General features: G+C 44.7%; 1 protein-coding gene, 1 long non-coding RNA gene and 8 other non-coding genes across 10 annotated transcripts; 5 read left to right on the forward strand and 5 right to left on the reverse strand.

Annotated features, from left to right (window-relative positions):
* Nucleotides 1–16,598: 16,598 nt before the first annotated feature.
* LOC144670411 (uncharacterized) lies at nt 16,599–96,599 on the reverse strand. Its single transcript, XR_013573867.1, has 2 exons — nt 96,520–96,599; nt 16,599–17,422 (listed from the first exon to the last, which is right to left on the reverse strand). It is a non-coding gene; the product is annotated as an uncharacterized LOC144670411 (long non-coding RNA).
* On the forward strand, nt 46,955–47,025 carry trnag-ucc (transfer RNA glycine (anticodon UCC)). Its single transcript has one exon. It is a non-coding gene; the product is annotated as a tRNA-Gly (tRNA).
* On the forward strand, nt 49,970–50,042 carry trnag-ucc (transfer RNA glycine (anticodon UCC)). The gene has a single exon. It is a non-coding gene; the product is annotated as a tRNA-Gly (tRNA).
* trnaf-gaa (transfer RNA phenylalanine (anticodon GAA)) lies at nt 70,768–70,840 on the reverse strand. The gene has a single exon. It is a non-coding gene; the product is annotated as a tRNA-Phe (tRNA).
* Nucleotides 72,870–72,951, forward strand: trnas-gcu (transfer RNA serine (anticodon GCU)). The gene has a single exon. It is a non-coding gene; the product is annotated as a tRNA-Ser (tRNA).
* trnaf-gaa (transfer RNA phenylalanine (anticodon GAA)) lies at nt 75,779–75,851 on the reverse strand. The gene has a single exon. It is a non-coding gene; the product is annotated as a tRNA-Phe (tRNA).
* Nucleotides 78,045–78,126, forward strand: trnas-gcu (transfer RNA serine (anticodon GCU)). The gene has a single exon. It is a non-coding gene; the product is annotated as a tRNA-Ser (tRNA).
* Nucleotides 83,342–83,413, reverse strand: trnam-cau (transfer RNA methionine (anticodon CAU)). The gene has a single exon. It is a non-coding gene; the product is annotated as a tRNA-Met (tRNA).
* A 2,786-nt stretch (nt 96,600–99,385) lies between the features above and the next one.
* Nucleotides 99,386–99,457, reverse strand: trnam-cau (transfer RNA methionine (anticodon CAU)). Its single transcript has one exon. It is a non-coding gene; the product is annotated as a tRNA-Met (tRNA).
* A 10,323-nt stretch (nt 99,458–109,780) lies between these two features.
* On the forward strand, nt 109,781–110,449 carry LOC144670376 (histone H1-like). The gene has a single exon (XM_078532856.1). It carries the CDS (start codon nt 109,781–109,783, stop codon nt 110,447–110,449), a length of 669 nt encoding a protein of 222 aa, XP_078388982.1.
* Nucleotides 110,450–144,179: the final 33,730 nt, after the last annotated feature.

Below are 144,179 nucleotides of genomic sequence, written 5' to 3' on the forward strand. Positions count from 1 at the left end.
AATACAGATCAACCGTAGAATAGAGAAAGGGAGAGCGAGATTAAGTAAATCTAACATTTGTATATTAAATACTGAATTACCTATTTCCAATTAACACTATGTTCTGTCCGGTTTTTACAAATTTGGCGGGCTTTGAAAATTTGAAAAAAAAATCGGTTGAAATTTGGCGCCGGAATTTTCCGCGCTCACTCCGTGGAGTCTCCGGATTGGTGAGTTCAGTAGATATCTGATTGGTGATATGAACAAAGACGCCGCACAAAGTGACCAACCAGCAATGCCCGCAGCACCATTCCTCCCGAAGCTATAAGAGAAGCGAATGCGAGAGGATTTCCTCATTCACTGTGAAAGTGTTTGTGAGTTTGTGAAATGTCTGGAAGAGGAAAGACCGGCGGTAAAGTTCGCTCCAAGGCCAGATCTCGCTCCTCCCAGGCTGGACTGCAGTTCCCGGTGGGCCGTGTTCACAGGTTCCTGAGAAAGGGCAACTATGCTGAGCGTGTGGGTGCCGGAGCCCCGGTCTATCTGGCTGCTGTGCTCGAGTATCTGACGGCTGAAATCCTCGAGTTGGCCGGTAACGCGGCCCGGGACAACAAGAAGACCCGCATCATCCCCAGACACCTGCAGCTGGCCGTCCGCAACGACGAGGAGCTCAACAAGCTGCTGGGAGGAGTGACCATCGCTCAGGGCGGGGTGCTGCCTAATATCCAGGCCGTGCTGCTGCCCAAGAAAACCAGCGCCGCTGCGGGCTCGAAAACCAAGTGAAGCGGCCATTCTTTAATCTAATAACCCAAAGGCTCTTTGCAGAGCCACTCACAGAGTCTGTGAAAGGGCTGCTCACTGTCTGAACTCGTTTCATTCTGGTTCTGAAGAAGCGTCATGCCCATTCGAAACGGTAACTCTGTCCCCACACAGATGCTGCCAGACCTGCTGAGTTTTTCAGCATTTTCGTTAAAAATTCTAGCTTCGCTGCAAAAGACAGCCGCACATACCTTACAACCCGCTTTCAATTCCGATTCCTTACCTGATCTGTTTATAACAGGCGGATAGAAAGCTATTGATGGGCGAAATCACCGTGAATACCGACAGTTCCGGGTCTCTCACATAAACATCATGAACTGTATGGGTTTTATTCAGGTCACGGATCAATAGATATTGTAGGGAAAATGGGGTGAGTCATTTTTCCACTAAATTGGGAGTGACAGAGTGGGGTCTGGGTAGTTGTCAAGTGCCTGCTCTCTCACCCAGACAGGCAAAGGGGTCTGTAGGCCTGCCTGGAAATACACCGCTCCACTCCCCATTTCAAACATCAACAACCTTAACATATGAACTAATAACCGAAAGATGACGAAATGATGCTAAAGCTGTGTTAGATTCATCTGTAGATTTCTCTGTCCCGTCCCCAGGTCAGTGCTCTTAATGTGACGTTTTGGGTGGCTCTTAAAAGAGCCTTTGTTGTGTGTTTGGTAGAAAGGGTCGAGTTGTTCAGCCGCCGAATCCATAGAGAGTGCGGCCCTGGCGTTTCAGAGCGTACACCACATCCATGGCAGTGACCGTCTTGCGCTTGGCGTGTTCAGTGTAGGTGACCGCATCCCTGATCACATTCTCCAGGAAAACCTTCAGCACCCCGCGAGTCTCCTCATAGATCAAACCCGAGATCCGCTTGACACCGCCACGGCGAGCCAGGCGGCGGATTGCTGGTTTGGTGATGCCCTGGATATTATCACGAAGCACTTTGCGGTGCCGCTTTGCTCCGCCTTTCCCCAGTCCTTTACCTCCTTTCCCTCTGCCAGACTTTTTTTTTTGTAAAAATATACTTTATTCATAAAATATCTTCAATCACATTCCAAACCATTTCAAAAACAACATTACAAGGGTACAATCCAGGTTAAACTTTTACAAAATGTATCACCAGGTGCATCAGTACAAACAATATTACAATCATTTACAGCCTTTCATTTTGATCTGTACAGCCCGAGGGGCTCTAAACAGTTCCCAGTCTCTCGGTGCGCTGTGGTAGAAAGGTCTTAGACAGCGACCCTTCCCCATTGCGCCTTTGCGGCAGCTGCCCCAAGCTTTAGTGCGTCCCTCAGCACGTAGTCCTGGACTTTGGATTGTGCCAGTCCGCAACAATCGGTCGGGGACAACTCTTTGTGCTGGAAGACCAACAAGTTTCGGGCAGGCCAAAGCGCGTCTTTCACCGAGTTGATGATCCTCCAGCTGCAGTTGATGTTTGTCTCGGTGTGTGTCCCTGGGAACAGCCCGTAGAGCACAGAGTCCTGTGTCACAGAACTGCTCGGGATGAACCTCGACAGCAACCACTGCATCTCTCTCCAGACTTTCTTTGCAAAGGCACAATCCACAAGGAGGTGAACAACGGTCTCTTCCCCACCACAGCCACCTCGAGGGCAACGTGCAGAGGGGGTGAGCCTCCTGGCGTGTAGGAAGGATCTGACGGGGAGGGCCTTTCTCACCACCAGCCAAGCTACGTCTTGGTGCTTGTTGGAAAGTTCTGGCGATGAGGCATTCTGCCAAATGACTTTGACAGTCTGCTCGGGGAACCATCCCACAGGGTCCACCCTCTCCTTATCCCTCAGGGCCTCTAGGACGTTACGTGCTGACCACTGCCTGATGGACTTGTGGTCAAAGGTGTTTTTCTGCATAAATTTTTCCACCAGGGACAGGTGGTACGGCACGGTCCAACTACTTGGAGCGTTCCGCGGCAGCGTGGCCAGACCCATCCTTCGCAACACCGGGGACAGGTAGAACCTCAGCACGTAGTGACACTTGGTGTTTGCGTACTGAGGGTCTATGCACCGCTTGATGCAGCCACACACAAAGGTGGCCATCAGTATGAGGGCGATGTTGGGCACGTTTTTTCCCCCTTTATCTAGAAGCTTGTACATCGCGTCCCTGCGGACACGATCCATTTTCGACCTCCAGATAAAGCGGAAGATGGCTCGAGTGATCGCCGTCGCGCAGGAGTCTGGAATGGGCCAGACCTGCGCCACGTACAGCAACAGCGAGAGTACCTCACACCTGATGACCAGGTTCTTACCCGCAATGGAGAGGGAGCGTCGCTCCCACATGCCCAGTTTCCTTTTCACCATAGCCACTCGCTCCTTCCAGTTTCTAACGCATGCCCCGGTCCCTCCGAACCATATCCCCAGCACCTTCAGGCCGTCAGCCCTGACAGTGAAGGGGACAAAGGATCGGTCAGCCCAGTTCCCAAAGAACATGGCCTCGCTCTTCCCACGATTTACCTTGGCTCCCGAGGCCAGTTCGAACTGGTCGCAGATGTGCATCAGTCTGCGCACCGACAGCGGATCCGAGCAGAAGACGGCGACGTCGTCCATGTACAGGGAGGCTTTTACCTGAGTGCCTCCACTGCCTGGGATCGTCACTCCTCTTATGCCCGGATCCTTCCTGATGGACTCGGCAAAGGGTTCTATGCAACACACGAAAAGGACAGGCGAGAGAGGACAGCCCTGCCTGACTCCAGATTTCATCGGAAAGCTATCTGTTTCCCACCCATTGATTGAGACTGCGCTACTGATGTTAGTGTAGAGCAGTTGGATCCAATTTCGAATTCCCTCCCCAAACCCCATTTTGGAGAGCACATCCCCCATGTAGGTGTGCGATATTCTGTCAAAGGCCTTTCCCTCTGCCAGACATGATGATAGTTCACTCAGATCACTGCAGACTATGAGAGACGAGCTGCTTCACGTTCCTCTTTTAAATAGCCCGCCCCGACCTGACTGAGAACGGGACAGAGTGAGAGGCGGGGCGGGGAGCTGTCAGCAATATCCCCGCCTCATTCCAGTCGCTTCTACAAACAGACAAACAGTCTGCTTCCATTTCTAGGACAGGTTCTATTCCATTAACACACAACTCCCCTCCCAGAAGCATTGAGACTTTTACTAATCCCTCTTCCAGCTGAATTGGAGAATATAATGTGTTTGGGTTTGAGTTGTGACGCGGGGTTTGGCCAAGGTTGAGTTGGAGAGATTTGCAATCTACAAGGCAGTCAAGAGGTATGAGGATCAGGCAGAGAAGGAGAACTAAGGTCACAAACAGACCAGCCTCTAAACCAGTTAGTTTGCAGGTATAACAAATGAATGGGACTAAGAACAAGATAAAATCGCATCACGGGCCTGTAATTTAGTTTATTGAGAGGGAATTCGAAAAGTTTTGCAAAGATTGAACCGGTCAGTGAAAGTGTCTGTCTAAGAACTGGAAATGAATACCGGCTGAAATGTAAACGGTTGGTATTGAATTAGTGACAGCAAATCAATTATTTTAAGGGAAGTGTTGGTGTAGTTATTTCAGACAAAACTTCATCATCCCTTCCAGGATAAGTTGCATTTTTTTATTGTTCGGAACTTTGTGGATATCTACATGGAGCCGTTGTAGTTGGTCACTATCTTTGTCTGTTTCACGGCCCGTTCCCCGGGCAGCAACAGACCTTTTCCTGTCTCGATGTGTCCACAGAAACAGCAGGAGCCAATATATTGTGGACTGGTGCCATCTGCTGGCTGCACGTGAGACGTACAAAGAGGTAACTTCTTTGGGGACCGATTGAAGGATACATTATCTTTCACAATTGTGTTCACAGTGACAGAGATTTAATACTCAGCCAAAGATGACACACATTGTTTGCTTTAAACCTACCATATCAGTGGCCTGATGTTCTGCTGGAAATGTATGTGGAATGAATTCAAACTTATAATTAGTCCCAGAGACTGAAAGTTATATAATGAATCCCACACTCACACAGAATCAGAGAATAATTCTCAGGCACATTTTCAGTGCCAGATGCTGAAAGATACAGGCTGTTCACTGCACTCACTCACAATAGTTGAATCTGAGTGATACTAAAGAAATATAACAAACCAATTGTACCACTGAGAGATTTAGAAAGAGTCCAAGCATCACATAGAGTAACAGATGCTGACGGATACAAATGGAATACCACACACTAACACACACACACAATAAGCTCCACTTTCACATACAATACCAATGATTGGAAAACTCCAATTGAATCTCACAATGTTTTATAATACCAAAGATTGACAGATGTAAAATTAATCCCACTGTCAGATACAGAATGATTCTCATGCTCACAAACAGAAAGAAGTGATGAAAGAAACATATGATTCCCACACTTACTTTACAATATCACAGATACAGAGTGCCATTGACCGATCTGTATTGAATCTTATGCTCACACACGTTACGAGAGTCTGACATGTATGTACCGGATACAGAGTGGATACTACACTCAAAATCCTGACTTGGAAATATATCACTGTAACTTCACTGTCACTGGGTCAAAATCCTGGAACTCCCTTCCGAATAGTACTGGGGATGTGCCTACACCACATGCACTGCAGAGGTTGAAGAAGGTATCTCACCACCACCTTCTCAAGGGCAAAAAAGGATGGACAATAACTGCTGGCCCAGCCAGCGAAGCTAACACCACATGAATGAATTAAAAAAGGGCACCAAAGACTTCAAATTCAGAATGATTTCCATGTTCACATACAGTAGTACTGACTGATAGGATTAAACACACACACACCATTAAGAAATTCAGAATGAGTCCCAAACTCATTTGCATTACCAGAAAGTTATTGAGAACAAACACTTCCACACCTACAGTTCTACTTTAAAAAGTGTCCCGACGCTCATACAGTACCAGAAAATGCAATGTGCCTTCTGAATATGACACAGGTATAGTGTACCAGAGAATGACAGATACAGAATGACTGCAGCACTCACTTTCAGTAGCAGAAGCTGACTGATAGAGCAAAATTCTTCCACACATACAGTTCCACTGACAGTTTCAGAATGTAACCCACCTCTCTCAGTATCAGAAAATGAAAGATAGGAATGGAATATAACACAAATATAATGTACAAGAGAGTGACTGTTACAGAATAAATCCAAACATACTGGCAGTTCCGCTGACAACGTCTCCACACTCACATACAGTAACCAAAACTGACAGGTTCAGAATGTCTCTCAGTTTCACACAGTACCAGTGAGTGACATAGATAATAAATCCCACGTTCACAAAATGGGCCAGAAAAGGCCAGTGAAGAATGTATCTCACTCTCAAATACAAAACAACGGTCTGACGGTTTCAGCACAACATTATAACTTCTGCTTGGTACAATAAAATATTATGAAATGTCATCTCCACCGTTAGTAATTCCAAATACCTCCCTTCGCTGTCCAATAAAATGTGAACGGTTCTTGTCTGTTCTGTCGCTCTCTGAGTGTGCTGACATCTACTGGCCAGAGCTGAGAAGTGCAACAGAGCGGAACTTTTTTTTATTAATTCAATGGATATGAGATTCGCTGGCTCGGCCAGCATTTATTGTCCATTACTAAGTGAAGGTGGTGGTGAGCTGCCTTCCTGGTCCGCTGCAGTCCCTGTGGTGTGAGAGAGGGAGTTCCAGGATTTTGATACAATGACATTAACTGTGTGTGTTGCAGAAACAGCTCAATATGAGGAATTAGTGATGGGATGTGATAGGGTGGACATAGAGGTGTCAACAATCAATTCAAAGAGAATTCGATATTATCTCGTTATCCCACTGAGTTGGTAGAATTTGGAACTGGCTGTCATATTGAGCAGTCAAGACGATTAGCACAGCTGTATTTCAGGGAAAGTAAGATAAGCATAGGAAAGGGAATAGATTTCATGGAAAAACAGGTAATATTACATAAAGTAAACTGGGTTGAAGATCGTTAGCAATAATGTACCAATGTGTCCAAATGGCCCAATGAAGCATATTCTTGGTAGAATGAATACCGATTTTCAAAGTACCTCAGAGACTCACAGATATATAATGAATCCTGCACTCACACAGTGTACCAGAGACAGAGCAATGCAGAGTGAATCCTACACTCACACACATCCCCAGAGACTGACCAATGCATAATGAATCCCGCACTCACATAGTTTTCCAGAGAGAGCAATGCAGAATGAATCACACATCCCCAGAGGCTGACAAATACATCATGAATCAGACACTCAAATCCTTTACCAGGGATTGAGCGATACAGAATGTATCCAGCACTTATACACATCGAATCTTAGAATAATTACACCACAGAGAAAGCCCATTCTGCCCTTTGTGTCTCTGGTGGTTCTCTGCCAGGGAAACTCAACTGGTCCTGATCCCCAGCCCTATCACCACAACGTGGCAACTCTTTTCTCTTCAGGTTTGTATCCAATTCCCCTTTGACAACTCCGAGTTTACCATGTCTCTTCCACACTCTCAAGCAGTGAATTGCAGATCCTAATGACTCACTGTGTAAAAATAGTTTTCCTCATGTCACCATTGGTTGTTTTGCCAAACACTTTAAATCTGTGCCTTCTCCCAACAGGAACAGTTTCTCGCTATCTACTCTGCCTTGGACACCTTGTAACCACAACTCCCCCAATCTACCCATGTAACTAAAGCCCTTCATCCTCACAACCATTATCATAAAGCTTTTCTGCACAGTCTCTAAAACCTTCCCAAATTTCCAAAAGATTGGTGCCAGGAACTGAATTGATAAAAGTGTCTGTGTCGGATCCACTGCCTACACAGACAATTCGTTTCGAGAGAGATTCTAAATTTAATAATATTTAAATGTTTGTTAGATATTGCCATGTGCAGCGAAAATCCTGCACACATAAGTACAAGGGCCAGGCAGACATATAATTCACTCCACAGTAACATAATGGAAATACAAAAGCTACATTCTGTGAATGCTGGAAATCTGAAATAAGCACAGAAAATGCTGGGAATTCTCAGCAGATCTGGCATCATCTGTGGAGAGAAACAAAGTTAATGTTTCAGGTCGTGGCATTTCACCAGAACTGGGAAAAGTTTGAATTGTAATTACATTGATATAGGTGTAATGGGGGAGGGTGGGAAACAAATAAAAGGGGAAGATAGGGTAGAAGATGGGAGGCATTCAATGGCAAAAATGTTGGTGGGGCGGAACCAAAGAGAGCAGCAATGGGACAAGTAAAGAAATAAAAGATGTGCCTAAAGGAGGTATGAATGGCAGAATAATGAACAGCTGACACCCGAGACTAAAACAAGAAAAACAAGACACATGCAAACAAAACAAAGTCATTGGGGATAAGGGGGTGGACATCATGATCTAAAAGTTCTGAACTCAATGTTGAGTTCAGAGGCTCTAAAGTTCTAACTGAAAAGATGAGGTGTTGTTCCTGGAGCTTGTGTTGAGCTTCTTTGGAACATTTCAGCAGACCGAGGATAGAGATATCAGCAGGAGAGAAAGATGGAGACTTAAGATTGCAGGTCGTTGAAAGTTTGGGATCATGCTTCCGAAATGAAGAGAGGGGAAGTTTCTGTCTTTCTTTTAGTAACATAATGCATCTCACACTCAAGCACCATATCACAGTTTAACATATACAAAGACCACCTCATGCACTCATACAGTACGAAGGCCCAATTCAGGTTGAGTCTCAAACTCACAAAGTATCTCAGAGGTTGATAGATACAAAGTGAATACAACAGGAGCACAGACTGACAGATATCGAATGTATCCCACACTCAAACACAGTAGCAGAGACTTCCAGAACCTGCACTATTTTGTTTTTGTACTGACAGATATAAAATATGTCACACAGTCAAACCAGAGACTGACATTTAAAGAATGAACCCAAAATTCACACACAGCATCAGACTGAGATTTACAGAAAGATACAACACAGTCACACACATACATGAGATGGAACCCACACTCACATGCAATAATATTGATAAAATGCACAGTGAATCTTGTATCCATGTATCGCACCAAGAGACAAAGATCCAGAATTACCACCAAACTCACAAATACTAACAGAAAACAACAGACACAAAATTATTCCCACTCTCAAATAGGTTATCATGAACTGATGAAGAATTAATCCCACACTCTCACACAATATCAGAGACTGACAGTTCTCGAATAAGTCCAACATTCATGTGTGACACCAGAGACTGATAGTTAAAGAATGATTCCACCCATCCCCCACGCACATACACTACCTCTGAGAGATACATTGAATCTCAGATGCACAAGTAGTACAGAGACCATCCGATGAAATAAGAGCTCCCCAATCAATTCCAATTCTGGGGATAGATAAGTGCAGAGTGAATTCTGCCCTCACATAGACCGCCAGAGACTGAAAGATGCTGAATGAATTTGACACTCTCAAAAGGTTCCAGAGACTGAAGGGAAGGAATTTAACCACACACTCACATACGACACCAGAGACAGAGCAGCACAGGATGTTTTCAACGCTGATATAGTGTACCAGAGACTTAGAAATATCAAATGAATACTACTTTGTCGTACAGTGCCAGAGACTGTCCAATATTAAATTATACTATACTCACATAGATTGTGGGAGACAGAGCGACACAGTCTGAATCCTACTATCCTCACAATACCACTGAGTGAAACAGAGTGAATTCTAAATTCACACAAAGTATCAGAGTCTGAGAACTGAATTATTTTGCCAACACTCACAGGGAATACCAGAGACATTCAGATACAGAATTAATCCCATTTTCATTGACAGTAACGGGGACTGAGAGATACAGAATGATTCCCACATTAACATTCAGTAGCAATGATTGATGCAGAATTAATCCCTTCACCTGATTGTCACACTAGAACAGGGAACTTCTTAACACAACATAAGACATCTTAACACGATAGACAACATCGTGAGACCAGGAATAAAGCATTTGCTCAACAAAAAACGTCATCACAGAACAGCAGAGAATATCTTCACACAATAGATGATACTTTTGCAGATCAGGGAACATTTTAATAGAACAGAGGATGCTTTTTCACAAGATGAATCATATTTACACAAACGGAAACACATTTGCACGACAGGGAAGCATTTTACACAACAACAAAGAACATTTCTCAACAGCACAGCAGGAAAAATATGTTTAAAAAGGGAAGCACTTCAAACCATCATACAACAGTAGATGTATATGGGCATGGAGCAGAGTGGTGCAGTGGAAGCATGCTGGGCCCATAACCCAGAGGTCAATGGATTGAAACCATCCTCTGCAATTTGCGTTGTCATCAATAGCAAAGAAGCATTTTCTGCTACCCACAATCATGCCTATTATTTACATCAGTGTCTTGCTTCCAGCACTAAAATTCAATCTTCAACAAATCTCTAGTATGGTGTTTATTCATAGACGGACACAAGCTGTAAATCCTGCAAACAAATCCCAGCCAATTGTTGCCGGAGTTCACCGGTAACGGTTATTGGCTTAGTACAAAGAGGAGAAGAGTCAATTCTCTCTTCACTCTAAATTCGCTTTATTCACGTTGTTAGATCTTATTCATATAGCTTATACGTCTGGTTAGATATACACATGCAGTTTGCACCAGGTGCTGCTGTCTTATACTCAAACTAGGATCTAAACGCACACCCACTAGGTTTCTCTGACACTCCCTGAGTGGTTACAGAATATAAAAGCTAATACCCGAAAAGGAGAGCTGTCGCTGGCCAGGCGTTCCGTTCTCTCTCTCTTTCGACACCATCTCTACGTTGCTGACGTAGGTTCTTCCATTTCCACGATGGTTGTTCTCCGGAGTCTTCGCTGGCACCACGCCCGAGATTCTCCACTCTTATACTGAATCTTATCTCTTCAAGCTGTGCTGTCTCTCTCCCGTTGGTTCAGGCTTGCTTGCCTAGTCTGTGGCATCTTCTCATTGGCTCTGTCCCAAGGACTTAGGTAGCATTACCTCATTACTCCTTTTCTAAACAAGGACTTGTGTCTTATCACGTTCTCTTTGTTTTTCAAGAAACTCAGCTAATTCAAACCCGCTCCAGCCAGCTCAGGCCAGTGACTGGACTCAGGTTACTTCAGGTCAAAAGTTGATTTGCCTGTGTCAGCAGTTCGGCTGCAGCCCCTGGACAATACATTGCTTTCCCCGTTCCCTCAGCCCATTGACCCCAAGTAACTAGCACAGGCGCAATGGCCTCAGTGGCCACCTCTTATTCACTATCACCATATGATTATCTGAATAGAAAAAGCTGGAAACAATACATTGAAGGTCATATTTTTTATGTTAAGTCACGGGATGTGGGCTTCGCTGGCTGGGCTGGCATTTATTACCCATCTCGAGTTGCCCTTGAGAAGGTGATGGTGGGCTGACATCTTGAACCGCTGAGGTCCATGTGGTGTAGGTACACCCACACTGCTGTTAGGAAGGAAGTTCCAGGATTTTGACCCAGTGATAGTGAAGGAACGGCCGATATATTTCAGAGGGGAGCTTAGTTGCAGATTTTCCGATCAAATGGACACCCTGCAGTAATCCACCATGTATATTTGAACAGCAGCGTTCTCCCTGTGACATGAACCACTGAGAAGAACAAAACTCTCAGCATAGCGGAGACAGCAAATAGACAGTTCATCATTATCTGGACAGGAATCGTCATCCACTCTTACTAACTGGCTTAAACAATGGAATTCCATCCTCATTATTAATAATATTAACAATAATAGTGAAGTTTCATTCCTTCGGGCTTGCATTAGGTACAGATTACACCAAATTATTATTTGAGTGTCTCTGATTGTTTCCTGTCTTGTTTTACCAGTTAATAGCTGATGAGAATTTAACATGCTCAGTTTACCACTCATTACATCCTTATTGGCCTTACTTGAGGTGATAACCAGCATGTATGTGACCTTTCTGCTCGAACTGAATGTCTGTCTTGAACATATTGCGGTCGCTCATTGCCAGATGCTCATTCACTATCATATTGTTAAGTCATTCTAAATTCCAGTGAGTCTAGATCCAACCTGATCAACCCTTCCTCATTAGAAAACCCCCTCAGTTGAGGGAATATCCCAGTCACCTTGCTGGGGAACTATCTTCAATACAAGTATATCCATCCTCCAGTAAGCAGATCAAATCAGCACCTATTATTCTAGGTGTGGTCTCGCCAATGCCCTGTACAGTTGCAGCACAACCTCTCTACTTTTCAATTCCACTCCCCTTGTGAAATAGACCAATATTCCACATGCTTTCCTAGTTATTTCCTGCATCTGCATGCTAATTTTGCAGTCAGCATAAATGGTTTTGAATTCTATTTTCATCTTCATTGCATTTGAAACTCGCTTTGATTTTCCTTTTGTCAGCACCTGTCAGGTTCCTGTATCTGAGTCCCATCCTTCCCCAAGCCGCCGGGGGGTGAGGAGCTTCTCATTGCTGCATTGCTCTGTTTGCTCAAATCAACAAAGACCCAATTCCCACCCGACCTGTTCCTCACATGAAGGTGATGAGAGTGTAAGATCTGAGCGACATGAAGTATCCAATTGGAGAGTTACATCCTGGCGACAGGAATCTCTCTCCACAGCTGCTTTTGGACCTGCTGAATATTCCCCGCATTTCCTGTTTCTGATTTGTGCTTCGTTACAGGAGTTATTTATTTATACTGACAAGTCGGCTTTTCTGTGATCTTCTCACAGGCGAGTTCGCAATTCACATGCTTTAAATCCGTCCATTTTCACACACATCATCCTCCGAAATGTCTTTCAAACCCTCCCTCCCCCGCATCACCAACCCACACACCACGACCCCCACCCCTGTCCCCCGCCGCCCACTAACACCTCAGGTAGTCTCAGCGTTTCTTAGGAGTTCGCCAGGACAAGGGGATCACAGAGTCTGACAGAGAATATAAGCGTTTAATCCACACCCACACACAGTAGCACTCAGTGATAATGAGTAGATTACACAGTCACAGACTCACACATACACAGATATGTACAGAAACACAAACACAGAGCCATTGGGAGATTCAGAATGAGGAGATTCAGGAACTCGCTTACAATACCAAACGCAGAATAAATGCCGCACTCATTTACAGTACCGGGAGCTGACTGTCGGAACAGAATCAATTGTGCACGGACAGTTCCACTGATAGACTCAACAAGTGACCCAAACCTCATAGAGTATCAGAAAATGCGAGATACAAACGGAATATGATGATGATATATTGTATCAGAGAATGACCGATACAGAAATCTGGTCCTGTTACTGGACTAGTTATCCAGAGGCCCCGTTAATGCTCTAAGTCCATGGGTTCAAATCCCACCACAGCGACTGGGGGAATTTGAATGTAGTTAATAAATCTGGAATATAAAGAGTGTCTTATTGATAGTGGCCATGAAACTATCACTGATGGTCACAAAAAGCCACCTGGTTCACTAATGCCCTTTAGGGAAGGAAAGCTGCCAACCTTACCCGGTCTGGCTACGCAGGAATCTAGGCCAACAGCAAAGTGGTTGACTCTTATCTGCCCTCTGACAGCACAGTGGGTGTACGTACATCACAAGGGCTGCAGCGGTTCAAGAATTCAGCTCAGCACTACGTTCTGAATGGCATTGAGCGATGGGCAATAACTGCTGGCCTAGCCTGCGGTGACCACATCCCGTGAATGAATAAAAAAAACCCTACGAATCAGACATAGACCGTTTATGCAAACTCTCTGTTTTCTGACAGCCAGCCAATCTTCTATCCATGCTTATATGTTACCCCCAACACCGTGACCGCTTTTTTCCATCCGCAATAGCATTTGATGAGGCACCCTGTCAAATACCTTCTGGAAATACAGGTTCAGTACGCCGACAAGCTCCCATTCATCTACAGCACATGTTGTTCACTCAAAGGACTTTTCATTAATTGGTTAAACATGATTCCCTTTTTAAAAAACCATGCTGAAACTTCATGATTAACTAGACAATGCGTATTTGATGCCTGGGTCCATGACACTATGGGTAGGACTGAGCAACCCGCAGTACTTGTGGAGACAAGGTCACATCTTCACATCGTGTTATGTGGCACTAACACTGTGCTAAATGGGATCAATATTGAACGGATCTAGGAAATCAAAACTGGTCATCCATGAGGTGCTGAGGCCCATCATTGTATTCGACCATAACTGGTAAACTCATGGTCTGGCATATCATCACTCCAACATTCCCATCAAGCAGGGGAATCAACCTCTATACCGAGGGTATGCCTAAGAATAAGAATTTACCACAGATATTCAGATACCGAATTAATCCCACTTTTCCCAATAGTAATGGGGCCTGATAGGCACAGAGTGATTCCCACATTGACGTTCAGTACCACTGACTGACACAGAATTAATCCCACCCTCACATACAGTACCAGACACTGACCCATAAAGAAGGAATCCTGCTCTCACAAACTGTTCCAGAGTCTGAAATGCAGAATGAATCCTACACTCACAAACACTACCTGTGACTGACAGATACAGAACAAATCTCATTCAGGTACAGTAGCAGAGTTTGATAGATACGTCATGTATCCCACAATCACATTTACTGCCAGAGATTAAGTGGTGATGATGACAGTAATCCCATTGTGGTTTAACCAGAGTTTTACACAAGAACCTGAACATCTGGGTTTTTTTTTTCTTTCACGAGACGTGGGCGTCTCTGGCGAGGCAGCAGGTGTGTCCTGTTCACAAAAACAAGAGGGCAAATCTAACCCGGCCAATTACCGCCACATTAGTCTACTCCCGATAAAAACAGTGATGAAAGGAGTCTTCGGCAGGGTCATCAAACAACTCTAACTCAACAATAACCTGTTCTTTGATGCTTAGTTTGGGATCCACCAGGGCCATTCAGCCCCTGACTGCACTGCGGCCTTGGCCCAAACATGGACAAAAGAGCTGAACTCAACGGGCGAGATGACAGCGACTGCCCTTGACATCAAAGCAGCATCTGACAGGGAACATCATGACTCCAGGAAGGAAATATTTTCCCACAGAAAACATCCTCACAGCACAACAGAGAACAGAAAACATCTTTACACAACAAGACAGACCTTTACAGAACAGAGAAAACTTTTGCACAAGACGGATCATATTTACACAGGTGGGGTCACATTTGCACAACAGGGATACATTTTACACAAACACAGTGAAGATCTGTCAGCGGCAGAGTCACAGTTCCACGACAGAAAGAACAGTTGTACAGCAGAGAGCACAGTTACACAACAGGAAATACAATGAAAAACAGGGCCTATCTTTATGCAGCACACAATACCTGCAAAGAAATTCTGACTTGCAGCTCCATGCTGGTTGTGAATTCCCCCTGAACAAAATTGTTGAACCACATAAAGGCCCATTTTCTCCTCAGTGAAACTCCTAGAATACAGTTTAAATGCAGTCAAATAAAAACCAAGCTGTGGGGTTACCAGCTCTGTCAGTTCTTTCAGACAATATTACAACAGAATTCACCAGCCAGCAACCTGAACCCACCAGCATGGGGTTACCTGAATTGCTGCTTTGGGATAATTTCAGAGTCAGATTACATAGGCAAACATATGGAAGGTCTGTATTTATTTTCCCCATTTGTGCAGCGTGAATCAATTCTGAATAGTAACGACCCGGATTCTCAAACCTGCTCCCGATTTCAGTAAATCGCACCTTCCAGAGCACAGCTCTTCATTGTTTTCCTTATGCAGCCCACATATTGGACCAAAAGCCACAAACGATGATGTTTGGCTGGGGATTGAACCCCCCACTTGTCGCAAACCAATTCAACAAAAATCCCTAATTAAGGATCACACTCCTAGACCAAAGAGCGAGCGGAGATGACCCACTTAAATGAATATAGATGTTGATTGCCATCAAAGTGTTTCTGTCACCCTTTTACATTGCTATAGTGAAAAGAGAACAATGAACAATTCCAACTCAGCTCCGGCCGTAATACGGGGAGTGAAACAGATTTCATGTTTCAGGTCAATGGCCTTTCATCAACACTGGGGAAAGTGAGAATTGTAATACGTTTTAGGCCAGTGAAAGGAAGGAGAACAGCAAAACGGATAGCGGGTGATCTTTTGAAAGGCAGGAGAGTTAAAATGAGAATAGGGTTTGTGCTGCATGTCCAGAGAGAGATAAATATAAGCTTCTCGTGCAGTAACAGCGCAGGATGAGGTCATTCCGTCCGTCGCGCCCTTGAAAACTCTCTGGTCAATCTGGACCTCTGGAAAGTGCCCAATTGAAAGATGCGGTGCTGTTCCTCGAGAGTGTCCTGAGCTTCATTGGCACATTGCTGGAGGCCGAGGACTGAGTGATCTGCGTAAGAGCCAGGTCGCCAGTCATTTTATTTCATCACCTTGACTCTATGAATGTGTTGGTTAGAGTTCCTGCTAATTTTTGGACGACTTTGGTATCAATTCTGTCACCAGAAAATGCCGCTATGGAACATCTGTTCAAAGTTACTGCAACTCCTACACTTACTGCTCTAAGAAACTGCCACTGAGACAGTTTGCTGCCTGGTTTGGTGATGGAGGCAGAAACACTCAGCTCATTTCAAAGTTACCTGGATCTGCACCTAAAGTGTTGCAACCTGCAAAGCTCCGTGTTGTAAGGTGGGATTGGAATGGGCAGCTAGATTTTATGTGTTTTTTTCCAGCCGGGGCAGACACAATGGGCGGAATGGCCCCCGGTCTATGCCCTAAATTTCTTATTGTTCTATGAGACCAGGAAGAAAATATTTTCCACAGAACTCATCTTCACAGGCCAGCAGAGATCATCTTCACACAAGAGTAAACACTTTTACAAAACATGTGGCGCTTTTACACAGCCGGGAACATATTTGCAAAACAGGGAAGCATTTTACACAGCCACAGTGAAGGTCTGTCACAGTTCCACGACAGAGAGAACAGTTGTACAGCAGAAAGCACAGTTACACAACAGGAAATCTATTTTAAAAAGGGCCGATCTTCATGCAACTGCAAAGACCTTTTCTCATAAATGATCAGTTTCTCCATTTCAGTTTCTTCCTGGTTTGACAGGCACTTTTTTGTGCCTGTCTTTGTGTGCCCTGGTCGTGTCTTACTGTTTCTCTGTGTGTCTTCCGCTCTGTGCTCTGTTCCCGGTGGTGTGAAGTGGGGTTGTGCAGCCAGGCTGAGCTCACCAACAGATGTCCTTTAAAAATAAATGAACAAGTGAATGGTTGCTTGGCTCCCAGGCAGCATTAATATTAATTTGAAGCTCCTGCTTCAAAGCAGAGTGGCGCAGCGGAAGCGTGCTAGGCTCATAACCCACAAGTCGATGGATCGAAACCCTCCTCTGCTGTTCAGGTTGCCATACGGACGGAAAAGAAGGATTTGAACTTCGATACAAAAACTCGGAGCCTTCATTACAGGAAATTTATATCAGCTTTATACTTCCAGTAAGCATTTCAATCTGCAACCAAACACTCAAGTTGCTTCCATTCGCACATGGACACAAGCAATAATTGTTGCAAAAATACACCAGCCCTGGGGGATCTCTCCTTTCTCTCAGCCCATTGTCCGAATGGACTTCCCCCGTTCTCTGTCGCTACATGATTATCTGAAAGAGGAAAAAAAGCCCGTGAATTAAAGAACTGATGGTTGGTGCAAGGATCGCAGTAAATACAGCAACTCGCGGGCAGCCTCGGAATGTGTGGGTTCTTCAGTGCAGTCAGGACCATTTACAGCCCAAGCACCCAAGGACATACCCCACTGAGAGCTAAGAATGGAGTGGCGCTTATCAAGGACAGAGATGCAATCCCGCTCATTGGAAAGGGGACCTTCTCCGATTTCCTCAACCGAGACTCAGTCCTCGACATGAGTGCCCTCGACCACATTCCACAGCATGTTACCCTCCACCAGCTCAGCACAATCCCAGCCCGACATGAGGTTGGAAAGGCCATCCGACAGCTAAGAACCACCAAGGCCGCCGGCAAAGGTGGAATCCCTGCCGAAACACTAAAATAGGGTGGAGAACTATTCTTAAAGAAAATACAGGACCTCATCTCCATCATCTGGAAGGAGAGCATACCAGGGTATCTCTGAGATGCCTAATTATGACTATCTTCAGAAAAGGAGACCAGACTGACTGCGGTAACTATAGAGGGGAATCTCTGCTGTCCACCACAGGGAAAGTCGTTACAAGAGTCCTCCTCAATTACCTTCTCTCCATGGCTGAAGAACTCCTGCCAGAGTCACAATGCGGATTCTGTCCATCAAACAGAACATTGAAAATGATCTTCACAGGAAGACAAGCCTAAGAAAATGCAGCGAGCAGCAGCAACCTCTTTTCATGGTCTTCTTTGACCCCACAAAGGCCTTCAACTCTATCAACTGGGAGGGACTGTGGAGCATCCTCCTGGAATTTTTCTGCCCCCAGAAAAAAGTCACCCCCCCTCCGCCTGCTGCAGGATGACATGCAAACCGTGATCCTTACCAAGGGATCTGCTGCAGACCCACACTAGTGCAAACTGGGGTCAAGCAAGTCTGTGTCATCACACCAAATCTCTTTTCCACCTCCATCACTGCAACACCCCACCCCATCTCCATGAAGCTCCTCGTCGGGGTGGAGCTACTCTACAGGACGAGCAGGAAACAGCTCAACCTACGTCACCTCCATTCCAGAACCGAGATCACCCCAGCCTGTCATCGAACTGCAGCGCGCTGACGACACTTGTGTCTGCGCAAACTCAGAGACAGAGCTCCAAACTATCATTGACACATTCACGGAGCCGTGTGATAGGAAGGGCTTTAGGCTACAAATGTGTTATTTGGAGAGGTGTTACAGAGAATGAGATATAAACACACACAGTTGAAAGTGATGGACTTTTTAGCAGGGCAGGAAGAGAGTGTTGCAGGAATTTCGATACGAGCTTCGAAATCAGAAAACATTCCCTTTGTTTTAAAGAGCCGAGAGACTGAGGGTTCCAAATGCAGAAATCTCCAAATTGAGTGAACAGGCTACTTTTTTTCAAGGTGAAATCAATCTGAATAAGTCATTTATACTTTACATCGACAGCAATCTGCCTGTTAAATCATGTGTAATTGAAGTTGATTTTGGTTTGTTTGTTAAAACAAAGTAAGAAGTAAAAACATAAGATGCGAAATCTTGTCTTTTGGTTTTCTCATTGAGATCATTGGGTAAATTTGATTCTATAGGTTCCCACGGAGACCTGAACAAAAGGCACGCTGGTTCCTGGGCTTTATAAATAGAAGTATCGAGCAGAAAAACAAAACAGCAATGGAGAATCGTTATAAACACTGAAATCAAAAGAGGAAATGTTAGAAAAACTCAGCAGGTCAGGCAGCATCTGTGGAGAGAGAAACAGAGTTATCATTTCGAGTCTAATATGACTCTTTTCCGGATACTCTCTTTCCCTCTCCACAGATGCTGCCAGACTGGCTGAGTGTTTCCATTCCCTGTTTTCATTTCAGGTTTCTAGCATCCGAGCTACGTCCTTTTAATCCATTCATGGATGTGGGCGTCGCTGGCTAGGCCTGCATTTATCGCCCATCCCTAATTGCCCTTGAGATGGAGATTGTGAGTTGTCTTCTTGAACCGCTGCAGCTTTATAAAATAATGGTTGGGCCAGGAGCAGGGCATTGTGTCCAACAATGATCATCACACTTTAGAAAGATGTGGCGACATTAGAGAGTGCGCAGGAAACATTGGGAAGAAATTATTTCTCTGAGAAACTTCAGTTACCCATGATCACTGCCGTATGCTTGAAACATTTATCTCTAAATCCCTGTTTAATGCCATCCCCTACTTTATCAATACTGCTTGGAGTCATATATACATCTCCCACTAATGTTTTCCGCCCTTCGTTGCTTCTTAGCTCTACACAGATTGATTCTACATCTAGATTTTATGAACCAATATCCTCTCTCAATATTGCACTGATTTCATCGTTAAAGAAAAATGCCATGCCACCTCCTTTTCCATTTTGCCTGTCTTCCCTAAATATTGAAAACCATTGGATATTCAGTACCCAGAATTGGTCACCCTACATCCACGTCTCTATTCTCGTAATCATGTTGTGCCCGTTTACATCTATTTGCAGTGTCAATTCATCCACCTTATTCCCAATGCTCCGTGCATTCAGATACAGTGCATTTAGACTTCTCTTTTTACAAATATTTCTTTGTATTATGGCCTTATTTTGATGGACAGCACCTCCAATACAGCAGCGCTCCCTCAGTAATGTACTGGAGTGTCAGTCTTACTTGTTACACACAAATTCTGGTGTGGGATTTGAAGACATAGCCTTGTGTTTCAAAGCCGAGTGTGACCAAGTCAGCCCCAGTCAAAGTGTTTAAGAAATCGTCCAATCCACAGCTACATGACTAGGACAACTATGATGTCATCCTCTGGCAGGTCACATGACAGCTGGAGCCACAAGGCATCAGATTTGTGACTGGATTCAAACCCAAAATCCTGTCTCAATGATTTTTCAAATAAAGCTGTCAGCTGCTTGAAAATGCAGCAGTGAAACTTCCTTCTTGACCATGAGGAGAGCTAGGGAGACAGGAGAAAAACTAAATCCTTTAATACAACAGTTCAAAAACCATCAAGATTGAAATCCTGAGAGGAAAAGTCAAGTTATTATTGAGAACTCTGCTGAGAGAACTCCTCTGGACAGCAGAGGAATCAGGTGAAGAACAGAGTAAATCGACACCAGTGAACAAGTCAACATCAAAATGGATCAACTCTTGTCAAGATCAATGAGTAAAAGCTGAGAGCTCCGTGCATCATCAGTTCATCAAGTGGAGATATTGTCTGGATAAAGCATTCTCTTTAGAACAAGATTTATTGAACTTAGTGGAATAGATGCATCATTGCAGAACATGCAAGTTACACTGTGATAAAGAAAGTGGGACAATTAAATTGCAAACGAGAAATTGAGTGACCTCTGAGCTCAAACACAGAGAGAGTGAATTGTAGAGTGAAGACTTTAAAACATGGATTTGTTGACAGCGGGGATTAGGTGCATCGTATGCTCTGTTGGACCTCCAAAGCAGGCTGATGGTAAATGTCAGATTCATAAAACATTAGAGAAACAAGCGCGATAAATAAAGTACAGCAGAGAACCGATAAAAAAGGAAATTAGAGCAGCAGACAGTGAGTGCATGAGGAAGGATTAGAAGGTAACACAAGAGAAAACAACGCAGACCTTTAACAAAAAACGGAGAGTCACTGAAAGGGTCGGCTGGTTAGGAGATCATGTGGAGGCAGAGGGCTGAGGTGTTCAATGAGAACATTACATCTGTCAGCACGAAACAGAGGATGCTGCTAATGCCACAGTAAAGGAGGAGCTGGTGGAGAAACTGGATAGGATGAAAATAGATAAAGAAGAGGCAGTTAAAAGGTTGGCAGCTCTCACAGCAGAAAAGTCACCTGATCCGGATGCCATACATCCTGGATTACTGAGGGAAGGGTGGAAATAGTGGAGACTTAAGCCACAATCTTTTCATCTTTCCTTGGATATGGGAGTGATGCCAGAGAACTGCAGGTTGTTAATGTTACATCTGTGTTTAAAATAGAGAGAGATAAACCCAGTACCAGTTAGTCAAATGGTAGTGATGGGGACACGTTTAGAGACAATAATCCAGTATAAAATTCATTGTCACTTCGTAGAACATGGGTTGATAAATGACAGCCAGTACAGATTGATGAACAGAAAATCATGACTGAAATACTTAATGGTGTTTGATGAAGTTTCAGAGAACATTGACCAGGGGAGTGAGTTTGATGATGTGAGCCTGGACTTCCAAAGTGGGATTAAATGGGCAGTGGCAGCATGGATATAAAATTGAATAAGGGGCAGAAAGGATAATGTAGAGGTGAGCGGTTGTTTTCAGAGTGGAGGGATTTAGACAGAACCAATGCTCTGTCACGTCAGGCGGCTGTTCTATTCCCATTCTCAGAGCTCTTTTAAATTTTAATAAATTCCAGACAATATCTAAGTTTGCTGATGGCACTAGGTTAGGTGACATGGTTAGTAGTGTAGGTGGGAGCAGCAAGTTTCAAAGGATCATTGACAGATTCAGTGAGTGAACAAAAACTGTGGCCGATGGTGTTCAATATGGGGATGTGTGAGGTCACCCAACTTGGAGCAAAGAAAGATCAGAGAATTTCCTAAACAGTCAGAAACTTGGGACTGTGGAGGAGCTGAGAGTGAGTGAGAGTGAGAGCTGAGTGAGACTGGAGGGTGGATAAAGAGCAGCGGCAGAGCAGCCCGAGAGCAGCAGTGAGAGAGAGAAGGAGAGAAGAGTGAGAGCGGTGGGGGGGGATAAAGAGCTGTGAGGGAGGGGTTGGAGCAAACCGGCCATGTTTATAATAAATAGTCAAAGCATGATATCAGGGGAAAGAAGGGAGCTGGTTGGTTTCTGCAGATTTCTCTAAATTGGGCTTTGATTTAAACTAGGAGCTGGAAAATTAAACATTTCAATCAGGGTAAGTGTGACAGTCAGTGTAAGTGTAATAAGAGTATTAGTGCAGAGCAGGTCAAGAGATATTAAATACAATTTAGAGTTTAAACAAGGTACTCATTCGATTCTATAAGAAGGAATAGAGGTTTGTTTTCGATCACGGATGGGCAGCTGAGACCTGTTGCTTGCAGTTCCTGACCCATTTCGGAACCTCAGGCCTTGGGGGCCACATGTGTAGGAAGTCCCTGCAGCTGCTCGAGTTCGAGCTCAGGATTTCCGAAGTTGAGGGGCAGCTGGAGTCACTGCGGAGCATCGGGGAGGATGAGAGTTTCCTGGATCGTACGTTCCAGGTGGTGAACACCCCAAAGGGAGTGTGTTCAGGGTAGTAGATGGGCGGCCATCACAAGAGTAGGAAGAGGCAGGAAATGCAGGAGACCTTGGGGTCTGTGCCACCCATTGACTCAGAGACGTTTACAGCACAGAAGGACGCCAGTCGGCCCATCGTGTAAGCGCGGGTCAACAAAGATCTGACGACACTAATTTCATTTTCTAGCGCTTGGCCCATAGCCCTGGAGGCTATGGCAACGCAAGTGAATATCCAAATACTTCTTAAATTTATGAGAGTTTCTGACTGAACCACCTTTCAGGCAGTGAGTTCCGGACTCCCACCACCCACTGAGTGAAAAATATTCTCCTCAACTCCCCTCTTAACCTTCTACCTCTTCCATTAAATCTATGTCACCTGGTTATTGACCCCTCTACTAATGGAAAAAGTGCCTTCCTATCCACCCAGTCTGTGCCCCTCACAATCTTATTTACCTCTATCAGGTCCCCTCTCAATCTTTGCTGCTCCAAAGAAAACAGCCTCAGCCTATCCAATCTTTACTCATAGCTCAGAACATCCAGCCCAGGCAGCATCCTGGTAAATCTCCTCTGACCCTCTCCAGTACAATCACATCCTTCCTATAATGTGGTGACCAGAACTGCACTCAGTACTCCAGTTGTGGCTGAGACAGTGTTTTATACAGTTCCAGCATAACCTCCCCGCTCTTGTATTCTATGCCTCAGCTAATAAAGGCAAGTCAGCAGTGGCGCAGTGGTAATGCTTTGGGGACCCGGGTTCGAATCCCATCAGGGCAAGTCTAATGATGACCATGAAACCATTGTCGATCGTCGTAAAAACCCATCTGGTTCACTAATGCCCTTTAGGGAAGGAAACCTGCCATCCTTACCTGGTCCAGACCCACAGCAATGTGGGTGACTCTGAAATGCCTCCTGAACAAGGGCAATTAGGAATGGGCAACAAATGCCCTGCCCTGCGGCCTTCAGGGATCTGTGGACATGGACACTAAGGTCCCTCTGATCTTCAGTACTTTCCAAGGTCCTACAATTCAGTGTAATCCCTTACCTTGTTAGCCTTCCCCAAGTGCATTACCTCACACTTATCCAGGTTGAATTCCATTTGCCACTGCTCTGTCCACCTGACCAGTCCATTGATATCCTCCTGCAGATTACGGCTATCCTCCTCACTATTTACCACCAGGCCAATTCTCGTGTCATCCGCACACTTCTTGATCATACCCCCTACATTTAAGTCCAAATCATTAAGTACACCACAAACAGCAAGGGCCCCAGCACTGAGCCCTGTGGAACCCCACTGGAAACAAACTTCCTGCCACAGAAACATCCCTCTACCATCACCCTCTGCTTCCTGCCTCTCAGCCAATTTTGGATCCAATGTGCCACTCTGCCGTGGATCACTTGTGCACTCACTTTCTTGACCAGTCTGCCATGGGGGACCTTAAAAAAAAAGCCTAACTAAAGCCCATGTAGACCACATCAAATGTATAATCATCATCAACACTCCTGGTTAACTCCTCAAAAAATTTGATCAAATTTGTCAAACACGATCTTCCCTTAACAAATCCATGCTGACTATCCCTGATTAATCCGAGTCTCTCTAAGTGCAGATATATTCTGTCCCTCAGAGTTCTTTCTCAGGACTTCCCCACCACTGAGGTTAGACTGACAGGCCTGTAATTTCCCGATCTATCCCTTCCTCCCTTTTTTAATAATGGGACATTAGCTGTCTCCCAGTCCTCTGGTACCTCCCCTGTGGCCAGAGCAGATTTGAAAATTCCTGCCAAATCCCCTGATATCGCTTCCCTCGCCTCCCTCAACAGGCTGGTATACATCTCATCCAGGCCTGCTGATTATCTACTTTTAGGGCCACTAAACTCTCTAGTACCTCCTCTCTCTCTATGTTAATTTCATTTAATATTTCACAGTCCTTCACCCTGATGTCTTTATCTGCGTTGTCCTTTTCCATTCTGAAGGCCAATGCAATGTATTCTTTGAGGACTTTACCCACGTCTTATGGGTCCACATACAGGTCACCTCTATGGTCCCTAATTGGGCCTACTCTTTCCCTAGTTGTTCTCTTGCTGTTTATATATTTTCAAAAAACCCTTTAGGTTTTCCTTCATTCTACCCACCAATTTTTCTCATGCATTTTCTTAGCTTCCCTAATTTCCTTATTAAGTTCCCCTTGCACTTTTTATACTCCTCTAGCACTCAGCCTTATTGAGCCCTCGGTATCTGTCATAACCTCTTTTTTCCTTAATCCTAACCTTCATGTCCCTTGACATCCAGGGTTCTCTGGACTTGGTCCTCCTCTTTGTCTTTACAGGAACATACTTGCCCTGTACTCTCGCTATTTCCTCCTTGAATGCCTCCCACTGCTCTGACACAGTTTTATCTGCAAGGAGCTGCTCCTAGTCCACTTGGGCCAAATCGTACCTCATCTTCGTAAAATTAGCCCTTCCCCAGTTTAGAACTTTTATTCTTGGCCCAACCTTATCCTTTTCTATAACTCTACTGAATCAAACTGAGTTATGGTCACAATCTCCAAAATGCTCCCCTACTGATCTGCCTTCCACCAGCCTGGGCTCATTTCCCAATATTAGGTCCAGAACTGCCTGCTCCCTTGTTGGGCTTTCTACGCACTGGCTAAAAACGTTCTCCTGGTTGCAACTTAAGAATTTTGCTCCCTCCCTACCTTGCACACTGAAACTATCCCAGTTATGTTTGGGTAGTTAAAATCCCCGACTATTACTGCCTTATTATTCTTCCACATCTCTGAAATTTAATTACATATTTCATCCTCTATCTCCCTCTCTCTCACCCAACAGCATGTTTGCCCCTTCTGTGTTTTTTAATTCTACTCATATGGCCTCATTTGATGACCCTTCCATGATATCATCCCTCCTCACTGCTATAATTGATTCCTTGATCAATACCCCCTTCCTCTTCTATCCACCTACACCCCCGTCTCCCCCTATCATGTCTGAATACATTATAACCAGGAATGTTGAGCTGCCCTTCTTTCAGCCAGGTCTCGGTCATAGCTATGATATCATTCTCCCACTTGCCAATTTGTGCCCTCAGATCATCTGTCTTATTCCTCAGGCTCCTTGCATGAAAATACATTCCACTTAGCCTTGCTAAACTCACTTCTTTCAGAAGTGGCCTATGTTTCCTCTGCCTTTCAGACTCACTTACTAGTGTTTTAACTTCTCATTCCATCTCAGCTTCTCTCCCCTCTGAACAACTTTTCAGGATCCCATCCCCCTAACAATTTAGTTTAAATCCACCCCAACAGCATTAGCAAACCTCCCCGTGAGGATGCTGCTCCCGTTCCTGTTCAGATGGAACCTGTCCAACTTGTACAGGTCCCAACTACCCCAGAAACGGTCCCAATGTCCCAGGAATCTAAAGCCCTCCCACCTGCACCATCTCTCCAGCCACGCATTCATCTGCTCTATCCTTATGCTCCTATACTCACTCCTGTGTGGCACCTGGGGTAATCCGGAGATTACCACCTTTGAAGTCTTGCTTTTCAATTTCCCACCTAATTCCCTAAAGTCTGCTTGCAGGCCCTCATTTCTCTTTCTTCCTATGTTATTGGTCCCAACATGAACCATGGCCTCTGACCGATCACCCTCCCCCCTTCAGAATGCCCTGCAGCTGTTCCGTGACATCCTTAACCCTGTACCTGGGATGCAACATACCAACCAGGAGTTACGCCTATTGCCACAGAAGCGCCTGTTTAGTCCCCTCACTAATGAATCCCTTCCCACTATTGCCACTGTCCTCCCCCACTGAGCAGCTGGACCACCCACAGTGCCATGGCCTTGGCTCTGGTTGGCCTCCTCAGAGGAACCGTCACTCTCCATGACCGAAAAACAGTTTGCAAGTGTGGTGCACTCGGGGATTCCCTCACTACCTGCCTGGTGCCCTTCTTCTGTCTGGTGGTCACCCATTCCCTCTCTGCCTGCACCTCCTTCAGCTGCAGGGTGACCACGTCCTGAAACGTGCTATTCATGAGCCTCTGAGCCTCATGGATGCACCGTAGTGCCCCCATCTGCCGCTCAAGCTGCTAAACCAGGAGCTCGAGTTCCTCCAGTCGGAGGCACCTCCTGCACACATGGTCATCCAGACCGCCGGGAGAGTCTAGGATTTCCCACATAGCGCAGGATGTGCAAATCACAGCACTGAGCTCCCCAGGCATAACTTAACTAAATCGAATATGGACTCTTGCTTTTATTTTATCCTTACTCCTACTTGAGTCTCGCTGCTTTAACCTCTCTCTCCCGAAGTCTTGCTTGTTTAACCTCTCCCTCCGGAAGGGTCTGTGTTTTAACCTCTCTGTCCCAAAGTCTCTGTTTTAACCTCTCTCCCGAAGTCTCTGTTTTAACCTCTCTCCCGAAGTCTCTGTTTTAACATCTCTCCCGAAGTCTCTGTTTTAACCTCTGTTTCCCGAAGTCTCTGTTTTAACCTCTGTCTCCCGAAGTCTCTGTTTTAACCTCTCTCTCAAAGTCTCTGTTTAACCTCTCTCTCCCGAAGTCTCTGTTTTAACCTCTCTCTCGAAGTCTCTGTTTAACCTCTCTCTCCCGAAGTCTCTGTTTTAACCTCTCTCCCGAAGTCTCTGTTTTAACCTCTCTCTCCCGAAGTCTCTGTTTTAACCTCTCTCCCGAAGTCTCTGTTTTAACCTCTCTCTCCCGAAGTCTCTGTTTTAACCTCTCTCTCCCGAAGTCTCTGTTTTAACCTCTCTCCCGAAGTCTCTGTTTTAACCTCTCTCTCCCGAAGTCTCTGTTTTAACCTCTCTCCCAAAGTCTCTGTTTTAACCTCTCTCCCGAAGTCTCTGCTTTAACCTCTCTCCCGAAGTCTCGCTGTTTCAACCTCTCTCCTGAAGTCTCTGTTTTAACCTCTCTCTCCCGAAGTCTCTGTTTTAACCTCTCTCCCGAAGTCTCTGTTTTAACCTCTCTCCCGAAGTCTCTGTTTTAACCTCTCTCCCGAAGTCTCTGTTTTAACCTCTCTCCCGAAGTCTCTGTTTTAACCTCTCTCCCGAAGTCTCTGTTTTAACCTCTCTCTCCCGAAGTCTCTGTTTTAACCTCTCTCTCCCGAAGTCTCTGTTTTAACCTCTCTCTCCCGAAGTCTCGCTGTTTTAACCTCTCTCTCCCGAAGTCTCTGTTTTAACCTCTCTCTCCCGAAGTCTCTGTTTTAACCTCTCTCCCGAAGTCTCTGTTTTAACCTCTCTCTCCCGAAGTCTCTGTTTTAACCTGTCTCTCCCGAAGTCTCTGTTTTAACCTCTCTCCCGAAGTCTCTGTTTTAACCTCTCTCTCCCGAAGTCTCGCTGTTTTAACCTCTCTCCCGAAATCTCCCTGTTTTAACCTCCCACCCGAAGTCTGTTTTAACCTTTCTCTCTCCCGAAGTCTGTCTGTGTTAAGCTCTCTCTCCCGAAGTCTCGCTGTTTTAACCTTTCTCTCCCGAAGTCTCTGTTTTAAATTTTCTCTCTCCCGAACTCTCTGTTTTAACCTTTCTCTCTCCCGAAATCTGTTTTAACCTCTCTCTCTATCCTGAAGTCTCTATTTTAGCCTCACTCTCCCAAAGTCTCACTGTTTTAACCTCTCTGCTCCCGAACTCTCGCTGTTTTAGCCTCTTCCTCCCGAAGTCCCTCTATTTTAACCTCTATCTCCCACAGTCACTGTTCTCACTGTCAAACTGGTACTCAGAATTGCAGACTGCTGGGAATGGTGACACCCTGAAGGAGTGCAGTCCAGACCATGGCATCAATGGGCAAGAAACTGCACAGGTTGGAACAGCAAAGAGTAGAAACGCAGTCATTATTGGAGATTTCATAGTCAGGCGGACAGACAGGCTTTTCTGTTCCACATGGTGTGTTGTCTCCTTGGGGCCAGGGTAAAGGACATCATGGGGAGGGTGCAGATTATTCCGCAGGGGGAAGGGAGTGAGCCAGAGGTTGTGGTACACGTCAGTATCAATGACACAGGGGGGACAGGTATTGAGGTCACTCGGTCAGAATTTCAGCAGCTCAGGAGGTCGTTAAAATGTAGGATGTCGAAGGGAGTAATCTCTGGATTACTGCCAGTGCCACGTGATAGTGAGAGTAGAAATGTAGGAAGAAATAGGGAGCATCAATACATGGCTTGAGGCCAGTGCAGGAGGTGGGAGAGCCTTTAGATTCTTGGGACATTGGGGCCAGTTCTGTGACAGGAAACACCTATTCGAAAGGAACAGGTTGTACCTTAACAAGACTGGGACCAATGCCCTCATGGGGAGGGTCATTCATATGGTTGGGGGGGATTTGTACTGAACTGGCAGGGGGTGAGCCCCAGTATATAGAAGTAGAAAAGAGGAATAACTAGAAAAGGAAGTAGAACCATATAAGATAGGAGTAGATGAAGAAGGAATCTAAGAGGAATACAAGGACAGGTTTACAATGTATGTGCGTAATCGCACAAAGAGCGGTGAATAAAGCTGGTGAGCTAGAAGCACAAAGAGCCATGTGGGAAAATGATGTGGGGGCAATGATGGAAACGTGGTTTAAAAATGGTGAGGATCGGGTTCATATTCAAGGCTACAAAGTGTTCAGAAAAGAGAGAGAGGGAAAAAAATGGAGTTGTGGTGAGAGAGATAGAGGAACAAATACGCAGGGAAATCACAGAGATGTATAAGAACTATAAAGCGGTGATATCTGGGGATTTTGGAAATGTGTTTAGGAGAACTTCCTCGACCAGGATGTTCTCAGTCCAGTTAGGAAGGAGGCATTGCTGGATCTGGTGCTGGGGAATGAGGTGGGCCAAGGTTGGCCACGTGAACCAAGTGTCTGTGGGTGGACCCTTGGGTAAGAGTGATTGGAAGGGAGTGAACTTCAATGGGAGGAGAGGGGATTTAGCCAGGGTAAAATGGAACTAGAGACTGACAGGGAAAACTGTAACAGAACAATGGGTGATCTTTCAGGAGGAGATGTGTCAGGTACAGACTAGGTACTTTCCAATAAGGGGGAAAGGGAGGGGAACCAAAGCCAGGGCTCCTTGGATGATGAGGAAGATAGGAAATATGATGAAACAATGAAGCATATGATGTATGTCAGATGAATTCTTCAAGTGAGAACCAGGTCAGTGCTATTGAATGAGAGTGTGGAATTAACTCTCTCTCTGCCCATCTCTGTTACTGTATGTGAATGTGGAATTAACTAATCCCCAATATCATTCAATCTGCACAATTAACTCCCTATCCGTCATCTCTGTTGCTATGTTTCAGGGCAGAATTATGATAACTTTCTACCTATCATTAAACATTAGTCTGTCTGAGTGTGAAATTAATTCAGTATCTGTCAGCCTCTATTGCTGTATGTCAATGTGGAATTAAATCTCCCTCATCTCCATTACTGTGTGTGAGTGCACAATGAACTCTCATCTGTCAGTATTTGCTTCTGAGTTTCAGTGTGGAATTATCTCTCTGTCCATCTTTGTTAGTGTGAGAGGGCAGAATTAATTCTGTATCTGGTATTCTATATTACTGTATGTAAGTGGGGCATTAATTCTCTGTTCATCTCTGTTATTGCATGTGAGAGTGGAATTAACTGTCAGCCTTTGGTACTGTATATGAGTGCAGCATTTCTTTCTCTCGATGAGTGTAATTGAATATGGAATTAACTCTCTCTTTGACAGTCTCTGTTACTTTATGTGAGTGTGAATGAATTCTCTATCCTTTAGTCTCCAATAGTTTACTTTAGTGTGGCATTAACACACTGTGAATCTCTGTTACTGTCTGAGTGTGGAATTCACTCTCTGTCCATCTATAATAATGTGATTGTCATTAATTCTCAATCCGTCAGTCTCTGTTACTCTATGGAAGTGGGTCACTTTCAAGTTAGCAAACTGCAACCAGTAGAGAGTCACAGGGATCAGTGCCGGGTTCTCAGCTATTTACATTCTATATTAATGACTCAGATGAATGGAGAGAGCATCACCAAATTTTCAGACAATACATAGATAGGTGGGAAAGCAGGCTGTGAGGGGACACAAAGAGTCTGCAAGAGGATATAGAAAGGTTAAGTCAGTGGGCAAACATTTGTCAGATGGAATACAATGTGGGGAACATTGATGGGAAGAATAGAAAAACAAAACATTATTCAAATGATATATATACTAATGGACTAGACTGTGGTGTGCAGCGAGATGAGAAATCTCAAAATTTGCAGATGATCCAAAGATTGGAAACATTGTCAACTGTGATTGGGATAGTCTTGAACTCCAAAAGGACAAAGACATGTTGGTGGATTGGGCAGGCAAGTAGCAGCTGAAGTTCAATGCATAGAAGTGTCAGGTGATTCATTTTGGTAGGAAAAATATAGTGAGACAGTATTAAATAAAGGGACAGCCTTTAAAGGAGGTGCAGGAACAGAGGCACTTCATTGTATATGTACATCAATCACTGAAGATTGTGGGGCATGTTGAGGGAGAAGTTAATAAAGCATATAGAATCTCAGGCTTTATTAATAGGGGCACTGAGTACAAGATTCTGTGATTCTGTGAAGAGTAAGGAGGTCATGTTGAACTTGGATAAGTCACTTTTTAGGCTTCATCTGGAGTACTGTGTCCAGTTCTGGGTGTCATTCTTAAGGAAGGATGTGAAGGCATTGGAGACAGTACAGAGGAGATTCACAAGAATGATTCCAAGATAAATGACTTGGATATAAATGTAGGGGGAATGATCAAGAAGTTTGCAGACAATACAAAAATTGGCCGAGCAGTTGATAGCGAGGAGGATTTCTGTAGACTGCAGGAAGATATCAATGAACTGATCAGGTGGGCAGAAAAGTGGCAAATGGAATTCAACCCAGAGAAGTGTGAGGTGATGTATTTTTTTTATTCATTCATGGGATGTGGGTGTCACTGGCTAGGCTAGCATTTATAAACCATCCCTAAGAGGGCATTTAAGTATCAACCACATTGCTGTGGGTCTGGAGTCTCATGCAAGGCCACAATACATGGGAGGATACTGAGAGGTGTTGAGGAAGTGAGGGACCTTGAAGTGAGTTTCCACAGATCCCTGAAGGTAGCAGGACAGGTTCATAAGGTGGTTAAGATGGCATATGGAATCCTTTCACTTATTAGCTGAGGCATAGAATATGAAAGCAGGGAGGTTATGCTGAAACTACGTCAAACATTAGTTAGGCCACAACTTGAGTAGTGTGCAGTTCCGGTCAACTCATTGCGGAAAGGATCCAATTGTAGTAGAGAGAGTCCAGAGATTTATGAGGGTGTTGCCAGGACTGGAAAATCACAGCTATGAGGAAAGATTGGATGGATTGGGGTTGTTCTCCTTGGAAGACAGGAAGCAAAGGGGAGATTTGATTGAGATGCACAAAATTGTGAGGGGCCTGGATAGAGTGGATGGGAAGGGCCTATTTACTTTAGCAGTAGGGAAGTCTTGCTACAGCTACACAGCATTGGTGAGACTACACCGGGAGTACTGTGTTTTGTTGGAGTCTCCTTATTTAAAGAGGGATATAACTGCATAGGGGCACTTCAGAGAAGTTTGATTAGACTGACTCCTGAGATGAAGGAGTTGTCTCATGAGGAATGTTTAAGCAGGTTGGGCTGATTTGCATAGGAGATTCGAAGAATGAGAGGTGATCTCATTGAAACAACTAAGATTCTGAGGGGGTTTGACAGGGTAGATGTTGAGAGGGATGTTTCCATTTGTGGGGAAAAAGGAACCAAAGGGCACAGTTTAAAAATAAACATTTCCCATTTAAGACAAAAATGGGAAGGAATTTCTTCTCTCAGAGCGTCCTTAATCTTTGTAATTCTCCACCTTAGAGAGCAGTGGAGGCTGGGTCATTGCATATATTCATGCTGAGTTAGACAGATTTTTCATCGGCAGGAGAGTCAAGGGTTATAGGGCAGGTGGGAGAGTGGGTTTGAGGCCACAATCAGATCAGCCATGGTCTTATTGAATGGTGAAGCTGGCCCGATGGGCTGAATGGCCTCCTCCTGCTTCTCTTTCTTATATTTTTAATTTGTCAGTGTGGGATTGACCCTCTGTCTGTTAGTCTCTTTTGCTGTATTTCAGCGTGAAATTAACTCAGCCTTATCTGCATGTGAGTGTGGAATTGATTCTCTGTCCATCACTTACTGAATGTGAGTGTGTAATTTACATCTCTGTCAGTCTCTGTTACGGTTGAGAGTGGAACTATCTCTCGAGCAGCCTATGATACTGTATATGAGTGTGGAATTCACTCTTTGTCAGCCTCTAGGTGTATTAGAATATGGAATTAACTCATGTCAGTCTCTGTTACGGTATGTGAGTGTGGAATTATCTCTATCGCTCAGTCTTGGTTGCTGTGAGTGTGGAATTCTCTTTTCCAGTCTTTGTTCTGACATCTGAGAGTGGAGTTAAGACCTCTCAATTTCCATTAATATTTCAGTGAGGAATTAACTTACAACAACAGAGGCTGAGAGAAATTAAGAGAGTTAGTTCCACACTCTCATATTTGTCTGTCTGTGTTACTGTGTGTGAGTGAGGAATAAACAAACAATTTGTCAGGCTCTGTTACTGAGTGTGTGGAATTAACTCTCTATCAGTCAGTCTCTGTTATTGTGCCTGAGAATGTAGTAGAGGCAGGTTCAATTAAGGAATTCAAGAGAAAATTGGATTATTATCCAAAAAGGAAAAATGTGCAGGGCTATGTGGAAAAGGCGGTGAAGTGGCAAGAGGTGATTTGCTCCTTCAGAAGGCCAGCATAGAATATAATGGGCAGAATGGCCTCTGTCTGTGCTGTAATCATTCTATGATTCGATGAATTAACTTTCCGTCAATCTCTCTTACAATATATGAGTGTGGGTGGAATTAACACCATCTGTCACTCTCTGCTGTTACATGTGAATGTGAATTTTACTTCCTGTCAGTCTCTGTTACTATACAAGAAACAGTAAATGACCTTATATCAGAAATGCTTGGGCCCTACTGTTCTCAAAAGTGCTCGCAGTTAAACCCACCACCTTCTCCTCTCTCTACTCTCCAGTTCTAAAACAGCCAACAAGAACATACCTTCAAAGTAAGCGAGGATCGACTTCCATGTCCAACATCCATTCTGATTCAAAAGTGTTCTTCAATTGTCAGTTTGAGTTTCTGACCTTGGTTTTGTGAGCAACACCTGCAACAATTCACTGACAACATCATGTGGATAGTGGCAATCTGAAATAAAGAGAGAAAATGCTGGAAATACACAGCACATCAGACAGCAAATGTGGAGAAAGAAACGTTCACATTTCAAGCTACTGACAATCAACCTGCAATAAAACACTTACTAACATCTGCCCATGGTGACTGCAGTTCCCACAATTCCCTGCATCCCAGAAACGGCTCTATCAAATGCACTGACTTCCCCGGCATTGAGAGTGCGCATGCTCCCCAGGGCCGGCCCCGGGTCATTCTGAGGTCGAACTTATCGGCCCATTTCACCAATATGCTTATGTCCTTTTGAAGTTTAACACTCTCCTCCTCACAGTTCACAATACCTCCAAGTTTCATGTCATCCGCAAATTTTGAAATAGTGTCCCATACACCAAGCAGTCGGTCAACAATATATATCAGAAAGACCAGGGGATCTAATGCCGTCCCCCGGGTCCCCCGCCGCACGTCCGACGGGCCCGGCGGCTTTCATTCGGGCTCTGAGAACCGCTGAGACTCGGTGTTACTGAGGCTGCGCTCGATCAAGCTCCTTGCGCATGCGCGGCTAGACAGGATTTCCTTTACGATTTGGTGCGCTTGCGCAGTGCGGCCATTCTGATCGAGAATGGCCGTTTGAAATCACCCAGAGCATTCTGGGAATTCTGTCTGCCATTTTAGCATTACTGTAACGCGGGAGGAAGAGCCTAATAAATATCAACTTCACTCTATTTTCCATCCCAGAATTTCATACTCAGGTAATGATGGAGTGATAGTGAACGAGAGAAGAACATTCAGACTGTGCCCGCTCTTTGTGAGAAACGGGCTGGTCTCCACTGGTGTGTGTTTGCAGCAATTGCAGCTCGTGTTCTTGTGTGAACAAATGCAATTTGAGATGTTTGTTGCCGATTGAAGTGTTTACAGGAAGCGAGATTCCAATGTTAATGCCTGCAAACTGAAATGATAAATCAGATAAGTTTGTGAGTGGCAGCAAATATTTCTCTTAGTTGGGAAAGTAATTAACAGAGGATGGTTACTAATCCTACCGCCCACATAGTCATCTATGTTGTTTACATAAATGATGAATAATAGGGGACCCAGCACAGATCCCTGTGGTATGCTACTGGACACTGACTTGCAATCACTAATGCAGCCTTCTGTCATCACCCTGTCTCCTACAACGAAGCCAATTTTGAATCCACCTTATCAAATGACCCTGTGTCCCATGTGTATTTGCCTTCTTTATAAGTCTCCCATGTGGTACCTTGTCAAAGGCTTTGCTGAAATCCATAAAAACTATATCAACTGCACTTCCCTCATCTACACACCTGGTCACCTCCTCAAAAATTCAAACAAATTTGTTAGGCATGACCTCCCTCTGACAAAGCCATGCTGAATATCCCTGATCAAAACTTTCCTCTCCAAGTGGAGATAGATTTTCTCCTTCAGAATTTTCTCCAATAGTTTCCCTAACCATGACGTGAGACATACTGGCCTGCAGTTCCCTGGCTTATCTCTACAACCCTTCTTAAATAGAGGAACCACATTAGCTGTTCTCCAGTCATCTGGCACCTCCCCCGTGGCCAGGGAAGAATGGGAACAGGTTTCCTTTGTCTACCTGATCTAAACCTGTAATAATCTTGTACACCTCACTCAGACCAACCCTCAATCTCGGTTGCTTCAAGGAGAGCTGCTCCAGATTCCGCAAACAAACCTTGCAACTGTAATCCCTCATGCCTGGAACTATTCTAGTAAATCTTCTTTGCACCCTCTCAAAGACTCTCACATCCTTCTAAAAGTGTAGTGACCAGAAATGGATGCAATATTGTAGTTGCAGTCCAACCAGAGCTTTAGAAAGGTTAAACATAATGTTCCTGTTTTTATGCTCAGTACCTCTGTTGATTAAAGCAAAGATCCCATCTGCTTTCCAAACTACACCCTCAAAATCTCCTGTCTCCTTCAATGATCTAAAGACTCTCAGTCCCTCTGACCTTGCACAATTTTTAGAACTGGACTATCATGTTTATACTGCCTCTTTTCTGTCAAAATGCAGAACTGTTCCTGCGTGTGGGATTAATAATATGTCTCTGTTACAATATCATTAAGATCTGAGAATGCAGCTTCTGCCTCTTCATGAGAATCTTTCTGGGTAAAACCAGAGTTTACTCGGATTTTTGCAACTGTTGCATTACCTGAGTCTCACCGCCCTCACTCACTCTGTCTCTGTCAATCCCTCCACCCCCTCTCTCTTGAACTCCACATGAAGGCGGGATACTGTTGTTTCGTGGCTGAGTGCACACAATCTGTATCTTTAAATGATCAAAAATAATTCTGCTTGTGAACAAGATAATAATTTAAACCAGTTACAGTTTAACCCAGGCATAGCTGTGATTGGCTGCAGTCCCCTGAACCTGGGGAACAGACACTGTGAGCAGCTCCGGTCTCAGAGGGTTTAACAGTTACTGAGCTGGGAACCTACAATGAATTCCCGAGAATCCACAGCTCAGGCCGAGAGAAGAGGAAATCCTGTCCTGGGAGCTGTAATTCTGAGACACAGTTTGTCTTGTCAGTGTGTAGATGTGAACATTGTATCAGCGAGAGTGTGTTAAAGGGGCGGGCGGGTTAGACTAATGTCACTGTGTTTGTGTGTCCGGCCTCAGCGCCAGATTTCCGAGTCATTCTTGTGTAAAATCACAAGATTTCCCTGTCATAGGATCGCGCTGCTCCCCTGCTTAGCCCTGAAGAGAGAATTTAAGGCAATTTTTTCGCTTATTTCATGATTTTACTGGAAACACAGAGAAGAAGTCAGCGCTCGACTGAGAGGGCGCGATCAAAGCAGCAAAGAAACGAGTTTACATCGAAATTGCAGGGATGCGGTCACCTACACTGAACACGCCAAGCGCCAAACGGTCACTGCCATGGATGTGGTGTACGCTCTGAAACGCCAGGGCCGCACTCTCTATGGATTCGGCGGCTGAACAACTTTACCCTTTCTACCAAACACACAACAAAGGCTCTTTTAAGAGCCACCCACCGTCTCACAGAGAGAGCAGAGACCTCGGAACGCGAGGTGGGATGGGCGTGTGTTTGATTGGAATTCTCAATTTGGGCTCCAGCCAATTACTGTTCGGGGCGGTTCCTCACACAGTTTAAAAATGCGGATTGTAGGCCAGACTGTAATCGGTTCAGAAAATGGTCAGGACCAAGCAAACACCGCGCAAATCGACTGGAGGGAAAGCTCCCCGCAAACAGCTGGCTACCAAAGCGGCCCGGAAGAGCGCTCGAGCCACGGGCGGAGTGAAGAAGCCTCATCGCTACGAACCCGGCACTGTGGCTCTGAGGGAGATCCGCCGCTACCAGAGGTCCGAGCTGCTAATTCGCAAATTGGCTTTCCAGCGCCTGGTGCGAGAGATCGCTCAGGACTTTAGCGTCTTGCTCGCCCAGGGCTCGGCCGTCATGGCCCTGCAGGAGGCCAGCGAGGCTTACCTGGTGGGGCTCTTTGAGGAAGCCAAACTGTGCGCCATCCACGCCAAGCGAGTTACCATCATGCCCGAAGACATCCAGCTGGCCCGCCGCATCCGCGGGGAACGCGCCTAAAACCCGGCTTAAGCACCAAACACAACAACGGCTCTTTTAAGAGCCACTAAATCAAATAATGAAAGAGCTGTGACCGGCGTTTAGAACAGAAATTAATTCGGCCGCTCAGACTCGAATCTCGTAAGTAATCGGCATAGAATTTAAACCGTCCCACCCCCATGGGAAGTAAAGAAAATGCTGCCTATATGAGCAATTGAGATCGGAGACAGCCCTTTTCACAGACTGCGTGCGGGCAGATGCAATTGAATCAGATCCTGTCCGGGCGCAACACTCGCTGTGAAACCCGCTTGTGAATTTCCTCATGTCGCTCTCGTAATTGCATCGAATAGATTCGGTATTTTTGACATTGATGGATTTACAGAATGACTGTTTCTGATATCCTGTCCATAAATAGTTCACTAACAAAAGCGGGAGATGTGTGAGCAGAGAAACAGCGCTATCCAGAGCGGGAACTGAAAACACAAGATAACAAATCAGAAACAGATAAATCCACCGTTACAATAACTCCATCTCTGACCCTCCTGACAGTGAGCAGCCCTTTCCCGTGAGTGGCTCTGGAAAGAGCCTTTGGGTTATTAGATCACATTGTGGCCGCTTCACTTCCTCTGGGAGCGCTCAGCGCTGGTTTTCATGGGCAGCAGCACGGCCTGGATATTAGGCAGCACCCCGCCCTGAGCGATGGTCACCCCTCCCAGCAGCTTGTTGAGCTCCTCGTCGTTGCGGACGGCCAGCTGCAGGTGTCTGGGGATGATGAGTGTCTTCTTGTTGTCCCGGGCCGCGTTACCGGCCAGCTCGAGGATTTCAGCCGTCAGATACTCGAGCACAGCAGCCAGATAGACCGGGGCTCCGGCACCCACACGCTCAGCATAGTTGCCCTTTCTCAGGTGCCTGTGAACACGGCCCACCGGGAACCGCAGTCCAGCCCGGGAGGAGCGAGACTTGGCCTTGGACTGAGCTTTACCGCCGGTCTTTCCTCTTCCAGACATTTCCACAATCTCACAAACACTTTCACAGAGAATGAGGAAATCCTCTAACATTCGCTTCTCTTATATCTTCGGGATGAATGGTGCTGCGGGCATTGCTGATTGGTCACTTTGTGCTGCGTCTCATAATGTTGTTCATATCACCAACCTGATATCTACTGAACTCACCAATCCGGAGACTCCACGGAGTGAGGGCGGAAAATAACGGTGCCAAATTATCAGATTCCAACCTTTTTTATTTCAAATGCTGAAAGCCCGCCAAAATGTTATGCAACGAATAAAGGACACAATACCGTACTAATTGGAAATAGGCATTTAGTATGGGAATGTTGGATGCACTTAATCTCGCTCTCTCTTTCCCTTGTCTACAGTTTGTCTGTATCTGTCCGTTTCAGATTTTCGTCCTGGCTTTATCTGTATCTAAAACAAGCCGAAAATAACGGCGCCAAATTTACAGAATCCAAACTTTTCTTTTTATTCGATATGGAAAAAACCGCCGATATATTTATAAAACAATAAATAGATTTCATATAGAAAATCCCATTAATATTTAACTCTATCTGACGAAAAAATTTTGCCAATATCGGTCCGAGATGGGACTATTTCACATTTTATACCAAGTTCCAGATTCGCTTTTAGAATCCGGGATCCATTTCGGTTAATTTCAGTCCTTTTTGAAACCCTCTAACCAGCCGGCAGAAAGTCTCATTTTCATATCTCTAAAAACGGACGGTATATTTTAGATATTCGTGGGAATCAAAAGTGAACATTTTTGGTGTAAATTTGCCAGCGTTGTGACTGAAGGTTCCTGCACAACCGGGGCTGATAGGAAATGAACTGATCGATTATTGAGGCCAAACTTGACCAGAACTGGAAACTGACGCATTTGCGCTCTATTATCTCTCTCTCCAAAGCCAGGGAAAGGGGCCGAATATAAACGCGTCTGAGAACAAAGCGCAGTCATTAATTTATGGGGTATTATTAATGAGACCAACAATTGAACGAGGGTTAAATCTACATTACCGAGAATCGCTGTGATTGAGACGTGATCAAAATAACAATTAGACCATTCGGAAAGCTTCATAGTAAAATCATAAATATCATTAACACAACTACCGGCAGCGACACCGAACACAGCCAAGCATCAATGGAAACATCGATAAGGACAGGATTCGAACGAGAGCGTGTAAAACACAGTTCACCAACAGTCCATCGCCTTACCCTCTCGGCAACACCACAGAAGCCATGACACTATGGAAACATTACGATGCAGAAAGAGGCCATTCAGCCTGTCATGTCTGTGCCACCAAAAAAAAGAGCGAGCCGCTGATTTTAATCGGACTTTCCTGTACCTGGTCCGTAGCTTTGCAGGTGACAGCGCTTCAGGCGCAGATTCAAGTGCCTTTCCAATGAGTTGGTCGTTTCAGCCTCAACCACCGATTTAGGCGGTGAATTCCAGACACCCGCCACCCTCTGCGTGAAAAAGATATTCCTCGTGTCCCCTCTAATCCTTCTGCCAATCACCTCAAATCTATGCCCCCCAGGTAATTGACCCCTGAGCTAGGGAAGACAAGTCTTTATTGTTTACCATATCTAGGTCCCTCATAATCTTTTTGCACCTCAATTAGGTCACCCCCTCAACCTCCACTGTTCTAAGAAAACAACCCTAGAATATCCAACCTTTCCTCACAGCTGCAATTTTCAAGCCCTCGTAGCATTCTTTTAAATATTCTCTGCACTCCCTCCAGAGCATTTGTGTCCTTCCTGTAATGTGATGACCAGAACTGTGCACAAAATTCCAGCTGTGGCCTAACCAGCGTTTTATAGTTTTCCAGCATTATATCCCTGTTTTTGTATTCAATATTTCGTTCAATAAAGGAAAATGTTCCGTTACCACCTTGTCCCCCTGTCTTGCCACCTTCAGGGAAATGTGGACATGCACTCCAAAGTGTCTCCCTTCCGCAACCTGTCTCAATATTCTCCCGTTTATTGAGTGTACCCTTTCTTTGTCTGCCCTCCCCAAATGCATTACCCCAAACTTTCTGGGATTGAATTCCATTTGCCAATTTTCTGACCACTCAACCAAACCATGTATGGCATCTTTCAAATCACATTCTGCCCTCTTTGCAGCCTTGGTCCAAACATGGAGAAACAGCTGAACTCAAGCCGTGAGGTTCAAGTGTTGACTTATGTTCAGGGAAGCATTTGACCTAGTGCGGGCATCAAGGAACCCCAGCAAAACTGAAAGTTCATGGAAATAAGGCGGGAAACTCTGCACTGTTTGGAGTCGTCCCCGGGGTTTCTAATACATTCCAAAAGAATTCCAGCAGGAACAGTAATTCGCTTTTGTTTCATACACTATGGGTGACAATGAAACGATCCCTTGACTGCACTTTGTAGCACAGGTGGCTTGTTGATCTCCGGCCATGATTCACGCCTTGGGATTTTCATTTTATTAATGTGCGAGAGGTCCCGGGTTCAATTCCCGGACGAGCCCATCGGGCACCTTAATGCAGTAATTTTTTTCGCGCTCGAGGTGGTGGCAGTTCCGGAAATCAGGACCAGGTTTGAACACCCGGGAAGTCATTGCAGGGAATGCATCACTTCAACACGCGTGATGAAAATGAATGTCAAGTTTAAAGAACGTTTCTCCGTGCCATGAGACTCTGAATTTATCCCTATGCGTCAAATAAGGCAACTCCCTCCGTGTGGATTCAGGTAGGAGGCTGATTGCACTCAGTTACAATCTTGACTGAAAGGGCAAGCAGAGCTGGGAACCCCAAAGTTTCATTTCAATTTACCACATTTTAACTGTGTTCTGATGCTTGCAGTGAGCTGGGAGGGGTTTCTTTTGCAACCAAATGCTTGTAAGTTCCGGTCTTTCAGCGCTGGATTTTCACACTGTGTAGATGTTTGATATCAGGTTGAAGTGATTCACATCAGTCGGTTTACAACAGTCCCTGATCTGATGTGATTGGCATTTATGTTAATGGCAGAAACTACATTTCCACCTTTACACATCTGGCCGAATATTCAGGGCCTGTACCAAAGAGGATCATTTATTTCAACAGTTCATGAATGCAAAAAGTATAGAAGGGGGTTTAATTTGTGCCGAGCTGGCCGAGAGGTTAAGGTGATGGAATAAAAATCCATTGTTTTTTGCACGTTAAGGTTCGAATCCCACCTGGGTCGTTGTTTCATCAACTGTTTCTTCCTTGGAGGGGTGATTTTGCAGAAGGTCTGCCTGGAATCACTGATCTGATCCTCCAACCCAAGTTCTGAGGGCAGATTGCATAGAGTTTTCTTCTAAGATCTCCGTTGCGATTTTATTGTTAACAATAACTTGGGGATTCGATTTAGAGTCCATTCGACTTAATATTTCGATCTCTCTCTAAGGGGAGTTAGTGGAGCAGTGGAAATATCCGGGGGACTGGGGCTGCCAGAACTGATGAAATTTTCCAGCATTTTCATTAAAAATACTAGCTTCGCTGCAAACGACACCAGTATAAAACCTGAGAAAAGTCTCATTTTGGCTCTACATGCCTTTCAACCCGGTTTCAATTCGGAATCTTTACCTGATCTGTTTATAACAGGCGGGTAGAAAGCTCCTACTGATGGGCGAAATCACCATGACTACCGACAGTTCCGGGTCTCCCACATAAACACCATGAACTGTATGGGTTTTATTCATGTCACGGTTTAATAGATATTGAAGCGAAAATGGGGTGAGTCGTTCTTCCACTATATTGGAGTGGGAGAGTGCGGTCTGGGGAGATAATACACCGCTGCACTCCCCACTTAAAACATCAACATCCTTAATTAATGAACTAGTGACAGAAAGAGAATGAAATGATGCTAAAGCTGCTTTTCATTCAGTTACAGTTTGAGATTTCTCGCTCCTGTTCCCAGGTCAGTGCTCTTAATGTGACGTTTTGGGTGGCTCTGAAAAGAGCCTTTGTTGTGTGTTTGGTAGAAAGGTTCGAGTTGTTCAGCCGCCGAAACCATAGAGAATGCGGCCCTGGCGTTTCAGAGCGTACACCACGTCCATGGTAGTGACCGTTTTGCGCTTGGCGTGTTCAGTGTAGGTGACCGCATCCCTGATCACATTCTCCAGGAAAACCTTCAGCGCCCCGCGAGTCTCCTCATAGATCAAACCCGAGAGCCGCTTGACACCGCCTCGGCGAGCCAGGCGGCGGATTGCTGGTTTGGTGATGCCCTGGATATTATCACGAAGCACTTTGCGGTGCCGCTTTGCTCCGCCTTTCCCCAGTCCTTTGCCTCCTTTCCCCCTGCCAGACATGATGAACCTTCACTCAGATCACTGCAGAATATGAGAGACGAGCTGCTTCAAGTTCCTGTTTTAAATAACCCGCCCCGACCTGACTGAGAACGGGACAGAGAGTGAGAGGCGGGGCGGGGAGGAGACTGAGTGACAGACAGAACAGAGTCTGTGATCATCCAGCTCCGCCTCCTGCCTGTTCGAACTGATTTGTTTTCGAATTCTGGGCACCATTAATGGAACATCTTGTTTATCTATCGTTTGAAACCCGGATCTTTTAAATCCAGACCAGTCAGCAATGGTATTGAATTAGTGACAGCAAATCAATTATTTTAAGGGAGGTGTTGGTGTAGTTATTTCAGAGAGAACTTCATCATCCCTTCCAGGATAAGTTGCATTTTTTTATTGTTCGGAACTTTGTGGATATCTACATGGAGCCGTTGTAGTTGGTCACTATCTTTGTCTGTTTCACGGCCCGTTCCCCGGGCAGCAACAGACCTTTTCCTGTCTCGATGTGTCCACAGAAACAGCAGGAGCCAATATATTGTGGACTGGTGCCATCTGCTGGCTGCACGTGAGACGTGCAAAGAGGTAACTTCTTTGGGGAAATTTTAAATGTGTGTGAAACAACATAAACATGGTGAGAATTATTGCAAAACAGTTTATCAATCAGACACAAGATGCCAAAGATATAGTGTGTTTTGCGGTACTATAAATGGTGACTGTAATTTGAAGAAGTGGGCGATGGTGGTATAGTGGTGAGCATAGCTGCCTTCCAAGCAGTTGACCCGGGTCGATTCCTGGCCATCGCAGGAGTGATTTATTTTCAGCCTTATCCGTGGTCAGACCACAATTCTCTACACTGGTTAAAATACGCGTTGGGGTTCTTACAGTCCCACGCTCTGTAAGATTAGTCTTATCGGCAACTTTGTGAATCGGGTCCGAGCCATTTGCTCACCGTGCAAGCTTGATGCTGAAATCGGGCTCATCAAAGGCATCCTGCAGGGTAATGGCTACCCTGATCAGATCATTTCGCGCTGTGTATCACACAAGCTCATGACCGGGCCTGAGACCGTCACTTTCCACCCTGAAGTATATTCTCTATCAGTATAAATTGTTGTCTTCCCCTTACATTGGTTTTCTTGCGAGTGTCCTGTTGACTGCAGAAGGAAAAGCTTTGACATGTCTCTTTTTTCAGCCACACTCAAATACATTGGCGCTAATGTTCAATTTGTAAAACCGTTTCAGCTCTGCCAGGTTGGCTCAATCTACGGTCCATTTTCTTTTTGTTCTTGGAAAAACTCAGCAGGTCTGACAGCATCTGCGGAGGGGAATACAGTTGACGCTTCGAGTCCGTATGACTCTTCATCAGATCGCTCTGTATTCCCCTCCGCAGATGCTGTCAGAGCGGCTGAGTTTATCCAGGTATTTTTATTTTTGGCTAGATTTCCAGCATCCGTGGTATTTTGTTTTTTTTCTTTTTGATGTTTTTTGGTTGGTGAAATAAGCTGCTCTCTGATTTGTTACAAAAGCCACCCAATGAGATTCCGAACACCTTGACCATTCAGAAGTCGGCCGACTGCATTCCCCAGAAGTTTGAGGAAGGGTGTATGCGGGAGGAATTCTTCATTCGTGGTGTAAGTGTGTGTAAGATTGTAGAAAGACCGGCGGTAGAGCCCAGGACAAAGCCAAAGCCAAGTATCGCTCCTTTCGCGCTGGACTGCAGTTCCCGGTGGGCCGTGTTCACAGGCTCCTGAGAAAGGGCGACTATGTTGTGCGTGTGGGTGCCGGAACCCCGGTCTATCTGGCTGCTGTAATCGAGTATCTGACGGCTGAAATCCTCGAGCTGGCCGGTAACGCGGCCCGGGACAACAAGAAGACTCGCATCATCCCCAGACACCTGCAGCTGGCCGTCCGCAACGACGAGGAGCTCAACAAGCTGCTGGAAGGGGTGACCATCGCTCAGGGCGGGGTGCTGCCTAATATCCAGGCCGTGCTGCTGCCCAAGAAAACCAGCGCCGCTGCGGGCTCGAAGACCAAGTGAAGCGGCCATTCTTTAATCTAATAACCCAAAGGCTCTTTTCAGAGCCACGCACAGAGTCTGTGAAAGGGCTGCTCACTGTTTGAACTCATTTCATTCTGGCTCTGAAGAAGCGTCATGCCCATTAGAAGAGATAATTCCCTCTCTCCACACAGGTGCTGCCTGACCTGATGAAATTTTCCACCATTTTCATTAAAAATTCTAGTTTCGCTGCAAAAGACATTAGTATAAAACCTGAGAAAAGTCTCATTTAGGCTCTACATGCCTTTCAACCCGGTTTCAATTCGGAATCTTTACCTGATCTGTTTATAACAGGCGGGTAGAAAGCTCCTACTGATGGGCGAAATCACCATGACTACCGACAGTTCCGGGTCTCCCACATAAACATCATGAACTGTACGGGTTTTATTCATGTCACGGTTTAATAGATATTGAAGAGAAAATGGAGTGAGTCGTTCTTCCAATATATTGGAGTGGGAGAGTGGGGTCTGGGGAGGTACTACACCGCTCCAATCCCCACTTAAAACATCAACAACCTTAATAAATGAACTAGTGACAGAAAGAGAATGAAATGATGCTAAAGTTGCTTTTCATTCAGTTACAGTTTGAGATTTCTCGCTCCCGTTCCCAGGTCAGTGCTCTTAATGTGACGTTTTGGGTGGCTCTGAAAAGAGCCTTTGTTGTGTGTTTGGTAGAAAGGGTCGAGTTGTTCAGCCGCCGAAACCATAGAGAATGCGACCCTGGCGTTTCAGAGCGTACAGCACATCCATGGTAGTGACCGTCTTGCGCTTGGCGTGTTCAGTGTAGGTGACCGCATCCCTGAACACATTCTCCAGGAAAACCTTCAGCGCCCCGCGAGTCTCCTCATAGATCAAACTCGAGAGCCGCTTGACACCGCCACGGCGAGCCAGGCGGCGGATTGCTGGTTTGGTGATGCCCTGGATATTATCACGAAGCACTTTGCGGTGCCGCTTTGCTCCGCCTTTCCCCAGTCCTTTGCCTCCTTTCCCTCTGCCAGACATGATGATTCTTCACTCAGATCACTGCAGAATATGAGAGACGAGCTGCTTCACGTTCCTCTTTTAAATAGCCCGCCCGGACCTGACTGAGAACGGGAGGGGAGGAGACTGAGTGACAGAAAGAACAGAGTCTGTGATCATCTAGCTCCGCCTCCTGCCTGTTCGAACTGATTTGTTATCGAATTCTGGGCACCATTAGTGAACAGGGCGCTCGAAACAAATCTTACTCAATGGAACATCTTGATTATCTATAGTTAGAAACCGGGATCTTTTAAATCCAGACCTGTCAGCAATATCCCCGCCTCATTCCAGTCGCTTCTACAAACAGACAAACAGTCTGCTTCCATTTCTAGGACATCTTCTATTCCATTAACACACAACTCCCCTCCCAGAAGCATTGAGACTTTTGCTAACACCTCTTCCAGCTGAATTGGAGAATATAACGTGTTTGGGTTTGAGTTGTGACGCGTGGTTTGGCCAAGGTTGAGTTGGAGAGATTTGTAATCTACAAGGCAGTCAGGAGGTATGAGGATCAGGCAGAGAAGGAGAACGAAGGTCACAAACACATCAGCCTCTAAACCAGTTAGTCTGCAGGTATCACAAATTAATGGGACTAAGAACAATATAAAATCGGATCACGGGCCTGTAATTTAGTTTATTGAGAGGGAATTCGAAATGTTTTGCAAAGATTGAACCGGTCAGTGAAAGTGTCTGTCTAAGAACTGGAAATGAATACCGGCTGAAATTTAAACGGTTGGTATTGAATTAGTGACAGCAAATCAATTATTTTAAGGGAAGTGTTGGTGTAGTTATTTCAGAGAGAACTTCATCATCCCTTCCAGGATAAGTTGCATTTTTTTTATTGTTCGGAACTTTGTGGATATCTACATGGAGCCGTTGTAGTTGGTCACTATCTTTGTCTGTTTCACGGCCCGTTCCCCGGGCAGCAACAGACCTTTTCCTGTCTCGATGTGCCCACAGAAACAGCCGGAGAGAATTTATTGTGGACTGGTGCCCTCTGCTGGCTGCACGTGAGACGTGCAAAGAGGTAACTTCTTTGGGGAAATTTTAAATGTGTGTGAAACAACATAAACATGGTGAGAATTATTGCAAAACAGTTTATCAATCAGACACAAGATGCCAAGTATATAGTGTGTTTCGCGGTACTATAAATGCTGACTGTAATTTGAAGAAGTGTGCGATGGTGGTATAGTGGTGAGCATAGCTGCCTTCCAAGCAGTTGACCCGGGTCGATTACCGGCCATCGCAGTAGTGATTTATTTTCAGCCTTATCCGTGGTCAGACCACAATTCTCTAAATTAGTTAAAATACGCGTTGGGATTCTTACAGTTCCACGCTCTGTAAGATTGGTCTTATCAGCAACTTTGTGAATCGGGCCGGAGCCATTTGCTCACCGTGCAAGCTTGATGCTGAAATCGGGCTCATCAAAGGCATCCTGCAGGGTAATGGCTACCCTGACCAGATCATTTCGCGCTGTGACCGGGCTCATGACCGGGCTTTCAGAAGTGGCCGACTACATTCCCCAGAAGATAGGGAAAGCGTGAGTCCGAGAGGAATTCTTCATTCGTGGTGTAAGTGTGTGTAAGATTGTAGAAAGATCGGCGGTAGAGCCCAGGACAAAGCAAAAGCCAAGTCTCGCTCCTCCCGGGCTGGACTGCAGCTCCCGGTGGGCCGTGTTCACAGGCTCCTGAGAAACAGCAACTATGCTGTGCGTGTGGGTGCCGGAGCCCCCGTCTATCTGGCTGCTGTGCTCGAGTATCTGACGGCTGAAATCCTCGAGCTGGTCGCTAACGCGGCCCGGGACAACAAGAAGACCCGCATCATCCCCAGACACCTGCAGCTGGCCGTCCGCAACGACGAGGAGCTCAACAGGCTGTTGGGAGGGGTGACCATCGCTCAGGGCGGGGTGCTGCCTAATATCCAGGCCGTGCTGCTGCCCAAGAAAACCAGCGCCGCTGCGGGCTCGAAGACCAAGTGAATCGGCCATTCTTTAATCTAATAACCCAAAGGCTCTTTTCAGAGCCTCTCATAGAGTCTGTGAAAGGGCTGCTCACTGTCTGAACTCATTTCATTCTGGCACTGAAGAAGCGTCATGCCCACTCGAAGAGATAATTCCCTCTCTCCGCAAAGGTGCTGCCAGACCTGGTGAAATTTTCCAGCATTTTCATTAAAAAATAACAGCTTCGCTGCAAAAGACACCAGTATAAAACCTGAGAAAAGTCTCATTTTGGCTCTACATGCCTTTCAACCCGGTTTCAATTCGGAATCTTTACCTGATCTGTTTATAACAGGCGGGTAGAAAGCTCCTACTGATGGGCGAAATCACCATGACTACCGACAGTTCCGGGTCTCCCATATAAACATCATGAACTGTATGGGTTTTATTCAAATGACGGTTTAATAGATATTGAAGAGAAAATGGAGTGAGTCGTTCTTCCACTATATTGGAGTGGGAGAGTGGGGTCTGGGGAGGTAATAGACCGCTGCACTCCCCACTTAAAACATCAACATCCTTAATAAATGAACTAGTGACAGAAAGAGAATGAAATGATGCTAAAGTTGCTTTTCATTCAGTTACAGTTTGAGATTTCTCGCTCCCGTTCCCAGGTCAGTGCTCTTAATGTGACGTTTTGGGTGGCTCTGAAAAGAGCCTTTGTTGTTTGTTCGGTAGAAAGGGTCGAGTTGTTCAGCCGCCGAAACCATAGAGAGTGCGGCCCTGGCGTTTCAGAGCGTACACCATATCCATGGCAGTGACCGTCTTGCGCTTGGCGTGTTCAGTGTAGGTGACCGCATCCCTGATCACATTCTCCAGGAAAACCTTCAGCGCCCCGCGAGTCTCCTCATAGATCAAACTCGAGAGCCGCTTGACACCGCCACGGCGAGCCAGGCGGCGGATTGCTGGTTTGGTGATGCCCTGGATATTATCACGAAGCACTTTGCGGTGCCGCTTTGCTCCGCCTTTCCCCAGTCCTTTGCCTCCTTTCCCTCTGCCAGACATGATGATTCTTCAATCCGATCGCTGCAGACTATGAGAGACGAGCTGCTTCACGTTCCTCTTTTAAATAGCCCGCCCCGACCTGACTGAGAACGGGAGGGGAGGAGACTGAGTGACAGAAAGAACAGAGTCTGTGATCATCTAGCTCCGCCTCCTGCCTGTTCGAACTGATTTGTTTTCGAATTCTGGGCACCATTAGTGAACAGGGCGCTCGAAACAAATCTTACTCAATGGAACATCTTGATTATCTATAGTTAGAAACCGGGATCTTTTAAATCCAGACCTGTCAGCAATATCCCCGCCTCATTCCAGTCGCTTCTACAAACAGACAAACAGTCTGCTTCCATTTCTAGGACATCTTCTATTCCATTAACACACAACTCCCCTCCCAGAAGCATTGAGACTTTTACTAACCCCTCTTCCAGCTGAATTGGAGAATATAATATGTTTGGGTTTGAGTTGTGACGCGGGGTTTGGCCAAGGTTGAGTTGGGGAGATTTGTAATCTACAAGGCAGTCAAGAGGTGTGAGGATCAGGCAGAGAAGGAGAACGAAAGTCACAAACACATCAGCCTCTAAACCAGTTAGTCTGCAGGTATCACAAATTAATGGGACTAAGAACAAGATAAAATCGGATCACGGGCCTGTAATTTAGTTTATTGAGAGGGAATTCGAAATGTTTTGCAAAGATTGAACCGGTCAGTGAAAGTGTCTGTCTAAGAACTGGAAATGAATACCGGCTGAAATTTAAACGGTTGGTATTGAATTAGTGACAGCAAATCAATTATTTTAAGGGCAGTGTTGGTGTAGTTATTTCAGAGAGAACTTCATCATCCCTTCCAGGATAAGTTGCATTTTTTTATTGTTCTGAACTTTGTGGATATCTACATGGGGCCGTTGTAGTTGGTCACTATCTTTGTCTGTTTCACGGCCCGTTCCCCGGGCAGCAACAGACATTTTCCTGTCTCGATGTGTCCACAGTAACAGCAGGAGAGAATTTATTGTGGACTGGTGCCCTCTGCTGGCTGCACGTGAGACGTGCAAAGAGGTAACTTCTTTGGGGTCATTTTAAATGCGTGTGAAACAACATAAACATGGTGAGAATTATTTCAAATCAGTTTATCAATCAGACACAAGATGCCAAAGATATAGTGTGTTTCGCGGTACTATAAATGCTGATTGTAATTTGAAAAAACGGGCGATGGTGGTATAGTGGTGAGCATAGCTGCCTTCCAAGCAGTTTTACCCGGGTTCGATTCCCGGCCATCGCATTCGTGATTTATTTTCAGCCTAATCCGTAGTCAGACCAAAATTCTCTAAATTAGTTAAAATACGCGTTGGGATTCTTACAGTTCCACGCTCTGTAAGATTGGTCTTATCAGCAACTTTGTGATTCGGGCCCGAGCCATTTGTTCACCGTTCAAGCTTGATGCTGAAATCGGGCTCATCAAAGGCATCCTGCAGGGTAATGGCTACCCTGATCAGATCATTTCGCGCTGTGTATCACACAAGCTCATGACCGGGCTTTCAGAAGTGGCCGTCTACATTCCCCAGAAGATAGGGAAAGGGTGTGTGCGAGAGGAATTCTTCATTCGTGGTGTCAGTGTGTGTAAGATTGTAGAAAGACCGGCGGTGGAGCCCAGGACAAAGCCAAAGCCAAGTCTCGCTCCTCCCGGGCTGGACTGCAGCTCCCCGCGGGCCGTGTTCACAGGCTCATGAGAAAGAGCAGCTATGCTGAGCGTGTGGCTGCTGGAGCGCTCCGCTCTTCCGATTGTAACATTCCCGGCCGCTTTCCGGGGACAGGATCAGAAATCAGCCGTTTCTCTCTGTTCCGATGAAACCTGTAGGAAGGAGTCGGTTGGTAACCTATGTTATTGCGTTTCCAGTGAGCTGAGATTGGCTCTGTTTTAAATCGCTGCTTTGTTACCGCCGGTTACAGATAAGAGATTGACACATTTAATCTGTTCCTAAAATAGCGCCAGGATTCTGTGACGCAGAATGGAATATTACAGCTCCTAAAGCGTGAGATTAAAATTGTTGCCTTGAAATTAAGCCGTTCGGCTATTATCTTTTTTCCCCCCTCAAATTGGCGGGCTTTTCGAATTTGAAAATATAAGCCAATCGGCACTTCCAATTCCTGTTACTTGGCTCTCCGATTGGTTGAAGATTAGGATTGAGAATGGACTGACCAATCAGAGCTAGAGCCTGTCTAAAGTCTCTCAAACTTTTCACAATTATTATTTATAGAGGTTAAATTGATGGAATCTGTATCTTCCACTCCACCTGTACTTGAGTCCTAAAATATACTTTTTTCCAACAGGCAAATAATTGACGAAATCAGAATAAACGTAGTGTTTCCTCCAGAGATTTAATACTCAGCCAAAGCTTACACACATTGTTTGCTTTAAACCTACCATATCAGTGGCTTGTTGTTCTGCTGGAAATGTATGTGGAATGAATCCAAACTTATAATTAGTCCCAGAGACTGAAGGTTATATAATGAATCCCACACTCACACAGAAGCAGAGAATAATTCTCAAGCACATTTTCAGTGCCAGATGCTGAAAGATACAGGCTGGTCACTGCACTCACTCACAATAGCTGAATCTGAGAGATACTAAAGAAATATGACACACCAATTGTACCACTGAGAGATTTAGAAAGATTCCAAGCATCACATAGAGTAACAGATGCTGATGGATACAAATGGAAGACCACACACTAACACACACACACTGTAAATTCTACTTTCACATACAATACCGATGATTGGGAAAACTGCAATTGAATCTCACAATGATTTATAATAACAAAGATTGACAGATGTAAAATTAATCCCACTGACAGATACAGAATGAATCTCATGCACACAAACAGAACCAAGTGATGAAAGAAACATATGATTCCCATACTTACTTTACAATATCACAGGTACAGAGTGCCATTGACAGATCTGCATTGAACCAAATAACCCTTCGCCGTCCAATAAAATGTGAACGCTTCTTGTCTGTTCTGTCGCTCTCTGAGTGTGCTGACATCTACTGGCCAGAGCTGAGAACTGCAACAGAGCGGAACTTTTTTTTATTAATTCAATGGATATGAGATTCGCTGGCTCGGCCAGCATTTATTGTGCATTCCTAAGTGACCTTGAGAAGGTGGTGGTGAGCTGCCTTCCTGGACTGCTGCAGTCCCTGTGGTGTAGGTAGACCCACAGTGCTGTGAGGGAGGGAGTTCCAGGATTTTGATACAATGACATTAACTGTGTGTGTTGCAGAAACAGCTCAATATGAGGAATTAGTGACGGGATGTGATAGGGTGGACATAGAGGTGTCAACAATCAATTCAAAGAGAATTCGATACTACCTTGTTTTCCCACTGAGTCGGTAGAATTTGGAACTGGCTGTCATATTGAGCAGTCAAGACGATTAGCACAGCTGTATTTCAGGGAAAGCAAGATAAGCATAGGAGAGGGAATAGATTTCATGGAAAAAAAGGTAATATTACTTAAAGTAAACTGGATTGAAGATGGTTAGCAATAATGTACCAATGTGTCCAAATGGCCCAATGAAGTATATTCTTGGTAGAATGAATACTGATTTTCAAAGTACCTCAGAGACTCACAGATACATAATGAATCCCACACTCACATAGTGCACCAGAGACAGAGCAATGCAGAGTGAATCATACACGCACACACATCCCCAGAGACTGACCAATACATAATGAATCCCACACTCACATAGTGTACCAGAGGCAGAGCAATGCAGAGTGAATCCCACATGCACAAACATCCCCAGAGACTGACGAACACATAATGAATCCCACACTCACATAGTGCACCAGAGACAGAGCAATGCAGAGTGAATCCTACACTCACACACATCCCCAGAGACTGACCAATACATAATGAATCCCGCACTCACATAGTTTTCCAGAGAGAGCAATGCAGAATGAATGACTGATCCCCAGAGGCTGACAAATACATCAGGAGTCAGACACTCAAATCCTTTACCAGGGACAGAGCGATACAGAATGAATCCGGCACTTATACACATGGAATCTTAGAGAAGTTACACCACAGAGAAAGCCCATTCGGCCCTTTGTGTCTCTGGTGTTTCTCTGCCAGAGAAACCCAACTGGTTCTGATCCCCAGCCCTAGGTCGCTCATAATCTTTTTGCACCTCAATTAGGTCACCCCTCAACCTCCTCTGTCCTAAGGAAAACAACCCTAGAATATCCAACCTTTCCTCACAGCTGCAATTTTCAAGCCCTTGTAGCATTCTTTTAAATATTCTCTGCACTCCCTCCAGAGCATTTGTGTCCTTCCTGTAATGTGATGACCAGAACTGTGCACAAAATTCCAACCGTGGCCTAACCAGCGTTTTATAGATTTCCAGCATTATATCCCTGTTTTTGTATTCAATACTTCGTTCAATAAAGGAAAACATTCCGTTACCACCTTGTCCCCCTGTCTTGCCACCTTCAGGGAAATGTGAACATGCACTCCAACGTTTCTCACTTCCGCAACCTTTCTCAATATCTTCCCGTTTATTGAGTGTTCCCTTTCTTTGTTTGCCCTCCCCAAATGCATTACCCCAAACTTTCTGGGATTGAATTCCATTTGCCAATTTTCTGTCCATTCAACCAAACCATGTATGGCATCTTTTAAATCACATTCTGCCCTCTTTGCAGCCTTGGTCCAAACATGGAGAAACAGCTGAACTCAAGCCGTGAGGTTCAAGTGTTCTCTTATGTTCAGGGAAGCATTTGACCTAGTGCGGGCATCAAGGAACCCCAGCAAAACTGAAAGTTCATGGAAATGAGGAGGGAATCTCTCCACTGGTTGGAGTCATCCCCGGGGTTTCTAATACATTCCAAAAGAAAACCAGCAGGAACAGTAATTCGCTTTTGTTTGATACACTATGGGTGACAAGAAAAAGATCCTTTGACTGCACTTTGTAGTACAGGTGGCTCGTTGGTCTAGGGGCATGATTCACGCGTTGCGAATTTCATTCTATTAATCTGCGAGAGGACCCGGGTTCAATTCCCAAACGAGCCCATCGGGCATCTTAATGCAGTAATTTTTTTCGCGCTCGAGGTGGTGGCAGTTCCGGAAATCAGGACCAGGTTTGAACACCCGGGAACTCATTGCAGAAAATGCATCACTAAAAACACGCGTGATGAAAATGAATGTCAAGATTAAAGAACGTTTCTCCGTGCCATGAGACTCTAAATTTATCCCTATGCGTCAAATAAGGCAACTCCCTCCGTGTGGATTCAGGTTGGAGGCTGATTGCACTCGGCTACAATCTTGACTGAAAGGACAAGCAGAGCTGGGAACCCCAAAGTTTCATTTTATTTTACGACATTTTAAAGTGTTCCGGTGCTTGTAGTGAGCTGGAAGGGGTTTCATTTTGCAACCAAATGCTTGTAAGTTCCGGTCTTCCAGCGCTGGATTTTCACACTGTGTAGAAACATGTTGGATATCAGGTTGAAGTGTTGAAGTGATTCACATCAGTCGGTTTACAACAGTCCCTGATCTGATGTGGTGGGCATTTATGTTAATGGAAGAAACTACATTTCCACCTTTACACATCTGGCCGAATATTCAGGGCCTGTACCAAAGAGGATCATTTATTTCAACAGTTCATGAATGCAAAAAGTATAGAAGGGCGTTTAATAGGCCCCATTTGGTGCCGAGCTGGCCGAGAGGTTAAGGTGATGGAATAAAAATCCATTGTATTTTGCACGTTAAGGTTCGAATCCCACCTTGGTCGTTGTTTCATCAACTGTGTCTTCCTCGGTGCGGTGATTTTGCAGAAGGTCTGCCTGGAATCACTGATGTGATACTCCAACCCAAGTTCTGAGGCCAGATTGCACAGAGCTTTCTTCTAAGATCTCCGTTGCGATTTTATTGTTAACAATAACTTGGGGATCCGATATAGAGTCCATTCGACTTGATATATCTCTCTAAGAGGAGTTAGTGGAGCAGTGGAAATATCCGGGGGACTTATGTTCATTTCCCACCATGGCTGCTGCTGGAAATTAAACTCAATAATAAAAATCTGCAATTAAACGCTAATGTCAGTGATGGTTCACTGATGTCTTCCCTGGCCAGGACATTTGAGTTTGATTCCTAACTGCCCGCTGAGAAATCCACGGAGTTCAAGTACAATTTGGGATGTGTAACAAAGACTGGCCTTGCGAGCAACGCTCACATCCCATGAAATATTGTTTTCACTATTTGAAATACAAGCGTTAGGCCACCCCTCAGCCTTGTTATTACAAGAGAATAAAGATCCAAACTGTCAATCCTTTCGTCCTTGTATACCACGCATTGCACTTTTTGTTATTTATTCTTCTTTTGTGGGCTGTGTGCGTCAATTGCACGGCCAGAACATCCTGCCCTTCCCTAATCTCCCTCGAACTGGATGGCTTGCTCAGTAATTTCCGAGGGCAGATAAGAGTCAACCATATCCCCATGTGCAAGGAGTGACATGTAAGCCAGACCAGGTCAGGATGGCAGAATGTTTCCTCTTAAGTGCATTGGTGAACCAGATGATTTTTTTTAGTACATTCGACGATATTATCATGGCCGTCATTACAGAGACCAGCTTTCAATTCAAGAATCATGAAATAATTGAAATTAAATTCCACGAGCTGCCACGGTGGGATTTGAACACTTACCCCTAGAGATGAGCCTGGGCCTCTGGATTACGAGACCAGTGACATCATCTTTCATCCCTGGAAACATAAACTGAACATTCAGCGAATCATTCAGCCGCTTGATGAGGAAATTGGAATTCCCTCCGCAGCATTTTATTAAACGGATTAATGCAAAACCTTTTGTTCCATTGGAAATATCAATATTTTCTCGACATTAATCAGATATTGTGGATTTCTTAGTAACGGAACACAATCCAAAGATGAGTGAGGGATGAATGCACAAAGTAACAAGGAAATACATTCTGAGAAAGTGCTCCGCATTGTTTGGAAGAAAAAGCAGAACTTGCAGCTGACGAGTGGGAACCTGGTTTTCTGGACGTTCCACCAGATTTCTGTATAAAGCAACGGGACAGGACACGAAACTGCTATCTTCTGATTACACCATAATGTACATTGAAGTCAGACGCCTGATCCATTCGGACCAGGCTACCATTCCTTCCAGCCAGATAATGCCTTGTCCATAAAAACGGTGCTGCATTTATGTCTCTTGAATTTTTGAATGATCCACTGATTCCCAGAACCTTGGCCTCGGGATCTCAGATTGATTTTGGATCATGAAGTCAGTTCCTATTGTCCGCACCTCTCCTCAAAATGTCGCTGCAATTTTTTGTCCTCTCTAAATCTTGGTCCGTTGACCTTCACTCAATCGTTGCTAAATTCCTGAAATGAAAACACAGAACATCCCCTTCATCCAAACCACTTCGAAAGGAATTCCTTCTTCCTTGTTTAACAAGAAATTCCACCGACGGTTCGGAGATGTTGAGGCGAGCGTGTCAGAGTGAGGAACTGTTTCCGATGATTGGCAATCCAGGTACTGGGGCGGGGTGGAGGTGGAGTTTGGTGGGAGGGAGAGGTGGGGGATAGGGGTTAGAGGATGGGAGAGGTTGGGTGGGGGGTAGGAGCTGGCGGCACTGGGGGCAGTAAAACATTCAGAGCTTTCCGGAGGTGAAATTCGAAACCATCTCTATCGACAGACGGGGATGAGAATTTCAGAGCTCCCTTCCGGAAACGACACTTCAATTTTAAATCTCACTTTGATAGATTTCTAATCATCAAATATATTAGACAAAAGGGAGAAAGGTGGGTATTTCTATACATCGGAAACTTGCTGCTTGAAATATTAATGAAGACGCTGAGTTATGCATTCACTGTAATCGAACTCAGTTTTCTTTGATGACAAATAAGAACCAAATCAGCAATCCTCCCATCATGCTGAAATCAATTTATTTCTGCAGCTACAAGATGACTGCAAACTGAAAATAATGTCACTCCGACACTTTCTGTTCATAGTAACAGGCGCTGGAACACTTCCTGTCCCTATGATACAGACACTTAGACACTTGCTGCCCAACAATTGATTTCAGTCCTGTGAAAGCGTTTGTGAAATTGTGAAATGTCTGGAAGAGGAAAGACCGGCGGTAAAGCTCGCTCCAAGACCAAGTCTCGCTCCTCCCGGGCTGGACTGCAGTTCCCGGTGGGCCGTGTTCACAGGCTCCTGAGAAAGGGCAACTATGCTGAGCGTGTGGGTGCCGGAGCCCCGGTCTATCTGGCTGCTGTGCTCGAGTATCTGACGGCTGAAATCCTCGAGCTGGCCGGTAACGCGGCCCGGGACAACAAGAAGTCCCGCATCATCCCCAGACACCTGCAGCTGGCCGTCCACAACGACGAGGAGGTCAACAAGCTGCTGGGAGGGGTGACCATCGCTCAGGGCGGGGTGCTGCCTAATATCCAGGCCGTGCTGCTGCCCAAGAAAACCAGCGCCTCTGCGGCCTCGAAGACCAAGTGAAGCGGCCATTCTTTAATCAAATAACCCAAAGGCTCTTTTCAGAGCCTCTCACAGAGTCTGTGAAAGGGCTGCTCACTGTTTGAACTCATTTCATTCTGGCTCTGAAGAAACGTCATGTCCATTAGAAGAGATAATTCCCTCTCTCCACACAGGTGCTGCCTGACCTGGTGATATTTTCCAGCATTTTCATTAAAAATACTAGCTTCGCAGCAAACGACACCAGTATAAAACCTGAGAAAAGTCTCATTTTGGCTCTACATGCCTTTCAACCCGGTTTCAATTCGGAATCTTTACCTGATCTGTTTATAACAGGCGGGTAGAAAGCTCCTACTGATGGGCGAAATCACCATGACTACCGACAGTTCCGGGTCTCCCACATAAACATCATGAACTGTATGGGTTTTATTCAAATGACGGTTTAATAGATATTGAAGAGAAAACGGAGTGAGTCGTCCTTCCAATATATTGGAGTGGGAGAGTGGGGTCTGGGGAGATAATACACCGCTCCACTCCTCACTTAAAACATCAACAACCTTAATAAATGAACTAGTGACAGAAAGAGAATGAAATGATGCTAAAGTTGCTTTTCATTCAGTTACAGTTTGAGATTTCTCGCTCCCGTTCCCAGGTCAGTGCTCTTAATGTGACGTTTTGGGTGGCTCTGAAAAGAGCCTTTGTTGTGTGTTTGGTAGAAAGGGTCGAGTTGTTCAGCCGCCGAAACCATAGAGAGTGCGGCCCTGGCGTTTCAGAGCGTACATCACATCCATGGCAGTGACCGTCTTGCGCTTGGCGTGTTCAGTGTAGGTGACCGCATCTCTGATCACATTCTCCAGGAAAACCTTCAGCGCCCCGCGAGTCTCCTCATAGATCAAACTCGAGAGCCGCTTGACACTGCCACGGCGAGCCAGGCGGCGGATTGCTGGTTTGGTGATGCCCTGGATATTATCACGAAGCACTTTGCGGTGCTGCTTTGCTCCGCCTTTAGCCAGTCCTTTGCCTCCTTTCCCTTTGCCAGGCATGATGATTCTTCACTCAGATCGCTGCAGAATATGAGAGACGAGCTGCTTCACGTTCCTCTTTTAAATAGCCCGCCCCGACCTGACTGAGAACAGGACAGAGAGTGAGAGGCGGGGCGGGGAGGAGACTGAGTGACAGACAGAACAGAGTCTGTGATCATCCAGCTCCGCCTCCTGCCTGTTCGAACTGATTTGTTTTCGAATTCTGGGCACCATTAGTGAACAGGGCGCTCGAAACAAATCTTACTCAATGGAACATCTTGTTTATCTATAGTTAGAAACCGGGATCTTTTAAATCCAGACCTGTCAGCAATATCCCGCCTCTATGATCAAGATAAAATCGGATCACGGGCCTGTAATTTAGTTTATTGAGCGGGAATTCGAAAAGTTTTGCAAAGATTGAACCGGTCAGTGAAAGTGTCTGTCTAAGAACTGGAAATGAATACCGGCTGAAATTTAAACGGTTGGTATTGAAGAGGTGACAACAAATCAATTATTTTAAGGGAGGTGTTGGTGTAGTTATTTCAGAGAGAACTTCATCATCCCTTCCAGGATAAGTTGCATTTTTTTATTGTTCGGAACTTTGTGGATATCTACATGGAGCCGTTGTAGTTGGTCACTATCTTTGTCTGTTTCACGGCCCGTTCCCCGGGCAGCAACAGACCTTTTCCTGTCTCGATGTGTCCACAGAAACAGCCGGAGAGAATTTATTGTGGACTGGTGCCCTCTGCTGGCTGCACGTGAGACGTGCAAAGAGGTAACTTCTTTGGGGAAATTTTAAATGTGTGTGAAACAACATAAACATGGTGAGAATTATTGCAAAACAGTTTATCAATCAGACACAAGATGCCAAAGATATAGTGTGTTTCGCGGTACTATAAATGGTGACTGTAATTTGAAGAAGTGTGCGATGGTGGTATAGTGGTGAGCATAGCTGTCTTCCAAGCAGTTGACCCGGGTCGATTCCCGGCCATCGCAGTAGTGATTTATTTTCAGCCTTCTCCGTGGTCAGACCACAATTCTCTACATTAGTTAAAAAACGCGTTGGGATTCTTACAGTTCCACGCTCTGTAAGATTGGTCTTATCAGCAACTTTGTGAATCGGGTCCGAGCCATTTGCTCAACGTGCAAGCGTGATGCGGAAACTGGGCTCATCAAAGGCATCCTGCAGGGTAATGGTTACACTGATCAGGTCATTTCGCGCTGTGTATCACACAAGCTCATGTCTGGGCTTTCAGAAGTGGCCGACTACATTCCCCAGAAGATAGGGAAAGGGTGAGTGCGAGAGGAATTCTTCATTCGTGGTGTCAGTGTGTGTAAGATTGTAGAAAGACCGGCGGGGGAGCCCAGGACAAAGCCAAAGCCAAGTCTCGCTCCTCCCGGGCTGGACTGCAGCTCCCCGCGGGCCGTGTTCACAGGCTCATGAGAAAGAGCAGCTATGCTGAGCGTGTGGCTGCTGGAGCGCTCCGCTCTTCCGATTGTAACATTGCCGGCCGCTTTCAGGGTACAGGATCAGAAATCAGCCGTTTCTCTCTGTTCCGATGAAACCTGTGAAGGAGTCGGTTGGTAACCTATGTTATTGCGTTTCCAGTGAGCTGAGATTGGCTCTTTTTAAATCGCTGCTTTGTTACCGCCGGTTACAGATAACAGATTGACACATTTAATCTGTTCCTAAAATAGCGCCAGGACTCTGTGACGCAGAATGCAATATTACAGCTCCTAAAGCGTGAGATTAAAATTGCCTGGAAATTAAGCCGTTCGGCTATTATCTTTTTTCCCCCCTTAAATTGGCGGGCTTTTCGAATTTGAAAACATAAGCCAATCGGCACTTCCAATTCCTGTTACCTGGCTCTCCGATTGGTTGAAGATTAGGATTGAGAATGGACTGACCAATCAGAGCTAGAGCCTGTCGAAAGTCTCTCAAACCATTCACAATGATTATTTATAGAGGTTAAATTGATGGAATCTGTATCTTCCGCTCCACCTGTACTTGAGTCCTAAAATATACTTTTTTCCAACAGGCAAATAATTGACGAAACCAGAATAAAGGTGGTGTTTCCTCCAGAGATTTAATACTCAGCCAAAGCTTACACACATTGTTTGCTTTAAACCTACCATATCAGTGGCTTGTTGTTCTGCTGGAAATGTATGTGGAATGAATCCAAATTTATAATTAGTCCCAGAGACTGAAGGTAATATAATGAATCCCACACTCACACAGAAGCAGAGAATAATTCTCAAGCACATTTTCAGTGCCAGATGCTGAAAGATACAGGCTGGTCACTGCACTCACTCACAATAGCTGAATCTGAGTGATACTAAAGAAATATGACACACCAATTGTACCACTGAGACATTTAGAAAGAGTCCAAGCATCACATAGAGTAACAGATGCTGATGGATACACATGGAAGACCACACACTAACACACACACACTGTAAATTCCACTTTCACATACAATACCAATGATTGGGAAAACCGCAATTGAATCTCACAATGTTTTATAATACCAAAGATTAACAGATGTAAAATTAATCCCACTGACAGATACAGAATGAATCTCATGCACACAAACAGAACCAAGTGATGAAAGAAACATATGATTCCCATACTTACTTTACAATATCACAGGTACAGAGTGCCATTGACAGATCTGCATTGAACCAAATACCTCCCTTCGCCGTCCAATAAAATATGAACGCTTCTTGTCTGTTCTGTCGCTCTCTGAGTGTGCTGACATCTACAGGCCAGAGCTGAGAAGTGCAACAGAGCGGAGCTTTTTTTTATTAATTCAATGGATATGAGATTCGCTGGCTCGGCCAGCATTTATTGTCCATTCCTAAGTGACCTTGAGAAGGTGGTGGTGAGCTGCCTTCTTGGACCGTTGCAATCTCAGTGGCGTAGTTAAACCCACAGTGCTGTGAGGGTGGGAGTTCCAGGATTTTGATACAATGACATTAACTGTGTGTGTTGCAGAAACAGCTCAATATGAGGAATTAGTGATGGGGTGTGATAGGGTGGACATAGAGGTGTCAACAATCAATTCAAAGAGAATTCGATATTACCTTGTTTTCCCACTGAGTCGGTAGAATTTGGAACTGGCTGTCATGTTGAGCAGTCAAGACGATTAGCACAGCTGTATTTCAGGGAAAGCAAGATAAGCATAGGAGAGGGAATAGATTTCATGGATAAACAGGTAATATTACATAAAGTAAACTGGATTGAAGATCGTTAGCATTAATGTACCAATGTATCCAAATGGCCCAATGAAGTATATTCTTGGTAGAATGAATACTGATTTTCAAAGTACCTCAGAGACTCACAGATACATAATGAATCCCACACTCACATAGTGCACCAGAGACAGAGCAATGCAGAGTGAATCCTACACTCACACACATCCCCAGGGACTGACCAATACATAGTGAATCCCACACTCACATAGTGTACCAGAGGCAGAGCAATGCAGAGTGAATCCTACACTCACACACATCCCCAGGGACTGACCAATACATAGTGAATCCCACACTCACATAGTGTACCAGAGGCAGAGCAATGCAGAGTGAATCCTACACGCACACACATCCCCAGAGACTGACCAATACATAATGAATCCCACACTCACATAGTGCACCAGAGACAGAGCAATGCAGAGTGAATCATACACTCACACACATCCCCAGAGACTGACCAATACATAATGAATCCCGCACTCACATAGTTTTCCAGAGAGAGCAATGCAGAATGAATGACAGATCCCCAGAGGCTGACAAATACATCAGGAGTCAGACACTCAAATCCTTTACCAGTGACAGAGCGATACAGAATGAATCCGGCACTTATACACATGAAATCTTAGAATAGTTACACCACAGAGAAAGCCCATTCGGCCCTTTATGTCTCTGGTGTTTCTCTGCCAGAGAAACCCAACTGGTTCTGAATCCCAGCCCTAGGTCGCTCATAATCTTTTTGCACCTCAATTAGGTCACCCCTCAACCTCCTCTGTCCTAAGGAAAACAACCCTAGAATATCCAACCTTCCTCACAGCTGCAATTTTCAAGCCCTTGTAGCATTCTTTTAAATATTCTCTGTACACCCTCCAGAGCATTTGTGTCCTTCCTGTAACGTGATGACCTGAACAGTGCACAAAATTCCAACAATGGCCTAACCAGCGTTTTATAGATTTCCAGCATTATATCCCTGTTTTTGTATTCAATATTTCGTTCAATAAAGGAAAACATTCCGTTACCACCTTGTCCCCCTGTCTTGCCACCTTCAGGGAAATGTGAACATGCACTCCAAAGTGTCTCCCTTCCGCAACCTGTCTCAATATCTTCCCATTTATTGAGTGTTCCCTTTCTTTGTCTGCCCTCCTCAAATGCATTACCCCAAACTTTCTGGGATTGAATTCCATTTGCCAATTTTCTGACCACACAACCAACCCATGTATGGCATCTTTTAAATCACATTCTGACCTCTTTGCAGCCTTGGTCCAAACATGGAGAAACAGCTGAACTCAAGCCATGAGGTTCAAGTGTTCACTTATGTACAGGGAAGCATTTGACCTATTGCGGGCATCAAGGAATCCCAGCAAAACTGAAAGTTCATGGAAATGAGGAGGGAAACTCTCCACTGGTTGGAGTCATCCCCGGGGTTTCTAAAACATTCCAAAAGATTTCCAGCAGGAACAGTAATTCGCTTTTGTTTGATACACTATGGGTGACAAGGAAAGGATCCTTTGACTGCACTTTGTAGTACTGGTAGCTCGTTGGTCTAGTGGCATGATTCTTGCCTTGCGAATTTTATTTTATTAATGTGCGAGAGTTCCCGGGTTCAATTCCCGGACGAGCCCATCTTAATGCAGTAATTTTGTTTGCCCTCGAGGTGGTGGCAGTTCCGGAAATGAGGACCAGGTTTGAACACCCGGGAACACATTGCAGAAAATGCATCACTAAAAACACGCGTGATGAAAATGAATGTCAAGATTAAAGAACGTTTCTCCGTGCCATGAGACTCTGAATTTATCCCTATGTGCCAAATAAGGCAACTCACTCCGTGTGGATTCAGGTAGGCACTCGGTTACAATCTTGACTGAAAGGACAAGCTGAGCTGGGAACCCCAGTGTTTCATTACAATTTACCACATTTTAATGCGTTCCGGTGCTTGCAGTGAGCTGGGAGGGGTTTCCTTTTGCAACCAAATGCTTGTAAGTTCCGGTCTTTCAGCGCTGGATTTTCACACTGTGTAGAAACATGTTTGATATCAGGTTGAAGTGTTGAAGTGATTCACATCAGTCGGTTTACAACAGTCCCTGATCTGATGTGATGGGCATTTATGTTAATGGCAGAAACTACATTTCCACCTTTACACATCTGGCCGAATATTCAGGGCCTGTACCAAAGAGGATCATTTATTTCAACAGTTCATGAATGCAAAAAGTATATAAGGGGTTTTAATTTGTGCTGAGCTGGCCGAGAGGTTAAGGTGATGGAATATAAATCAATTGATTTTTGCACGTTAAGGTTCGAATCCCACCTTGGTCGTTGTTTCATCAACTGTTTCTTCCTTGGTGCGGGGATTTTGCAGAAGGTCTGCCTGGAATCACTGATGTGATCCTCCAACCCAAGTTCTGAGGCCAGATTGCATAGAGTTTTCTTCTAAGATCTCCGTTGCGATTTGATTGTTAACAATAACTTGGGGATCCGATTTAGAGTCCATTCGACTTAATATTTCGATCTCTCTCTAAGGGGAGTTAGTGGAGCAGTGGAAATATCCGGGGGACTGGGGTTCATTTCCCACCATGGCTGCTGCTGGAAATTAAACTCAATAATTAAAACCTTTAATTAAACGCTAATCTCAGTGGTGGTTCACTGATGTCTTCCCTGGCCGGACCTACATATGAGTTTGATTCCTAACTGCCCGCTGAGAAATCCACGGAGTTCAAGTACAATTTGGGATGTGTAACAAAGACTGGCCTTGCGAGCGACGCTCACATCCCATGAAATATTGTTTTCACTATTTGAAATACAAGCGTTAGGCCACCCCTCAGCCTTGTTATTACAAGAGAATAAAGATCCAAACTGTCAATCCTTTCGTCCTTGTATACCACGCATTGCATTTTTTTGTTATTTATTCTTCTTCTGTGGGCTGTGGGCGTCAACTGCACGGCCAGAACATCCTGCCCTTCCCTAATCTCCCTCGAATTGGATGGCTTGCTCAGTATTTTCCGAGGGCAGATAAGAGTCAACCATATCCCCATGTGCATGGAGTCACATGTAAACCAGACCAGGTCAGGACGGCAGACTGTTTCCTCTTAAGTGCATTGGTGAACCAGATTTTTTTTTTAGTACAATCGACGATAGTTTCATGGCCATCATTACAGAGACCAGTTTTCAATTCAAGAATCATGAAATGATTGAATTTAAATTCCACGAGCTGCCACGGTGGGATTTGAACACTTGCCCCTAGAGATGAGCCTGGTCCTCTGGATTCCGAGACCAGTGACATCATCTTTCATCCCTGGAAACAACAACTGAACATTCAGCGAATCATTCAGCCGCTTGATGAGGAAATTGGAATTCCCTCCGCAGCATTTTATTAAACTGATTGATTCAAAGCCTTTTGTTCCATTGGAAATATCAATATTCTCTCGACATTAGTCAGACATTGTGGATTTCTTAGGAACGAAACACAATCGAAAGATGAGTGAGGGATTAATGCACAAAGTAACAAGGAAATACATTCTGAGAAAGAGCTCCGCATTGTTTGTAAGAAAAAGCAGAACTTGCAGCTGACGAGTGGGAACCTGGTTTACTGGACGTTCCACCAGATTTCTGTATGAAGCAACGGGACAGGACACGAAACTGCTATCTTCTGATTACATCATAATGTACATTGAAGTCAGACGCCTGATCCATTTGGACCAGGCTACCAGTCCTTCCAGCCAAATAATGCCTTGGCCACAAAAACTGTGCTGCATTTATGTCTCTTGAATTTTTGAATGATCCACTGATTCCCAGACCCTTGGCCTCGGGATCTCAGATTGATTTTGGATCATGAAGTCAGTTACTATTGTCCGCACCTCTCCTCAAAATGTCCCTGCAATTTTTTTGTCCTCTCTAAATCTTGGCCCGTTGACCTTCACTCAATCGCTGCTAAATTCCTGAAATAAAAAAATCCCACCTTCTCCAGAACAAAAACATATTCATTCTCTTAAATAAGTCCCATCAGTGACTTAGGGCGATAGTTGATAACACTTGGGGTCTCGTCCGAGATTTGAATACGACACCTCTCGCAGAATATCTCAATAAGAATGGCTAAGCGAGAATCATACCCATCCCACAGCCTCTTCATCTTCTTCTTCTTAGGCAGTAACTCGTCACTGAGAATGGCTTTTTTTCCACGTTGCGGGTTCTGAGGAGCCTAAAAAGTCCAATGCTGGCTCCGCACACTCTGCCACAGGTTGGGGCAGGTAGTGTTTGAGGAGGCGGGTGGGTGGGATGCTCGGATTTTGCTCCGCTCCTTCCGCTGTTTGCGCTTGGCCTCCACCTGGGCCTGTCGGAGACGTTCCAAATGGTTGGCACCTTCGCGGATGTTTCTTCTCCAGTTCGGGCGTTTCGAGCAAGAGATTCCCACAAATCAGTGGGAATGTTGCATTTTATCAGGGAGGCTTTGAGGGAGTCCCTGAAACGTTTCCTCTGCCCTCCTGGTAGCCGCTTGCCGTGACGAAGCGGGCATCTAGTTCCATTAACATCCAAAGCCAGTCAACTATCCTTTCACACCGCGAGAGTAACACAGGAAATGTAAGAATTACACATGGGCGGTGAAACAGAGTTCGTGTTGTAGGTAAGTGACTTTTCACCTGAACAGGAGAGGAAAATATTTTGTGATAGGGGTTAAGCCAGTGAAAGGGAAGCGGGAAAAAAGCAAAAACGACGCCCTGGAAAATCTTGGAAATCGGGAGAGATAAAATCACAACAGAGTTTGTGCTGCATCGCCAGAGAGAGGGAAACATCAGCTCCGAGAGTTAAACAGCACAGAAGTAGGGCACTCGGCTCCGTATGTGGAGCAATAAAGAGAAAAAAATATGTAACTGGTGGAGGTTTTAAATCGCGGATTGATGAACAACTGCCGAGGCTCAAACCCACATCTGCGAACAGAAGGGAATCAGAATGTTGGCAGTTTTTACAGAGCGATATTGTTGAGCTGAATGTTCACACTGGAAGGCTGTAAAGTTCCTCATTGAAGGATGAGGCGCTGTTCCAATCTTGAGCTTCATCGGAACATTGCAGGAGTCCGAGAACCGAGTGATCAGGGTGAGAGCCAGGTCGCCAGTCTTTTCGTTTCACCAGCTTGACTGTGTGGATGATATGTTTGGACTTTCTGTTAATTTACCGCACATTGTTGGCTATCAGTTTTGTCGCGGGAAAATGCCACGTCAACACTTTCTGTCAAAAGTAACCCCATCCCAACACTTAATGCCCTGAGAAACTGTCACTTAGACATGTGATGACCAGCAATTGAAGTGAGCGCTGCCTAACTTCCCTGACCGTTAATTCCCCCTGAGCTTCTTTGCTAAGTCGAATTAAAGCTGACTTTCTGCAACTCCTATAACACGGCTAAAATATGGTCAAGTAATATGAAGCTGTAACCCTCCCACCTCCCCCCCATCCCCGGCCGCACAGCCACCCTCAGCTCTGCCAGTCTGAATGTTCTTTCAGACAAAACTTCAACTCCATGTGAAAATCAGGCTGTGAACATTTTGACCCAATTGGGCTGTGTACAAAGGGAGGTCACATGGTTTTCATGGTTCTGAATGAAAACATACCTGGAAAACTGTGTTTTCAAAAGTGGGCTTTTTTTTCCTTCGAGAAGAGAAGGTCCAACTGCTTGATGTTGTCTCGGATCAGTGCTGGGGAGCGACTGTGGAACCCTGACCCCATCTCAAGGCCTGCGCACCCTGACCTTTGCCTTGATCCATTGGATTTTAACGTTTGGCAAAATTCCCCCCTTTCTAAAGAAGGGTCATAAGGACTCGAAACATTGACTCTGTATTTATTTCTCCCCACAGATGCTGTTAGTCCAGCTGATAATTTCCAGCATTTTCTGTTTCTGTTTTTGATTTTCAAGATCCTCATCATTTTGCTTTAATTTCCCCTATTTCTCTTTTTAATATCATGGTTTTCTATTATGAGCACGTGTAAGTAAGTGTGTGTGTGTTTGTGAGAGAGGGAGAGCATGTGTATGTGTGTGTGTGTATGTGTATGTGTGTGTGTGTATGTATATGACTTTTTATCTCGAAAGATTAATTCGCATAATTTCAGATCCATACTCTATGTTCATAAGCTTTACTTTTCTATTCGAAAATACCTTTTCTTATAATAAACAAACAAATTTATTGTTCATCGAAATAATCCACTTTAAAATCTCTTTTATTTTCGGGAACAGAGGTGAAGGTTTATAATTGGCCATTTTGGAAAGTCAATTGAACATTTCAACCAATGTTGCGACCTGTGGAGTAGTGGGACTAGACCAAGGGCACACTCCTCCCACCCCGCTCGTAACAGGGTGTTCACTCCGAAACTTAACTCCAGCTTGCTTCGACTTTTCTTTTAAGATCTTGGATTCGATACTTTTGTTCACAATAATATGGGGATCCGACTTAGAGTTCATTCGACATGATATTTCGATCTCCCTCTAAGGTCAAACATTGGAGCAGTGGAAATATTCCGGGGACGTGGGTTCATTTCCCACCATAGGTTGCTGGTGGAAATTAAACTCAATAATTAAAGCCTGCAATTAAACGCTAAGCTCAGTGGTGGTTCACTGATGTCTTCCCACTGATGTCTGGCCTACATATGAGTTTGATTCCTAACTGCCCGCTGAGAAAGCCATTGATTTCAAGGACAGTTTGAGATGTATTACAGAGACTGGCCTTGCGAACGACGTTCACAACCCCTGAAATAATGTTTTAAAAGGTTGAATGTGCACCTCACTGATTAGATCTTCCATCAGCCCCTGTAATGGTCAGACGTGTTGGATAATAAAGCGCTTTGTGACGTCAGGAGAAAGATCAATTCAGAACATCTCAGTGAAACCGAGGCTCAAACCCACATCTGCGAACAGAAGGGAATCAGAATGTTGGCAGTTTTTACAGAGTGATATTGTTGAGCTGAATGTTCACACTGGAAGGCTGTAAAGTTCCTCGTTGAAGGATGAGCCGCTGCTCCTCGAGCGAACCTTGAGCTTCATCGGAACATTACAGGAGTCCGAGAACCGAGTGATCAGGGTGAAAGCCAGGTCGCCAGTCATTTCGTTTCACCAGCTTGACTGTGTGGATGAGTTGTTGGACTTTCTGTTAATTTACCGCACATTCTTGGCTATCAGTTCTGTCACAGGAAAATGCCACTTCAACACTTCCTGTCAAAAGTAACCCCATCCCAACTCTTACTGCCCTGAGAAACTGCCACTTAGACATGTGATGACCAGTAATTGAAGTGAGCGCTGCCTAACGTCCCTGACCGTTAATTCCCCCTGAGCTTCTTTACTAAGTCGAATTAAAGCTGACTTTCTGCAACTCCTATAACGCAGCTAAAATATGGTCAAATAATATGAAGCTGTAACCTTCCCGCCTAACCCACCATCATCTGCCCCCACAACACGTCCCTCCCCTCAGTGCACCCCCCCAACTACAACCACCCTCGCCACTCCCCTCCCCTCCACACCAATCCCACTCCCCCTTCCCCCCCGGCCCCACAGCCACCCCCAGCTCTGCCAGACTGAATGTTCTTTCAGACAAGCCTACAACACCATGTTCAAATCAGGCTGTGAACATTTTGATCCAATTGGGCTGTGTACAAAGGGGGTCACATGGATTTCATGGTTCTGAAGGAAAACATGCCCGGGAGACTGTCTTGTAAAAAATGGGCTTTTTTTTCCTTTGAGAAGAGAAGGACCAACTGCTTGATGTTGTCACTGATCAGTGCGGGGGGAGCGACTGTAGAACAATGACCCCATCTCAAGACTGCGCACCCTGACCTTTGCCTTGATCCATTGACGTTTAATGTTTGGCAAAATTACCCCCTTTCTAGAGAAGCGTCAGAAGGACTCGAAACGTTGACTCTGTATTTATTTCTCCCCACAGATGCTGTTAGACCAGCTGATTTTTTTCCAGCATTTTCTGTTTTTGTTTCTGATTTCCAACATCCCCATCATTATGCTTTAATTTCCCCTAGTTCTCTTTTTACTATCATGGTTTCCTATTATGCGTGCGTGTGTGTATGTGTGTGTGTGTGTGTGTTTGTGAGAGAGGGAGAGCGTATTTCTGTGTGTATGTGTGTGTTGGTTCCTATGATGGGTGCGTGTGTGTATGTGTGTGTGTGTGTGTTTGTGAGAGAGGGAGAACGTGTGTCTGTGTGTATGTGTGTGTGTGTGTGTGTTTGTGAGAGAGGGAGAACGTGTGTCTGTGTGACTTCAGATCCATACTGTATGTTCATAAGCTTTACATGTCTATTCGAAAATACCTTTTTTTATAATAAACAAATGAATTTATTGTTCATCGAAATAATCCACTTTGAAACCTCTTTTATTCTCGGGAACACTGGTGAAAGTAAATAATTGGCAATTTTGGTGAGTCAAATGAACATTTGAGCCAATGTTGCGACCTGTGGAGTAGTGGGACTAGACCAACCGCGCACTCCTCCCATCCCACTCGTAACAGTGTGCTCACTCAGAAACTTAGCTCCAGGTCACTGTCGACTCCTTCTGTAAAGCCGATGACATATTGGGCTTCCCACTAAACATGCAGAAAACTAAGGTCCGATTCCAATATTCGTGACTGAGGAAGACCCCGAGAAACGGCTGCACACAAAGAGCTTACTGAAAGGTCAAATTATGTTGTTTCAGTGAGTCATAGAAGTGACCTTGGAGCAGGTTAAGCAGCATTTCCCGTGTTTCAATGAGAAATGCTGATCTGAATTTAAAAGGAAAGAGTAAATATTTGTAATACTCATGAGATCCGTCTGCCGCATGACTGAGGCGAGCTCATTTCTCGACCTAATCACTGAGGGACACAGACACAAAGAAATATTAATAAACGGGAGGGAAACAATGGATTAATTGAATTCCAATTACGGTCTCCTGGTTAATGTTAAAAAAAAGCAGAATTGCAATGCATCAACAGACGGATTTTCAGGAATTTAAAATTCCAATGACTGATCGAGGAACCAGAAGCTGCGAACATATGAGCGTTGCACGGTTGTTAGCATAGTTTATATGGGTGCTGAGTTGACCAGTGCTTTTTCAAGAATGGTCAAACCGAGCTTTATTCCAGTAAGGTGGACCAGCGGGCACAGAGCTGTCCGTGTGCGTTGGAGGAGACCCCTACCCTCAGAAGCGGGACTGGGTCTTCCCAAAAACCGCTGGCGAAATCAGCTAGCGACGCTCAGGCGAAAGGGCTTGCAACATGCTGCCGAAACCCGGGATGGGACCAGGGACCTTTAGATCTTCAGTCTAACGCTCTCCCAACTGAGGTATTTCGGCTGACAGAAGGGCGTTCTTCGAGCCAGAATTAAACCAGAGACCTAAGGATGTTAGTTTTACAGGCACCTGCAGTCCTGCGCTTATATTAAAGAACATGATCATATAATGACAAAGGACAGCCATCACCTCGTTTCAGTTCCCTCCAGTTTTCCAGTTTTTCTTGATGAAGAGGGGGTGCAAAGCCCAACGAAGCATCAGTTCATTGCCATAATCTCTCGGCCAATCGCTACACAGGGACTGTCCTACAAACAACTTTCTTCATCCTTTGAGTGAATTGCTCCCTGACGTCACTATTAAATGGCTTCGCTCTAAGTTTAAGGTTATATACATTTGTTCTGCACTCCCTCGCCAGAGGAAATCGTTTCTCCGCATTAAAACCTACTAATCATCTCAATTACCTCAACCAGATAGCGCCTACACTTTCCCAACTCACGAGTATGTTAGCGTCACAGCGGGAGCACATCTAACTGCAGATCAGAAAAATGTGTGTGTCGCACTTGTCATGGCTAGTTTTACACCAAATCTGTATCTGAATTAATGGAACCCACTTGTGATAAACACTGTCGCCTTTCACTGGGGCTGATCAGTTTCATAGAGCCACGTATGCGATTTGCTCAGTTCTGCTTTTGTACAAAGCCGGGGAAATGCAACAGAGATGTCAGTCTTCAGCCAGCTCCATTCACTCCAAGTGAAATCAAGAAATGGCTGAAGGCACGGGTAACTGCAAAGGCTTTGGGCCCCGACACCAATCCGGCAGCAGTATTGAAAACCTGTGCTCCAGAAATAGCCTCGCCCCTCGCCAAGTTGTTCCAGTGCAGGAACAGGACTGGCATCTAGCCGGAAATGTGTGAAATTGCTCAGGTCTGTCTTGTCCACAAAAAAACAGGAAAATCCAACCGGAAAAAGCCGCCCCATCAGCCTACTCTAGTTGAATAAGAAGGTGAGGGAAAATGTCTTCGTCAGTGCGATCAAGTGACCCTTACTCCGCACTAATCCGCTCACTGAAGTTCAGTTTGTCTCCAGCCAGGGTCACTCAGCTCCTGACCTCATTGCAGCCTTGGTCCAAACATGAAGAAAACAACTGAACTCAAGACGTGAGGTGCAAGTGACTGCACTTGAGTTCAAAGAAGCATTTGACCTAATGTGGCATCAAGGAACCCCAGCAATACTGAAGTCAAAAGAAGTAAGGCGGGAAACTCACCACTGGTTGGAGTCGTCCCCGGGGTTTCTAAAACATCCGAAAAGATTTCCAGCAGGAACAGTAATTCGCTTATGATTGATTCACTTTGTGTGACAATGAAAGGATTCCTTGATTGGTTTGTGTTATGTCGTTAGCTTGTTTGTCGCTTTGGGCTTTCCTGTGGATTCATATGCGTCAGGTCCCGGGTTCCATTCCCGGACGAGCCCATCTTAATGCAGCATTTCTTTTCGCGCTCGAGGTGGTGGCGGTTCCGGAAATCAGGACCAGGTTTGAACACCCGGGAAGTCATTGCAGGGGATGCATCACTTTAACACACGTGATAAAAATGAATGTCAAGTTTAAAGAACGTTTCTCCGTGCCATGAGACTCTAAATTTATCCTAATACATCAAATAAGGGAGCTGTCCACTTGTGGATTCACGTGGGAGGCTGATTGCACTCAGTTTCAATCTTGACTGAAAGGACAAGCAGAGCTGGGAATCCCAGTGTTCCATTTTAATTTACCACATTTTAGCTGTGTTCCGGTGCTCGCAGTGAGCTGGGAGGGGTTTCCTTTTGCTATCAAATGCTTTTATGTTGAAGTCTTTCCGCGGTGGGTTTTCACACTGTATAGAAACATGTTAGGTTAAAGTCTTGAAGCGATTCATATCAGTCGGTTTACAACAGTCCTTGATCTGATGTGATGCACATTTATTTTAATAAGATAAACTATGTTTCCACTTTTACACATCTGGCCGAATATTCAGGGCCTGTACCAAAGAGGATCATTTATTTCAACGGTTCATGGATGCAAAAAGTATAGAAGGGGGTTTAAGAAAGGGCATTTTGCGATGAGGTGGCCGAGAGGTTAAGGCGATGGACTGCTAATCCATTGTGCTTTGCACGCGTGGGTTTGAATCCCACCCTCGTCGTTACTTTATCAACTGTTTCCGTCTTATTCCGGTGATTTTGCAGAAGCTCTGCCTGGAATCACTGATGTGATACTCCAACCCAAGTTATGAGGCCAGCTTGCGTCGACTTTTCTTGTAAGATCTTGGATTCGATACTTCTGTTCACAATAACATGGGGATCCGACTTAGTGTCCTTTCGACATGTTATTTCCATCTCTCTCAGGGGAAACATTGGAGCAGTGGAAATATTCCGGGGACTTGGGTTCATTTCCCAAAATAGTTGCTGATGGAAATTAAACTCAATAATTAAAACCTGCAATTAAACACTAATCTCAGTGGTGGTTCACCGATGTCTTCCCTGGTCTGGCCTAGGGATCAGTTTGATTCCAAACTGCCCGCTGAGAAATCTACTGATTCAAGGACAGTTTGGGATTTGTAACAAAGACTGACCTTGCGAACGACGGTCACATCCCCTGAAATAATGTTTTAAAAGGGTGAATGCGCACCTCACTGATTGGATCTTCCATCAGCCCCTGTAATGGACAGACGTGTTGAATATTAAAGCGCTTTGTGACGTCAAGAAAAATATAAATTTCAGTGAAACCGAGACTCAAACCCACATCTGCGAACAGAAGGGAATCAGAATGTTGGCAGTTTTTACAGAGCGATATTGTTGAGCTGAATGTTCACACTGGAAGGCTGTGAAGTTCCTCATTGAAGGATGAGCCGCTGCTCCTCCAGCGAACCCTGAGCTTCATCGGAACATGGCAGGAGTCCGAGAACCGAGTGATCAGGGTGAGAGCCAGGTCGCCAGTCATTTCGTTTCACCAGCTTGACGGTGTGGATGAGTTGTTGGACTTTCTGTTAATTTACCGCACATTCTTGGCTATCAGTTCTGTCGCAGGAAAATGCCACTTCAACACTTTCTGTCAAAAGTAACCCCATCCCAACTCTTACTGCCCTGAGAAACTGCCACTTAGACATGTGATGACCAGTAATTGAAGTGAGCGCTGCCTAACTTCCCTGACCGTTAATTCCTCCTGAGCTTCTTTGCTAAGTCCAATTAAAGCTGACTTTCTGCAACTCCTAAAACACAGCTAAAATATGGTCAAGTAACATGAAGCTGTAACCCTTCCGTCCAACCCACCATCATCTGCCCCCACCACACGCCCCTCCTCTCACTGCTTCACCCAATTGCCACCACCCTCGCCCCCCTGCACCCCCAGCACTACCCCCCACCCCTCCCCCGCCCCCCTTCCCCCGGACCCGCAGCCACCCCCCAACTCTGCCAAGCTGAATGTTCTTTCAGACAAGCCTACATGTTGAAATCAGGCTGTGAACATTTTGACCCGATAGGGCTCTGTACACTGGGGGTCACATGGATTTCATGGTTCTGAAAGAAATCATACCTGGAAAACTGTGTTTTAAAAAGTGGGCTTTTTTTCCTTTGAGAAGAGAAGGACCAACTGCTTGATGTTGTCACGGATCAGTGCTGGGGGAGTTACTGTCGAACACTGACCCCATCTCAAGGACTGCACACCCTGTCTTTTGCCTTGATCGATTGACTTTTAATTTTTGGCAAAATTCCTCCCTTTCTAAAGAAGGTTCATAAGGGCTCGAAACGTTGACTCTGTATTTACTTCTCCCCACAGATGCTGTTAGAGCAGCTGATTTTTTGCAGCATTTTCTGTTATTGTTTCTGATTTCCAGCATCCCCATCATTTTGCTTTAATTTCCCCTATTTCTCTTTTTACTATCATGGTTTCCTATTATGAATGCGTGTGTGTATGTGTGTTTGTGAGAGAGGGAGAGCGTGTGTGTGTATATGTGTGTGTATATGTGTGTGTGTGTGTGTGTGTGACTTATGGTATCTCAAAAGATTAATTCGCATAATGTCAGATCCATACTGTACTTTTCTATTCGAAAATACCTTTTTCTATAATAAACAAACATATTTATTGTTCATCGAAATAATCCACTTTAAAACCTCTTTTATTCTCGGGAACAGTGGTGAAGGTAAATAATTGGCAATTTTGGTGAGTAAATTGAACATTTGAGCCAATGTTGTGACCTGTAGAGTACTGGGAATAGACCAAGGGCGCACTCCTCCCATCCCGCTCGTAAAAGGGTGCTCACTCAGAAACTTAGCTCCAGGTCACTGTCGACTCCTTCTATAAAGCCGATGACATATTGGGCTTCCCACTAAACATGCAGAAAACTAAGATCCGATTCCAATATGCGTGACTGAGGAAGACCCCCAGAAACGGCTGCACCCAAAGAGCTTACTGAAAGGTCAAATTATGTTGTTTCAGTGAGTCATAGAAGTGACCTTGGAGCAGGTGAAGCAGCATTTCCTGTGTTTCAATGAGAAATCCTGATCTGAATTTAAAAGGAAAGGGTAAATATTTGTAATACTCATGAGATCCATCCGCCGCATGACTGAGGCGAGCTCATTTCATAGTGACCTAATCACTGAGAGACACAGACACAAAGAAATGTTAATAAACGAGAGGGAAACAATGGACTACTTGGATTCCAATTACGGTCCCCTGGTTAAAGTGAAAAAAAGCACCAATGCAATGCATCAACAGACGGATTTTCAGGAAATTAAAATCAGTCAATGACTGATCGAGGAACCAGAAGCTGGGAACATATGGCCAGCGCTTTTTCATATGTTTTTTTCAAGAAAGGTTAAACCGAGCTTTATTCAAGTAAGGTGGACCAGCGGTCACAGAGCTCTCCGTGTGCGGTGGATGAGACCCCTACCCTCAGAAGCGGGACTAGGCCTTCCCAAAAACGGTCGGCGCCATCGGCTAGCGACGCTCAGGCGAAAGGATTTGCTATTTGCTGCCGAAACCCGGGATCGAACCAGGGACCTTTAGGTCTTCAGTCTAACGCTCTCCCAACTGAGCTATTTCGGCTGACAGAAATGCGTTCTTCGAGCCAGAATTGAACCAGAGAACTAAGGATGTTAGTTTTACAGGCACCTGCAGTCCTGCGCTTACATTAGAGAACATGATCGCATAATGACAAAGGACAGCCATCGCCTCATTTCAGTTCCCTCCAGTTTTCCAGTTTTTCGTGATAAAGAGGGGGTGCAAAGCCCAACGAAGCATCAGTTCATTGCCATAATCTCTCGGCCAATCGCTACACAGGGATTGTCCGACAAACAGCTTTCTTCATCCTTTGAGTGAATTGCTCCCTGACGTCACTATTAAATGGCTTCGCTCTAAGTTTAAGGTTACATACATTTGTTCTGCACTCCCCCGCCAGAGAAAATCGTTTCTCCGCATTAAAACCTATTAATCATCTCAATTACCTCAACCAGATAACGCCTACAGCTTCTCAACTCACGAGCTGGTGTCAGCTGTGGCTCAGTTCATAGCACCCTCGCCTTTGAATCAGAGGGTTGTGGGTTGTTGTCCCGCTCCCGGAAAACTAAGAACTGTGATTGTACTCGAAAGAAGTTGCAATCTGTGACTGTTGGTAACTTGAAAGAGTTTCCCAACTCACGAGTATGTAAACGTCACAGCGGGAGCACATTTAACTGCATGCAGATCAGAAAAATGTGTGTTTCGCACTTGGTCATGGCTAGTTTTACACCAAATCTGTATCTGAATTAATGGAACCCGCTTGTGATAAACCCTGTCACCTTTCACTGTTTAGCTGATCAGTTTCATAGAGCCACGTATGTGATTTCCTCAGTTCCGCTTTTGTTCAAAGCCGGGGGAATGCATCAGAGATGTCAATTTTAAGCCAGCTCTATTCACTCCAAGTGAAATCAAGAAATGGCTGAAGGCACGGGTAACTGCAAAGGCTTTGGGCCCTGACACCATTCCTGCAGCAGCCCTGAAAACCTGTGCTCCAGAAATAGCCTCGCCCCTCACCAAGTTGTCCCAGTGCAGCTATAGGACTGGCATGTACCCGGCAATGTGGGAAATTGCTCAGATCTGTCTGATCCACAAAAAAACTGGAAAATTCAACCGGAAAAAAACCGCCCCATCAGTCTTCACTCGTTTATCAAGAAAGTGAGGGAAAATGTCTTCTACAGTGCGATCAAGCGGCAATAACCCGCTCACTGAAGCTCAGTTTGTTTTCTGCCAGGGTCACTCAGCTCCTGACCTCATTGGAGCCTTGGTCCAAACATGGAGAAAACAGCTGAACTTAAGACGCGAGGTGCAAGTGGTTGCACTTGAGTTCAAACAAGTATTTGACGTAATGTGGCATCAAGGAACCCCAGCAAAACTGAAGTCAATGGAAATAAGGCGGGAAACTCTCCACTATTTGGAGTCGTCCCCGGGGTTTCTAAAACATTCGAAAATATTTCCAGCCTGAGCTGTAATTCGCTTATGATTGATGCACTTTGTGTGACAATGAAATGATTCCTTGAGTGCATCTTGTTAAGAAGGTGGCTTGTTGGTCGCTTTGGGTTTTTCCTTTGAATTAATATGCCTGAGGTCCCGGGTTCAATTCCCGGACGAGCCCATCTTAATGCAGCATTTTCTTTCGCGCTCGAGGTGGTGGCGGTTCCGGAAATCAGGAGCAAGTTTGAACACCCAGGAAGTCATTGCAGGGAATGCATCACCTCAACACACGTGATATAAATGAATGCCAAGTTTAAAGAGCGTTTCTCCGTGCCATGAGACTCTGAATTTATTCTAATGCATCAAATGAGTGAACTGTCTATTTGTGGATTCACGTGGGAGGCTGATTGCACTCAGTTTCAATCTTGACTGAAAGGACAAGCAGAGCTGAGAACCCCAGTGTTTCATTTTAATTTACCACATTTTAGCTGTGTTCCGGTGCTTGCAGTGAGCTGGGAGGGGTTTCCTTTTGCTACCAAATGCTTGTATGTTCCGGTCTTTCCGCGGTGGATTTTCACACTGTGTAGAAACATGTTGGATGTTAGTTTGAAGCGTTGAAGTGATTCAAATCAGTCGGTTTACAACAGTCCCTGATCTGATGTGATGGGCATTCATTTTAATGACATAAACTACATTTCCATCTTTACACATCTGGCTGAATATTCAGGGCCTGTACCAAAGAGGATCATTTATTTCAACGGTTCATGGATGCAAAAAGTTTAGAAGGGGGTTTAATCGACTGTGTTTTGCAACGAGGTGGCCGAGAGGTTAAGGCGATGGACTGCTAATCCATTGAGTTTTGCACGCGTGGGTTCGAATCCCAGCTTCGTCGTTACTTTATCAACTGTTTTCGCCTTATTGCGGTGATTTTGCAGAAGCTCTGCCTGGAATCACTGATGTGATTCTCCAACCGAAGTTATGAGTCCAGCTTGCTTCGACTTTTCTTGTAAGATCTTGGATTCGATACTTTTGTTCACAATAACATGGGGATACGACTTAGTGTCCATTTGACTTGATATTTCCGTCTCTCTCTAAGGGGAAACATTGGAGCAGTGGAAATATTCCGGGGACTTGGGTTCATTTCCCACCATAGTCGCTGATGGAAATTAAACTCAATAATTAAAACCTGCAATTAAACGCTAGTCTCAGTGGTGGTTCACTGATGTCTTCCCTGGTGTGGCCTACATATGAGTTTGATTCCTAACTGCCGTTGAGAAAGCCACTGAGTTCAAGGACAGTTTGGGATGTGTAACAGAGACTGGCCTTGCAAGCGACGCTCACAGCCCCTGAAATAATGTTTTAAAAGGGTGAATGCGCACCTCACTGATTGGATCTTCCATCAGCCCCTGTAATGGACAGACGTGTTGAATAATAAAGCGCTTTGTGACGTCAAGAAAAAGATCAATTCAGAACATCTCAGTGAAACCGAGGCTCAAACCCACAACAAAAACAGAATTACCTGGAAAAACTCAGCAGGTCTGGCAGCATCGGCGAAGAGTTGACGTTTCGAGTCCTCATGACCCTTCAGCAGAAAGGTCTGTTAGTTCTGCTGAAGGGTCATGAGGACTCGAAACGTCAACTCTTTTCTTCTCCGCCGATGCTGCCAGACCTGCTGAGTTTTTCCAGGTAATTCTGTTTTTGTTTTGGATTTCCAGCATCGGCAGTAGTTTTTTGTTTTTAGCTCAAACCCACATCTGCGAACAGAAGGGAATCAGAATGTTGGCAGTTTTTACAGAGCGATATTGTTGAGCTGAATGTTCACACTGGAAGGCTGTAAAGTTCCTCATTGAAGGATGAGCCGCTGCTCCTCGAGCGAACCTTGAGCTTCATCGGAACATTTTGTGACTGGAGTCAAACTCAAAATGCTGTCTCAATGACATCTCAAATAAAGCTGTCGGCTGCTTGAAAACACAGCAGTTAAACTTTCTGCCTGATCATGAGAGCGACTGTGACATTTACAAAACAAAATCATTTGATAAAATAGTTCAAAAACCATCAAGATTGAAATCCTATGAGGAAAAGTCAAGTTATTATGAGAACTCTGCTGAGAAAGCTTCATTGGACAGCACAGAAATCAGGTGAAGAGTCTGAGTAAATCGACACCAGCGAACAAGTCAACATCAAAACTGAATCAACTCTTGTGAAGATCAGTGAGTAAAAGCTGAGTGCTCCGTGCACCATCAGCGCATCAAGTAGATGTATTGTCTGGATAACGCATTCTGTTTAGAACAGGATTTATTGACCTGAGTTGAGCAGGCACGTTATTGCAGAACAAATAAGTCACCTCTAGATTTTCCTTTGAAAACATAGAAATTAGGAGCAAACTTCGAGTTTGTTGATATATAGAATTGAAATAAACTGGAATTACAGTGCAAATGAATTGATATTCAAAATCAAACCTTACTTTCAGGTAAATTACGTGGAGCAATTAAATTACAAACAAGAACTCAAGTGACCTGTGAGCTCAAACACAGAGAGAGTAAATTTCAGAGTGAAGACTTAAAAAATTCAATTTTTTGCAAGTGAGGGTTAAGTTCAGAGGGGAAGGAGCTGCTGTGTAATTTTAACCCAGATACTGCAGCAAAAGTACAAGAGGGAAGGAGTGGAACTCTCTAAATAACGAGAAATTTAATTAAATAGACAATTCATTTCAGTGAAATGTTGGGACAGCTGAGAGCTGTTGCCTACACATCCTGTGCTCTGTGGGAATTCCAAATAAGTCTGATGATAATAGTCAGATTCATAATACATTACAGAACCAAGCAGAATACAGAAAGTGCAGAGGAGAGATGGAAAAAGGAAATTAGATCAGAAGAGAGAGCGTTTGAGAAAAGATTTGCAGGTAACAACCGAAAACACAGAAGATTTTTTACCAGCCTAAGGGCAGTCACTGAAAGGGGGGCTGATTTGGAGATCCTGTGCGGGGAGAGGGCGTGGCTGACGTACTAAATGAGAACATACAAACAAACTAATTAGCAGCAGGATTGGGCCACTCAGCCCCTCGAGCCTGCTCCGCCATTCAGTAAGACCCTGCCTGATCTGATTGTAACCTCAACCTCACATTCCTTCCTACCCCCAATAACCTTTCACCGCCCCCCCCACCTTGTTAATCAGGAATCTATCTAACTCTGCCTTTAAAATATTCAAAGACTCTGCTTCCACCAGCTTTTGAGGAAGAGAGCTCCAAAGACGCTCGACCCTCGGATAGAAAAGAAACTCTGTCTGAAATGAGCGACCCCTTATTTGTAAACAGTGACCCCTATTTCCAGATTCTGCTACAAGAGGAAACGTGCTCTCCATCTCCACCCTGTCAAATCCCTCAGGATCTTAAAGGTTTGAATCTAGTTGCCTCTTACTTTCCTGAACTCCAGGCGATACAAGCCTAACCTGTTCAACCTCACCACATAAGACAACCGGCCCATCCCTGGTATTTGCCTCGTAAACTTTGCAATAAACCTGTCATCACAAAACAAGCGGATGCTGCTAATGTCATTGGTGGGGAAATTGGATAGGATGAAAATAGATAAAGTGGAAGCTATCACAAGGCTGGCACTGCTCACAGCAGAAAAGCTGCTCGATCCGCATCGGATACACCTTGGATTACTGAGGGAATGAAGGGTGGAAATAGCGGAGACTCGAGCCACAATCTTTCAATCCTTCTTGGATATGGGAGTGAAGCCAAACAACTGCAGATTGTTCATGTTACATCCGTGTTTAAAATGGAGAGGGATAAACCCAGTAACTACAGAGCAGTTAGTCTCATGCTGGTGGTGGGGAAACATTTAAAGACAATAATCCAGAACAAAATTCATTGTCACTCGGTAGAACATGAGTTGATAAATGATAACCAGCACAGATTGGTTAACAGAAAATCAGCACTGAAATACTTAATAAAGCTCTTTGATGACGTGTCAGAGAACATTGACCAGGGAAGTGAGGATGATGATGTATGTCTGGACTTCCAAAGGGATTTGAAAAAGTCCCACATAATGAACTTGGTAAAATTCCAGCAGCTGGGATTAAAGGGGCAGCGACAGCATGGATACAAAATAAAATAAGGGACAAAAAGTGTAAAGTAGTGGCGAGCTCTGAAGAAGAGTCATACGGACTCAAACATTAACTCTGTTCCTCTCTGCACAGATGCTGCCAGGGCCGCTGAGTTTTTATAGCATTTTCTGTTTTATTATAAATTTTAATAACTTCCAGCCTATATCTAGTTTGCTGATAACACTAGGTTAGGTGACATGGTTATTAGTGTATGTGGGAGCAGCAAGTTTCAAAGGGCCATTGACAGATTCAGTGAGTGAATAAAACTGTGGCCGGTGGTGGTCAACACTGGGAAGAATGAGGTCATCCACCTTGAACAAAAGAAAGATCCGAGAACTTCTTAAACAGTCAGAAACTTGGGACTATGCCAGAGGAGCTGAGAGTTAGAGCTGAGTGAGACCGGAGGGTGGAGAAAGAGTCTGCATAGATATGTAGATGTTCAAGTAAGTGGGGATAAAATGGATGTAGTAAAATGTCAGGTTGCCCACTTCTGCAAGAAGCATAGGAGAGAGGAATATTACTGAGATGCAGAGAGACTGCAGAATCCTGTGGTACAGAGGGATCCTTGTACAAGAATTACAAAAAATGTTTAGATGACATTGCAGAATGCTGCAGTACAGATGGATATGGGTGCCGCTGTATAAGAATCATTGAAAAAAAGTTATCATTTAGGTGCATCAAATACTTAGGAGGGCAGGTGGAATGTTGGTCTTAATTGCAAGGGGACTGGAATAGAAAAGCGGAGAAGCCTTGCTGCAGCTGTACAGGACATTGGCGAGACCACACCTAGAATAATGGGTGCTGATTTGGCCTGATTACTGAAGGATGGATATACTTGCATTGAAGACAGTTCCCGAGAAAGGTGACTGGGATATTCCCTTGGCTGAGGGGGTTTTCTAACGAGGAAGGGTTGATAAGGTTGGATCTAGACTCACCGGAATTTCGAATGACTTAACAATATGATAGTGAATGAGCATCTGGCAATGAGTGATTGCAATATGTTAGAGACAGACATTCAGTTCGAGCAGAAAGGTCGCATACATGCTGGTTATCATCTCAAGTAAGGCCAATAAGGATGGAATGCGCGGTAAACTGAGCACGTTAAATTCCCATCAGCTATTAACAGGTACAACAAGACAGGAAACAATCAGAGGCACTCAAATAATAATTTAGTGTAATCTGTACCGAAGGAATGAAACTTTTATGATAATTATGGTTAATTATTATGATTAATATTATTAATAACGGGGACGGAATTCCATAAATTAAACCAGTGATTAAGAAGGAATGACAATTTCTGTCCAGATAATGATGAACTGTGTATTTGGTGCGATGCTGTCTCCGCTATGCTGATGGTTTTGTCCTTCTCGGTGGTTCATGTCTCAGGGAGGACGCTGCTGTTCAAATAAAGATGGCGAATTACTGCAGGGTGTCCTATAGATCGGAAAACCTGCGGCTAAGTTCCCCTCCGAGTCACTCATCATCCTGACTTGTAAATATATCGCCGTTCCTTCACTGTCGCTGGGTCAAAATCCTGGAATTTCCTTCCTAACAGCACTGTGGGTGTACCTACACCACACGGAATGCAGCGGTTCAAGAAATCAGCCACCACCACCTTCTCAAGGGCAACTCGGGATGGGCAAAAAATTCCGGCCCAGTCAGCGAAGCCGACATCCCGTGAATTACCTTTAAAAATTATGACCTTCACGATGTTGTTTCCATCTAAGAGGATAGTTTTTTGTATTCGGATAATCATACAGTGATAGTGAAGAGGAGGTGGCCACTCCGGCCATTTGCGTCTGTGCCAGTTCTTTGGGGTCAATGGGCTGAGGGAATCGGCTTGGATGAGTTCACAGTATTTGCAGCTTGTGTCCCTCTGTGAATAAACGCCATATCAGAGATTTGTTGAAGATTGCATTTTTGCAGGAAGCTGATGTAAATAACGGACATGCTTGTGGGTAACAGGAAGTACTCCCTTTTGACATTAATGAGAATGTAAATAGCAGAGGATGGTTTCGATCCATCGACCTCTGGGTTATGGGCCCAGCACGCTTCCGCTGCGCCACTCTGCTGCTTAGTCTTTTAATGTCTACTGTTCCATTATGGTGTTAAAGTGTTTCACATGTTTAGAATATATTTCCTGCTGTGGAATTATGCTCTCTGGTGTTGAGAAATGTTCTTTGTTGTTGTGTAAAATGCTTCCCTGCAGTACAAACGTGTTCCCGGTTGTATAAATATGATGGCCGAGCCAGCGAATCTCATATCCATTGAATTTAAAAAAAGTTCCGCTCTGTTGCACTTCTCAGCTCTGGCCAGTAGATGTCAGCACACTCAGAGAGCGACAGGACAGACAAGAACCGTTCACATTTTATTGGACGGCGAAGGGAGGTATTTGGAATTACTAACGGTGAAGATGACATTTCATAATATTTTGTTATACCAAGCAGAAGTTATAATGTTGTGCTGAAACCAACAGACCGTTGTTTTGTATTTGAGAGTGAGATACATTCTTCACTGCCCTTTTCTGGCTCATTTTGTGAATGTGGGATTCAATATCTGTGTCACTCACTGGTACTGTGTGAAACTGAGAGACATTCTGAAGCTGTCAGTCTTGGTTACTGTATGTGAGTGTGGAGACATTATCAGTGGAACTGCCAATATGTTTGGATTTATTCTGACAGTCACTCTCTTGGACAGTATATTTGTGTTATATTCCATTCCTATCTGTATCAGTATTTTCTGATACTGAGAGAGGTGGGTTACATTCTGAAACTGTCAGTGGAACTGTATGTGGAAGGATTTTGCTCTATCAGTCAGCTTCTGGAGCTGAAAGTGAGTGTTGGAGTCATTCTATGTCTCTCATTCTCTGGTACAATATATGTGTGTCATATTCAGTCTGCATATTGTATTTTCTGGTATTGTATGAGTGTCTGGACACTTTTTGAGCCTGCCAGTAGAACTGCAGGTGTGCAAGTGTTTTGTTCTCAGTGTGAGATGTGGGATTCATTCTGCATTTGTCTGTCTCTGGTGCTGTCTGTCTATTGGGCAGTTTGTCCGTGCCTGGTAACGTATAGGGTTTGTCCAGTAGTTCACCATGTCCAGTTTTCTGTGTGAATGTGGGGTGTATTTTATTGTTCTCAATCTTTGATGTTGCTTATGACTCTGGGATTAATTCTGGATTTGTACTCAATAGTTATCTCAGGCATGGTGTTGTAAATGATTCCCATCTTAATACCTGTCAGGAAGGAAACCTCTCATCCCAATCCTTACCCAATTTGGCTTATGTGTGATCTTAGAACCAATCACAATAATCAGGTTAACCCTGAGCTGCAGTCTACAATGTGAAATAAATGGCTTTGCCGACCACTCTTGAGATACCTATTAAATACAGCTATGGAAGTAAAGTACCCTCACATACAGCTCCCAAGTCACATAGATAGAGTACGAATCCCACTTTCACACACAGTTCCAGTAACCGAGTGATATACAATTAATCCCACAGTAACTCTCTGCCCCAGATGTAGACACATATTAAAATACATTATTCCAAATTCCCATTCAGTACCAGATGCTGACAAATACAGAATGAACCCTGCACACACATACAGACACACACAAAGATAGTGACTGATACAGGATGTGACACAAATTCACATGCAGTACCAGGGAATAACAGTTAAATATTAAATCCCGCCATCAATTCCAGTACCGGAAAATAATGCACACAAAATGAATGTTACTGACATTCATTAACAGAGATTGTAAGATACGGAATGAATCCCATAGCCCTGTTCAGTTCCAGATACTGACAGATGCAAAATTAATTGCAACTACTCGCACTGAAAAACACAGTTAGATCCACATTCACATGGAATATAAAACACTGGCAGATGTTGAATGAATCTCAAGCTGACAGTCAGTACCAGATACTGATGGGAAAAAAAAATCACTCACTCTTATTCAGAGTGGGAGACTAATAGAAAAATAAAAGGATATTCATACTCAGATAGAGTACCAGAGACTGACTTGCAGAACCCGAACCACTCATACATCATACCAAAGAATGAAATACACCAAATAATTCACTCACTAAGGGGCAATATCATAGCAAACAAAATAAGGTCAGAGGCCTGACCTTCTACCTAACTAGATTTTCCTGCCTACACCCCATATCCATTGATTCACTGAATAACCTGTCTGCATCATCCTTAAATATATTCATGGATGAAGCATCCATATTTCACTAGGACAGAGAAGTATTAATATTCACACGCTGAGAGTGCAGAATTTCTCCAAATTTCAGTCCAAAATGATTAACCCCTTATGCTGACATTGTGCCCACATGTTCTAGATTCAGGGGAATCGATAATGGAAAGTAGGGAAATGGTGGGTGAATTAAACAGGTATTTTGCTTCGTTCTTCACTGTAGAGGACACAAGTAACATCCCAGAAATATCTGTAAATCAGGAAATGGAAGGGAGGGAGGAACTTGGGGAAAATTACAATCACCAGGGAAGTGGTATTGAGCAAATAGTTGGGGCTGCGGGCTGACAAATCCCTAGGTCCGGATGTGCTTCACCCGAAGGTCTAGAAAGAAGTGGTTAGTGAGATTGTTTATGCACTGGTTTTAATTTGCCAAACTTCCTTAGATTCAGGGAAGGTTCCATTAGATTTGAAAATAGCAAACATAACTCCTTCATTCAAAAAGGGAGGGACACAGAAAGCTGAAAACTATAGGCCAGTTAGCCTAACATCTGTCACAGGGAACATTTTAGAAGCTATTAAGGAAGTTATAGCAGGGCACTTAGAAAAATTCAAGGGTCAACATGGCTTTGTGAAAGGGACATCATGTCTAACCGTTTTAATTGAGTTCTTTGAAGGAGTCACATGTGCTGTGGATGAAGGGGAACCAGTCCATGAACTGTACCTAGATTTCAAGAAGGTATTTGATGAAGTGCCACATCAAAGGTTATTGCATTAAATAAAAGCTCATGGTGAAGGGGGTAACATATTGGCATGGATAGAAGATTGGCTAGCTAACGGTGCAGAGAGTTGGCATAAATGGGTCTTTTTATGGTTGGCAGGATATGATGAGTGGTGTGCCACAGGGATCAGTGCTGGGACCCCAGCTTTTTACAATTTATATAAATGACCTGGATGAAGGGACCGGAGGAATGTTTGCTAAATTTGCTGATGAGACAAAGTTGGTAGAAAAGTAAATTGTGAAGAGGACACAAGGAGGCTACAAAGTGACATAGATAGATTTCGTGAGTGGGCAAAGATCTGGCAAATGGAGTATAAGGTCAGCAAATGTGAAATCTTTCCTTTTGGCCAGGAAGAATAAAAAATAAGCTTATTATCTAAATGGTGCGAGATTGCAGAGCTCTGAGATTCAGAGGGGTCTGGGTGTCCTGGTGCATGAATCACAAAAGGTGAGTATGCAGGTAGAGCAGGTAATTAGGAAAGCTAATACAATGTTATCATTTATTGTGAGGGAAATTGATTACAAAAGTAGGGAGGCTGTGCTTGAGTTGTACACGGCATTGCTGAGACCTCTTCAGAAGTATTGTATACAGTACTGGTCTCCTTATTTAAAGGGAAATGTACATATGTTAGAAGTAGTTCAGAGAGGGTTTACTAGACTAATACCAGGAAAGGGAGGGGTTGTCCTATGAGGAAAGGCAGGACAGGTTAGGCTTGTATCCACTGGAATTTAGAATAGTAAGAGGTGATTCAATTGAAACCTTTAAGGTCCTGAGGGGTATTGACAGGGTGGATGTGGAGAGGATGTTTCCTCTTGTGGGAAAATCTAGAACTACGGGTCACTGTTTAAAAATAAGGGGTCACTCATTTAAGAGAGATATGAGGAGAATGTTTTCTCTCAGAGGGTTGAGAAGCTTTGGAACTGTCTTCCTCAAACGGCAGTGAAAGCAGGGTCTTTGAATATTTTTAAGACAGAGCTGGATAGTTTCTTGATTAACAAGGGGGTGAATGGTTATCGGGGAAGGCAGGAATGTGGGGTTGAGGTTACATTCAGATCAGCCATGAGCTTACTGAATGGCGGAGCAGGCTCGAGGGGCCGGGTGGCCGACTCCTGCTCCGAATTCATATGTATGTCCGTATTCCATAGCCAAGACAAACAACCTCTCAGTGTCTAACCTGTCAAGCTCCATTGTAATCCTGCACGCGTGGATGAGATCACTTCTACTTCCAATAACCAGAGAATATGAAAACAATTTACACTGCTTCTCATCATTGGACAAACGTCTCATCACAGCGACCAATTATTTTATGGCCTCCAATGTAAATATATCCTTCCTTAGATATGGAGACAAAAAACAGTGCCAAATGCTGCATGTGTGGTCTCAGCAAAGCCGTATGGAAGTGTAGTAAGTCTTCCTTACTGTTGTACTCCAATCCCCTTGTCATAAAGTCTAACATGCTAGCTGCCTTCCACATTGATTTCTGGATGCTATCTTCCCATGATCCATATACAAGTTCACTCAAATCTCTCTGAACATCAGGATTTACAATTTCACCTGGAGAACAACAGACTGTCAGACACAAAAATAATACAATGCTCATAGGCAGTAATGGAGACTGACAGGTTGAGAGTGTTTTTCATATTGACAGTGTCACAGATTGGCAGATACAAAATGTATGAAATATTATCAAAGAGTGCCAAGGACTAACAGTCGGAAAATGACTGCCAGACTCACAAAGATCACGTTTCAGAGTGAAACAAATTCAATGTCATGCTGACATAGGCCAGGAGAGACGAGAAACTGATGTACAGAATTAATGTAATCCTGACACAGGACTGGCGAGTGATAATTAAATAACCAATCACACACTCAGGTAAAGCACCAGAGATGGACAAACCCAGTAAAGCCAGAGGGATAAACCCAGTAACTACAGAGCAGTTAGTCTAATGCTGGTGGTGGGGAAAGGTTTAGAGTCAATAATCCAGGAGAAAATTCATTGTCACTTGGTGGAACATGGGTTGATAAATGACAGCCAGCACAGATTGGTTAACAGAAAATCATGACTGAAATACATAATGAAGTTATTTGATGAAGTTTCAGACAACATTGACCAGGGGAGTGAATTTGATGATGTGTGTCCAGACTTGCAAAAGGGTTTGCAAAAATCCCACATCATAGATTTGTTAGTAAAATTCAAGCAGATGGGAAACAGGGGCAGTGGCAGCATGGTTACAGAATTGAATAAGGGGAAGAAAGGATAAAGTGGTGGTGAGTGGTGTGTTTTTCAGGGTGGAGGGATACATACACAACTGATTCTCTGTCACGTCAGGCGGCTGTTCTATTCCCATTCCCAGAGCTCTTTTACATTTTAATAACTTCCAGACTATATCCAAGTTTGCTGATGACACTAGGTTAGGTGACATGGTTAGAAGTGTAGGTGGGAGCAGCAAGTTTCAAAGCATCACTGACAGATTCAGTGAGTGAAAAAAACCGTGGCCGATGGTGGTCAACATGAGATCATCCATCTTGGAGCAAAGGTCAGAGAATTTCCTAAACAGTCAGAAACGTGGGACTGTGGAGGAGCCGAGAGTGAGGGTGAGAGCTGAGTGAGGCTGGAGGGTGGATAAAGAGCAGCGGCAGAGCAGCCCGAGAGCAGCAGTGAGAGAGAGAAGGAGGGAAGAGTGACGGGGGGGGTGGAATAAAGAGCTGTGAGGGAGGGGTTGGAGCAAACCGGCCATGGTTAAAATAAATAGTCAGAGCATGAAAAATAGGAGCTGGAAAATTAAACATTACAATCAGGGTAAGTATAACAGTAAGTGTAAGTATAATAAGAGTATTAGTGCAGAGCAGGTCGGCATTTAATAAAATTAATAATTTAAACAAGGTACTAATTAGATTCTAAAAGAGGGAATAGAGGTTTATTTTCAGTCATGGATGGGCAGCTGTGACCTGTTGTTTGCAGTTCCTGCCCCATGTGGGAACCTCAGGACACTTCATGTGTCTTGAGGGCCACATGTGCAGAAAGTGTCTCCAGCTGCTTGAGCTCGAGCTCAGGATTTCCGAGCTTGAGGGGCAGCTGGAGTCACTGTGGAGAATCAGGGAGGATGAGAGTTTCCTGGATCGTACGTTCCAGGAGGTGAACACTCCAAACGGAAAGAGAGGGTTCAGGATAGTAGATGGGTGGCCATCGAAAGAGTAGGAAGAGGCAGAAAGAGCAGCAGTCTTCAGGTATGTGCCACTGTCAAACCGGTATTCAGCATTGGAGACTGCTGGGAATGGTGACACCCTGAAGGAGTGCAGTCCAGACCATGGCATCAATGGGCAAGAAACTGCACAGGAGGGAACAGCAAAGAGTAGAAACGCAGTCATTATTGGAGATTTCATAGTCAGGGGGACAGACAGGCATTTCTGTCACCGTCATTGAGAGTCCCACATGATGTGTAGTCTCCTTGGTGCCAGGGTAAAGGACATCACGGGGAGGGTACAGAATATTCTGCAGGGGGAAGGGAGTGAGCCAGAGGTTGTTGTACACGTCAGTATCAATGACACAGGGAGGACAGGTATTGAGGTCCCTCAGTCAGAATTCCAGCAGCGAGGGAGGTAGTTAAAAAGTAGGACCACAAAGGGAGTAATCTCTGGATTACTGCCAGTGCCACGTGCTAGTGAGAGTAGAAATGTGAAGATAGGGAACATCAATATGTGGTTTGAGGCTGGTGCAGGAGGGAGTGATTCAGGTTCTTGGGACATTGGGACAAGTTCTGGGGCAGGAAACACCTAATCAAAAGGAACAGGTTGCACCTTAACAAGACTGGGACCAATGTCTTCATGGATAGGCTCACTCGAGTGGTTGGGGAGGGTTTGAATTAAATTGGCAGGGGGGGTGGGCATCAGTATATCGAAGTAGAAAAGAAAAATAACTAGAGAAGGAAATAGGACCATATAAAATAGGAGTAGATGAAGAAGGATTCTAAGAGAAATACAAGGACAGGTTTAGAATGCATGTCTGTAATCGCACAAAGTGTGGTGAATAATGTCGCTGAGCTAGAAGCACAAATAACCATGTGGGAAAATGATGTAGAGACAATGACAAAAACATGGTTTAAAAATGGTGAGGACTGATGCTTAATATTCACTGATACAAACTGTTCAGAAAATATAGAGAAGGGAAAAAAGGAAGTGGGTTAGCGGGACTGATTAAGGGAATCACTAATATTGGGAAGAGACAATGTCCTTGACCGGAAATGGGCAGAATTCATTTGTTAGAGCTGAGAAATAATCAGGGAATGATCAGACTCATGGGGATATTAAATCAGCCTCCAAATAGTGAGAGAGAGATAGAGGAGCAAATCTGCAGGGAAATCACAGAGGTGTCTAAGAACATAGGAAGATGTGAATTAGAAGCAGGAGGAGGCCACTCGGCCCCACGAGCCTGCTCCACTATTCAATGAGATTATGGCTGATCTGACTGTAACCTCAACTCCACATTCGTGCCTGCCCATGATAAGATTTCACCTCCCCCCCACACCCTTGCCTATCGAGAACCTATCAACCTCTGCCTTAAAAATATTCGATGACTCTGCTTCCAGCACCATTGAGGACGAGAGTCCAAAAGACTCAAGACCCTGTCAGAGAAAAAAAATTCTCATCTGTCTTAAATGGGCAACCCCTTATTTTTAAACAGCGACAAGAGCTGTAGAGTGGTGATATCCAGGGGTCTCTGAAATGTGTTCAATAGACCTTCCTCGGCCAGAATGTTCTCAGTCCAGTTAGGAAGGAGGCATTGCTGGATCTGGTGCTGGGGAATGAGGTGGGCCAAGGTTGGCCACGTGAACCAAGTGTCTGTGGGTGGACCCTTGGGTAAGAGTGATCATCGTATCACAAGCTTGAGGTGAGCAAGGAGCAATCAAAAGTAGAACTTCTAAATTGGAAAAGGACTAACTTCAATGTGAGGAGAGGGGGTTTAGCCAAAGTAAAATGGAACCAAAGACTGACAGGGACATCTGTAACAGAGCAATGAGTGATCTTTCAGGAGGAGATGTTTCAAGTACAGACTAGGTACATTCCAATGAGGGGGGAAAGGGAGGGTAACCTAAGCCAGAGCTCCTTTGATGAAGAAGAAAATAGTAAATATAATGAAACAATGAAAAGACTGTATGATGCATGTCAGGTGAATTCTTCAAGCGAGAACCTGGTAACTTTTATTGTACAAGAGTGTGGAATTAACTCTCTATCTGTCTATCTCTGTTATTGTATGTGAATCGAGAATTAACTAATTCCAAGTACCTGTCAATCTGTACATGAGTGCACAATTACCTCTCTATCCGTCAGTCTCTGTTACTGCATTTCTGGGTGGAATTACTTCTCTGTCCATCTTGTTAGTGTATGTGAGGGGGAATTAATTCTGTCTCTGTTATTCTTTATGACTGTTTGTGAGTGGGGCAGTAATTCTCTGTTTCTCTCTATTATTGCATGTGAGAGTGGAATTAACTGTCAGTCTTTGTTACTGTATATGAGGGCAGCATTATCTCTTTCTCAGTCTCTATTGCCGTAATTGAATATGGAATTAACTCTCTCTCAGTTTCTGTGACTGTACATGAGTGCACAACTAACTCTACATTAGTCTCCGTTACTTTATGTGTGTGTGGAATTATTTCTCTATCTGTTGGTCTCTGTTACTGTATGACAGCCTGGAATTAACTCTCAATCGTTTTGTCTCCATTACTGTGTGTCAATGTGGCACAAACATTGTCAATCTGTTACTGTGTGTGAGTGCAGAATTAATACTCTATCAATCAATGTTACACTACGTGTGTGTCGAAATCACTCTCTGTCAATCTATAATAATGTGTGTAATTAACTCTCTGTCTGTCAGTCTCTGTTACTCTATGGCAGTGAGTCAATTTCAGGGTAGCAAACTGTAACCAGTAGAGCGTCACAAGGATCAGTGCTGGGTTCTCAGCTATTTACAATCTATATTAATGACATAGATGAGTGGGGAGAGCATCACCAAATTTTCAGACAATACATAAATAGGTGGGAAAGCAGATTGTGAGGGGGACACAAAGTGTCTGCAAGAGGATATAGAAAGGTTAAATCAGTGGGCAAACATTTGGCAGATGAAATACAAAGTGGGAAAATTTGATGGGAAGAATAGAAAAACAAAACATTATTCAAATGATATATATATTAATGGCCTAGATTGTGGTGTGCAAGGCATGATTTCAAAATTTGCAGATGATACGAAGATTGGAAACATTGTCAACTGTGATTGGGATAGTCTTGAACTTCAAAAGGACATAGGCATGTTGGTGGATTGGCCAGGCAAGTGGCAGCTGAAGTTCAATGCAGAGAAGTGCCAGGTGATTCATTTTGGTAGGAAAAATATAGTGAGACAGTATTAAATAAAGGGAGACCCTCTAAAGGAGGTGCAGGAACAGAGGGACTGCATTGTATATGTACATATGTCATTGAAGATGGCCGGGCATGTTGAGGGAGCAGGTAATAAAGCATATAGTAACTTAGGCTTTATTAATAGGGGCACTGAGTACAAGATTCTGTGATTCTGTGAAGAGTAAGGAGGTCATGTTGAACTTTTATAAGTCTCTTTTTAGGCTTCATCTGGAGTACTGTGTGCGGTTCTGGGTGTCATACTTAAGGGAGGATGTTAAGGCATTGCAGAGAGTACACAGAAGATTCACAAGAATGATTCCAAGATAAAGAACTGTCGCCATGGGGATAGATTGGAGAGGTTGGGGCTGTTTTCCCTGGAGAAAAGGTGGCTTAAAGGAGACTTGAGGGATGCATTCAAGATCCTGAGGGGAATGGACAGAGTAAATAAATGACAAATTGTTCCCACTCAATAGAACATCAAGAACCAGAAGGCACAGACTCAAAATAATTGGCAAAAGGAGTAAATGTGATGTGAGATAGACTCAAAGTTTCATTTAAAATTTAATTTTTTTTTCACCCAGAAGGTGGTTGGAGTCTGGATCAAACTTCCTCAAAGGGTGGTGGAGGCAGGTTTGCTTGAGATATTCAAAAGGGAATTGAATTGCTACCTGAAAGGAAAGAACGTGCAAGGTTATGGGGACAAGGGAGGAGAATGGCACTAGGTAGAATGCTCTTTCAGAGAGCCAATGCAGACTTGATAAGCCGAATGGCCTCCTTCGATGCAGTGATACTGTGGAGAGAGACTGCAGAATGTTGCAGTACAGAGGGATCAAGATCTCCTTGTACATGAATCACAAGAAGTTAATGTGCAGCTGCAGCGAGTAATTAGGAAGGGAAATGGAATGTTGGCCTTTATTCCAGGTTGGAGGGGGCGGGGGGGGGGGGGGGGGGGGGGGGGGGTGGAGTATAAAAGTAGGAAAGTCTTGCTACAACTACACAGCATTGGTGAGACTACACCGAGAGTACTGTGTTATGTTGGAGTCTCCTTATTTAAAGGGGGATATAATTGCATAGGGGGCAATTCACAGAGGTGCTAGACTGACTCCTGAGATGGAGTTGTCTCCTGAGGAATGTTTAAGCAGGTTGGGCTGATCCACATAGGAGATTCGAAGAATGAGAGGTGATCTCATTGAAACAAATAAGATTCTGAGGGGGTTTGACCGGGTAGATGTTGAGAGGAATGTTTCCATTTGCGGGGAATATAGAACCAGGGGACACAGTTTAAAAATAAACATCTCCAATTTAAGAAGAAGGGGAGAAGGAATTTCTTCTCTCAGAGCGTCCTTAATCTTTGTAATTCTCCACCTCAGAGAGCAGTGGAGGCTGCCTCATTGCATATATTCACGCTGAGTTAGACAGATTTTTCATCGGTAGGAGAGTCAAGGGTTATGGGGCAGGTGGGAAAATGGGTTTGAGGCCACAATCAGATCAGCCATGGTCTTATTGAATGGCGAAGCTGGCCCGATGGGCTGAATGGCCTCCTCCTGCTTCTCTTTCTTATATTTTTAATTTGTCAGTGTGGAATTGAATCTCTGTCTGTTAGTCTCTTTTACTGTATTTCAGTGTGGAATTAATTCAGTCTGATTTGCATGTAAGTGTGGAATTGATTCTCTGTCCATCACTCACTGAATGCGAGTGTGTAATTTAAATCTCTGTCAGTCTCTTTTACGGTTATGAGAGTGGAACTAACTCTCGAACACTGTCCTGCTGAGTTTTTCCAGGTAATTCTGTTTTTGTTTTGGATTTCCAGCATCCGCAGGAGTTTTTTGTTTTTATCTCGAACACTGTATATGAGTGCGGAATTCACTCTTTGTCACCCTCGTGCTGTATGAAAATATGGAATTAACTCCTTATGTCAGTCTCTGTTACTGTATGTGAGTGTGGAATTAACTCTCTATCAGTTAGTCTCTGTTAATGTGAGTGTGAATTCACAGAATCACAGAATTGTTACGCTATAGAGGGAGGCCATTTGGCCCATCGTGTCTGCATCGGCTCTCTGAGCATTTTAACGTAGTGCCAATCTCCTGCCTTTTCCCCATAACCCTGCACATTGTTTCTATTCAAATAATCGTCCAATGCCCTCTTGAATGACTCAGCTGAACCTGCCTCCACCACACTTCCAGGCAGTGCATTCCAAAACCTAACTACTCGTTGTGTGAAAAAGTTTTTTTTCACTTCGCATTTGCTTCTTTTCCAAAACACTTTAAAACCATGTCCTCTGGTTCTCGATCCGTTTACAAGTGGGAAGTTTCTCTCTATCTACTCTATCCACACACCTCATGATTTTGAAAACTTCTATCAAATCTCCTCTTAGCTTTCACCTCTCCAAGGAAAACAGTCCCAACTTCTCCAATCTTTCCTCATAACTGAAGTGCCTGATACCTGGAATCATTCTCATAAACCTCTTCTGCACTCTCTCCAACACATTCAGATCCTTCCTATTGTGTTAAGCTTAACTTTCAATCTCTGTCGCATATGCAAGCGCAGATTTAGCTTTCCATCCAATCATGTTGGTTACTGTACGTGAGTGTGAAATTAACTCTGTATGATAATCTGTTACTGTAGGTAAATATAGAATTAACTCTGTCAGTTTCTGTCACTGTATCAGAACGTGGAATTCATTCTGTATCTGTCAGTCTCGGTTACTGTATCAGGCCATGGAAATAACTCCTTTTCAGGCTCTGCAACTTCAAGAAAGTTAATTCCACACTCATCATCTGCCAATGTGTTACTGTATATGAGTGAGATATTAACTCTCAGTCTCTGTTATGTGAGTGAAGAATTAAATCTCTATCATTAAGTCTCTGCTATTGACTGTGGGTGTGGAATTCATACCTTACATGTCAACCTCTTTGCTGTACAGGAATGCAGAATTAATTCAGTACCTGTCAGTATCAATTATGCTGTGAGTGTGGTATTCACTCTCTGCTAGTCTCAGTTACTGTGAGTAAGTGTGAAATTAAATTTCTGACAGTCTTGGTTGCTGTACGTGATTGTAGAATTGTCTTCCTGTCAATGTCTGTTACTGGATCTGAGTGTGAAATTAACTCTCTGTTAGAGTCTGTTACTGTATGTGAGTTTGAATAAAAAGTCTAATAATTTGCATTACTGAATGTATGTGGAATTAATTTTCTGTCTGTCTCTGTTACTGCGAGTGTGGCAGAGCAAACAGGAAGACTTTTTATCCCATTTGTGGAAAGGTAGAGGGACAATGGGCACAGATTTAAGCTAAGTGGCAAAATAAGCAATGGCAACATGAGGAAAAACCTTGTCATGCATTGACCGGATAGGAGAAGTGCCTGAAAATGTAGTAGAGGCAGGTTGAATCAAGGAATTCAAGAGAGAATTGGATCATTATCCAAAAAGGAAAAATGTGCAGGGCTATGTGGAAAAGGCGGTGAAGTGGAAGAGGTGATTTGTTCCTTCAGAAGGCTAGCATAGACATCAAGGGCAGAATGGCCTCCGTCATTGCTGTAATCATTCTATGATTCTTTGAATTAACTCTCCGTCAATCTCTCTTACAGTATATGAATATGGGTGGAATTAACACCGTCTGTCACTCTCTGCTGTTACATAAAAATTTGAAATATACTTCCTGTCAGTCTCTGTTACTGTACAGGAAACAGTAAATGACCTGATATCAGAAATGCTTGGGCCCTACTGTTCTCAAAATTGCTCGCGGTTAAACCCACCGCCTTATCCTCTCTCTACTCTCCAGTTCTAAATTAGCCAAAAGAACATACCTTCAAAGTAAGCGACGAACGGCTTCCACGTCCAACATCCATTCTGATTCAAAAGTGTTCTTCATTTGTCAGTTTGAGTTTCTGACTTTGGTTTTGTGAGCAACACCTGCAATAGTTCACTGACAACATCATGTGTATAGTGGCAATCTGGAATAAAGAGAGAAAATGCTGGAAATACACCACACATCAGACAGCATCTGTGGAGAAAGAAAAGTTCATATTTCGGATTACTGACAATCAACCTGCAATAAAAGACTTACTAACATCTGCCCATGGTGACTGCAGTTCCCACAATTCCCTGCATCCCAGAAACGGCTCTATCAAATGCACTGTCTTCCCCGGCATTGAGAGTGTGCATGCTCCCCAGGGCCGGCCCCGGGTCATTCTGAGGTCGAACTTATCGGCCCATTTCACCAATATGCTTACTCTTGAAGTTTAATACTATCCTCCTCACAGTTCACAATACCTCCAAGTTTCATGTCATCTGCAAATTTTGAAATGGTGCCCCATACACCAAGCAGTGGGTCAACAATATATATCAGGAAGAGCAGGGGCCTCACACCGACCCCTGGGGAACTCCACTATAAACTTTCCTCCAGTCTGAAAAACAACCATTCACCACTACCCTCTGTTTCCTGTCACTCAGCCAATCCCATATCCATGTTGCTCTGTCCCTTTTATTCCATGAGCTGTAACTTTGTTGACAAATCTGTTGTGTGAGACTTTATCAAATGCCTTTTGGAAATCCATGTAAACCACATGAACAGCATCACCCTCCCCAACCTTCTCTGTTACCGCATCAAAGACTCGGTGCAAACGGGAGATGAAACCGGGAAGCGGCGTCTGGGATGGTGCACATCGGCTTCATGGTGCCGTTGTCCGGGTTCCTCGCCGCACGTCGTCGGACCCGGAGGCTCTGATTCGGACTCTGAGAATCGGTGCTCCTGAGGCTGCACTCGACCATGCTCAGCTTCCGGGAGATGTACCGCGCATGCTCGGCGCAGAAAGGATTTCCGGTGGACATAGGTGCGCCTGCGCAATGCGGCCCTTCTGCTCGAGATAGGCCGTTTTATATCCCCCAGAGCATTCTGGGAAGTGTTTACCGCCATTTCATTCTAAACAGCGAAACGGGAGGAAACGTTTGTGTTAATCGTTTCTGTGCAAGCTCTATAGAAGCAAATCAGTGCCACTCCCCTTCCCCTTTACAATAGCCTTAAAATATTTTCCCTTCGGTATTTACTCGTTTCACTTTTGAAAGTTTATTTTGATTCGGCTTTCACCACCAATTACGGCAGAGGGTTTAAGACCGCAACAACTCTCTGCCTTACAAAGAAATGACAAAGGATGATCCATTCAATGTGAAAGATGGTGGGGAGGATGGTGAGGACAAGGGAAGCCTATCGGTGTACGGGGAGCGAGGGAAGTGATGAGAGCAGAGCTCACGAAATGGAACAGAAGTTCTTGAGGGCCCTGTCAATCACAGAGAGGAGAGATAACCAGTTGAGAAAAAAAGAAGGTAAATTAGCAGTGTTGGTATGGAATATTACCTGTCCTCACCTAAATACTCATTCCAGCTGAAACAGTGATTTATGTGTACTTTCTTCAATTTAGCACCCCGTATTCACTGCTCACAATGGTGGTCTGATCTATGTTAGGCAGTTTCAGTGTTTGCTTTGATAAACATCTGCTCTGTCAGCAAGTACGACTCTGAGTTTCCAATCTCCTGTGATTTTAATTTTCCATCTTGTCCTCACGCTGACCTTTCTGTCCTGGACATCCTGCAGTGTTCTAATGAATCTCAATGTAAGCTTGAGGAACCGTGTCTCATCTTTAAATTGAGCACTTTACAACCATCCAGACTCAACACTGAGTACAACAATTTGAGAATGTAATCTCAATCCCCATTATGTATCTTTTCAATTGGATATTTTGGTTGAATTCACATTTTTCTCTTGTTTTTGCTTTTGAATGGCAGACGTTCATCATCCCATCATTCACATCTCCTTCAGACACATCTTTGGATTTGTTACTTGCCCATTTACCTTAACCTTGCACCAAAAACTCTTTTGTCATTTAACCTCTCCTGCCCTCCACCCTGATTTGGAAACCACAAGAGAAAAATGTTAGATTTAGTAATAAGTAACGAGAGATAATTAATTCATATTCTGGCAGTATATGAGCATCTAGCAATGAGTGACCACAATATGTTAGAGGCAGAGAAAGGTCACAGAAATGTTACAATTTTCACCTTAAGTAAGGTCGGTAAGGGCCGAATGAGCAGGAAGCTGAACACATTAAATTCCGAACAGCTACTAGCAGGATAAAGGAAACAATCAGAGGCTCTCAAAGGTCCAAGGAAGGAAACTTCACTATCCCAGTTTTAAACCAGTAATTAAGCAGGAACGCTGATATCTACCCAAATATTGATTAACTGCCTTTGACATGATGCTGTCTTCATTATGATGATCCTCTCTTCCTCGATGGTACATGTCGCAGTTTAGGAAGCTGTTGTCCAAATTAGAATGGTGAATTACTGCTGCTTGTCATATAGGTCGGACAGACTGCATGCAATGAATATCAATTTCACTATATATTCCCATCTCAGGAATTTCCTATTCAGGTAATGATGGGGTGAGAGTGAACGAGAGAAGAACATTCAGACTGTGCCAGCTCTTTGCGAGAAATGGGCTGGTCTCAGCTGATGTGCGTTTGCAATTTCAGCTAGTATCCTTGTGTGAATGAAAGCAATTTGAGATATTTGTTGCAGACTGAAGTGTTTACAGGAAGCGAGATGCCAATGCTAATACCTACAAATGAGATAAGTTTGTGGGTAGCAGCAAAATGTTTATTTTAGTGAGTATATAAATAGCAGAGGATGGTTTCGATCCATCGACCTCTGGGTTATGGGCCCAGCACGCTTCCGCTGCGCCACTCTGCTGCACATTGTCACTAGTTGATGAATGTTAGTTTTGTGTATTAGGGAACTAAATAGTCACTTGCTTTGTGCTTTTGAGCAAGAGAAGATGTGTTGGGTGGATCATCTTGGCTGCACAATTCCACTGCGTAACACCAGAAACAGACAGAAAAACACACACAGAAAGGCAGCAAGAGACTGTCAGGATACACAAGATAACAGAGAAAGACGCCGAGAAAATTAGCAAGACACTGAGGTGGAGAAACTAATCATTTCTGTAAACTGTTCCCAGCTACACAGAGATGTCCCCTGTTTGTAACAATGACTCTTATTGTGTAACTGTGCATCGTGTAATGTAATTGTGCATCCTGTTGTGTAACTGTGCACCCTGTTGTGTAACTGTGCACTCTGTTTTGTGCATGTGCACCCTGTTGTATAAAAGTGCTCTCTATTGTGTAACTGTGCTCTTTGTTGCGGGACTCTGTTCTCTGTTGTTCAACTGTGCTCTCTGTTGTTTCACTGTTCCCTCTGTTGTTTAACTGTGCTCGATGTTGTTTAACTGTACCCTCTGTTGTCTAACTTTGCCTTCTGTTGTATAACTGTGCTCTCTGTTGTGTAACTGTGCTCTCGTTGTGTAACTGCTCTCATATAACTGTGCTCTCTGTTGTATTACTCTGCCCTCTATTGTGTAACTGTGTCCTATGTTGTTTCACTGCGCTCTCTGTTGTGTAATTGTGTTATCTGTCGTGTAAATATGCTCTCTGCTGTGTTACTGTGCTTTCTGTTGTGTAGCTGTGCCATGTGTTTAATTGAGCCCCCTGTCGTCGAACTGAGCCCTTTGTTGTTTAACTGTGCTCTCTGTTGTGGAACTGTGCCGTCTGATGTGTAACTGTATTCACGAAAATGTAATTGTGTACTCTGTTGTATAACTGTGCCCTTTGTTGTCTAACTCGGTTCCCTGTTGTGTAACAATGCTCTCCGTTGTGTAACAATGCTCTCTATTATGTAAATGTGCTCTCTGTTGTGTGACTGTGCCCTCTGTTGTGTGACTGTGCTCTCTATTGTGTAACTGTGCTTTCTGCTGTTGAGAGATCTTCACCGTTGTGTAACCCGCTTCCCTGTCGTGCAAACGTTTTCCCAGCTGCATTAAAATGTTCTCTGTTGTTTCAAAGTGCTCCCTGTTCTGCAAAGATGGTCTCTGTTGCTCAGTGAGGGTGTTTTCTATTGCACAATTATTTTCTTTCAGGGGCCTTAATTTTCCCTGTCATGTTAATGTGTTCCATCTTGTGTTCAGATGTTCCCTCTTCTTGAGTGAAAATCTGGTTAATTCGCAACTGGACTACAATCGTCAATTCTCAGTTGTGTCTGTTACCTTCTAGTGATGAATGTGATTGTGTGATACATCCCGAGAACTCTGTTTTTGGACTTGAGCGAGATTTGTTCTGTATGTGTCCATCACAGATAGTGTTTGTGAGTGTAGGATTCATTCTGCATCTCAGTCTCTGGAACAATTTGTGAGAGCAGGGTTCCTTCTTTATGGGTCAATGCCTGGTACTATATGTGAGGATGAGGGTCTGTATCAGGCAGTGGTACAGAATGTGAATGTGGGAATCAAGCTGTGTCTATCAGACCCCATTACTGACAGGGGAAGTGGGATTAATTCTGTATCTGAATGTCTCTGTTATTCTTACTATTATTCAGACATTCGGGTTAGAGGATGATTTGCTTCCACTCTCTCTCTCTCTCTCTCTCTCTCTGAACAGAGTCAGTGTCTGATTGCACGACAGTGCTGCAGCACCCAGCTACTGCAGAGCAAGGACTTGGAACATTTTACAACAATTTCCTGCCATCCAGAAACAATTCACTGCTCCATGAATGGGACTGAGTGACAGAGCAGGGAGTTCTGTACAGTTCGAATTACTACCCACACTCGGGATCCACTTTTGTTTTTATTTGTTCACGGGCTGTAGGAGTCGCTGACAAGACCAGAATATGTTGCCTCGCTCTAATTACCCTTCAGATCAGGCCCTGCTTCAGTTGCTGCTTTTAATTTTCTGTTTTTTCGTAATGACAATTAATTGAAACAAATGCGTTGGTCTATTTTGTATTTGCAACCTCACCTCTCTTTGAATTATTATAAATACCTTTTTCTTCCTACAGGCAAAAGTTTGATAGTAGCTGAATCGAAATAGTGATTCCGTGACAAAAGGAGAAGTGCAGCCAGCTCCTTCTCACACAGTAAGTACAGTATCACTCACAGAGAGCAGAGACATCAGTTCCACAAGCACCAACAACACAGTAAGATAAGAGCAAAATAGTGCAGATGCTGGAAATCTGAAAGAAAAATAGAAAATGCTGGAAAAACTCAGCAGGTCTAACCGCATCTATGGAGAGAAAGACAGAGTTAACGTTTAAGAGTCATACAGACATGAAAGGTAAACTCTGTCTTTCTCTCCACAGATGCTGTTCGACCTCCTGAGTTTTCCAGAATGTTCCGTTTTTGTTAGCACTATGGTAGACTGGCAGTGAGCCCAAGTCTCAGGAATGTATATTCATTCAAACAGAGCAGGAGAGTGCGTGAACCAGATGGGTTTTTTATCAACATGACTTTCAAGGTTTTTTTGAATTATATGTCACTAGTAGCTGTGGTGGGATTTGATCCCTCGCCTCCATAACATTATCCTGAGGGGGCCCTGATGTTTCTTGACACGATAGGTGTGGAGAGGATGGTTCCTCTTGGAGGAGAATCTAGAACTCGTGGTCACTGTTTAAAAATAAAGGGTCGTCCATTTAAGACAGAGATGAGGAGATTTTTTTCTCGCTGAGGGTCTTGAGTCTTTGGAACTCTCTTCCTCAAAAGAGGGTGGAAGTGGATTCTCTGAATACTTTTAAAGCAGGGGTAGACTCATGAAAGCAAGTGGGTGAGAGGTTATCGAGGGTAGACAGGAATGTGGAGTTGAGGTTACAATCAGATCAACCATGACCTTATTGAATGGTGGAGCAAACTCGAGGAGCCGAGTGGCCTATTCCTGCTCTTTGTTCCTTCTGTTCTTATGTTCATTAACCTGGAACTCTAGATTCCCGCTACGCCACCATCTCCACTATTAAAACTGCCACCGAAACCAAACTGCCGCTGTTTAAAAAGTGCCCGTCCTATTTCTCATCTGGTGCCTGCAATAGCTGCTCCTTGTCTGACTCCCCACGTCCCGACTGTCCGGCTCTGTTCAAACTCTTCACTGTCCAATATCAACAAACCTGGGGAGTGGGAACTCAACCAAGAATATTCACTGCTGCTTTGTGGGGAGAAAGCAGCAATTATTTTCAATAACAGCTTCTTGCCATTTTGTCTCCCTCCTCCCAGGAGGCTGCTGTTTGTTCCATTCCCCCAGGACTGAGGTCACTCCATTGGCGGCTCTTCCTGTCCCAGGTGGAGCTGGGGGAGAGCAGCGCCCATGCGCTCTTCCGCTCCCACCCATTGAGCTCTGGTGGGTCAGAATGACGCAGAATTCTACAACATTCCGTGAAACAATTTTGTTTTGAAACGTTCTCCAATTCATTTATATCCGAGATCAGCAAAAGATGTGGAGCTCCTGAGAAAGGGAACGATGAAATAAGAATTTCTGCTTGAGATCTTTCTGTGCAGCCTGTTTGCTGTTCAGGGGCCCGTCATCACAAAGCAATCCTGCAGAATCACTGGAGGAAGCCGGTAGTCGTGGTGTTTGCTAGGACCGTGCAGGAGTTAATATCTGTCATGAACTCTCCCAGATTCATTCAATCCGAGTGAAACACTCACTGAGAGTGATACCCAATGGCCCTGAGCTGCAGGGAGTACAAAAAGGAACCGAGGGTTAAACATGGGCCACTGTTTCTCACTCACTGACACTGTCATAGAGACAGAGAGACATAGAGTCATGGAGACATTGCTGCTCAGAAGGAGGCCATACGGCCCATCCAGTCTGACTGTCTGTAGAATAATCCAGTCAGGCCCATTCTCCTGCTCCATTCCTGCAACTTTATTTCCCAATTTCCATTTGTAATCACCATCTCCGTTTCCACAATGCCCAGAGGGATCAAGATCCAGGTCATTACCTAGAATGTAACAAATTTCTTGCACACATCCCCCCTGTACATCTTGTCTTATATTTTAAATCCGTGCTGCCTATTCCTTCTGCTCTCACCTAATGGGAACAGCTTTCCTTTGTCTACCTGATCTAAACCTGTTATAATCCTGTACACCTCTCTCAGACCTCCCGTCAATCTCGGTTGCTTCAAGGAGAGCAGCTCCGGATTCCGCAAACAAACCTTGCAGCTATCATCCCTCATGCCTAGAACTATTCTAGGAAATCTCCTTTACACTCTCTCAAAGACTCTCACATCCTTCCAAAAACGTGGTGACCAGACATGTAGGCAATACTCTAGTTGCAGCCTAACCAGAGCTTTATAAATGTTAAATATAACGTTCCTGCTTCTATGCTCAGTACCTCTGTTGTTGAAACCAAAGATCCCATTTGCTTTCTGAAATACACCCTCAAAATCTCCTGTCACCTTCAAAGATATAAAGATTCTTGGTCCCTCTGACCTTGCACAATTTTTAGAACTGGACCATTGTGTTCATACTGCCTCATTTCTGTTAAAATACAGCATTATTCCTGTGTGTGGGATTAATGATGTGTCTGTGCTACAATATCATTAAGATCTGAGACTGCAGCTTCTGCCTCTTCATGAGAATCTTTCTGGATAACACCAGAATTTACAAGGATTTCTGCAACTGATGCATTGTCTGTGTCTCACCGCCCTCACTCACTCTGTCTCTGTCTATCCCTCCACCCCCTCTCTCTTGAACTCCACATGAAGGTGCGATACTGTTGTTTAGTGACTGAGTGCACACAGTCTATCTTCAAATCACAGAATCACAGAATCACAGTGCAGAAGAAGCCCTTTGGCCCATCGAGTCTGCACCGACACGTGAGAAACACCTGACCTACCTACCTAATCCCATTTACCAGCACTTGGCCCATAGCCTTGTATGTTATGACGTGCCAAGTGCTCACCCAGGTACTTTTTAACGGAAGTGAGGCAACCCGCCTCCACCACCCTCCCAGGCAGTGCATTGCAGACCATCACCACACTCTGGGTAAAAATGTTTTTCCTCACATCCCCCCTAAACCTCCTGCCCCTCACCTTGTACTTATGCCCCCTTGTGACTGACCCTTCCTCAAAGGGGAAAAGCTGCTCCCTGTCTATGCCCCTCATAATCTTGTACACCTTGATCAGGTCGCCCTGCAGTCTTCTCTGCTCCAACGAAAACAACCCAAGTCTATCCTACCTCCCTTCATAACTTAAAAGTTTCATCCCAGGCACCATCATGGTGAATCTCCTCTGCACCCCCTCCAGTGTAATCACATCGTTCCTATAATGTGGCGACAAGAAATGCATAGTGGCCTCACCAAGGTTCTATGCAACTCCAACATGACCTCCCTACTTTTGTAATCTATGCCTCGATTGATAAAGGCAAGTGACCCATATGCCTTTTTCACCAACCCACTAACATGCCCCTCCGCCTTCAGAGATCTATGGACACACACGCCAAGGGCACTTTGTTCCTCAGAACTTCCTAGTGCCATGCTACTCATTGAATACTTTGTTGTAAAATTACTCCATCCAAAGTTTATCACCTCACACTTTTCAGGTTTAAATTCCAACTGCCACTTATCTGCCCATTTCACCATCCCATCTATATCTTCCTGTAGCCCAAGACACTCAACCTCACTGTTAACCACCCGGCCAATCTTTGTGTCATCCGCAAACTTAATAATCCTACCCCCCACATAGTCATCTATGTCGTTTATATAAATGACAAACAATAGGGGACAGAGCACAGATCGTTGTGGTACGCCACTGGACACTGGCTTCCAGTCACTAAAGCATTCTTCTGTCATCACCCTCTGCCTCCTTCAACTAAGCCAATTTTGAATCCACCTTATCAAGTTACCCTGTTTCCCATGTGCCTTTGCCTTCTTTATAAGTCACCCATGTGGGACCTTGTCAAAGGCTTTGCTGAAATCCATATGAACTACATCAACTGCACTACCCTCATCTACACACCTGGTCACCTCCTCAAATAATTCAATCAAATTTGTTAGGCATGACCTCCCTCTGACAAAGCCATGCTGACTATCGCTGATCAAAACTTGCCTCTGCAAGTGGAGGCAGATACTCTCCTTCAGAAATTTCTCCAATAGTTTCCCTACCACTGACGCGATACTCACTGGCCTGTTGTTCCCTGGTGTATCTCTACAACCCTTCTTAAATAGCAGAACCGCATTAGCTGTTCTCCAGTCCTCTGGCACCTTCCCCGTGGCCAGAGAGGAATTAAAATTTGGGTCCGAGCCCTGTGATCTCCTCCCTTGCCACCCTCAGCAGTCTGGGACACAAATCATCCGAACCTGGAGATTGATCCACTTTTGAACCTGCCAACACCACCAATACCTTGTCAATCGCTATATCAATTTGGTTAAGTACCTCGCAGTCTTTCTTCCCGAGTTCGATACATTCATCCTCATTCTCTTGGGTGAAGACGGACGTGAAGTATACATTCAAAACTCTAGTGATGTCCTCTGGCTCCACCCATGTAATGCCCACTTGATCCCATATACTATTTCCCTGGTTATCCTCTTCCCATTGAAATACTTATTGAATATCTTGGGATTTTCCCTTCTTTTACCAGCCAGAGCTCTCTCATATCCCCTCTTTGCTCTCCTAATTGCTTTCTTAAGGTCCACACTGCACTGTCTGTACTCCACTAATGCCTCTGCTGATTTGCATCCCTTGTACCTGCTAAAAGCCTCTATTTTCTATCTCATCTTAACCTGAATATCTCTGGTCATCTATGGTTCTCTGGGTTTGTTACTACTTCCTATCACCCTAAAGGGAACATATTGAACCTGTACCCTCCCCGTTTCCTTTATGAACACCCCCCACTGTTCCTCTGCAGATTTTCCCACAAGTGACTGTTCCCAGTCTATCTTGGCCAGATCTTGCCTTATTTTACTAAAATCCACTCTCCCCCAATCCAAAACATTTTTTTGCAACTTTTCGATTTCTTTGTCCATAACAAACTTAAACTGTACCATGTTGTGGTCGCTATCACTAAAATGCTCGCCCACCACTACCTCAGCCACCTGTCCAGCTTCATTCCCCAGAATTAGGTCCAGCAATGCACCGTCCCTTATTGGACCCACTACATATTGACCTAAAACGTTCTCTTGTACACATTTCAAGAAATGCACTCCATCCAAGTCCTTAACACTCTGTCTATCCCAATTAATGTTGGGAAAGTTGAAATCACCTAATATAATCACCCTATTGTCATTGTTTTTACCCACCTCCAAAAATTGTGCACATATTTGCTCCTCAATTTCCCGCTGACTATTTGGGGGTCTATAATAAACACCTAATAATGTGGTTGCCCCTTTTTTATTCCTAAACTCTACCCACAAAGTTTTATTCGATGCCCCCTCCAATGATCAAAAGTAAATTTTCCTGTGAACAAGAGAATAATTTAAACCAGTTATGGGTTAACACAGGCACAGCTGTGATTGGCTGCAACCTCCTGAATCTGGGGAACAGACACTGTGAGCAGCTCCGGTCTCAGAAGGTTTAACAGTTACTGAGCTGGGAAACAACAACTAGTTCCAAATAATCCACAGCACAGGCCGAGAGGAGAGGAAAGCCTGTCCTGGGAGCTGTAAATCTGAGACACAGTTTGTCCTGTCAACGTGTAGATATGAACAAAAATAAAAATACCTGGAAAAACTCAGCAGGTCTGGCAGCATCTGCAGAGATGAACACAGTTAACGTTTCGAGTCCGTATGACTCTTCAACTAAGAACTAAGTAAAAACAGAAAAGAGGTGAAATATTAGCTGGTTTAAGGGAGAGGGGATGTGGGACAGGTAGAGCTGGATAGAGGGCCATTGATAGGTGGAGATAGCCAAAAAATGTCATAGACAAAAGGTCAAAGAGGTGTTGAAGGTGGTGATATTATGTAAGGAATGTGCTAATTAAGGATAGAAAGCAGGACAAGCAAGGTACAGATAGCCCTCGTGCGGGTGGGGTGAAGGGAAGGGATCGAAATAGGTTAAAAGGTAGAGATAAAACAATGGACGGAAATACATTTAAAAATAATGGAAATAGGTGGGAAAAGAAAAATCTATATAAATTATTGGGGAATAAAAACAGGGATCGGAAAGGGGTTGGGGATGGAGGAGAGAGTTCATGATCTAAAATTGATGAACTCAATATTCATTCCAGAAGACTGTAAAGTGCCCAGTCCGAAGATGAGGTGATATTGCTCCAGTTTGCGTTGAGTTTCACTGGAACAATGCAGCAGGCCAAGGACGGACATGTAGGCATGAGAGCAGGGTGGAGTGTTGAAATGGCAAGCGACAGGGAGGTCTGGCTCATGCTTGCGGACAGACCGAAGGTATTCTGCAAAGTGGTCACCCAGTCTGCGTTTGGTCTCTCCAATGTAGAGGAAACCGCATTGGGAGCAACGAATGCAGTAAACTAAATTGAGGGAAGTGCAAGGGAAATGCTGCTTCATTTGAAAGGAATGTTTGGGCCCTTGGATGGTGAGGAGAGGATAAGTAAAGGCGCACGTGTTGCACCTTCTGCAGTTGCATGGGAAGGCGTCGTGGGAGGGGGTTGATGGAGGAGTGGACCAGGGTGTCCCGGATGGAACGATCCCTGTGGAATGCCACCAGCGGGGGGGTGAATCGAAGATGTGTTTGGTGGTGGCATCATGCTGGAGTTGGCGAAAATGGCGGAGGCTGATCCTTTGAATGCGCAGGCTGGGGGGGTAATAAGTGAGGACAAGTGGGACCCTATCATGGTTCTGGCCGGGAGAGGAAGGTGTGAGGGTGGATGCGCGGGAGATGGGCCGGACACAGTTGAGGGCCCTGTCCACCACCGTGGGTGGAAAACCTCGGTTAAGGAAGAAGGAAGACATGTCAGAGGAACTGTTTTTGAAAGTGGCATCAGAACAGATGCGACGGAGGCGAAGGAACTGAGAGAATGGGATGGAGTCTTTACAGGAAGCGGGGTGTGAGGAGCTGTAGTCGAGGTATCTGTGGGAGTCGATAGGCTTGTGATGAATATTGGTGGACAATCTATCACCAGAAATTGAGACAGAGAGGTTAAGGAAGGGAAGGGAAGTGTCAGAGATGGACCATGTGAAAATGATGGCGGGGTGGAAATTGGAAGCAAAATTAATAAATTTTTCCAAGTCCAGAGGAGAGCATGAAGCAGCAACGAAGGAATCATCGATGTACCATAGAAAAAGTTGTGGGAGGGGACCGGAGTAGGACTGGAACAAGGAATGTTCCACATACCCCATAAAGAGACAGGCATAGCTGGGCCCCACGCGGGAACCCATAGCCAAACCTTTTATTAGGAGGAAGTGAGAGGAGTTTAAGGAGAAATTGTTCAGTGTGAGAACAAGTTCAGCCAGACGGAGGAGAGTAGTGGTGGATGGGGATTGTTCGGGCCACTGTTCGAGGAAGAAGCGGAGAGCTATCAGAACATCCTGGTTGGGGGATGGAGGTGTAGAGGGATTGGGCGTCCATGGTGAAGAGGAGGCGTTTGGGGTCAGGGAACTAGAAATTGTTGATATGATGTAGGGTGTCAGAGGAATCACGGATGTCGGTGGGAAGGGACTGGACAAGGGGAGAGAGAATGGAGTCAAGATAGCAAGAAATGAGTTCCGTGGGGCAGGAACAGGCTGACAGTGACATTGTATCAGCGAGAGTGTGTTGAAGGGGCGGGCGGGTTAGACTAATGTCACTGTGTTTGTGTGTCCGGCCTCAGCGCCAGGTTTCCGAGTCATTCTTGTGTAAAATCACAAGATTTCCCTGTAATTGGATCGCGCTGCTCCCCTGCTCAGCCCTGAAGAGAGAATTTAAGGCAAAGTTTTCATTTATTTCAAGATTTCAGTGGAAACACAGAGAAGAAGTCAGCGCTCGGCTGAGAGGGCGCGATCAAAGCAGCAAAGAAACGGGTTTAAATCGAAATTGCTGCATTTAATTCGGATGGAACATTCTCGACAACAAAGATTCGGATTTTGTTAACAGAAGGAAGCGAGTGTGGGAATCTGAAATGTCTAATTTGAAGTGGAATTGGGGAGTTTATGAGGAGAGAGAAACACAGAGAGGCTGGAGGAGCCGGGAGCTGACAGCAGGTTGTCTCTGCCCCGTCCGCTCTCTGTGTTTAAGTTGCTCTGAGCCGCCACCACTGGTTTCATTTCTGATCCAGTTCTGACTGTCAGAGAGATTTTCCACACAGTCTCGGATATGACTGATACTGCAGCCGCCGAAACGGCTCCTCCAGCCGCCACCGCTCAAGTCAAACCTCCCAAGAAGAAGAAGGCGGCTTCCCGATCGAAGGCAGCCGGTCCCAAGTTAGGCGAACAGATCCTCAAGATTGTGGCGGGTTGCAGCGATCGCAAGGGGATGTCCCTGGCCGCGATAAAGAAAGCTTTGTCTGGCAGCGGTGTCGATGTGGGGAAGCTCGGCTCCCAGATCAGGCTCAGTATCAGGAGGAAGGTGGAGAGCGGCTCCCTGGTGCAGGTAAAGGGACAGGGCGCCTCCGGCTCCTTCAAAATCCCTAAGAAGGAATCCCAGGGGAAAGTGGGAAAGAAGGAGAAGAAACCAACAGCCAAGAAATCTTTAGTAAAGAAACCAGCGGCCAAGAAGGTGAAAACAAAGAAACCAGCAGCTAAGAAATCTCCAGCCAGGAAAGTAGCAGCCAAGAAATCCCCAGCGAAGAAAGCAACAGTCAAGAAAACAAGCAGCAAGAAGGCGGCAACTCCAAAAAAGGCGGTGAAGAAAGCAGCGCTGAAGAAAAAATCTCCCGTCAAGAAGGTCACGGGCGGAAAGGCTTTAAAAAAAGTGGATAAATCGAAGGCCAAGCCCAAAGTGAAAGCAGCAAAGGCTAAGAAAGCAGCGCCAGGAAAGAAGTGAAACCAGCCGAGCAAATTGTAAACCTCTGAACACAAAGGCTCTTCTCAGAGCCGCCCACGTCTCTCAGGAAAGAGCTGATCCCCGAATCAAATGTTCCTCTCCCGGCGCTGGGAGCAGGTTTCACACTGAAATGATTTATATTAAATTGAAAATTCCCGGTATCTCACTGACATGCTCTATACCCATCCCCTCCCCCACTCTGCAATAAAACAGAGCGGGGTCCGTGCCCCATTGTAACTGGGGATTTGTTCAGCTGCTCTGTCAGTTTCTGCACGTTCCCTTTTCACAGATTCAGGGTGAGAGTGTGTAAGACAGTTACCCGGGCGGAGAAACCCCGCGTTACAACTCAAAGCCCAACACATGAGTTTGTCTAATTCAGCTGGAGTGAGGTGTCGGTAAACTGCTGAACCCGCTTGGAGGGGAGGTGTGTGGGGATAGAACAGAAGCTGGGAGTGAAGTGGAAATAGGCGGATTTGACAGCATATAGTGTATGTACTTGGGCGGGAATATTACTGAATTTTAATTGTAAAGCTCTTTATTTAAAAGTTGCGGGTTTTTAGAACCGTTTAATTTGAAGCTCCAATCTATAAGCTTTGTGCCGAGCGCTGTGTTAACTTCCATTGTCGATAATTTAAAAACAAAGTCGTTTCTAGCAGGGAGGAGGCGGAGTTGGATTATCATAGACATTCCTCTGTTCTGTCTGTCACTCAGTCTCCTCCCCGCCCCGCCTCTCACTCTCTGCCCCTTTCTCAGTCAGGTCGGGGCGGGCTGTATAAAAGAAGAACCGAAACAGCTGATTTCTCATATTCTGCAGCGCTCTGAGTGAAGAATCATCATGTCTGGCAGAGGGAAAGGAGGCAAAGGACTGGGGAAAGGCGGAGCAAAGCGGCACCGCAAAGTGCTTCGTGATAATATCCAGGGCATCACCAAACCAGCAATCCGCCGCCTGGCTCGCCGTGGCGGTGTCAAGCGGATCTCGGGTTTGATCTATGAGGAGACTCGCGGGGTGCTGAAGGTTTTCCTGGAGAATGTGATCAGGGATGCGGTCACCTACACTGAACACGCCAAGCGCAAGACGGTCACTGCCATGGATGTGGTGTACGCTCTGAAACGCCAGGGCCGCACTCTCTATGGATTCGGCGGCTGAACAACTCGACTCTCTCTACCAAACACAACAACAAAGGCTCTTTTCAGAGCCACCCACCGCCTCACAGAGAGAGCAGAAACCTGGGAGCGGGAGCTGGGATGGGCTGTGATCGGGAATGTTAGTGTCTGATTTGTTCTGGCGGGGAATGTACTGAGAATCTCAGTTTGCTCGTTGTTTATTTACCCGGATGGCACATTCTGTACTGACACTGAAAAGTCTCTCCACTGCTTCACATTTCCGAAAGGTTTTGTTCTAGATGAATAATGGGTCGGATAGTAATGACAGGATCCGGCGGTTCCTCTGACATCAGCCGTTCAATCCGTCAGTGGAGTTGAGGTTACAATCAGATCAACCATAATCTCTCTGAATGGCGGAACAGGCTCGATGGACTGAGTGGCCTCCTCCTCCTATTCCCAATATTCGCACGGATGTCCGTCAAGACTCAGACCGGAAACAGGGGGAGCTTCGAGCCGCTCCCGTTCCCGCTCTTTATCGGAATGAACAGCCCAGAATGAGGGCAATGGGAAGGGGTCTGATGCCCCCAGCACCGTTTCTATTTTATTACCCATTCCAGCCCTCTAAGCGAGCGGCGATTTTAAAGGTTGGTTGTGCTGTATGGAGCAATGTTCAATTATTATTATATTAACAATTCAGTTATTGCCTGGGAAACTCAGCACTGACTTTACACAGTTCAAACAACAGACTGGTGTTTCTGTCCAAAAATGAGCAGATTCACCAGGATGATGCGGGGTTTACAAATTGCCGGGTCAGGTTACATGAACTGGAATTTCATTGGGGTTAGGAAATAGTGAGTGAGTGTGAAAAATGGTATTTATAATTTTCAAAAAAGGGAAGAACGAAGTCTATTGTCGAGACGGGAAACGGCTGTAAAAAAAGGCGGAATTTTTAAATGGACAATTAAAAACAACTCGACCAATGAGGACCTGAGCTGCCAGGGATTAATTCATTGGTTCGATTTTGGACGCAACTGCCTGGGCGTAAGGCTGCAGCCAATTACTGTTCGGGGCGGTTCCTCATAGAGTCTAAAAAGGCGGATTGTCGAGCAGATTGTATTAATAGTCCTTGTAACTCTGACTGGTGAATCTGTTCAGAAAATGGTCAGGAGTAACTCTCCTTCCTCGACTTTCGCCGCTTCTTGCCGCCCTTTGCTACCGGTTTCTTTAAGGCTTTCTTGGCTCCCTTCTTGGGAGCTGGTTTCTTCTCATCAACCATCTTCAGTTTCAGACACAGAAATAAACCAAACCCCTTCCGAGCGCCGATTAAATAGACAGTCTCCCAGATCTATGTTAATGAAGGATTGGGAAAAGATGACTCTGAATGGACAGTTTAAAGGCGGAACCAGCCTCTAAGTATATAATTTCAGGATTGGATATGGAAACAGGCCAATCAGATTGTGATTTCTCGCCCCCACTCCTCCTCCCGACCCGTCATCAGCCCATTTACTTTGGTCAGGAAATACATTTTACAAAGACTCTCTCCAGCCCCAGTTCCACAGTGTTTTACTATACATCGGGGAATGTCGCCTGATTGTTTTGCGAGGGTCCGTTCTCCACAGAGAGAGACTATACGGGAAAGCGGGATGCCATCTGTAACAGAGAGCCCCTGATAATATGTGCGAGTGTGGGATTTACTCACTCTGATACTGTGAATGAGTTTGGGATTTATTCACTATTTGTAAGGCCGTGCTACAGTGAGAGAGTCTGGGATTCATTCTGTGCTTGTCAGTCTCTGGGACTGAAAGTGATTGTTGCTGTCGTTCTGTGTCTGACTGTGATAGTGTTTGAGACTCATTGTGCATCTGTCAGTTAGCGGTGCCTGTGAGTGAGTGGGGCTTTCATTCAGCACCTCATCTTCCGACCAGGCACTTTACAGCCTTCCGAACTGAATATTGAGTTCAACAATTTTAGATCATGAACTCTCTCCTCCATCCCCACCCCCTTTCCGATCCCCCCCCCACCTTTTTCCCCAATAATTTATATAGATTTTTCTTTTCCCACCTATTTCCATTATTTTGAAATATATTTCCATCCATTGTTTTATCTCTACCTTTTAGCCTTTTTCGATTCCTTCACCCCACCCCCACTAGGGCTATCTGTGCCTCGCTTGTCCTGCTTTCTACCCTTAATTAGCACATTCCTTAGATAATATCACCACCTTCAACAACTCTTTGCCGTTTTGTCTGAGATATCTTTTTGTTATCTCCACCTATCACTGGATCTACTTGTCCTACCCACGCCCCTTAATCCAGCTTATATTTCATCTCTCTTCTATTTTTACTTAGTTCTGTTGAAGGGTCATTCAGACTCGAAACGTTAACTGTGCTCCTCTCCGCAGATGCTGCCAGACTTGCTGAGTTTTTCCAGGTATTTGTTTTGGATTTCCAGCATCCGCAGTTTTTTGCTTTTATCTTAAGAGTTTAATTGACTGCCACTTCTCTTCAAGGAATGCCTACCTTGAAGAAGTTGTGCTCTTCTCTCCGACAGGATTTTCGTATCTCTCTCTTGCCTTGTTCACCTTCATTGCTTTCCATTTCTCTCCTGGTGTTTGACAAGGTGTTTACCAAAACTCGCTTCCACAGCCATATTTCCTTCCTCATTGACTGTCTCCGTCTCCGACTTACCCCATGTGGATTTCAACTTAAGTTCCATCCCTTATGTTTCAAACCCACCCAGGATTAAAGGTATCTCCGGGACATACAACGCTCCTCGGACTGCTGTTCTCGTCGCATTCTGAGATCTACACTCAGTGCCATGTGCCGCCATATGAACACACTTGACCTCTCCCTCCAGCAGCACCGCCGCACTCTTTTTCTAAGCTGCGCATATCCCCAGTTTCATTTTATTCTTCGTCTCATCCGACGCTTCAACAAGAAACTTTGTCTTTTTCTTTCAGGCGCATAGGAACGCAAGCTCCAACAACTCATTGACACCAACACCCATCCAGGACCCTCAACCGTTGCCTGTCCCTCTGTCCCTATCCCGTCTTCCAATGGCAGCCCCGGCCGTGTATTCACCATACCCCTGACCTTCCCCTCTCCGTCGCTGAACGTTCAGTGCTCAGCAAAGGACTTCATTTCAGACCCTTACGCCCTCATCTCAATGAATCTCAGGCTCGGTACGATGCTGAACTCTTCTACCGCTGCCTTTGTCTCCGTGCTCACTTCTTTGGGCAGGGGTCCTCTCCCCATTTAATGGATCCTTTTACCTGCCTCCAATATTCTCCCTCCACCTGGATGCCTCCCTCTGGATTCTTAGCTTCTCTTGATCTTTTGATTGAGAACTGTTGGCGTAACATTAGTCGTCTCAATTTCTCTGCCCCTCTCACCCACTCTAACCTATCTCTCTCTGAACTTTCTGCACTTCGTTCTCTCAGGTCCAACTCTGACATTGTCATCAAACCCGCTGACAAGGGTGGTGCTGTTGTTGTCTGGCGCACTGACCTCTACCTCACAGAGGCTGAGCATCAACTCAAAGACACTTCCTCCTACCACACTTGGACTATGACCCCACCACTGAACATCAAGCCAGTGTTTCCAGGACTGTTACTGACCTCATCTCCTCTGGAGATCTTCCTTCCACAGCTTCCAACCTGACAGTCTCCCAAACTCAGATGGCCCGCTTCTACCTCCTACCCAAAATCCACAAACAGGACTGTCCCGGCACACCGATCATGTCAGCCTGTTCCTGCCCCACGGAACTCATTTCGTGCTATCTTGGCTCCATTCTCTCTCCCCTTTTCCAATCCATTCCCACCTACACCCGTCATTCCTCTGACACCCTACCTCATATCAACAATTTCCAGTTCCCTGGCCCCAACCGCCTCCTCTTCACCATGGACGTCCAATCCCTCTACACCTCCATCTCCCACCAGGATGGTCTGATGGCTCTCAACTTCTTCCTCAAACAGAGGCCTGAACAATCCCCATCCACCACTGCTCTCCTCCATCTGGCTGAACTTGTTCTCACACTGAACAATTTCTCCTTAAACTCCTCTCACATCCTCCAAATAAAAGGTGTGGCTACGGTTACCCGCGTGGGCCCCGGCTATGCCTGTCTCTTTATGGGGTATGTGGAACATTCTTTGTTCCAGTCCTACTCCGGCCCCCTCCCACAAGTCTTTCTCCGGCACATCGATGATCAGTTCGGTGCTGCTTCATGCTCTCATCTGGACCTGGAAAATTTATTAATTTTGCTTCCAATTTCCACCCCTCCATCATTTTCACATGGTCCATCTCTAACACTTCCCTTCCCTTCCTTGACCTCTCTGTCTCAATTTCTGGTGATAGACTGTCCACCAATATTCATTAGAAGCCTACCAACTCCCACAGCTACCTCGCCTACAGCTCCTCACACCCCGCTTCCTGTAAGGACTCCATCCTATTCTCTCAGTTCCTTCGCCACTGTCGCATCTGTTCTGATGATGCCACTTTCAAAAACAGTTCCTCTGACATGTCTTCCTTCTTCCTTAACCAAGGTTTTCCACCCACGGTGGTTGACAGGGCCCTCAGCCGTGTCCAGCCCATCTCCCGCGCATCCGCCCTCACACCTTCCTCTCCCTCCCAGAACGATGATAGGGTCCCCCTTGTCCTCACTTATCACCCCACCAGCCTCTGCATTCAAAGGATCATCCTCTGCCATTTCCGCCAACTCCAGCATGATGCCACCACCAAACACATCTTCCCTTCACCCCCCCTGGCGGTATTCCGCAGGGATCGTTCCCTCTGGGGCACCCTGGTCCACTCCTCCATCACCCCCTACGCTTCAACCCCAACCTATGGCACCTTCCCATGCAACCGCAGAAGGTGCAATACCTGCCCCTTCACTTCCCCTCTCCTCACTGTCCAAGGGCCCAAACACTCCTTTCAAGTGAAGCAGCATTTCACTTGCACTTCCCTCAATTTAGTCTACTGCATTCGTTGCTCCCAATGCGGTTTCCTCAACATTGGAGAGACCAAACGCAGACTGGGTGAGCGCATTGCAGAACACCTTTGGTCTGTCCGCAAGCATTACCCAGACCTCCCTGTCGCTTGCCATTTCAACATTCCACCCGGCTTTCATGCCCACATGTCCGTCCTTGGCCTGCTGCATTGTTCCAGTGAAGCTCAACACAAACTGGAGGAACAGCACCTCATTTTCTGACTAGGCACTTTACAGCCTTCCGGACTGAATATTGAGTTCAACTATTTTAGATCATGAACTCTCTCCTCCATCCCCACTCCCTTTCCGATCCCCCCCCTTTTTTCCCAATAATTTATATAGACTTTTCATTTCCCACCTATTTCCATTATTTTTAAATATATTTCCATCCATTGTTTTATCTCTACATTTTAGCCTTTTTCGATTCCTTCCCCCCACCCCCACTAGGGCTATCTGTACCTTGCTTGTCCTGCTTTCTACCCTTAATTAGCACATTCCTTAGATAATATCACCACCTTCAACACCTCTTTGTCCTTTTGTCTGTGACATCTTTCGGTTATCTCCACCTATCACTGGCTCTACTTGTGTCCCCCCCCCCCCCCCCACCCCCCCCCCCCCCCCCCCCCCCCCCCACCCTTAAACCAGCTTATATTTCACCTCTCCTCTATTTTTACTTAGTTCTGTTGAAGGGTCATTCGGACTCGAAACGCTAACTGTGTTCCTCTCCGCAGATGCTGCCAGACTTGCTGAGTTTTTCCAGGTATTTTTGTTTTTGTTTCATTCTCTCCCTCTGACAGACGCCAAGTCCGGAGAGGAGAGGCGGACCCTCAGGGCCTCCAGGCGGTGGAGTTCAAAGTGACATCACGATTCAAAATATGACGCAGTAAGTAGGTCAGGTAAGTACTTCTACTTATTCTATTAATTAAACTGCTGCAGTCCATCAGTTTAAACAAAATAATGTGAGGACTTTGGACTGTAGTTGGAGTGGAATAAGGACCCTAGTGTAATTAGTATTCTTTAAAAGGGAGTAACTAACAAGCTTAAATTAAAGGGAACAGAAGGCAGCAGCGCTCACACCCGCGATATGCTCCTCCTGTGCTATGTGGGAATTCATGGACACTTCCAGTGACCCTGGTGAGCATGTGTGCAGGAAGTGTGTCCAGCTGCAGCTACTGGCTAACTGCATTTCGGACCTGGAGCTGCGGTTGGATTCACCTTGGAGCATCTGTGATGCTGAGATTATCGGGGACAGCACATTCAGTGAGGCGGTCACACTGCAGGTTAAGACTGAACAGGCAGAAAGGGAATGGGTGACCACCAGGCAGAGTAGAGGGAGGCAAGTAGTATAGGAGTCCCCTGTGGCCGTCCCCCTCTCTAACATATATACCGTTTTGGATACTGCTGGGGGAGGCAACGTCTCAGGGGAAAGCAGCAGAAGTCCATAGCATCACGGGTGGCTCTGCTGCAAATGAGGGGAGGAGGAAGAGTGGCCGGGCTATAGTGAAAGGGGATTCAATAGTAAGGGGAACAGACAGGCGTTTCTGTGGCCCACAAAATAGACTCCAGGATGGTCTGTTGCCTCCCTGGTGCCACGGTCAAGGATGTCCCAGAGAGCGGCAGGGAATTCTGAAGGGGGGTGGGGGGGGGGTGGTGTGAACAGCCAGTGGTCATGGTGCATATTGGTACCAACAACATAGGTAAAAAATAAAATAATGAGCTCCGACAAGCTGAATATAGAGAGTTAGGATGTGAACTAAAAAGTAGGACATCAAAGGTAGTAATCTCAGGATTATTACCAGTGTCACGTGCTAGCGAGAGTAGAAATAACAGGATATATCAGATAAATACATGGCTGAAGAAATGGTGTTGGGAGGGGGGATTCAGATTCCTGGGACATTGGGACCGCTTATGGGGAAAGTGGGACCAGTACAAACAGGACAGGTTGCATCTGGGTAGGACCGAAGCCAATGTCCTCAGGGGTGCAGAGGTTGGGGGTGAGGGGGTGGTGGGAGTGGAGGGGTTGGAGGTGGGGGGGTGGTGGGAGTGGAGGGGTTGGGGGTGGGGTGGTGGTGGTGGTGGAGGAAAGTGTTTGCTAGTGCGGTTGGGGAGGGTTTAAACTAGAATGGCAGGGGGATGGGAACCTGAGTAGGGAGACAGAGGAGGGGGAAACGAGGATAGAAACAAAAGACAGAAAAGTAAGAAGCAAAAGTGAATGACAGAAAAAAAGGCGTGAAAAACAAACGGGGTCAGAGTGCAAAATAAAGCGAAGATGGTTACAAAGTTAAAGAAAAGTTGAAAGGCATCATATCTTAATGTGTGGAACATTTGCAATAAGGTAGATGAATTAACGGTGCAAATAGATATAAATGGTTATGATATAGTTGCAATTATGAAGACATGGCTACAGGGTGATCAAGGATGCAAACTGAACATCCAGGGGTATTGAATATTTAGGAAGGGCAGACCAATAGGGAAAGGGGGTGGGGTGGCATTGTCAGTAATGGAGGAAATCAATGCAATAGTGACGAAGGATATTGGCTTGGAAAATCATGATGTGGAATCTTTTGGCTGGAGATAAGAAACACCAAGGGGCAGAAAATGTTGGTGGGGGTTGTCTATAGGCCTCCAAACAGTAATGGAGATGTAAGGGAAGGCATTAAGCAGGAAATTAGAGATGCATACAATAAGGATACAACTGTAATTGTGGGTGACCTTAATCTACATACAGATTGGACAAAACACACAGCAATAATGCTGTGGAGGGGGATTTCCTGGAGTGTGTACGTGATGGTTTTATGGACCAAGACATTGAGGAACCAACTAGAGAGCAGGCTATCATAGACTGGGTGCCATGCAATGAGAAAGAATTAATTCCCTTGGGAAAGAGCGACCATAAAATGATGGAATTGTTCATTAGGATGGATAGTGAAGAAGTTGAATTCAAAATGAAGGTCCTGAACCTAAATAAAAGGAGCTACGAAGGTGTGAGGCACGAGTTGGCAATGATGGACTGGGGAACCGTACTTAAAAGGTTGACCAGTGGATAGGCAATGGCTAATATTTAAGTATGCATGAATTACAACAATTATTCATTCCTGTCTGGCACAAAAATAAAATAGGAAAGGTGGCCCAACCATGGCTTACAAAAGAAATTAGGGATAGTATTAGATCCAAAGAGGAGACATATTAACCTGCCAGAAAAGAGAGCAAGCCTGAAGATTTGGAGCAGTTTTGGATTCAGCAAAAGTGGACAAAAAGATTTGTCAAGAAGGGGAAAATGGAGTATGAGATTAAACTTACAAGGGACATAAAAACTGACTGTAAAGGCTTCTATCAATATGTGAAGAGAAAAAGATTAGCAAAGATAAATGTAGGTTCCTTACAGTCAGAAATGGGGGAAATTATAATGGGGAATAAAGCAATGGCAGGAGAATTGAACACATATTTTAGTTCTGTCTTCACAAAAGAGGACACAAATAATTTACCAGAAATGTTAGGGAACCAAGGGTCTAGCAAGAGGGAGGAATTGAAGAAATCTAGTATTAGTTAAAGAAATTGTGGTCAAGAAATTAAGGGGGTTAAAGGCTGAAAAATCCCCAGGACTTGATGATCTACATCCCAGGCTACTAAAGGAAGTGGCCCTGGAAATATTGGATGCATTGGTGATCATCATCGAAAATCTCTCGACTCGGGAGCAATTCTTACAGATTGGAGGGTGGCAATTGTAACCCAGCTATTTAAACAAGGAGGGAGAGAAAAAACAGAACTACAGACCAGTTAGCCTAACATCAGTAGTGGGGCAAATTCTAGAGTCTATTATAAAAGACATGGTAACTGAACACTTGGAAAGCATTAATAGGATTAGACAAAGTCAGCATGGGTTTATGGAAGGGAAATCATGCTTAACTAATCAACTGAAGTTTTTGGAGAAAAGATAAGGGAGAACCAGTGGATTGTATCAAATATTGATGTACAGTCTATTGCCAGAAAATGAGACAGAGAGGTCAAGGAAGGGAAGTGTCAGAGATGGACCATGAAGGTGATGGAGGGATGGAAATTGGAAGCAAAATTGTATCATTTTTTCCAGGTCCAGGTGAGGGCATGAAGCAGCACTGAAATGGTCATCGGTTTTCCGAAGAAAGAATTGCGGAAGGGGGCCTGAGCAGGACTGGAACAAGGAATGTTCCACATACCCCATAAAGTGCTGCTTCATGGTCTTGTCTTCACTGAGAGGGTGGTCAGCCTGTGGAATTCTCTACCACAGAAGGCTGGGGAGGCCGGGTCACAGAGTATATTCAAGAAAGAAATTGGTACATTTTTGGATATTTGGGGCATCAAGGGGTATGGACAGAAAGAGGGAATATGGTGTTGAGATAGAGGATCAGCCATGATCATATTGAATGGTGGAGCAGGCTCAAAGGGCCGAATGGCCTACACTTGATCCTTGTTTCAATGATATACCAGTTTGGGATAAATGCTGTATCTGTCATTCTCGACAGCAATATGAGAGTGTTGGATTGATTCTATACCCGTTAGTCCCTGTAACTGTCTGTAAATGAGATTCATCCTGTGTTTGTCAGTCTCTGGCACTGTAAGTCAATGTGGTATCGATTCTAGATCGTTCAGTCTGTGGTACTATCTGATTGTGCACTTCTCATTCACTGTCAGAGCCTGGTTCTGTGTCTGAAGGTGGGATTAATTTTGGACATTCCAACATCTGCTGCTCAATGTGAGTGTGGAATTCAGTCTGTATCTGTCAGTGTCGAGTGTTGAACAGGAATGTGGGAGTCATTCTCAATATCTGGGAGTCTTTGAAACATATTTTGCATCTGTTAGTCTGTGATGCTGTATGTGAGAGTGGGATTCATTTTGTCTGTCAGGCTCTGGTAATCTGCGCGAGTGTTAGATACATTTTGTAACACTCAATCCCTGATGCTGTGCACAACTTTGTCCATCCCTAATTGCCCTTGTTCAGAGGGTATTTAAGAGACAACCACGTTACTGTGGGTCAGGGGCCTGGAGTTACCAGTCGGATCATGTAAAGGAGGCAGGTTTTGCATGGTTTTTGACGACAATCGACAATCAGAATTTTGATTTCAAATTTCACAATCTGCCATGGTGGGATTCGAAACTGGGTCCCCTGGGTCTCTAGCATACTCGTCCAGTGACAATAACACTGTGGCACTACCTCCCCATCTAGCAGAGTGGCTCAGCGGAAGCGTGCTGGGCCCATAACCAACAGCTCGATGGATTGAAACCATCTTCTGCTATTTTCATTTTCATTAATGACTGTGGGATTCATTCTGTCTCTATCAGATTTTGATTCTGAACGTGTGCTTATGATTCCTCTGTGTCTCTGTGTTTGGCACTGTGTGAAAGTCTGATTCATTCTCAACTTCTGAATGTCAAACGGTCTCAGATGTATTCTGTATCTACTGGTCAGCAGTACTGTGTGTGATGTGGGATTCATTCTGCATTTGTCTGTCTCCGTTACTGTAGCGAGTGGGTGATTTATTCTGTACTGGTCAGTCGCTGGTGCTGGGAGTAATGGGATTCATTCTGTATCTGTCAGGCTCTGGTGCTGTGTGTGTATCGTGCAGTTTGTCAGTGCCTGGTAACATGTTGGATTTGTTCAGTAGTTCACCCTGTCCGATTTTCTGTGTGAATGTGAGGTTTATTTTATCGTTCTCAATCTTTGATGTGGGTTATGATTCTAGGGTTAACTCTGGATCTGTGCTCAATAGTTATTGGAGAGAACTGAAACGAGGTGCAGCCCTGTCCAAATTTGTTGATGCCATTATTCTCTCAATATTGAAAATCTCCAGTTCAGAACTAGAATCCTACACACAGCGCAGCTCCCAGTCAATGTTGCAGTATCCTTTCCAAGCTGCATTTCCCAGATTTTACCAGCTGTGAATCCTTTGATCAGTATTTGGGTATTTTAATGCAGGAACATCTGCCTGTTGACCCAATTCTATGGTGTTTTTGGGAATAGTAGCCATAGGAGTGGAATTAAAATCCAGTTGTTTCCCTCTCTCTAATATTATCTCAATGAAATCGGTACTTAATCCAGAAAGCATTAGTCCATCACACACTCTGATCAATTAAACCCTCTACCCTTTATTACTAATGCATTGGTTGTGATTTTGAGTCCCACCTAAGTTGAGTTTTCAGTCAAATTTCATGTGTTATTTGTCAAAAACCGAAACTCATCCAGGGAAAAGGAACAGACACTTTCTGTCAGAAAGAGGCAGCTAATTTGCACATAGGAAACCTCCAAAAGCGCCAATGTGACCATGTTTTGGGCTGTTGATTGAGACATAAATATCAGCGACTGCGCAGGCGGGGCGGGGGGAGGAGAATAACGCCACTGCTCGTGTCTTTGGCAGAGCACCATGGAATCACTTACAACAAAATGAGAGGCTGGAGGGAGCTTCGTTTTAATGCGTCCTCTGAAGGATAGCACCTCGAATAGTGGAGCCCTCCCTCAGTGCTGTACTAGAGTATCAGTCTTCTTTGTTACACACAAATTCCGGTGTGGGATTTGAAAAAAATACCTTTGTGAACAAGTCAGTCCCAGTGAAAGTGTTTAAGAAATCGACCAATCAACAGCTACCTGACTGGGGCAATTATGATGTCATCCCCTGGCAGGCCACATGACAGCTGGAGCCACAAGGCATCACAACCAGATTTGTGACTGGATTCAAACCCAAAATCTTGTCTCAATGATTTTTCAAATTAAGCTGTCAGCTGCTTGAAAATGCAGCAGTTAAACTTCCTGTCTGATCATGAGGAGAGCTAGGGAGCTAGAGCTAGTTACAAAACTAAATCCTTTAATAAAACAGTTCAAAAACCATCAAGACTGAAATCCTGTGAGGAAAAATCAAATTATTATTGCGAACTCTGCTGGGAGAACTTCATTGGACAGCAGAGAAATCAGGTGAAGAATCCAAGTAAATCAACACCAGCGAACAAGTTAAAATCAAAAGCAGAATAACTCCTGTCAAAAGCTGAGAGTTCTGTGCATCATCAGTTCATCAGGTCAAGATATTATCTGGATTAAGCTTTCTGTTTAGAACAGGTTTTAATGAACTAAGTGGAATAGACACGTCATTGCAGAACAAGTAAGTCATCTCTAGATTTTCTTGAGTTCCAATTTATTGAAACATTGAATTCCGATGAACTAGAATTACAGTGCAAATGAATTGATAATTCAAAAACAAACTGTTTTCGAATAAATAAAGTAGAACAATTATTTTACAAAAAGTACCAGAGTGACCAGCAAGCTCAAACACAGAGAGAGTGAATTGCAGAGTGAAGGGTTTAAAATGTGGATTTTGTGGAGAGTGGGGATTAGGTGCAGACAGGGAAGGAGCTGATGTGTAATTGAAACCGAGAGACAACAGCAAAAGTAGAAGAGAGAAAGAGAGGAACATTCTAAATAACAAGAACTTTAATTAAATGGTTCATTTCAGTGAAGTATTGAGACAGCTGAGAGCTGTTGCCTACACATCCTGTGCTCTGTGGGAACTGCAAAGAAGCATGATGATAATTATCAGATTCATAATACATATCGAGAACCAAGCAGAATATAGAAAGCACAGAGGAGAGCTGGAAAAGGAAATTAGGTCAGCCAAGAGAGTGTATGAGAAAAGATTAGAAGGTAACCTAACCAAAAACTGAAGTCTTTTACCAATGTATAGACAGTTACTGAAAAGTTCAGCTGATTAGGAGATCCTGTGGAGGCAGAGGGCTGAGGTACTAAATGAGAACAGTTCATCTGTCATCACGAAACAAGCAGATGCTGCTAATCTCACAGTAAAGGAGGAGCTGGTGGAGAAATTGGAAGGATGAAAATAGATAAAGAGGAGGCCATCACAAGGTTGGCAGCGTTCACAGTAGAAACACCACACAACCTGGATGGGATACATCCTGGATTCCTGAGGGAAGGAAGGGGGAAAATAGAGGAAGCTCGAGCCACAATCTTTCAAACCTCCTTGGATATGGGAGTGAAGCTGGAGAACTGCAGGTTGTTAATGTTACATCCATGTTTATAATGGAGAGGGATAAAGCTAGGAACAACAGACCAGTTAGTCTAATGCTGGTGGTGGGGAAACATTGAGACACAATAATCCAGGACAAAATTCATTGTCACTTGGTAGAACATGGGTTGATCAATGACAACCAGCACAGATTGGTTAACAGAAAACCATGGCAAATACTTAATGAAGTTCTTTGATGAAGTTTCAAAGAACATTGCCCAGGGTAGTGAGGTTGATGGTGTTTGTCAGGATTTCCAAAGGGGTTTGCAAAAGACTTGTTAGTAAAATTCAAGCAGATGGGACTAAAGGGGCAGGTGCAACATGGATGCAAAATTGAATAAGGGACAGAAAGGAGAAAGTAGTGGTGAATGGCTGTTTTTCAGCGTGGAGAGATTTATACAGAACTGATTCTTTGTCACGTCAGCTGGCTGTTGTGTTTGCATTCCCAGAGCTCTTACATTTCAAATACTTCCAGCCTATATCCAAGTTTGCTGATGGCACTAGGTTAGGTGACATGGTAAGTATTGTAGGCAGGAGCAGCAAGTTTCAAAGGATCATTGACAGATTCAGTGACTGAACAAAACTGTGGCCGATGGTGGTCAACACGGGGATGTGTGAGGTCACCCATCTTGGAGCAAAGAAAGATCAGAGAATTTCCTAAACAGTCAGAAACTTGGGACTGTGGAGGAGCCGAGAGTGAGTGAGAGTGAGAGCTGAGTGAGGCTGGAGGGTGGATAAAGAGCAGCGGCAGAGCAGCCCGAGAGCAGCAGTGAGAGAGAGAAGGAGAGAAGAGTGAGAGCGGTGGGAGGGGATAAAGAGCTGTGAGGGAGGGGTTAGAGCAAACCGGCCATGTTTATAATAAATAGTCAAAGCATGATATCAGGGGAAAGAAGGGAGCTGGTTGGTTTGTGCAGATTTCTCTAAATGAGGCATTGATTAAACGAGGAGCTGGAAAATTAAACATTTCAATCAGGGCAACTATAAGAGTATTAGTGCAGAACAGGTCTTGAGGTGTTTAATATAATTAATAGTTTAATCAAGGTACAAACTGGATTCTAGAAGAGGGAATAGAGGTTTGTTTTCGATCATGGATGGGCAGCTGTGACCTGTTGTTTGCAGTTCCTTCCCCATGTAGGAGCCACAGGGCACTTCATGTGTCTTGGGGGCCACATGTGCAGGAAGTGTCTCCAGCTGCTTGAGCTCGAGCTCAGGATTTCCGAGCTTGAGGGGCAGCTGGAGTCACTGTGGAGTATCAGGGAGGATGAGAGATTGCTGGATCGTACATTCCAGGAGCTGAACACCTCAAAGGGAGAGAGAGAGAGCTCAGGATAGTAGAAGTAGGAAGAGGCAGGAAATGCAGGAGTCTTCAGGTATGTGCCACTGTCAAACCGGTATTCAGCATTGGAGACTGCTGGGAATGGTGACACCCTGAAGGAGTGCAGTCCAGACCATGGCATCAATGGGCAAGAAACTGCACAGGAGGGAACAGCAAAGAGTAGAAACGCAGTCATTACTGGAGATTTCATAGTCAGGGGGGACAGACAGGCATTTCTGTCACCGTCATTGACAGTCCCACATGGTGTGTTGTCTCCTTGGTGCCAGGGTAAAGGACATCACGGGGAGGGAACAGAATATTCTGCAGGGGGAAGGGAGTGAGCCAGAGGTTGTGGTACACGTCAGTATCAATGACACAGGGAGGACAGGTATTGAGGTCCCTCAGTCAGAATTCCAGCAGCTAGGGAGGTAGTTAAAAAGTAGGACCTCAAAGGGAGTAATCTCTGGATTACTGCCAGTGCCACGTGCTAGTGAGAGTAGAAATGTGAAGATGGAGAGAATCAATATGTGGTTTGAGGCTGGTGCAGGAGGGAGGGTTTCAGATTCTTGGGACATTGGAACCAGTTCTGGGGCGGGAAACACCTAATCAAAAGGAACAGGTTGCACCTTAATCGGACTGGGACCAATTTCCTCATGGGGAGGGTCACTTGTGTGATTCGGGAGGGTTTGAACTAAATAGGCACGGGGTGGGCATCAGTATATAGAAGCAGAACTGAGGGATAACTGTGGAAGAAGTAGGAACATACAAGATAGGAGTAGATGAAGAAGGAATCTAAGAGAGATACAAGGACATGTGTGTTACGGTATAAAGTGTGGTGAATAATGTTGATGAGCTAGAAGCCCAAATAGCCGTGAGGGAATATGATGTCGATGCAATGACGAAAACGTGGTTTAAAAATGGTGAGGACTGGGTGCTTAATTTTCACTGATGCAAAGTGTTCAGAAAAGATAGAGAAGGGAAAAGGGAGGTGGGATGGCAGTACTAATTAAGGAAGTCACTGTATTGTTGGTAAGAGACAATATCCTCAAAAGGACAAGGGCAGAATTCATTTATTGGAGCTGAGGAATAATAACAGGATGATCACACTCACGGGGATATTCAATTGGCCTCCAAAAAGGAGAGAGAGGGGGAGATGGAGGAGCATATCTGCAGGGAAATCACAGATGTATAAGAACATAGGAAGATATAAATTAGGAGGAGTAGGGCCACTCCTCCCCTCGAGCCTGCTCCACCATTCAATAAGGTCATGGCTGATCTGATTGTAACCTCAACTTCACATCCGTGCCTATCCCTGATAAGCTTTGACCCCCTTGATTACCAAGAATCTATCTCTGCCTGAAAAATATTCAAAGTCTCTGCTTCGAGCATCTTTTGAGGAAGAGAGTTTCAAAGACACAATAGCTTCCGATTGGAAAAAAAAAAATTCCTCATCTCTGTCTTAAATGGGCGACCCCATATTTTTAAAAGTGATAAGAACTATAGAGTGGTGATGTCTGGAGATTGATGAAATGTGTTTAGGAGAACCTCCTAGACCAGAATGTTCTCAGTCCAGTTAGGAAGGAGGCATTGCTGGATCTGGTGCTGGGGAAGGAGGTGGGCCAAGGTTGGCCACGTGAACCAAGTGTCTGTGGGTGGACCCTTGGGTAAGAGTGATTGGAAGGGAGCGAACTTCAATGGGGGGAAAGGGGATTTAGCCAGGGTAAAATGGAACCAGAGACTGACAGGAAAAACTGTAACAGAACAATGGGTGATCTTTCAGGAGGAGATGTTTCAGGTACAGAGTAGGTACATTCCAATAAGGGGGAAATGGAGAGGAACCAAAACCAGGGCTCCTTGGATGATGAGGAAGATGGAAAATATCATGAAACAATGAAGAGTCTGTATGACGCACGTCAGATGAATTCTTCAAGTGTGACCCAGGTAACTGTTATTGTACGAGTGGGTGGAATTAACTTTATATCTATCCATCTCTCCCACTGTATGCGAATGTGGAATTAACTAATCTCCAGTATCTGTCATCTGTACATGAGTGCATGATTAACTCTCTATCCGTCAATCTCTGTTACTGTGTTTCAGGGCGGAAATACAGTAACTTTCGACCTGTCATTGACCATTAGTCTGTCTGAGCGTGGAATTAATTCTGTATGTGTCAGCCTCTATTAGTGCATGCGAGTGTGGAATTAACTCTCCCTCCATCTCTGTTACTGTATGTGAGTGCACAATTAACTCCCCATCAGTCTCCGTTACTTTATGTGTGTGTGGAATTATTTCTGTATCTGTTGGTCTCTGTTACTGTGTGAGAGTGTGGAATTAACTCGAGATCTTTTTGTCTCTGTTACTATGTGTCAGTGTGGCATGAACATTCTGTCAATCTCTGTAACTGTGTGTGAGTGCAGAATTAATACTCTGTCAATCACAGTTATTCTGAGTGTGTGGAATTCACTCTCTGTCAATCTATCATAACGTGTGTGTAATTAACTCTCTGTCTGTCAGTCTCTGTTACTCTATGGAAGTGGGTCACTTTCAGGTTAACAAACTGCAACTAGCAGAGTGTCACAGGGATCAGTGCTGGGTTCTCAGCTATTTACAATCTATATTAATGACTGAGATGAAAGGACAGACTAGACAAAGTTGCTGACAATACATGGATAGGTGGGAAAGGAAGTTGTGAGGAGGACACAGAATCTACAAAACAATATAGATATGTTAAGTCAGTGGGAAAAATGTGGCACGTGGACTATACTGTCGGAAAATGTGAGGATTTCCACTTTGGTGGGAAAAATAGAAAAGCAGATTATTATATAAATGTGAAGAGATTGCAAAATACTGTGGTTCAGACAGATCCTGGACATGAATCACAAAAAGTTAACATGTAGCTCGAGCAAGTAATTAGGAATGCAAATGGATTGTTGGTCTTTATTGCAAAGACAATGGAGAATGAAAGCAGAGATGCCTTGCTGCAACTGTACAGGGCATTGGTGAGACTACAGCTCGAACACTGTGTACAGTTTTCGTCATCTTGTTGGAGGAGGGACATAAGCCCAACATCACCCTCATTCTGATGGCCACCTTTGTGTGTGGCTGCATCAAACTGTGCATAGACCCCCGGTTCACAACCACCAAGTGTCACTACGTGCTGAGGTTCTACCTGTCCCCGGTGTTGCGAAGGATGGGTCTGGCCACGCTGCCGCAGAACGCTCCAAGTAGTTGGACCGTGCGGTACCACCTACCCCTTGTGGAAGAATTTATGCAGAGAAATACTTTTGACCACAAGTCCTTCAGACAGTGGTCGGCACGTAATGTCCTAGAGGCCCTGTGGGAAAAGGAGATGGTGGATCCTGTGAGATGGTTCCCCGAGCAGACTGTCAAAGTCATTTGGCAGAATGCTTCATCACCAGAAGTTTCCAACAAGCACCAAGACGCAGTTTGACTGGTGGTGAGAAAGGCTCTCCCTATCAGATCCTTCCTACACACCAGGAGTCTCACCCCCTCCGCACGCTGCCCTTGAGGTGGCTGTAGTGGGGAAGAGACTATTGTTCACCTCCTTGTGAAATGTGCCTTTGTGGAAAGTGTGGGGAGAGATGCAGCGGTTTTTGTCGAGGTTCATCCCGAGCAGTTCTGTGACACAGGACTCTGTGCTCTATGGGCTGTTCCCAGGGGGACACACCGAGACAAACATCAACTGCAGCTGGAGGATCATCAACTCGGTGAAATATGCCCTTTGGTCTGCCCGAAACTTGTTGGTCTTCCAGGGCAAAGAGTTGTACCCGACCGAGTGTTGCAGACTGGCACATTCCAAGGTCCAGGACTACGTGCTGAGGGACGCACTAAAGCTTGAAGCAGCTGCCACAAAGGCGCAATGGGGAAAGGTCACTGTCTAAGACCTTTCTGCCATAGTGCACCGAAGGGCTGGGAATTGTATGGACCCCTCGGCTGTATGACTCACAAGGAATGTATATAGTGAAAGCTACATGTGTCTCAATTATATTGAAGCACTTCAGAGTGCAACATGTTGTATATCGATAACTCCAATACCACTGCACTGTCTGACTGTCTGTGATGACCATATTGAAAATACTGTAATGTTCATTGCTGGTATTAATTGCTCCTCGTGATCCATGTGGAAAAGTTGAATATGATTGCACTTTTTGTGATGGCCATTTGGAAATGTTTTGTAATGTTCTTTCAGATATTTTATGAATAAAGTATATTTTTCCAAAACAAAAGTAGATCAGAGAAGGTTCACTCGGCTTATTCCTGGGATGAGGGGTTGTCCCTTGAGGAAACATTAAGCAGTTTGGGCCAATAGTCATTTAAGTTTAGAAGAATAAGAAGTGATCTTATATAATCCTAAAATGTTCTGAGGGGGAAAGATGCTGAGAGGATGTTTCCCCTCATGGGGGAATCTAGAACAAGGGGGGGCACAGTTTCAAAATGATGGGTCTCCTTCTAAAGACAAAGATGAGGAGGAATTTCTTCTCTCAAAGGATCTTTATTCTTTGAAATTCTCTACCTCAGACAGCAGTGGATGCAGGGTCATTGAATATATTCAAAGCTGAATTAGACAGATTTTTGAATGACAAAAGCCTTGTTGTTAGTTAAACAGGTGGTGGGCATTGATTATCCCACCTAAACAGAATAAAAAGATACAGCTGAAACACTTTGTGGGGAAGCTACTTGGAAGTCTGTAGCACTGAGGAGCTGTCTTGAAAATAAACCAGCTTGAACAAAAAGACCAGCCTGGATTAATTCTTCCACCACAACCTCTTGTTGTGAATAACAAAGGCCACAATCAAATCATCCATGATCTTATTGAATGGCATCGAAGGCTAGGGTGGACAAATGGCTAACTCTTGCTTCTATTTCTTACGTTCTTATGAAGTGTGATGGAGGCAGGTTCAAACAATGTCTTCAAAAGAGATTTGGATTAACTGAAAAGGAAAAATGTGCAGAGCTACAGGAAAAAGGTGGTGAAGCGGCACAAGATGAATATAACCAGCACAGACATGACAGGCTGAATGGCGACCTCCTGGATTGTGACCATTCTATAATTCTGTGAATGAACTACCTGTCAATCTCTCTTACAGTATATGAGTCTGAGTGGACTTAACTCAGTCTGTCACTCTCTGTCACCGAATCAGTGTGTGGAATTTACTTTCTGTCAGTCTCTTACAGTACAGGAAACAGCTAATGATTTTTGCTTGTGTCCTTTTATCAGAAATAGATAGGCTCTACTGGTCTCAAAAGTACTCAAGGTTAAAACACATCAAGTACTCCTCCATCTACACTCCAGTTGAAAGTCAGCCAACAAGAACATACCTTCACAGAAAGCGAGAGACCAACTTCCATGACCAACATCCACCCTGATGCAAAAGGACGCCTCATTTGTCAGTTTGTGTTTCTGGCCTTGGTTTTGTGAGAAACACCTGCAATAATTCACCATCAAAATCATGTGGCTGCTGGGAGTCTTAAATAAAGACAGAAAATTCTGCAAATATGCAGCAGGTAGGCAGCATCTGTGGAGAGAGAAACAGAGTTAACATTTCAGGTCACTGACAATCAGCCTGTAATAAAACACTTACTGACATCTGCTAATGGTGGCTGCAACTCCCACAATTCTGTGCCCGAGAAACCGCACTGAAATCCAATGCACTGATTTTCCCAGGCACAGAGTGGGCATGTTCCCCAGGGCCGGTCCCAAGGCATTCTGATCCCAAACTTTTGCCACTGCCACTTGTCTACCCATTCCACCAACCTGCCTATATCCTGTCTATATCTTTCGCTCTGAAGAAGGGTCATATAGAATTGAAAAGTTAACTCTGTTTCTTAGTCCACAGATTATGATATCAGAACTGAGTTTTTCCAGCATTTTCTGTTTTTACGCTTATATCCAGTTGAAGTTTAATACTATCTTAGAACCATAGAACACTACAGCACAGAAAACAGGCCATTTGGCCCTTGTAGTCTGTGCCAAAATATTATTCCGCTAGTCTCATTGACCTGCACCTAGTCCATAACCCTCCAGACCTCTCCCATCCATGTATCTATCCAATTTATTCTTAAAACTTAAGAGTGAGCCTGCATTTACCACGTCAGATGGTAGTTCGTTCCACACTCTCACCAGTCTCTGAGTGAAGAAGTTCCCCCTAAACCTTCCCCTTTCACCCTAAAGCCATGTCCTCTCGTGTTTATCTCTCCTAATCTAAGTGGAAAGAGCCTACTCGCATTTATTCTGTCTACACCCCTCATAATTTTGTAAACTTCTATCAAATCTCCCCTCATTCTTCTTTGCTCCAAGGAATAAAGTCCTAACCTGTTTAATCTTTCCCTGTAACTCAACTCCTTAAGACCCGGCAACATCCTAGTAGATCTTCTCTGCACTATCTCAATCTTACTGATATCCTTCCTGTAGTTAGGTGACAAGAACTGCACACAATACTCCAAAGTTGGCCTCACCAATGTCTTATACAACCTCTCCATAACATCCCAACTCCTATAGTCAATACTTTGATTTATGAAGACCAGTATGCCAAAAGCTTTCTTTACAACCTTGTCTACCTGTGACACCACTTTCTGGGAATTATGTATCTGAAATCCCAGATCCCTTTGTTCATCCGCACTCCTCAGTGTCCTACCAATTACTGTGTATGTCCTACCTTGGTTTGACCTTCCAAAATGTAACACCTCACACTTTTCCGCATTAAATTCCATCTGCCATTTTCTGGCCCATTTTTCCAGTTGGTCCAGATCACTCTGCAAGCTTTGAAAGCCTTCCTCACTGTTCACAATACCTCTAACTTTCATGAAGTCAATTTTGAAATGATGCTCTTTACACCAAGGTCTCGCCATTCACTTATATCAGGAAGAGCAGGGTCCTCACACCGACCCCCGGGGAACTCCGCTTTAAACCTTCCTCCAGTCTGAAAAACAACCATTCACCACTACCCTCTGTTTCCTGTCACTCAGCCAATCCCATATCCATGTTGCTCTGTCCCTTTTATTCCATGAGCTGTAACTTTGTTGACAAGTCTGTTGTGTGAGACTTTATCAAATGCCTTTTGGAAATCCATGTAAACCACATGAACAGCATCACCCTCCCCAACCCTCTCTGTTACCGCATCAAAGACTCGGTGCAAACGGGAGAAGAAACCGGGAAGCGGCGGTGAGGATGGGGGAGGCGCTGCACCATCGGCTTCACGGCGCCGACCCGCTCCCCGTCCCCGCGGCGGCGGCGGCGCTAAGAGTCGGTGTTAATGAGACGAAGATGACCCACATTCAGCTTCCTGGTGCCGCACTGCGCATGCTCCGCGCGGCAGGCGTTTTCCGCTGGCTGGGCCTTCCCGCAGCTGCGCAGTGAGACCCTTCTGATGGAGATAGGGCGTATTCCCAGACGCGTGGAATCCTGGGTTATATTGTTCACCATTTCAAGAATAATATTAGCGAAGTCGGTGATATTTGGACTCATAGCATCTGTGCGACCTCTTTCGGAGCGAATCAGTCCAACTCCTCTGCTAACACTGAAAATATCTTAATTTCTGTATTTGTCCAATTCCCTTTTAACATTTACTTTTGAATCTGATTGAACCAGTCTTTCAGGCAACACATTCCGGATCACAGCAATTTGCTGCTGAGAGAAAAAAAATACGTTCACACACAGCATCTTTACTTTTTTTAATATCATGATTCTCCCACTTTCCAGCACTTGGTCCATAGTCTTGCAGGTTATGGCACTTGAGGAGCATATGCAGGCACCTTTTCAATCAGTTGAGAGTTTCTGCTCCTGATACAAGTTCAGACAGTGAGTTCCAGACCCTGGTTCACCTCTGAGTGAAAAAGACATCCTCAGCTCCTCTCCAATCTTTCTACGAATCACTTTAAATCTGTACACCCTGGTCACTGACCTGTTTGTGAAGGTAAATAGGCCCTGCCCATTTGCTAGATTCAGGCACCTCACAATAATGTACATCTCAATCAAATCACCTTTGAGCCTCCACTGTTCCAAGGAGAACTAATGCAGCCTACCTGACATATCCTCATTGTTGCAGTTTTCCAGTGCTGGCAACATCCCAATAAATCTCCTCTGTATTCTCTCCAGAGCATTTACATCATTTCTGTAATAAGATGACCAGAAGTCACACGGTACTCAAGTTGTGGCCTAATGATTTACACAGTTCCAGCATTACCCGCCCTCCCCCCGCTCTTATATTCTAAAGTCAGCTAATAAAGGAAATGATTCCACATGCCCTCTGAACCACCTTATCGACCTCTACTGGTACCTTCAAGGATCTGTGGACATTCACTTTACCTCCATCACTTCCTCGACAACTCTGAGCATTCTCCTATTAACAGTGTAGTTTATTTTTATTTGCCTTCTTTGTCTTCCCTAAGTGCATCACCTCACACATCCCCAGGTAGAATTCCAGTTGCCACTTTTCTGCGCACCTGACCAGTCCATTGATATGGGGGACTGAGCAACACAGAATGATTCATACTTTCCACACAATACCACTCACTGAAAAGGAATTAATTCCAAACTCCCACAAAGCATGAGAAACTGAGTGCTGAATAATGCTGCCAAAGCTCACATGGAATACTAGAGACATTCAGATACAGAATTAATCCCATTTTCCCTAACAGTAATGAGAATTTATAAATACAGAATGATTCCCACAGTGACGTTTTGTACCACTGACTGATACAGAATTAATCCCACCCTCACATACAGTACCAGACATTGACCCATAAAGAAGGAATCCCACTCTCACAAACTGTCCAAAAACAACCAAAAAAATGACTCAGTAGGCTAGACAGCATCTGTGGAGAGAAATACAGAGTTAACATTATGAGTCAGTCTGACTCTTCTTCAGCTCTGAAGAACAGTCATACGGACTCGAAACGTTAATCCTGTCTTTCTCTCCGCAAATGCAGTCAGACCAGCATTTTTTGTTTTTGTTTCAGATTTCTCGCATCCGCAGTATTTTGCCTTTATCTCACAAACTGTTCCACAGACTGAGATACAGAATGAATCCTACACTCAGAGACACTACCTGTGACTGACAGATACAGAACAAATCTCGCTCACATACAGTAACAGAGTCTGATGGATATGATATGTATCCCACAATCACATTCACGACCAGAGGCTAATTAATACAATTTAGATTTGACAACTGTCCAGTTGTGGCATATCACGATTTTCACATAGGAAATGGGAAATTCTAAACATAACACGAGGCATCATAACACGAATGGGGGACATTATGATACCAGGAAGAAAATATTTACCCACAGAAAACGTCTTCAAAGATCAACAGGTAATATCTTCGGACAACAGGGGATGCCTTCTGATCAGGTCACATTTTACAGAATGGAGAAGAAAAAAAGTACAAGAGGGATCGTATTTATACAGCCTGGAACAGATTTGCATGACAGGAAAGTATTTTACACAACAGAGAATATCTCTCAACAGTTCCACAGCAGAGAGCACAGTTCCACATCAGACAGGACAGAACTGCAGCAGAGTGCACAGTTCTACAGCAGACAGGACAGAACTGCAGCAGAGAGCACAGTTCTACAGCAGACAGGACAGAACTGCAGCAGAGAGCACAGTTCTACAGCAGACAGGACAGAACTGCAGCAGAGAGTACAGTTCTACAGCAGAGAGCAGAGTTCTTTTCTTCTATTTGTCCATGGGTTGTGGACATCGCTGGCTCGGCCAGTATTTATTGCCCACCCTTAATTGCCCTTGTTCCAAAGGCATTTAAGAGTCAAACACATTGCTGTGGGTCTGGAGTCAAATGTAGGCCAGATAAGTTAAGGGTGGCAGATTTCCTTCCCTGGAGGACATTAATGAACCAGATGGATACTTACGACAATCGAAAATGGTTTCATGGTCATCATTAGAATTTTAATTCCAGATGTTTTATTGAATTCAGCTTCTACCATCTGCCGTGGTGGGATTCAAACTCTGCAGTGAACACAGTTCCAAGCAGACAGCAAAGTTGTACAGCAGGGAAGATATTTTTTAAAAAATGGGAAAGCACTTTAAACACCGGAACACCTTTCAACAAGAGTACACATGCACAGGGAGCTAATTTAGGCAACAGCAAATTCGTTTCGAATGTGGGGCATATTTATGCAAGAGAGAACGCCTTTACATAAATGGTGATTCACTCCATGCTCCTTTGCCTTCCTATCGTCGTGTGTGCGGACAGTCTCTTACTGCTCTTATGTGTCATGCTTTGTCTGTTACATTCTTGGGAGTGTTACAAAGTGGAATCGAGTCGCCAGGGGGAACCGCTGAATACATGTGCTCTGGTTGAACAACAAAACGAGAATGAACGTTGCTCAAACACAACAAGACGTAGCAGGGAAAAATAACAAGGAGCAGAGTTGCGCAGCGGAAGCGTGCTGGGCCCATAACCCAGAGGTCAATGGATCGAAACCATTCTCTGCTATTTACGTTTTCATTAAAAGCAGAAAGAAACATTTGGCCTCTCCCCACAAATATATTTGATATTTCTTTACCGTACACAGGAATTTTAATGGGCTCCTCGCTTCCAGTAACCACTTAAGTCTGTAACAAATCCCTGTCATGTTTTTTATTCACACAAGAACACAAGCTGTAAATGCGGCAAACACACACAAGCCTAGATTTTCTCTCATCGCCAAAGAGCTGACACAGGCATGATGGTCCGAGTGGCCTTCTCTTGTTCTCTAACACGCTATGATTGCCTGAAGAGCAAAAGCTATTCTCTTAAATGGAAAAATGTATATAATGAAGTTTATACGTATAAGCTGCAGTATGTCCGATCTACCGGACACCCTGCAGTAATTCACCATGCTAATTTGGACAACAGTGTCCTCCCTTTGACATGTCCCATCGAGAGTATCAGCATTGCGGAGACAGCATCACGTCAAAGACGCAGTTAATCAATATTTGGGCAGGTTCCTTCTTAATCGCTGACTCAAACCATGGAATTCTGTCCCCCAAATCATCATGAACCAAGAACGTGAAGTTTCATTCCCTCGGGCTTGCATTCTACATATTATGCTAAATAATTCTTTGAGTGTCTGATTGTTTCCTGTCTTCTTTTATCTGTTAATCACCGATCGAATGTTAACGAGTTCAGTTTATCGCTCATTCCCTCCTTATCGGACTTGCTTAAGGTGAAAACTGTAACATGTGTGTGACCATTCACCTCGAACTGAATGTCTGCCTCTAACATATTGTGAGATTTTTAGATGCCCATTTACTGTCAGATTATTTATTAATTCTCCTTTGCTACTCCTTAGTGAATTTAGTAAAACCTTTTGTCTTGTGGTTCAGTCTGCAGGGTAGAGGGCAGGAGAGATTCAATGGCAAAAGAATTGGTGCTGCAAGGCTACAGGGAATGGTAAAGGAACAAGTAACAAAAACCAGAGATGAGTCTAAAGGAGTGTGAATGGAGGAATGATGAACAGCTGCCATCCGAAAGCAAAAACAAGAGAAAAATTAGATTAAAATCAAACGCGCAAAGAAAAAGGAACCAGAATCGGGAAGAGCTTACAGGCATAAGAACATTAGAGATAGGAGCAAGAGGAGGCCTTTTAGCCCCTCGAGTCTACTCTGCCATTAAATAAGACCATGGCTGATCTGATTATGGCCTAAACTCCACTTACCAGCCTGTCTCCCTCATTCCTTGATTTCCTTGTAAAATCTGTCTATTTCAGTCTGGAATATATTCAATGATCCAGCCTCCGCTGCTCTCAGGGAAAGGGAATTCCAAAGACTAACAATCATCTGAGTGAAGAAATTCCTCCTCATCTGCATCTTGAATGGGAGATGCCTTATTTTTAAAACTCTGCCCTTCTAGCTCACACTGCAAGTGTAATTCTCAGCTCAATCAGGATTGCTTAGTAAGGATCATTCTCTGCCATTTCTGCTGACTCCAGCATGATGCCACAACCAAACACATCTTCCCCTCACCCCCACTGTCAGAATTCTGTGGGGACCTTTCTCTCTGGGACAACCTGGTCCATTCCTCCTTCACCCCCAACACCTCAGCCTCCTCCCACGGCACCTTCCCATGCAAGCGCAGAAGGTGCAACACCTGTCCCTTTACCTCCTCCCTCCTCACCAACCAAGGGCCCAAACACTCCTTTCAGATGAAGCAGGGCTTCACTTGCACTTCCTTCAATTTGGTCTACTGCGTTCGCTGCTCCCAATACAGTCTCCTCTACATTGGAGAAACCAAACGTAGGCTGGGTAACTGCTTTGCGGAACACCTTCAGTCTGTCCACAAGCATGACCCAGACCTTCCTGTGGCTTGCCATTTTAACATCCCATCCTGCTATCATGCTCACATATCCATCCTTGGCCTGCTGCAATGTTCCAGTGAAACCCAACACAAACTGGAGGAACAGTACCTCATCTTCCAATTAGACACTTTACAGCCTTCCAGACTTAACATTGAGTTCAGCAACTTCAGACCATGAACTCTCTCCTGCAAGGGATTTGTCCTATCAGTCACCTTCTGGGATTGTAAGTGAATTTGCGACTCGTTCTGAAAATCTTAAAAGTGATGTGTGTGAACACACAAATTGGGAGCATGAAGAGACCACTCAGTCCCTCAAAACTGCTGGATATTCAAGAAGATAATGGCTGACCTGATTTTAGCCTCAACTCCAAATTCCAGTCTATCCCTGATAACCTTTCACCCCTTTGCTTATCAAGCATCTATCTACCTCTGCCTTAAAAATATTTAACTACCCCATGTTAGTTTGAATGTGTGTTTGACTCTTTATCAGCCAATGCTATTGCATGTGAATGTGGAAATCATTCTGAATCTGAAATCTCTGATATTGCATGGGAGTGCAGCAATCAGTCTGCATCTGTTATTCTCTGGAGCTGTGTATGAGTTTGGCAGGCATTTGGATCTGTCACTAGGATTTATATATAAAGCTCTCATACTGGGAGTGAATTGATATTCACTCTAGTTCAGTCAACTGCATTCTATGTCTGGGATGCTATGTCAGTGTGGGAATCAAATGTGTCTTTCAGTTCCTCGTGCTTTTTGTGAGTATGGGATTAATTCTCTATCTGTCAGTGGGATTAATTCTGTATCTATAATTCTCTAGTACTGTATGAAATTGTGGGATTCATTTATTGCTTTTCAGTCAGTGTGTGTGTGTCTGTGTGTGTGGTATTCTATTTGCATCTGTCAGCAGCTGTTAGCATATGTGAGTCTTGGACTCTGTCTAACTCTATCAGTGGTACAATTGGCGTGTCATCGGCAGTGCTGGCGTGGTATTGCTGCTGATCCAGAGTAATATTCCAGGGTTTCGAATCCCACCACGAGAAATGGTGAAACCTGTTCTGGTACCTAAACTCCATTGTGTTGTGTGGCACTGCCACTGTGCTAAATGGGATAGATTTCAAACAGATCAATAACAATGTGCTTGATTTTAAAATGGCATCAATCCACTCAGTTTCATTAAAGGAATAAAACCGAATAGGCCACTTAGCATCAACTGGAATCCCTGTCAATCCTTACTAACGTTTTGGCACTAGTCAAGCAACAGCCTCACATAGTCATACTCATGGGAACATTCCTGACAATCTCCCAGATACCACCACCACTGAAAGGACAGACCACCAGCCGACATAACAGCTGCCCTGGGAGTCCTCAAAATCGATTCCAGTCTCATGGCATCAGGTCAACCTTGTTCAAGGGAACCCCCTACAGACTAATACGTGCTGACGTCCACTATCCACTCTTCAGCTCATGAAGCAATACTCCTCCACCTTGAACACCACTTGGAGGACGCACTGAGGATGGCAAGGGCACAGAATGCAAGCTGGGTGTGTCCATCACCAAAAATATCCTTGTAGCACCACCGCAGACCGTGTCTGCAGCAGATGGTGAGGAGAAAATCATTTTTGAACTCATCCTCAACAACCTGCCTGTGGCAGATGTATCTATCCATGGCAGGAGCGGTAGGAGTGAACACCGAACAGTGCCTATGGTGATGAAGACACATCTTTACATCGAGGATACACTCCATTGTGTTGTGTGGAACTACCACCGTGCTAAATGGCATATATTTCAAACAGATCGAACACCTCTAGTCTTGTCATCCATGAGGTGCTGTGGGTCATCAGCTGCAGAATTGTACTTAGCCACAATCTGTAACCTCATGGCCTGGCATATTCTCCACTCTACTATTACCATCAAGTCAGGGGATCAACCCTGGTTTAATGAAGAGAGCAGGAGGGCATTCCAGGAAGAGCATCAGGCATAACTAAAACTGAGGTGTCAACCTGCTGAAGACACAAAACAAGACTAATTTCGTGCCAAACAACATAAGCAGCAAATGATAGTCCGAGTTGAGCAATTCCATAACCAACGGGTCAGATCTAACTGTGCAGTCCTGCCACATCCAGTCATGAATGGAGGTTTCACAAATAGCCCCATCGTCAAAGTTTGAGGAGCCCAGCACATCAGTGCAAAAGATAAGGCTGAAGCATTCGCAACAACCTTCATGCAGATGTGCTGAGCGGCTGATCCATGTCGGCCTCGTTCGGAGGCCCCCAGCATCACAGATGCCAATCTTCAGTCCATTCGATTCACTCCACGTGATACGGAGAAACGGCTGAAGGCACGGAGTACTGCAAAGGTTATGGGCCCTGACAATGTTCCAGCAATAGCACTGTAGGCATTTGATCCAGAACTTGCTGCGCCCCTGGTCAAGCTGTTCCAGTATGGCTACTACACTAGTATCTATCCAGCGATGTTGATATTTGCCCAGGCATGTCCTCTATAAAAAAAGCAAGACAGATCCAACCTGGCCAATTACTGCCCCATCAGTCTACTCTCAATCATTAGTAAGGTGATAGAAGGGGCCTTCAACAGTGCGAACAAGTGGCAATAACCTACACACTGGTGCTCAAATTGGATTCCACCGGGGCCACTCAGCTCCTGACCTCATTGCAGCCTTGGTTCAAACATGAACAGAAGAGCTGAGCTCCAAAGGGGAGGCGAGAGGGACTGCCCTTGACTTCAAGGCAGCATTTGACAGAGTGTGGCATCAAGGAACCTTAGCAACACTGGAGTCAATGGGAATCAGGGGGAAAGCTCTCCGCTGGCTGGAGTCATTTCTAGCGCAAAGGAAGGTGGTTGTGATCATTGCAGATCAATCATCTGAGTCCCAGGATGTCACTGCAGTAGTTATCCAGAGGATGTAGCCAAGGCCCAATCAACTTCATTTGCTTTAGCAATGACTTTTTTCCATCCACTGTGGGACATGGGCATGTTTGCTGATGATTGCACAATGGTCAGCACCATTCTCAACTCCTCAGGTACTGATGCAGTCCATGTCCAAATACAGCAAGACCTGGACATTAATCAAACTTGGCCTGACAAGTGGAAATTATCATTCACACCACAGAAGAGCCAGGCAACGACCATCTCCAACAAGAAAGAAACTAATCATCGCTCTTTGACATTCAATGGCATTGCCATTGCTGAATTCCCATCAACATCCTGGTGGTTACCATTGACCAGAAGCTGAACTGGACTAGGCATATTGATACAGTGGCTACAAGCACAGGTTAGGGGCTAGGAAAAATGCGGCAAGTAACAAACTTCCTGGCTCTCCAAAGCCTACCCACCATCTGTAAGGCACATGTCAAGACTGTGATGGAATACTGTCCATTTGCCTGGATGAGTGCAGCTCCAAACACACTCAAGCAGCTAGACATAACCCAAAACAAAGCAGCCTACTTAATTGGCAACCCATTCAAAAACATTCACTCCCTCCACCACCGATGCACAGTCGCAGCAGTGTGTACTATCTGCAAGATGCACTTCAGAAACTCACCATTCCTCCTGAAACAGCACCGTCCAAACCCATGACCACCAGTTTTTAGAAGGACAAGGGCAGCAGTCACATAGGAACACCACCACCTGGAAATTTCCCTTGAAGCCACTCACCATCCTGACTTGGAAATATACCACCATTCCTTCACAGTTGCTGGGTCAAAATCCTGAAATTCGTTCCCTTAACAGCGCTGTGGGTGTACCTACACCACATGGACTGCACCGGTTCAAGAAAGCAGCTCACCACCACCTACTCAAGGGAAACTAGGAATGGCCAATAAATGCTGGCCTAGCTAGCGATGCCCACATCCCATGAATTAATAAAGGGAGAAAAAAAAAACAGCTGCCCCTTTCAGCATCTGGCACTGAACGTGTGTTGAGAATTATTGTCTATCTGTCAGTCTCTGTCATTCAGTATATGTGACTGAGTATGGGATTCATTATATAACATTCAGTCTCTGGGATTGTTTACGTTTTGATTCATTCGGTGCAAATTTTCAGCTCAGTTACAGGCCACTGATGTGGTAGCTATTAAGCAAGCAATGTTTGTAAGTTATGGCCCATGTTAAATGTCTGTCACTGTGAACACATTTGTGAAAGATAATGTATCTTTCAACCTGCTACTCGCTTGGGATGCGGGCGTAACTCAGGTTATACTGATCGATTTGATCTGTGACACTCAGTCTGATTCTGAGTAAGAATTTTGATATGGATGTAAAATGGAGATCAGTCTGGAACTGGCACAGTATTCTCAATCTGACATTGAACATTTAGGATTAGTATGAAAGTTACAGCTCAGTTCATACTCATCGAATTGATATTGTATCTTTTTGTTTCATAAAACTGGAATTAAGGTTTGTATCTCAGGTTATACTTGCTTTCAGAATATCTCGCTCTGATAATGTACTTGAGTTTTGGATTTGCATCTAATGTATATGTCAGGACAGAGAATGGGAATTGACACTGCAATTTATAAACCCGTGATGTGTGCAAATATTGGACTGGTACTTCACATGAATCTCAGAGTATATTATTCAGGTTAATTCTGTAAACTTGAAACTGACACCGTTGTCTCCGTTTTATCTGATATTTAAATGTTGATATGGAAACAGCGTCTGTCTCTCCTGCGCTGTTTGATTGATGGATTGAAAATATCACTCTGGAACTGATGACCTGCCTGTGTCTCTGTGCTTTGTCAGTTATAAAGTACGTACTGTGTGAGAGGAGCTGGCGGGAATCTTCATTCTAACTTGGCTGGTGGAAACATCACAATTATTCCGGTGCCTTCATTTATTTGCCTGTATATTTTAGAATATAGAGTATATTTTTGAACTCAAGTGCAACTGAGGTTGAAGACACCGATTCCTTTAGATTAATCTGTCTATTAATAATCATTATGAACGGGTTGAGAGGCTGTAGCTCTAATTGGATACTCTGTTCTCAATCAAATTCCTAACCAATCGGACAGCCAGGGGGAAGAAATTGGAAGTTTGGATTGGCTTACATTTTCAAATTCGAAATGCCCGCCAATTTCAGTACAGGAAAAATACAAAATAACTGAACGCCAGTTTGAATGTGTTAGTCTCTTATCTGTAACCGGCGGTAATAAGACCCCGTTCAGCAATTTAAATCAGCTCAAATCAGTGGAAAAGCAAAAACGTATAGATTACCAAACAACTCCTTCACACAGACTTCACGGGGATTGAGAAATGCGGCTGATTTCTGATCCTCTCCATTAAAAGCGGCCGGGAATGTTACAGCAGGGAGTGCGGAGAGAATCCCCGACACCAAACCGCCTGGGACAGGCAGCTTTGTGTCCGGAGAATAGGGAGACCGGGGGGGAGGGGGGCGGGTGCAGATCTGAAACCGCAGAAATGGACTCAGGTTCTGTGAGTGCTCAACTCTCACTGATTCCGGCCTCTGGGAAAACTGCGGAATAAACAGATCAGCCCGAACATGTCCGCTCCGTTTCCGAGTTTACTCTGTTCCTGGAGCGGCGCTCAGATCACCCGAGAGTAAAAACAAAGCATTTAATGCACCAGTCGTGACATTTTTCATAGTTTTCTTGAATGTACCGGGACAAACTCGATATTTATGACTATTAAATATTTATGAAAATGTCGACTTTGACTCTGTCTTTCAATACTTCAGTTCATTAAAGCGGAAGATGTGGGAGCAGAGAAACAGCGCAATGCAGAGAGGGGACTGAAAACACAAGTAAACAAATCAGAAACAGATAAATCCACCGTTACAATAACTCCATCTCCTGACAGTGAGCAGCCCTTTCAATGATCCTGTGAGTGGCTCTGAAAAGAGCCTTTGGGTTATTAGATTAAAGAATGGCCGCTTCACTTGGTCTTCGAGCCCGCAGCGGCGCTGCTTTTCTTGGGCAGCAGCACGGCCTGGAT

The sequence above is a fragment of the Cetorhinus maximus genome, chromosome 31 (assembly GCF_964194155.1).
Source record: "Cetorhinus maximus chromosome 31, sCetMax3.hap1.1, whole genome shotgun sequence".
Taxonomy (NCBI): Eukaryota; Metazoa; Chordata; class Chondrichthyes; order Lamniformes; family Cetorhinidae; genus Cetorhinus; species Cetorhinus maximus.

Excerpts from the sequence above, each read along its gene's own strand:
- LOC144670376 (XM_078532856.1), top strand. The coding sequence starts at position 109,781 with ATGACTGATACTGCAGCCGCCGAAACGGCTCCTCCAGCCGCCACCGCT.